This window comes from Cavia porcellus, unplaced genomic scaffold, assembly GCF_034190915.1.
Source record: "Cavia porcellus strain 051 isolate PalLab524CR breed Dunkin Hartley unplaced genomic scaffold, mCavPor4.1 scaffold_29, whole genome shotgun sequence".
Lineage (NCBI taxonomy): Eukaryota > Metazoa > Chordata > Mammalia > Rodentia > Caviidae > Cavia > Cavia porcellus.
In genome coordinates this window covers 22333627-22475636 of record NW_026947512.1, presented here as the reverse complement: position 1 = coordinate 22475636, position 142010 = coordinate 22333627, and the positions used below count along the sequence as shown (strand labels likewise).

The 142010-nt window shown below is 45.2% G+C and overlaps 4 protein-coding genes and 1 long non-coding RNA gene across 12 annotated transcripts in view; 3 read left to right on the top strand and 2 right to left on the bottom strand.

Annotated features, from left to right (window-relative positions):
• Positions 1-22659, top strand: part of Nav1 (neuron navigator 1) — a 252435-nt gene extending 229776 nt beyond the window's left edge. For all 5 annotated transcript variants that reach the window (XM_063239988.1, XM_063239987.1, XM_063239986.1 and 2 more), the window contains 13 exons: positions 606-802; positions 1002-1194; positions 1285-1453; positions 1928-2025; positions 2664-2759; positions 2990-3149; positions 6014-6249; positions 7060-7214; positions 7352-7423; positions 7927-8123; positions 8944-9062; positions 13393-13590; positions 16099-22659. In XM_063239988.1, coding sequence (XP_063096058.1) covers positions 606-802; positions 1002-1194; positions 1285-1453; positions 1928-2025; positions 2664-2759; positions 2990-3149; positions 6014-6249; positions 7060-7214; positions 7352-7423; positions 7927-8123; positions 8944-9062; positions 13393-13590; positions 16099-16194 — 1986 coding nt within the window. In that variant the 3' untranslated portion in view covers positions 16195-22659. The remainder of the gene's footprint in view (positions 1-605; positions 803-1001; positions 1195-1284; positions 1454-1927; positions 2026-2663; positions 2760-2989; positions 3150-6013; positions 6250-7059; positions 7215-7351; positions 7424-7926; positions 8124-8943; positions 9063-13392; positions 13591-16098) is intronic.
• Positions 22660-24570: 1911 nt separating this feature from the next.
• Positions 24571-70565, top strand: Ipo9 (importin 9). 3 transcript variants are annotated; one of them, XM_023567108.2, is made up of 24 exons: positions 24571-24775; positions 43270-43331; positions 43515-43601; positions 44611-44812; positions 46839-46927; positions 47991-48077; positions 49091-49210; positions 49296-49396; positions 49694-49752; positions 50596-50747; positions 51211-51309; positions 52880-52986; positions 53352-53491; positions 56359-56518; positions 62057-62283; positions 63968-64116; positions 64576-64704; positions 65454-65729; positions 66007-66173; positions 67237-67370; positions 68249-68371; positions 68753-68857; positions 69069-69145; positions 69574-70565. In XM_023567108.2, the coding sequence occupies exons 1-24, from the start codon at positions 24613-24615 to the stop codon at positions 69682-69684; spliced, it is 3126 nt and encodes a 1041-aa protein (XP_023422876.2). In that variant the 5' UTR covers positions 24571-24612; the 3' UTR covers positions 69685-70565. The 3 variants fall into 3 exon arrangements, with proteins under 3 accessions (XP_023422876.2, XP_063096060.1, XP_063096061.1); XM_063239991.1 differs by lacking the exon at positions 24571-24775 and adding an exon at positions 29515-29620; XM_063239990.1 differs by lacking the exon at positions 69069-69145.
• Positions 70566-77954: 7389 nt separating this feature from the next.
• Positions 77955-85824, bottom strand: LOC111758265 (uncharacterized). 2 transcript variants are annotated; one of them, XR_002792462.2, is made up of 3 exons: positions 85644-85824; positions 80722-80996; positions 77955-78161 (listed from the first exon to the last, which is right to left on the bottom strand). It is a non-coding gene; the product is annotated as an uncharacterized LOC111758265 (long non-coding RNA). The 2 variants fall into 2 exon arrangements; XR_010044494.1 differs by having other exon boundaries at positions 80806-80996; positions 85644-85820.
• Shisa4 (shisa family member 4) lies at positions 84588-87873 on the top strand. The gene is made up of 5 exons (XM_005005908.4): positions 84588-84792; positions 85098-85269; positions 86156-86289; positions 87006-87173; positions 87375-87873. The coding sequence occupies exons 1-5, from the start codon at positions 84720-84722 to the stop codon at positions 87419-87421; spliced, it is 594 nt and encodes a 197-aa protein (XP_005005965.2). The 5' UTR covers positions 84588-84719; the 3' UTR covers positions 87422-87873.
• Positions 87874-92645: 4772 nt separating this feature from the next.
• On the bottom strand, positions 92646-138044 carry Lmod1 (leiomodin 1). The gene is made up of 3 exons (XM_003474838.4): positions 137583-138044; positions 94156-95655; positions 92646-93348 (listed from the first exon to the last, which is right to left on the bottom strand). The coding sequence occupies exons 1-3, from the start codon at positions 137841-137843 to the stop codon at positions 93322-93324; spliced, it is 1788 nt and encodes a 595-aa protein (XP_003474886.1). The 5' UTR covers positions 137844-138044; the 3' UTR covers positions 92646-93321.
• Positions 138045-142010: the final 3966 nt, after the last annotated feature.

Below are 142010 nucleotides of genomic sequence, written 5' to 3'. Positions count from 1 at the left end.
CCCTAGGTAGTCTGGAAATGGTGCACAACAGAATGTCTGAAATAGTAAAAAGTGCCGATGTCTGATTTTCTTAAGCATTCTGCGATGTGATAGGCAGAAGAAATGAAATGTGGTACCACCACCTTCTCTTGATCTCCACAGAATCATATCGTTTGTGCCTAGTTGATTTGTGAAGCAGTAAATAGATTCTAGGCTGATGAATCCAAGTCACAGGTGCCATCCTGAGACCTAAAGTGAGCTATGTTCTAGATTGAGCTGTCACTGGTCTTCTGGAGAAGGTGGGATTGGATTATTGAGAAGGTATGCCAGGTGACCTCCGGGACTTCTCTGTCCTCACACCCCATGGCAAAGAGAAGGCCTAAGAAGTTCCGGTAGCCTATAGAGGCAGCAAGCCAAAAGATCGCATTCTTTCTCTCAGTCCTAGTTTCCAGGCAACGCTTCTCTCCATATACTATGAACCACATGAAGCCTCATATAGCAGGCTTAATTACAACAAAGACATTCCCTACCTCCATACCACCTTGTTGCAGAAGTCCCAAATCAGTCCTTCCTTGTCACCAGAGTGCAGCCCTGATGTCTGTCTATGTGGATATGTTCTTTTCTAGCTTCGAAGTTCCTTCAACAAAGCCTTCAGTATAAAAAAGGGGCCCAAGTCAGCTTCCTCATACTCTGATATTGAGGAAATTGCCACACCCGACTCCTCAGCCCCCTCCTCCCCTAAACTGCAGCATGGCTCCACAGAGACTGCCTCACCCTCCATCAAGTCCTCCAACTCATCCTCTGTGGGCACTGATGTCCCCGAGTAAGTGCTCCAACTACCTGCCACCAGCCTGGTACCAGTGTGCATTGCTGGCCTCTTCCTGGGCATGTGAGACCCACTAGGGACCTTGTCATACTGATTGGGTATTGTGGGCAGAAAGAATTGAGACTACCCATGATGCATGTCAGTATCCCCAAGTAATGTTTCTCCAGGAGGCTGGCTGACCCGTGTCTTCTTACAGGGTGCCTGCTCACTCAGCCCCCCACACAAGGCTCTTCCACACCAATGAGGAGGAGGAGCCGGAGAAGAAGGAGGTATCAGAGCTGCGCTCTGAGCTGTGGGAGAAAGAGATGAAGCTTACAGACATCCGCTTGGAGGCCCTTAACTCTGCCCACCAACTGGACCAGCTTCGGGAGACCATGCACAACATGCAGGTCAGCGTTAGGCAGAGCTGCAGGGAAGGGGAGCCCAAGGCCTGAGACATGTCCAACCTTGCCACCCTTCCCTGTCTGTTCTTGCCACAGCTGGAGGTGGACCTGCTGAAAGCAGAGAACGACCGGCTGAAGGTCGCCCCTGGCCCCTCCTCAGGTTCCACTCCAGGGCAGGTCCCTGGATCCTCTGCTCTGTCATCCCCTCGCCGGTCCCTCGGTCTTACACTTACCCATTCCTTCAGCCCAAGCCTCACAGACACAGGTACCTGTTTGGGAGAAGGGCATCTAGGTATAGAGAGAAGAAATGGCCCATTTCACTGTTGCACTATTCCACTTCTGCCGTGGCTTCTTAATTGGGAGATAACAGAGCCAAACAAAGCAATTGCCAGTGTTAGATGTGGAGAGTTATTGGCAGTGCTGGGAGTTGAATCATGAGCCTTTGCACTGAGCTATATCCCCAGCTTTCTTTCTTTTTTTTTTTTTTTTTTTTTGAGATAAGGTCTTACTGACTGGCTGGTTTTAAACTTGCCTCCTGCCTCAGCCTCCCAAAGTGCTTAGATTTCAGGCATGCAGCACTAACCCAGCTTCATGTGATCTGAAACCCTGATATCTTTTCAGTTTAGGGCTCCCATTTCCTATTTGTGGTGAATAGTTATTTGAAAAGGATAATGACTAGAAAATTTAAGAAAATCTGTGAGTACCTTTTAAACAAATTAGTCTTTTTCAATTCCCACAGACCTGTCACCTATGGATGGCATCAGCACCTGCGGTCCAAAGGAGGAAATATCCCTTCGGGTGGTGGTTCGGATGCCCCCTCAGCATATTATCAAAGGGGTAAGGAACTTTGGGAAGGGCCAGGATAGGAATCAACATAACACAAACACTCCCCAACTTGATAATGGTACCAGAGCTATGCATGTTCAGCAAGCAGAAACTGTGCTTCTGATTTTAAACTCTGATCTTTTCTTGGGCTGGCAACGTGCAGTATGAAACTTCCTCAAGATATTGTGTAAGGAGAGTGAGCCATAGCTCCCTGTCAACCAGTTCCAAGGACAGACAACCAATATTCTACAGGGAACTGTATTGTGATACTGTGATGTTCAGGTTATGGATATTAAATGTACTTTTGATAGAAACCTCTAGAAGGACTGAGTACAGGAATTTTTTTTTGTTTTTGTTTTTTGTGGATTTTTTTGTTCCAGGGATCAAGCTCATGACCTCACATTTGCCAGGCAGGTGCTTAGGCCACTGAGCTAAATCTTAAATGCATTTTTGACTCACTGATATTTTCAACTCATGATGGTTTTATCTGGATGTAATGTCACTGGAAAGCAAGGAGTATCTGGTCATATTTATGTTGGACTCTTAAATACTTTTCAAACTGGAGTTTTCAATTTGTGAGGCCTTCTAGAAATTTCTTTCTTTGTATTCATCTGCACTAGGGCTCACACACTTCCACTTTAACTTTATAGGACTTGAAGCAGCAAGAATTCTTCCTGGGATGTAGCAAGGTCAGTGGAAAAGTTGACTGGAAGATGCTGGATGAAGCTGTTTTCCAAGTGTTCAAGGTAAATATGTACTCATCTCTCGTGGGATATTTGAGTTCTCCATGTGGTGAGATCTTGGAGACCTTGATACTTTATTCAGAAAAGCAAAATAGGAAAAACATACACCCTTGTCTTTCCCTACTTACGTTTGTTTCCTCTGATATTTATTTATTCTTACGGTTTTTGTACATGCATTTGTATCTTTGCAATGTTTCTCACCTTCTTCTTGTTCACTCTATCTCTTCTATCAGGACTACATTTCCAAAATGGATCCAGCCTCCACCTTGGGTCTAAGCACTGAGTCCATCCATGGCTACAGCCTCAGCCATGTGAAACGCGTGTTGGATGCTGAGCCCCCAGAGATGCCTCCATGCCGTCGAGGTGTAAATAATATATCAGTCTCCCTCAAAGGTTAGTGTCTTAGTTACTTCCTGTGTTGCTGAGACAAAATGCCTGACTACCCCAATCTAAGGAAAGAGAGGTTTATTTTGACTCATGTTTTATGGAGTCTGCTGGCTCCCAGGAAAGGATGGCATGGCAGGATGGCGTAGCAGAGGAAAAACACCTTTGTGATTTGGCAACCAGGAAACAGAGAGTCAAGGGAGGACTCAGGAAAGAAGATATAAACTTCCCTGTCAGACCCAGGTCTGACCAGACTCTACCTCCTAATAGCAAGTCAGTTATAGCACCCCCTATAATCAAAGCACCTCCCTATGAACACTTGAGGCCTTAGGGTTATACTAGACATAAGCCATAACATTCCACCCTTAGCTGCCAAAAGATTTATGTGCATCTCTTTATGCAAAATGCATTTAGTCCATCTCTGCAAATTGTCAAAGTCCTCACAAATCCAACATTGCTGAAAAGTCTAAATCCAGAGTCTCTTCTGAGATACAAGGCAAACTCTTAGCTGTGAGCCCCTATAAAAATCAAAAGAAAGCCACATATCGTAGCACACACCTGTAATCCCAGTACTCAGAAGGCTGATGCAGGAAGATCGTTGCAAGTTCAAGACCAACCTAAACTGCATGGTGAGACCCTGTCTCAAAAAGACAAAAAAAAAGTTTTTTTAAAAAAAAGTTGAACACTGCCAACATACAGTGGCATGGGGTAAACATTCCTGTTGCAAAAGGGAGGAACAGAAGTATAGAAAGCAACCGGATAAAGTCAAGACAGAAACCCAATTTTAGTATAAGTGCTGCCAAAGCGAGCACTGAGACAGAAACCCAATAGAGCAAACATTAAATTCCATAATTCCATATTCAGCAGCCACGACAAGCTGTGGTGAGATGTGATCTCCAAAGGGCTTGGGCAACTACACCCGTATAGCATTGCCAGTGGTTGTAGCTCTCATGGCTTCTCTCTAAGACTGACTTTGGCTTTACTCATTCCTTGTAGCTTTCCTCAGATGTTTCACGTTCTTGGCTTCTCAAATTAAATCTTCATGCACTGTCCTCTTAAGGGCACATTGCCTGGCCTCCCAGGCTTTCTTCTGAAATCTGGGTGGAAACCTCCCTGATTATACTCTGCATGCCAGTAGAACCCACATAGATGACACCAAGATCTGCTACCAGCTCAAGTAGTAAGCCTGGCTTTCTTGTGTCACCAGTGTAGAAGTCTCTCAGAGCCTAGCTGGCTAAGAGTTATGAACTGAATCCTGGGGGAAAACATTCTCTAGGTAGTCCTTCTCAAGCAAGGTGCCCTGAAGTTGTTTTTTCAAAGCAAATTTTTTCATTGTTGCAATTTTGAGTCTGCAAAGGGTGAGGGTTGCAGATTCCGTACATGCTGATTCCAATGCCTCAATTGCGAAGTCTTTGACTTCTTTTACATGCTAATCTTTTTAACAACAAAGCTCTCTTCTGTTCCATTTTTGTAGCCCCCAACTGTACCAGAGTTTCCTTTTTGACCAAACTCCAAATTTTTTAAAAGGGCTTTTTGTTCACAGTGCATAAGCCTTGCTCAAAGCAGCAATCAGCATCCATGCCACAGCCTCAGCATTGGACTGCCCTGAAATTTCCTCCACCAGATTAGCCCATCACCCTAATCATAGTCTCTCAGAAAGTCTCAGGACATGAGCAAAATGTAGACAATTTTCCTGCCAAAGCATAACACATGGCCTGGAATCCATCTGCCAATGGAGTCCCTTCCAAATATATACCTTCTAAGCCTCGTCTTTACCAACTGCATTTCTGTCACCATTCTGGTCTTCTAAGCACTGACCAAAAGCACCTATCAAGCTTGGCTTGCAGCACACTAGGGCTTCTTCACAAGTCAGCATCTCCAACCTTTCTAGACTTTTTCTGTGAACCAGTTCTAAAGGCTTCTGAACCATATGGTAAAGTAGCATCACAACAATAACCCCAGACCTGTATCTGTCTTAGCTACTTCCTTTATTGCTGGGACAAAGTACCCAACACCTACATCCTTAGGAAGGAAAGGTTTATTTTGGCTCGTGTCTCCATTCATGGAATCCACTGACTCCTAGAAAGGATGGCATGACAGAGGGATGTGGCAATGGTAAAGCACTTTCATGGTTTGGCAGCCAGAAAGCAGAGAGAGTCAAGGGAGGACTCGGGAAGAGAGATGTAAACTTCCCGGTCAAGCCCACAGTGACATCTTCCAACCAGGTCCCAGCTCCTACTAGAAAGTCAGTTATAATACCCCCATAATCTAATCACCTCCCAAAGGTCCCACCTATGGTCAAGTGAGGCATTAAGGATACATCTAGATATAAATCATAAAGTCAGTCTTTGTCGCTTGGGGTAAGATGTTGTGGCATAAGCAAATAGAGAACACCATCAAAAAACTAAAGCAGCATACATTCATTCAATGAAAACTTATCAGGTAGCTGTGATATGAAGGTGTTTTAAGTAGCATGAGATAAATACATGAGCAAGACAAACCCAATCCTAACTCTTGTTCGCAGGGACATTCTTCTTAAGCGTAACGTTCTCTATCAGTTCACCTCTAGTTCTGAGTATGTCTCTAAAAATGAGACCCACATTTTCAAAACTAGAAGTAAGGAGATACCCTTGGAACTGTGGAGCAAGTGGATCTGGGTTTCTTCAGTGAGCTTCAGATAAACAAAAACACTTTGGGGCCCTTCGCCATCTTTTTTTTTTTTGTCTTTTTCATTTTTACCGGTACCGGGATCGAACTCACGACTGCCTGCTTGCAAGGCAGGCGCTTATGCCACTGAGCTAAATCCCCAGCCCCTTTCCTTTGCCATCTTGACAGCGGTGGCCAAGACTTACACTTTCTGGGGCTGGGTTCAGGTCTGAAGGAGAAATGTGTGGACAGCCTGGTGTTTGAGACGCTAATCCCCAAGCCAATGATGCAGCACTACATCAGTCTCCTGCTCAAGCATCGTCGTCTCGTGCTCTCGGGCCCCAGCGGTACAGGCAAGACCTACCTGACCAATCGACTGGCTGAATACTTGGTGGAGCGCTCGGGCCGTGAGGTCACCGAGGGCATTGTCAGCACCTTCAACATGCACCAGCAGTCTTGTAAGGTGGGTGCCTCCTGAGACGCCCCGCCTGCCAGTCTTTGTTCAGGCCTCAGTCTCACTGAGTCCAGCCCTGGACCCCGTACTGCCCTCTCATTCCCTTTTTCCTCCCCGCTGCCTTCACCTTTTCTCCCTTCTTCAGTTATCTTTTCCTACCTTTCCCCATCTCTATTTCTAGATTTGTCCTCCTCTGCCCCCAATTTCTTTCCGCACCTTGGCTCTTTATCCCTTTTCCCCCTCTAACTTCTTTCTCCTCACTTCCTCTTACCCGTTATGCTACTTTTCCTTTGATTGATCACTGAAGAAACTACATCCTCCTTGTCTCCACCTCACTCTGCTGACACTGTCCATCCCACCCCTTCCGTTTTCTTTTTTCCTTTCTTTTCAGTGTTACTCTTTGGCTTTGGGCTTTCTGGGAAGAAGCACTCAGAATTATATATTGCGTGGGCGCCCTACCCCTGATCCCCATGGCATCTATTGAGCATACTCTAATGCTTTGGAATTGGTTCAAGTCTTGGTTTTCCTCAGCTGGGGGAGGCTCATTCATTAATGGCAGCTTGTGCTACCAACCCAGTGAAGAACCGTTTATGAAGAACAGCATGTGCTCTCCACCTCTGGAGTACCCTGCTTCCCAAGGGTGCTTGAGTGCCTCTGGGACCAGTTTTATCAGTCTGGTAATCTGTTTCTGTGAGCAAATATGTGAGGAAGCAAAGGCCCCAAGGAAATTCCGAACTAACAAAATTCTCCAAAATTCCTCTTTCTAAAGCCAGTCTACATCTTGATTCCTGAATGCTAACACCCTGTCTTTTATTCCAGGATCTGCAACTGTACCTCTCCAACCTGGCCAACCAGATAGACCGGGAAACAGGGATTGGGGATGTGCCCTTGGTGATTTTATTGGATGATCTGAGTGAAGCAGGCTCCATCAGTGAGCTGGTCAATGGAGCCCTCACTTGCAAGTATCACAAATGGTAAGCTGGGCTTGGGCCCAAACATTGCAGTTTGGGTAGAAGGAAAACTCAGTCCATCCAACTGACAGAGAAAGCACATGGCAGAAAGCAAGAGTTAAGACAAACCTAAGTGAATTTTTCTTCCCTTCTTCCCACAGTCCCTATATTATAGGTACCACCAATCAACCTGTAAAAATGACACCCAACCATGGCTTGCACTTGAGTTTCAGGTAAGAACTATGACCCCCAATGAGCCTTCTGACCCCACCCAAGAATCTATTAACTAGTTAAGTCCTGGGCTTTGAGAGCAGAGGAACAACAGGTAGCAGAAAAAAGAGAAGTAGCCAGAGCCTTCAGGTTGAGCCTTCAGCCTTACATGTCAGTTACAGGATGGAAAAGGGTACTTGAGGGAAGGGAAAGGAAAAAGGGAAGGGGAAGGGGAAGGAAAGGAGAAAAGAAAGCCAAGGAAAGGAAGGGAGGGGAGGGGGTTGGAGAGGGAAGGAGAGAAGAAGGGAAGGGAACTGGGGGCCAGTAAGACTCTGGTAGGCTGCTGTAAATGGGATTCTCTGCCTGTCCGGAGCTACTGGCTTGACTTCAGTTGTCACCACTAGTAATTGAGAAGGAACAAGTGAGCACAAGTGGGAGGCAAGCAGAAAGAGTGGAGTGGCAGGGAATGACTCCTGACTGTGTCCCCATGGCCACTGTGACCCAACACTCCCATCCCTGGTGGCAGGATGCTGACCTTCTCCAACAATGTGGAGCCAGCCAATGGCTTCTTGGTGCGTTACCTGCGAAGGAAGTTGGTAGAGTCAGACAGTGACATCAATGCCAACAAGGAAGAGCTGCTTCGGGTGCTGGACTGGGTGCCCAAGCTGTGGTATCACCTGCACACCTTCCTTGAGAAGCACAGCACCTCAGACTTCCTCATCGGTACTGGGGTCCAGCTTCCGGGGCGGGGGTGGGCGGGAGGCAACTTCCTTTTTGTACCTTACCACCTGGAGGGGTGTTCCCTTTGCTTTCTGGAGTATTCAGCCTGTAAAGGAGTTGCAAGTCTTGTGGCTTCATACTTAAAACCACTGAAATACATACTTAAGCTAGAACCTTTCCAGTTCAGTTAGCATCGTGAATTGGCCGAATTGCCTCAACCATCCAAAAGCTACTCCAAGCACACACTTGTAGTCTAAGCCACCTGGAAGGCTGAGGAGGGAGGATTCCCTGAGACCAGCCTGGGCATATTTATACCCTATATGTAAAAAAATAAAAACTGTGGATACTTGCCTGGCATGTGAAGGCTACCCCTCCCTTTTTCCTACAATTAATGGAACAAAGGAGTGAAAGTCTATAGTAGGAAATCTAGAAGCTTCCCTTAGCCAGGCGTGATGACCCAAGCCTGTAATCCTCAGGAGGCTGAGACAGGAGGATCATTGCAAGTTCGAAAGCAGCCTGGGCTACAAAGTGAGCTCAAGGCCAATCTGAACTACATATCGAGACCCTGTCTCAAAAAGATAAGAAAAAAAGAAAGAAAAGAAAAAGAAGCTTCCCTTCCTTGTCTCACCTGCAGCTTGTCGTGCATAATTTCTGAGACTGTCAACCAGACCATCAGCATCCCCTGACCTCGAGGTCTCTAAATTTCCTCTAATGCTTTGGATGTCAGAGTCCTCTGCCTGGTACTCAGGAGTAAAACAGAGAGGCCTCAGCCTGGGGAGATCTGGGTTTCTCAGTCATCTTCAGAACCCCATCCTTTTCCTAGGCCCTTGCTTCTTTCTGTCGTGTCCAATTGGCATTGAGGACTTCCGGACCTGGTTCATCGACCTGTGGAACAACTCCATCATTCCCTACCTACAGGAAGGAGCCAAGGATGGGATCAAGGTGAGCCCTGCCCTCCGGCCACACTCAGACTCCAGGTCAGGCTGGCCTTCCTAACAAAGAGGCAGCACGTCTTTTGTGTCAGGCATGGCATTACTGAGGTTGGCTGGGTTCTCCTTCTGTGAGTTAGGGCCAGGACCTGGAAAGAAACGAGCTGCTTTCCTTCCAGCAAGGCATCCAGCAGCCACTGTCTCTGCCCCAGTCCTAGGCCTTCTGGCTCTGAGCCCAATACAGACCATTCTGTGGGGTAGAGCAATAGAAAATCAATTGAGCTACAAATTAAGCCAGACCTTTTTATACCTTAGTACTCGCCAACTACAAATAAATAGGTTACATTGATCAAAATCACTTAACCTTTTTCAGTGTCTTCATATGTTAAAAAAAAAGAGAGAGATGAATTCTGCTCTACCTAAATCACAGGATTATTTTGAAGACAAAATGAAATACGTGAAAAAAAATTGTTTGAAGTCAAATTACTTTGTGTAAGCCAGTGTTGGTGGTACATGCCTATAATCCCAGCTACTCTGGAGGCTGAAGCAGGAGGATCACAAATTCAAGCTCAACCTGGGCAACTTAGTGAGACCCTGTCTCAAAATAATTTTTAAAAAGGACTTAAGGAAAAAGAAAAAATGTAGTAATGGAATACTTGCATAGCACATAGTTCAGTCCCCAGTACCACTGAAAACAACAAAAACATCATGTAAGAAGATGCCATTATTTATTTTTATTATTAATTTTGTTTGTTTGGTTGGTTGGTTTTTCTCTTTTTAAGACAGTTTCACTATGCAATTCAAACTGGCTTTGAATTCACTTTGTAGGCCAGGTTGGCCTCAAACTCGCCGCAGTCCTTCTGCCTCAGCCTCCAGAGTGCTGGGATTACAGACATGTGGCACCCCAGCCGGCTATTGTATTTTAAACAGATACATAAAAGTATACATATTATCGGGGTACCACATGATGTCTCCATGAATGTGTATACCATGTAATGTTTATGTCAGTTAAACATACCTATCTCCTCAAATATTTATCATTTTTTATATGGTGAAAATATTTTTTTTTAAATATGGTGAAAATATTTTTTTTCTTTTTTCTTTTTATCGGTACCAGGGATCGAACTCATGACCGCCTGCTTATAAGGCAGGTGCTTATGCCGCTGAGCTAAATCCCCAGCCCCTAAATATGGTGAAAATATTACATATTCTTTTCTCTAGCTTTTTTTTTTAATTGGTACCAGGAATCGAACTCACGACCACGCACTTGCAACACAGGCACTTACACCACTGAGCTAAATCCCCAGTCGTCTGGTTTTGTGAAGTACACATTACATTACTGTTATTTGTTTTTGCCCTATTGTGCCAAAAGACACCAGAACTTCTTATTCATATCTAACTCTAATTCAGTTCCCATTCTCAACGTTTCCTCATTCCTGTCTCCCTGACTCTTTAGTAGACAGCCTCTGTAGGTAGAGAGCCTGACCCTTGTGTTTGAGAGAGTTTTACTGTGTATCCCATCTGGGCTTGAACTCACTGTGTAGCCTAGGGCAGCATCGAACCTGCATTCTTCCTGCCTCAGGCTTCCAAGTGCTGGAATTACAGGCATGCACCACCTCTCCTGGCCTCATTCTACTCTTAACTTCTTTGAGATCAACATTTCTGATTCCATGTATGAGTAAGGTCATGTGGTATTTGTCCTTCTGTGTCTGGTTGTTTAATGTAATATAATGATTGCTCCCATTCTGTTCATGTTGTTAAAAATAAGAGGATTTTATTCCTTTATGGCTGAGTAGTATGTTCTGTCTGAGTATGTACCATGTTTTTATTGATTCTTGTCTTGATGGAAGTTGATTCCCTATCTTGTCTGCTTTGAATAGTGCGCAATAAGCATGAGAGTAGATGGCTCTCAGCATATTGATTTTATTTCCATCAGCTATATACCCAGTAGAGGAATTTCTGGGTCACGTAATACCTATTTTTTATTTTTTGAGGACCATCTATACTGTTTTTCACCACTATATTAATTTACATTTACACCAACCACTTGCAAGTGTTTCCTTTTCTCTACATCCTCATTAGTTATTATCTTTAGTTTTGTTTTCTTTTTGAGACAGAATCTCACTATGTAGCCCAGTCTGGCCTTGAACTTGTGGTGATCTTCCTGCCTCAGCCTCCTGAGCACTAGGATTACAGGCATGTGCCACCACACTGGCTCTTCAGTCTTTTGGATAGTAGCCATTCTTATGGGGCAAGGTGATATCTTGCTTTGGTCACTAAATATTAGTGATACTGTTTTTTCATATACATATTTACCATTTTTAGTCTTCTTTTGAGAAATGTCTAGTGAAGTCATTGTCTATTTAGATATTTTTACAAGCCTCGCAGTTTTCTTACATGTAAATTAAGGTGCAATGATTGCTAACATCCATTCTAGCACAAATAAAGTAAGATGCAATAACTGACTCTTATTGGTTATATATTATCCAAAAATTGTTATAGGTGTTTCCTGATGATGTGGTAAGTTTCTAGGGATGTTATCAGGGTGATGCCTCGAATCAATATTTCATTTATAAATTTGTGATATTTTAAGGAAATACTTTATTATTAATTGGTTTCCAGATTTAAAGCATTTTCACATGTGTTTTCAAGAAAGTAAACAATTTGAAGTAGTACAATTAAGTGGAAGAATTTCTGACTTGAAAATTGAAAGGTCATAAAATTGCAACTGGGTTTGGTAGCACACAGTTGCACTCCAAGCTACTTGGGAGGCCTCAGTGGAGGGATTGTGAGTTCAAGGCCAGGGCTGGACAATTTAACAAGACGCTGTCTCAAAAACAACAAAAAATTGTGAAGTTTTAATTCAGCCTATGTGTTCAACAAATGAATATATAATGTATGTACCAAACATAGAACATTCAGCCTTTAAATGCAAAAAGAAAGGCAATCTTGGAGGCTGGGAATTTAGCTCAGCGGTGTAAGTACCTGCCTGGCAAGTGCCAGGTCGTGAGTTCGATCCCTGGTACCAAATTAAAAAAACCAAAAAACTGAAAAAGAAAGGCAGTCTTATCTTTTGCAACGTGAATGAACATATAGAAGCTGAGCCAGGGTATGGGAAGTGTTGGTGAGGTATTGGTCAAAGGACACTCCATTAGTCAGCTTTCTATTCCTGGGACGAAATGCCTTACAAACACAATTTAAAGGTGAAAAGGTTTATTTTGGATCCTGGCTTCAGAGGTTTCAGTCTACTGTTAGTTGTCTCCAAGACAGAAACATCCCAGCCAGAGGAAATGGTAGAATAAAGCTGCTTAACTCATAGAATCCGGGAAACAGACCAGGCAAAGAGCCAAAGAGGAAGGGACAGGGACCTCAGATATAGTCCCCAAATATACATTTCCACAGCCCATCCAGACACATTCACAAGTATGCTTTACTAATTAACCTCCTAGACATCTCTCGAGCCCAGGATGTTGACAGTGAAGACTGGCCACCTCAAGCTGGGTGTAGTTGTGCACACCTGTAATCCCACCACTCAGTAGGCTGAAGCAGGAGTATTAACCAGGCTATATAACAAGTTTAAAGCCAGCCTTGGTTACACAGTGAGACCCTGTTCCAAGAAACAAAAAAGAAAAACAAAAGGGGCAAAAAAGTTATTAGCCATCATTGCAAACACAAAATTTCAGTTATCAAGAATAAGTTCAAGAAATCTATTGTACAACCTGATATGTATGGTTCATAGCAATGTATTATATACTTTCTTGGGTGTTCTTATCCCCCAAAATGAAAACTAAGTATGTGCCCTCACATGCATGTACTCATTAGTTTGATTTAATATAGATATATATTTCAAAATGTCAGGTTGTATATCATAAACATACATAATTTTTGTTTGTAAACCTAAAAACAAATAATGAGGTGAAAATTTAGGCAGACCGTGTCACTTTTCCATCATCCCAGCACCCGGCTGGCTGAGGAAGGAGGAACGAGTGTGCAGGCCAGCGTGGCTGCAGAGCAATAGCTCATGTCAAAACACAAAGCGAAGCAACAGAGGGAAGGAAAGAAGGCAGGGAGCGAGCAGAGGAAGAGGGAGAGCAGGAGGCTCAGGGAGGCAGGAAGGAAGAAAGGAGAAAATTCTTCAGTTTTGATACAGTCTGTTACATTATCCTCCAAAACGACTTTACCAGCTCATTCAACTTCTTTTCTTTGTCAAGAAGCCCAGGAATATTCGACAGGATCAGAGTCTCAAGTCTTTACACCTGAGGAACGTGTGTTTCCGGAGAGCATGTTCAGTGTGGGAACTCGGGACTGGGTGAAGCCCTCTAACCCACTTTCCTTCTCTCCAGGTCCATGGGCAGAAAGCTGCTTGGGAGGACCCAGTGGAGTGGGTCCGGGACACTCTTCCCTGGCCGTCAGCTCAACAAGACCAATCAAAGCTGTACCACCTGCCCCCACCCACTGTGGGTCCTCACAGCATTGCCTCACCTCCAGAGGACAGGACAGTCAAAGACAGCACCCCGAGTTCTCTGGACTCAGACCCTCTGGTGAGTGGAACCATCCGAATGTGAAAAGAACATTACAGAACCGAATCCTTCACAGAATTTCATCAAGGCCAGTACCAGAAGGCCAGAGAAGAGCTTTGAATATGAGAATCTTTGACTATAAAGGCTGTACACCTGAGATTTTAGCTAAGTGATGACATATCCCAGCAAGATACGAACTAACAAAGACCCAAATTCCAGGCAGATGTGGGAACACCTAGCAAAGAAGTAAACAAAAAAAAAAACCCAACACATTAACACTCTCTCTATTTCTGTCTCTCCTCTGATATTAACCTGAGGATTCCCCCAGCTACATGGCTTTATTAAAAGGAGGTAACAATGAATGACAGACTGGTAGGGGCCAAGGGCAGAGCCAAAAGAAGACTGATTAGTAGAATGCAGAAAACTTCAAATAAAACTTTCAAACAGAACAAAAGATTTACACAGGTATTTGACTAGAGAAAATTGCAATGAAATACAATAAAAACCTTAGAGCCACTTCAACCTCTCTGGGAATAAAGAAAAGAAAATTAAAACCAGAATGTTTCATACTGGCAAAAATAGGGTATGTTAGCACAAATTTTCATGCCCTGCTTCTGGAAATGTTCGTTGGTAAAACGATTCTGGAGGATATATTTTTTTCTTCTTGAAATAGATTTTAGACATTCTTTTTTTAATTTTACAGAAAAAATGTAAAACAAAATTTCAAAACAAAATAAGGAGAATAACAATTGTTAGCACATTGCATAATGTTATCTTCAAAATAGTTACTCAGAGTACAAGATATGGGCATAAAAAATTATCCAAACAATATTAGCACAAACTTTTCCTTTCTTTTTTGTCTTATTAGACTTTATTGGTACATTTTAAATATATATAACAATCACATTCATCATAGAGAATTTGCACCTGTACATGATACAATTTGGCTTGTTTCTCCATTCTCCTGCCGTTGCTTCAACACCTCCCCGCTTCCCCACTTACAGAGCTTTGTTTCCATGTTTTCCTTTTCCCTTCTTTCCTGTTCCCTTCACCTCTCTCTTGTACTCCTCCCCATTTGAATAATATCCTATTCATAATTTTGGTCCTTATTTACACTTTCAGTTTCTCATATCAGAGAAATAATACAATATTCACACATATGTATCCAGTTTATTTCACTTAAGAGAATGGACTCAAGGTACATAAAGGATAATTTAAGAGATTTTATTAAAACTTAACATACAAAAAATCTTGTTGCATAGCCATTTTATTCAGCTGCCAGGTATGGTGATGCATGCTTATAATCCCAGCACTATAGGAGGCCGAGGCAGGAGGATTGCAAGTTCTAGTCTAGCCTGGGCAATTTAATGACTTAGCAAGACTGTATCTAAAAAAAAACAAAACAAAACTGGAGATGTAGCTTACTGTAAAAACTGTGAGGTCAGTGTCCAGGACCAACATAGACACACACACAGGGTCTTCCACCTGAGTTACATTTTTACTTAAATGTAAAAATGACTTTGTTGAAAACAGATGTAATTTATGTTAAAAAAAAAAAAACACTTTTAAATTGAAAGATATAATATTCAGGTAGGTAGAAGAAGGTGGAAGGCAGATCTTCTAGAATCAATTAGGCTTACTTAGCTAAATAAAAGGGGTTCCAAACTTGAAGTATCAAGAAGAATCAAAAAAAAAATAGTTAAAGAGGAGGAGCTGCCAGCAAAAGTGGCTTATGGCTCGTGACTATCATGTCCAGACTGAGTGGCCCACTCCTATAATCCCAGCTACTTGGGAGACAGAGGTAAAAGCATCACAAGTTCAAGGTTAACCTGGCAACCTCCAGACTGCTAGAGCCCATCTCAAAATAAAAAATTGGAAGAGTCTGAGGAGGTAGGCCAGTCATCAAGCACTAGCCTGACATTTGGGAGCCCTGGTTCAATCTCCAGGATGAGGGAAGGATAGTGAGGGGTGGGAGGTGAATCCACTGAAGTGTGCAGGCTTGACAGAAGCTTGCTTTGTGGGCTGGGAAGAAACGATTTTGTGGTAACAAGAAGCCTTGCTGTTGGCTTATAACCTATTGTGGGTGGGCTTGTTAGAGTCAGAGATGCTCCTACACTTCCCCAGTATGAGAGGTATACACACCTGCTGTCCTCTGCCCAAGTATAGGCACCATGCGGCAGAGGCAGTACTTTTGGTGTCTTCCTCCCACACACGTCACTTTGTACAGTGGACATACCCTCAGGGGACTTTATATGCACATGAAGCAGTCATCGCTGATTTTTTTCCTGAACTACCTCTGCATCCCAAGCTCCCAATCCCTTTCTTTTTTTTTTCTTTTTAATGATACCAGAGCTCAAACTCAGGACCTTAACGCTTCCCAGGCAGGCCCTAAACCCCTGAGCTAAAACCCCCTCCCTCCTAACCCATTTCAAACCAAGCATCAGACCCATGATCTCAGTTTTTTGTTTCCCTCTCTGGATAGGACTCCATGTTCCAACTCTCATCAGTGTACCTCCTTCTCCTGTCTAGATGGCCATGCTGCTGAAACTTCAGGAGGCTGCCAACTACATTGAGTCTCCGGATCGAGAGACCATCCTGGACCCCAACCTGCAGGCAACACTCTGAGGGTCTAAGAGTCACTGTCACCCCGGACAGCGGAAGGCTGGCTTATGCTTCATTAGCTCCTCCTCCCCCCTCTTCTCTCAAAGCACTGGCTCTCTGGCTCTGGGAGGAGAATAGGAGGGAGGAGGAAAGCAAGAAGAGGGGCAGGTTCTTGGTGCTGCACTTTTGAGAACTTCCTAGTAGGGATTCTGTGGGTGGCGTTTGGGAACCGTGTTACCGAAACACATTTACTGGCCTCCTCTTGTGACTTTGGGAAAAGATAATTCTGGGTCTTTTCCTTGTTTCCTTGTTTCAATTACAAACTCCTGGGCTCTCTGAGGAAGGGTTCAGAAGACATCAAAAGACTCTGCAGCAGTTCCTAGCTGATTCTCATGAGCAACTCTGAGACAGTCATAGGAGGGGATGTCCGAGGAGGCAGGAAGCTTCGCTTGCTGGCTTTCTCGCTGACCCTTCCCAATTTTGTCACCACTGCCAACAACTCTTCCCCCAGAGATCTGGCTGGAGCCCAGGAAAGAAGCATGTGGTTTTAAAATTGCATAAATCAACCTGTAAATGGTAACAGGCAATGGAAAAGATGAAGCTGGAGAAAGGGGACCCAGTTGCCAAGGTAGAAAGAGAGCTGCCAGCTCTTGCCTTCTGGATGACATAGGAGATGTTAACAAGATGGCATCTGCCCTAAGAAGTCACCACATCCCAAAAATAACATTGCAGCCTTCAGAGAGAGACCACTAGCTCTGTCTTTCTACCTTCTAATTTAACATGAGTGAGAGTCAATAAACCCTACTTTTTTATTTTTTATTTTTAATTTGTTTCTATTTTTTTCTACCATTTGCCTATTTATTTTCTCTCTCTTTCCCCTATTTCCTCACATGTCCATGAGGTACGTGAGTTGCTTTTCCAAGGGCTACTTTGGCTTTTCCAAGTATGCCATCTAATTGGTACCAGCTAGATACCTGCTATGCCATTGCCTTTGGCATCCTCGGGCTTATGTGAGACACGAAGTACCAGTTCACCAGTAATGGGAGAAGAGGCACTGTTTCCTTGACTCTCCTTTTGGGAAAACACATGTTCTGCCTAGGAGCTCAATTACTGCCCTCTGGCGTAGTAGAAGATTTGCTCTGAGCTTCATCGTGGACTGGAGGAAAACCCAGAGACTGGACATACTTCTCTGGTGGCCCATTTGCCAACTCACTGCACTGTTTTCATGGTAGTCACTTTGCCTGACTAAATCAAAATTCCCTATCCAACCCTTAACTACATACTTGTTTTTGAAAGGCTAATATTCACTTATAAGAAACTAAACACCCACATGCGATACTCCAAATGTGATATATGGTTCAAGGAGTTTTATTTGGTGGTGAATATCTGCCTTCCACAGAGATCCTACTTCTTGCAAAAGTTGCTCTTTTCCTGGTGACCCTGAAGGTCTGGCAGTCCCATGTTCTTCTTTTGACAAGTGCTTGCTGAATACTTGTGTACCAGTCACTAAATGAAAGACAGACATGACTTGGACCCTGAGGTTCATGGTCTGGCAGGAAATGTACCATCCGTTAGGTGCACATCCCCTTGTTATCTGGACCTTCAGGATCATGTAAGAAATGTAGCTGAAACTCAAAGAGTCAGCTAAAAAGTTGCCTTTGATTAGATGTCCAGTACACTGGGGGCAGAAGATCTAGGATCAATTAAAATCTGACAGACTATGGAATCTTGCTTGTCGGGAGTGGGCAAGTCAATTCCTGCCATTTCTGAAAGCTCTATGGGACCAGATTCCAGGCACAGCTGCCAGATAGGCTGCCTGAAGGCCCTTGCGGATCAGGGATATGAGATGAGCCTGGGATTCAGTGTTTGCTCTTCAGATTCCTAAGTAGTACAAGACTTTATCAGAATTCATAGGTTACTAACATGGATCATGCTGTTCCACCAACCTAGGAGTAGATGCATCCAAGCCTTTATATCAGAATATTTTCATTTAGGTCAACAAAATGGTCTGCACCCCAGAAAAGCTCTGTAATTTCACCCAGTAGCACCCAGGGATGACAGGGTCCTTTGTGCTGGAGACTATAATCGCTCTTGCTGCTAATTCTATGAGCTGTGAAGATCCTCAGTCAACTCAGCTGTAAAAATATGCAATCTGTGATAAGAAGAGGCTGTTTGTCCATGGATGGTGCTGAAATCACTGCCTTAAGGTCTCTGCTATGCAGATTGAGGCCACAGAGCTGGGTGTTCCAACTTAGAAGACAGGGAAGACCAAACAGGCCTACTTTGGGCATAGGCCTCTTCTAAATCCCATCCTAAGCTCCAGACCCATGGCCAGGCTCAGACTTTTAATGCCACCTTAACCTAATGCTTGAGCCCCTAACTCTTGTTTTCTGGTGCTGCCCAGCCAGTGCCTTCTGACATGGATGTTACTGGCTACTTGAGAAAAAGGAGGAAGGAGAACCCCTTCTTCCATTCCAACTGCCTCAGATCATAGAAGGATTCTTGAGTCTCTGATGACTGTGGATACCACCGTGAATCTTTTTGGATCCTCAGCATGTTGTTTCTGGAGGCCTCTCATGCTATGACTTTTCCTTTCTATTCCTGGGATTCACCACTGTCTACTCTTAGTTTACTGCTGCACTTAGCCCAGGTCTCTTAATTGCTTTCCTCCAGGAAGTGTGTTTCCATCTGGTAAAATGCTAGTGAAGCCGGAGCTTTCCCTCTGGAGCCTGAGACCCTGTTTACAGTTGCACATCTGGGCCTCTCACGATGGGGACGACGGTCTCACAAAGGAATCATGGTTACATGGCAACTGCAGAAGGTTGAGCCTCCTCATGGTGCTATAACCCGTTGGGGTGCTCATCTAGACTTCTCTGGAGCATAAACACCAAGCTGCCCCCTCACTCTCTAGAATTAATGGCAAGCAACAAATCCATAATGTTCTCTCCTACCTACGCACCTAGTTCGTGGTTGAGACTTCTGGGAACCTAAAGAAGAGAAAACTGGGTCCTCTGGCTAAATTCTCAACCCCTATGCACCTTCAGAAGAATCCAGCCTATCTAGTTCTGGAATCTGTGCTATTGCATTCCTCTTCAGCCCCCTGATTTCATCCCTCACCAAAGCTGGCTAGTACAAAACACGGTTCAAGGCTCAGCATCAACCTGAAGAGAGAGCCACAGGAGAGTTTCCTCAGCAGAGACCCTCTTGTTTATGACCAACAAGATGTGTCCAATGTATTTGTTTCTCAGTCCCTGCCTAGGCACTAAACATAATATACTAGGTAACTGGAGGCTAATACGGGACCTGATGTCTGTGTATGTGTTTGTGTGTGTGTGATGCAAGAGCACTTTTCTGTTGCTGTTTCCTATCTTCTGAGGCTTCATAGAGTATTTTTTTAAAATCCATGCTTTGTGGCAACTCTACGGTGCTTACTTTTGTCTTCGTGTAAATTCTGATACCGGTGTCCTTCATCGAGTCCTTCACCATTGGGAAGGTAGAGGCCAGCAGGGAAACATTAGCTAAAAGTCCAGGAGATGCCCTATAGGGATGTCCTTATTGGTCGGAATACTATATATTGGTCCTGAATGATCAACCTTCTATCCATACTCCTTAAAGACTTAAGATAAAATGACTTTTTTTCCATTCCTTTCTGCTTTGCCAGTGTCACAGTGGGCCAGTGTCACTAGGGAGCTACTTGTAGCTCCCTGAGGCAACAGTCCACAATATTCAGAGGCACATCCCCTCCCACTGGTCTGAGAAGTAACTCTGTCTCCTGTCCTATTCCAAAAGACTGAGAAGGGGGCAGCAGTAGCCTGCCTTTTCTCACCAACACTTCACGTTACCTGGTATGGCACCCAGGTACAGCAACCCGGCACACTGGTGAAATTTGCATGACTGAATGGACTCAGTCCTGCAAACTAGTATCAAAGAAATACTTATATGAGGCCTTAAGGATTCTTTATTGCAAGATGTATGAGAGGACAAGTCCTAATTACACATTTAACACAGGGTTCAAATACTGAAGCACCCCAGATCATCAAACAGCTCATCATTTACGTTTTCTTTCCTTAATCCTTGGCATGAGCTAACCTGAACCCAACACCCTCCAAAAAATGTGTTTCTGCAGATGGTTTACTAATGGAAATGGATATACAAGTGATGACTGTGAGAACTACTCATAAGTTCTGGTTTGTACCACTACTGAAAAGGCCCTACATAATAAAATTGTCTTAAGGGTACTGTGTTCCCAAAAGGCTACAGCCTGAACCTACTGCCCTTTATAATTGAATCCATCTTACATATTTAAGAGGCCTCAATCAGCCTGCTCAGGGATATATGGAGCCACCAAATTACTCTGCCCACTGCAAAGGATGTATGCGTGGGTTTGCATCACCTGGATCCTGAGGCAAGTACTGTGTCTGCATACCCTAAGGAAACAACTAAAGTAGAAAATGCTAGAGCCGTGAAGTAAGGAAACCAATTGGAATTTGGAATCTACGGTTAAAACTGGCCAAGCTAAAGATTAAGCTTATTCATACTGGCTTTATCCATCTTGATGTTTTAGCTATTTTTCTTAGCTTTTATGCTATGGGGGATTTCCTGTGATAAGGGTGATCATGAAAGTACACGCTCGTTTCTTGATTCGACCATTCCCTCCTTAAAAGCAGTGATGCTCAAGGGATGGTTCCAGACCAGTAGTGCCCACAAACTTGTTAGAAATTAAATTCTGAGGCCCTACCCAGATCTACTGAGCCAGAAACTCTAGGGGTAAATCAATGTTTTTAACACCACCACCTCCCTCACACAGTAAATCTGATACATGCTGACGTTTGAGATTCAACCATTTTAAAGACAAAGCTACTCTTGAGGGGCGAAGCCCTTACCCAGAGGGCCTTTGGAAAAAAATAAGGTCTCAGGTTATGAGTCATATGCTAGCATTAATTTCAAAGTCACTTTTCTCCTACTTATGTCTGTTTTTGCTTCTTTTAAATTTCAAAAGAAACAATATGTGCACTTTGGGGCAGAAGTTAGGGGAATGTATATATCTTTCCTACTTGAGTGAAACCTTCAGAGAAAAATCTCTTATCCCTCAAACTTATGTCAGGCAAACCAAGGAGCTTCACCAGAAGAAAGCAGTCTCTGAGTTGCTCTTCTGCGGGATTATTTGTGTCTACTCTAAGTCTTTTCCTGATTATGTAACATGATGGAAAGTGAAAAGAAAAAATCTAAATTGTATTTTCATGATAAAATGTTCTTCCAGCAACATACCTCTCCCTTACCTGAGGTGTAAGGTGCACTGCTAGACCTTAAAACCCAGCCAGAACCTCTCCAGGGCAGCTAACAACTTTAGGGCTGTAGTACCCCAGGAAGCCCCATGTCCACGCTCTCTGTTCGGTGCATGAGAGTTCCATACAGTGAGGACACAATAGTGGGCACCGATGTCCTTGGGCGCCCCTTTTTCTTTCTTCACACTAGGACCTGGATACAGACCTACTCGACAAAAGTGACAATAAAATCCTTTTAAAAAGAAATCTAAAAGGAGCTTCATATCCTTCCAAATTCTCAGACCAGCTGATGGGGCCAGAAGGAGGATGGGGCTATTTAAAACTGGCTTTGGTTGGTCTTCCCTGTGAGGGAGCTTTTGGGCAGAGCACAAAGAAACACACTGGTACTAATTCTCCTGGGCTGTGGCATTTGGAGGACTAACACCTGAGGAAGACGAGAGTAAAATTAACTGCACTAAAATTACCCGCTTGGTCTCTGAAACACCCATGATGGGTCCCTTGGCTATCTCCTGTGGGGTCATCCTGCTTCCTTGCCATTTTTCTGAGAAGGAAGGTAATAAAATAGGAACAAGTCCACAAATCACAGCCAGCCTCTGGGCTACTGCTGTGCAATGCCGGCGCTCCATTTCCTAGTGTTCTTTTGTGTTTCATTTTGTTCTGAACAAAGTAATCGTTTTTAATGACTTCTAGCCCCTGCTAGCTTCCTTTCCTTCCTCCTCCCCATCCTGCTTTAGACAGCATTGCATATGTGATGGAGTCTGTTTCTCAAATGCATGGCATTCCTCAGGTGGCAGGAAGGCAGGAATTTTCACATCACTTTAATTTATTGGGTGCAAACCCCAAATCAGGATACGTGTGTGTCTGTGTGTTTTACGTCGTTTTTTTCTAATTTGACCCTCACCTCTTCTAACCTACCCCCTTTTATATCAAACATAGAAAAAGCAAAGCTGAAACTGGAAAGCAAACTGTTGTATATAGTTGCGGTAACAATCATGAAGAGAGCTGGGTTGTCCCCTCAGAAATTTCTTTTAAACAACAAATCGGTTGAAAATTAAATTCATGCCTGGGCCAGCTGAAGAGGCCTTCCGTCGTCATCACAGAGGCCCCTCATCTGGGCCCTCTGTCCATCAGGCATGTCTCTTCCCAGCAAGATTCATCTGTTCGAGGCCATTTGCGTTTCAATAAAGTTATCTCCTGTATGTCACTGGTTCTCTCTAGTTCCCTCTCTGTTTGGTTTTGTTGCCTTGTATCTTATGTCCATTGCTGGAACTGGAAGATAAGACTGCTTGTGGTCATTTGGCTGACACAGAATCAAAACTCACTGACCTAAAAATGTCTGGCCCCCAAATCCTAAGCAAGAGTCTCTTCTTTGGTGAGGAGTAAGGGGGGCCTCATTTTGTACATGATGGACATAGTGTCCACCACAATTCAAAACATTTGGCCAGAAAGTCAGGGCTCCTGAATCCTCCATCCACTGTCACAAAATCTGAAAACATGCCACCCTCTGCAAACAACCCTAAGGTTTCTTTTTGAGGTAAAATTGAATTAACCTATAAGAAATGAAGCTGTTCTAATGGTATTTGGCTTCTCTTGGCCACTGAAAGAGGGGAAATATGTCTCACTGTTCTCCTTTGTGGAACTACAGGCCCAAGAAGCTCTTTTCTCTGTTAGAGTGTGGTAAGAGAGGGCTGGGGGTTTGGCTCAGCAGGCATAAGTGCCTTCTTGGCAAACTCAAGGTTGTGAATTCAATCCCCAGTACCAAAAAAAGTGAGATTAACATGGATGGTGACAAATGCATTGACAGCACTCCTCAGAATAAAAGTATTCTGGAAAAATCCTAAAATGAGATGGCTTAATATTTAATTATCAACCAGTTTAGCATCCATAGATTGGAACTGTTTTAGGAATTGCTAACTGGTTTTGTCACTTGGGAATGAAAGTACATAAATGTTTCTAGAAAACACTTCTTAAGCACTAAACCCAAACAGCTAAGAGATACCTCTTCCTTTTTGCTCATATATGTCATTCTGTCCTTTCTGCTACTACATGCTCACAACTGTATCCTGCTTTTAATTAACCTCTAGCTTTAATTCCATCTATCTGCTCCAGTAGAACAGTGTCTCTAGCTGGGGATTTAGTTCAGCCACATAAGCGCCTGCCTGGCACGTGTGAGGTCAAGTGTGAGGTCATTAGATCCCCAGTGCAAAAAAAAAAAAAAAAAGAACAGTGACTCTATATCTTGCCCCATGTCTTGTTACCAGTCCTGGACTTTTGTCTCCCACCCCTTGTATATCTAGTTATAATTTATACAGGGTAAAACTTTATACTTCTCAGCTAATAGGATTCATATTAAAATAGGCACATAAAGTGTCATTCTGGAAGAAACATCCTTTCACATGCAGGTGAGGTCCCCTGCCCAGCCACTTTGCCATTTTGAGATTGGACTCATCTGGGGTAGAGATCCAAGAGACTGCACCTTCCCTTAAGGTGATACTCCCCTCTCCCGTTTGTTTCTGTTTTTTTGTTTTGTTTTGTTTTGTTTTTGTTTTCCTCTCCATCTTTAGATTCCGGAGACTAAGAAACGAAGAGGACCAACTGACCCAATTTTTTCTCCCCACTGGGAGAAAGAAAAAAAAAAGGATTGGTTTTAAATAGATGCTATAAGGCCAAGGATAGAGCTCAGTGGCTCAGTGCCTGCCTGACAAGCACGAGGTCGTGAATTCGATTCCCAGTACCAAAAAACAAAACAAATAAAAAAATAGATTATTTCCGACCCAGACACTTCTCAAAGCCTTCCACATCCACTTCAACCCCTCCTCGTCTCTTCTAACACAGTATATCTGAAAGACTCCTGAGTCTAGTCATATATCATGGCACTTACTCCAACTGAGAGTGATGACGTACTGCACTAGTTTACTAACGTAGCATAGATTTCTGAGTCTCTTTTTCGCGTAAATCTCAAGTGCTCTTGGCCGACAAATGTGTAGCTGTCGTTCAGACAGCAGGAGGCGCTGTCTCTGGCGGTTTACGTCCTTTTCCCCGCCCCCTCACCCCTCCCTGTCGTGCGCAGGCGCGGCTTCGCGGATTGGCCGTGCGCGGGAACCGTCATTCGGTGGCGGGTCCAGGCAGCGGGGCTGGCGGGTTGAGGGGAGAAAAGATGGCGGCGGCGGCGGCAGCTGGTGCGGCCTCTGGGCTGCCCGGTCCAGTAGCACAGGGATTGAAGGAGGCTTTGGTGGATACGCTCACTGGGATCCTGTCCCCAGTGCAGGAGGTGCGGGCGGCTGCCGAGGAACAGATTAAGGTGCTGGAGGTGACGGAGGGTGAGTGAGGAGGGACCGACACGAGGATGGCTTGGATCTGGGCCGGGCGCATCATCTGCTGATTGCAACTTGGGACCGGCAAGGGACGTGGGGAGCCTGAGCCCGTGGAGATCTGGGCTCCAAGGAACGGAGTAGGGAGAGGTCGATGTCGCTGATGGCTGTGGAAGTCGGGGAGAGGGGAGGCGCGTCTGTAGGGAGAGGGTCTGGGAGGTGGGGCCTCGGGGGCAGGGAGGGTGGAGACTTGAAAGGATAGAGCCTGGGATCTGCAGAGGACCGAGGTGGAGCTCGACTCAGTGCTGCGGGTGTCGCGCGGTCTGGGAAGTGCTGCTCGAGTTTACAGCAGGGTCCTGTGCTGTTCTCTTCAACTCGGTTGTGTTGGGGTTAGAGTACCGGGAGCTATTAGAAGTGATGAGAGCGGGGCCCTTGAGAAGACAGTTCACCGAGGGTTAGTGGGTGACATCAAACAAGTTTCTGTCTCTGAATTTTAAACTGGCTGATTTAAACACTTCGTGTTTTCCCAGAGATGAAATGAAATGCATATATAGCTGCTTCAGATTCCTGACCATACTCCCTGTTTATTTTCAGAGTAAAATTATTAAATATCCTTGTGTGCATTTCTGTGAGAAGCAACCAATCTTCTTTGTTTTTGATTCTTTGTCTTCATCTTATTATGTGCTTTAAAGTGATAGCGAAGAAAATAAACTACGGGTTTGAGATTCTCTGTTAATTTCCTGCTAAATCCGCTTTCATCAAGTTCACTAGTAAGTAGCCACTTTACAAAGAAGAGTCTATATAGGAGAAGAGAAAATTTTATTGGTCTCTGTGTAAGAGACCATTCGGTCAGAGCTTCAGTAAACTCCAAGTCCTCAGAATCCCCAACTCAAACGAATGTTTCCATTGCTTCTGAAATTTAGGCCTCTTCAGAAATATGAGAAATTATCTGACTAATTTCACTCAAAACTTTGAGTTAACTTTCTACTAGACTCATTTTCACTGAAGGAAATGAAGACAAAATCTCTCTTAGTTTTATATTCATGAAAAAAGGCTATTGAAAACAACAATTTCCTTCTGCTTGAAATATGTTGAGATGCGAAATCTAACAAGGACCATTTTGAAAGCCCAGCTGTAGTTGTAGTTGTCATTGTTCTATAAAATTTCAGACCCTACAAGAGGAGGAACCAGTGTGTAGGAGAAAGCGTTTTGAAAGCCATGCATAAATTGTTCTGAAGGGGGTTATAGCCTCCTGTGTAAAATTCTTTTATTTACATTAATGTCTCTTCCTCTTGAGTCTGAAGAAGGGTAATGGAACAAAGAAACCTCATTAGATTTAATTTGTTATGTGAATATAGTTGATGGTCTGATGCAAATTGGTTGTAACTAAACTTTCCCTGAATGATACCCAGTGTTTTTGGTGCCCCAGATGCATGTCAGACACTTACGAAAGGCGAACCTTGGTTTGTGTTTAAAACATTCAATGATAGCTCTACTTTGGCTTTCATCTCTTCTTCAGCTCCAGTCAGATACCATGATCTTGTTTAAGTAAAGCCAATTGTAAACTTCTTAAAGTCTTTTTGAAGTGTGGTCTCTCGTTTCTTTTATCTTTTTGAGTCTTGAACTCTGAAATTAAATTTCAAAAAGTGCAGAAATTTGATCAAAGTCATTGGTGGAAAATAGATGGACTCCTCAACTCTTCTGCCCCTCCCATAACTTCTGGTAGTACAATGTGTGGTGTGGAAAGGCTTTGAACAGTAACCTTATTGGTGGTCTGGTACTAAGGCATGTGACTCAGGTTTAAGGTGTGGTTACAGGATTGGATCAAATCTCTGGAGTTGAGGGTAGTACATTGGGCTTTTTAGAGGCTATGTCTTTAAAACTGGCCGATTTCTTTATTTGTCAAGAATTACATTTACCCACTTTGTACTTGTTTTTAGTGGTGGTTGGTGATTCATTTGTTCACAGGTTTTTTTTGTTGTTGTTGATACCAGGGATCGAACTCACAATCTTGTGCTTGCCAGGCAAGCACTTACAGCAGTGAACTAAATTCCTGGCCCCTAGTTACAGTGTCCTCTCTTGTGGCTTTTTAACAAGTTATCTTTGCTGTTGGGTCCAGAGTAACTCCCATCTTATACAGTATTCTGCCTGACTCAGATGCTTGCTGCATGATCTAGTAGGTTATGCTCCACCAGCCATAGTTCTTTTTTTTTTTTTTTTATCATCGGTACCAGGGATCAAACTCACGACTGCCTGCTTGCAAGTGGCGCTTATGCCACTGAGCTAAATCCCCCCATAGTTCTTTTTTACATGAAAAGATCACCACCACCACCACTAGAATTTAGCAAACTCTTTGGCCTGATAAAACTGGCAGGATATTGTTCCTGCTGTTCGAAGGCCTTGTAGGCCAAAGCAGTGAGCCGTTCATGTAAATGAAAAAGTTATTTTCCATTCTTTTTTTTTTTTTTTTTTTCTTTTTCCTTTTTATCGGTACCGGGGATCGAACTCACGACTGCCTGCTTGCAAGGCAGGTGCTTATGCCGCTGAGCTAATCCCCAGCCCCATATTTTCCATTCTTGTAATGCTTTTACATTTTAGTTTTGTTTCCCTAGAACGAATCTTGCTTTCTAGTCTTGAAACTTTCTTTTCTTCCTTTTGTGTGTGTGTGTGTGTGTGTGTGTGTGTGTGTGTGTGTGTGTGTGTGTGTATGTGTGCCAGGAATCAAACTCACAATCCTGTGTGCTTGGCAGGCAGGTGCTGTATTCTCAGCGCCATTCTTTCTTAAAACTAGAAGTTAATGGAAATCTGTAAATTATTATCTGTTACCAGTGTTCTGGTAATTTTTTAAATCCTTTTTGTTTCCATAAGGCACAGATCAGTTAACAGCCAAATCTAGTCCCCTTATCCTCTTCAATAACCACATTTTATGAAACTATTATTGCATCTAGTTCTTAAAATTAACCAGTCTTACTTGGTGGTGGTATACACCTGTTATCCCAGCACTTTGGAGGCTAAGGCAGGAGAATCATCAAAAGTTCAAGGCTAGCCAGGGGCTACATAGTAAATTCAAGGCCAACTAAAATAGTACAGTGAGACACTGTCTCTGAAAAAAAAGATACAGTTTCTTTTGCCAAAAAATGGTGCTACTTTCCTTGGCTGTCACTGATGACCCACCCTAGTCTTGAAGATTAAGTGGAAAAATCTCTAATTTGTAGGAAAAAGAGCACAGTTTAATTGTCGTTCCTGCTTAAAGGGACAAGCAGACATGCCTTGGTCAAATTGTACCATAGATGGGATTTTAGGAAGAAATTATCTTAGAAAATGGAGTTGCTAGAGCTCAAAATATGTCCTAATCATTTAGTATGCCTTCTGGTATTTTCTGAGAACTAACTTGCTCACAGTCACTATAATAACCACATTATGAAGAATGAGTGCCTTATTCTTTTAAGCCAATAGAGTGTATATGTGAAAGGGCCCCCTGACTCATACAGTATGTCAGTCTGCAAAGGACTGAGATAGTTTGTTTTATCAGCCTGGACTCCTGGAATGGTTTTCTTACATGCCTGTGCTTGCCATTTTCCATAGTCAGTTAAATCCCAGGAAACCCAGCAAACCTCTGTGAATAGTTTAAGCTGCTATCCGGGTTAATCAGATGAGAAGATAGTATCAGTTACCACCTCGACCAGACAGCAGTACCATCCTGAATTGAAAAGAACAGCACTTGAAAATTTGGAAGTTCCTATGCTGAAATATTCAGCAGATAATTGTTATCTTTCTTTTTTTTTTATGGATATCAGGATCAAACTCATGACCTCATGTATGCCAGGCAGGTGCTTACACCACTGTGCCAAATCCCTGATTCTTATCTTTTCACTTTTTGTAGGAAGGTTGAGATTTTGAATTTGATAAGCAGAATTTGCAGATATTTAATTCTACTTAAATAGGATAAAAAAATCTTTCTGATTCGATAAATGTGTCCTGTTTTATTATTAGCAGCATTATATCAAGCATCTTATAACCATAGAAATAAAGACTTCACAGGTTGTCAAGTGCCAGTGGTCTTTTACCTCAGTCTTAATTTGTTCTACTCAGCTTCATCAGCTTTTTTTAACATTTATTTTTGTTTGTTTGACTTATGGTAAGATCATGATTTTTTATATTGTCTTCATTTTTGATGTATTTGTTAATTTTTATATCAGAATAATGTTCATTTCCTTTTATTCTACTTTCCTCTAAGAAGAGCCCTGCCTAAGTGTTGGGATGAGTTACTTCCTTTATAAGCTTTAATTCACTATGCCACCAATAGCACTAGCACAGATTCTCTAATACATACCCTAGGTCATTTTCTCTCTCTAGTTATTCCTTTTTGTCTATTAGAAATGGTATTTCCCCCATTGTTTGCCTTTGACTTAGTCTTTTTTTCTTTTCCTTTATTATTTTGTTGTTTTGGGGAATCAAATCCAGCTACTTACCCATACTAGAGAGACACACTATTATTGAGCAGTCTTTCCAGCTTAGTCTTTCTTGTCTTACCTTTTTTTTTTTTTTTTTTTTCCTTTTCTGCTCCCACCGTTAGGTTGAGCCAGAGATTTGGGGGGATTGTCTCTCCTTCACCTTGCCTGGCTTCAGATGCTCTCCAGATGCCTGTGTTGATTTCCCCATCTTTGATGCCTAGAGAGATGATCCTGCTGGCTGCAAGTTTGCTTTCTGGTTCTCATGGGCACTTTTCTGGCTCTCTTGCAGTATAGCGTAAGCACTGTCCACCTGCGAAGGGAGCCCTTCAAGGATCCAGACGCACTCCTGGGCATGTGGCGGGCACTGAGCCGAGCAGAAGGCGGCCACACTCGGAAAAAGGCCAGTGTGGAGTTTCTTTCTCCTTTCAGCTATGGTTTTGTGGTGCTTACAAACCCTGTGAGAACTAGGGACTTCTCCAGAGGTCTAATTGAAATTCTGTCTTTCTCCAAGTAACACCTGTTCACAGTTCTTCTGAATAGTTAACTATTGAAGCATTGCCAAGGCTATGTCTCTATAATAGACCTTTAAAACCAGTAGCTTAACTGAACTTTAATCATCCACGCTCTCCTTTGAAATTTCCTTTCTATGCCAATGTTTGATAGATAATACTTTTTTTTACCAACTGGGGTAAAAGGAAAGAGGGGGAGCAAGGATAACAAGAGAAAGACACAAAGGACTAAAAGACTGGAAAATGAGTCTAGTTTAAAGAATGAGACTAGAGAAAAAATTAAAATAACAAAATAATTTTAAAAATAAAAAAGAAAGACTAGAAAACAAAAAAACTCTGTTAGCAGTATTTCCTTTTAAATCAACTTCACAGATTGAATCTTAATTGATCTTTTCCAAGCAAAACAAAACAAAACAACTATGTATGTCAACATTTTATATTTTCCCTGCCTTAATTATCTCAAATTATCTCACTTATTTTCTATGTCTTTCCAAGAAGTTATAATAAAGAAACTAATCAGTGAAAACTGGAAATCTTCCAACACAGACACACAAAAGTTTATTTTAAAAAAGATATACTAAGTTGTATTTCTTTTAAAAATGTTGTATAATTTTTTGGTTTTTGGTTTACTTGTTTGGTTGGCTGGTTGGCTTTTTGAGAACAGGTCTTGCTCCGTAGTCTAGGCTGGCCTTTGAACTTGCTATGTAGCCCAGGCTGGGCTGAGGCCTCTTGCCTCAGCCTCCCAAGTGCTGGGATTACAGGCATATGCCACCACACCCAACATATTGTATAGATTAGGTTAAAATCTTTATATAGCTTTTACTACTTAACAAAGGTCAGCAATGAATAGGTACAATTATGTTCATTAAATTTAACATAGAGAGCTTTAGGAATTTTTCTTTTTGTTGGTTTTATAACATAATTCCCCATCAACATCATACCTTGTCACTCCTTGGAAATAATTCTTAGATAACTTTTATGTAAGTTAAAGTTTTATGAATAGGATACTTTTCATAGTGATTGATATTTATTTTTAATGGACTTGTGGTCTAGGCAGAATAAGTTAAGTAAAAGAATAATGTATGTTTCCCCTCTGGTATCCTCCTATGGCTTAATCCAAGTGAATTCTTTGTCTTTGAACTTTTGAGATTGCCATTTTTGAAATTCTGAGTGCCTATGGAGGAGAAAATCTATTCTGTTCTACTTTTTTTGAGGTTTCTGGGGATTGAACTCAAGACCTCACACCTACTTATGCTACTAAGCTAAATCCCGGGCCCTTTTCTTCTGTTCTTCTTTTTTTTTTTTAAATTGTCTTTAGTTAATGAAGAAGGAAAAAAATGATGCTATTTTTCAAAGATTTTTTTTCCTAATAAGACATTCGAGGAAACACTCACTCATTTTAGTTCAACTTTCAGACTTTACATGGGAAAGAAAGAAACTTTTAGAGAAAATCCATCTTAAAGTACTTGTTGGTGCAGACACCTGTTTGACTTAGACTTCTGGCCCCACATTGGTCTTAATCTTCTGGTGATCTCTTACTCTTACTATACTTCATCAATCTTGGTGATTTTGGAAGCAAGATAATGGTATTAGAGGAAGGTGATCTCTGATAGGAGGTTAAGAGAAAAGAGTTCCCACCTCTTGTGATCATCATCAGAGGATTACCTTCTCCTGGCACAGATAAGGAAAAGTATATTCACCCTAAGCTTTTCTCAGAAAAGAGGAGACTTGAAGTTTTCTAGTTGATGAAAAAGGCCCCAGACTGGCAGAATCTGTGTGTAAAGTTATCTTGGTCTTCATGCTCTTATGACTTGATAGATGTCATTGTGGACTGATGGAAAATGTGTGGTTCCTTTTCTCTTCTGTGAGCCTCTGTATTCCACTAGAACTCTTATCATGCTCTATCATTTGAAGGATAGCTGTTCACATTTGTTTAACCTTTCTAGCCCAAATTCAAGGTTTAAACCCTTCTCAGAAAAGTCTCACTTCTCAGTTTTTTTGGTTTTTTGTTTTTTGGGGTTTTTTTTTGTTTTTTTTTTTGGGGGGGGTTACAGGGAATCAAACTCACAGCCTTATGCTTACCAGGTAGGTGGTGCTGTGCCACGGAGCTATATCCCTGGCCATTCAGTATCTTTTTCACACTGTATGACTGGAAGTTTTGCTTATTTTACTTTGCCTCATTAGTGATGGTGCAACAATTGCTCTTGCCAGAAACATTAAAAATCCACATTGTAGTGCCTCATGCAAAAATTATTTAAATAGTGTCTTTTAAAAATACTGTATATCTGGAATAATCTTTGAATGTATTTGTAGACACATTCTGAAGACAGTTATATAAGTCACACCAGAATTGGTTCACTGCATTCAGAGAGGCCAGGTCTGGTAAACAGGAACATTATAAGAGGACTTAAGGCCATGCAACTACCATCTATTAACACCATAGGTCTTGGAGCATAAAAATAATTTTATAAAGGCACATAAACGTGGGTCTGTCAGATAGACCCACATTTATTCTTCTTTTTTAAGCCAGTCAAATTTAGCAGTGGGGGGGTGGTTATCAACTTTAGTGACACTAATGTTAATAAGTTCTGATAACCCACTGCCATCGGACCAGCCCCTACATTTATTCTTTAGAATACTTCTTTTGATGAATTATTTTAATTTTATGAGTTTTATTTTGAGTACTTAAGTAAAAATATCACAAAAATGAAGTGTTGAGATTTTCATTTTTATTGAATGTTTATAAAAAAGCATCAAAATTTTCAACATCAATTGGATTTTGGCATACAAAGTCTAAAAAAGAACATCAGAAATCAATTCCTATATGAACTACAATGCCAATAGCACTCTACAAAAAATCTCCCTTCGATTATCACATCTAAGGCAGTCTTCACACATGACAATAGCATGTTTCATACATACGTATCGCTTACACTAACAGCACATGTCTTTTGCTTTCGTGGCCTTTTTGTGGGACATGCTTGACATTGTAGTGGTCTTACCGTGTCGTCAGGAGGTTCTTAGTATGTAAACAGGCATGTAAAATATCAATAAAATGAGTTATTATTAATATGTTGTATATTTAGAACACTTTCATGTCAAATATGTCCTTCCTTACAAAACCTAAAAGATAACTTCAGAAATAAATTCCTATACGAACTACAATGAAAATGCCAATAAAAATAAACTTTGCTTTGCCAGGCATGGTGGTACATGCCTATAATCCTAGCACTCGGGAGGCCGAGGCAAGAGGATCTCTGAGTTTGAGGCCAGCCTGAGGTACATCAGCAAGTTCATAGCCAGCCTGCACTACATAGTGAGACCCTGGCTCAAAAAACAAAAGCTTTGCTTCAGCTGTCACACCTAAGGCAGTCTTCACATATATAACAGCTGCACATTCCATGTATGCATCTCACCCTGACAGTACATGTACTTAGCTTCCCTTTCCTGTGTGGCAGTCTTGTCGCCTGTCCTCTGTTTTGTCAGGAGCTTCCTACTATTTTAGTTTTTTTGTTCATTCGTTCATTTTGGTACTGGGAATTGAACTCGACCTCATGCTTGCCAGGCAGGTGTTATACTGCTAAGCTACAACCTCAACCCTCTTCCTACTATGCTTATGACATGCTCGTTCCAGGAAAATAAGATGTCAGTAAAAACTTATCAAAATGTAATGAGTGCTTAGAGTAGACATCAACATTTTCACATCAGCTGTTTTCTTACTTATGAAAAATAAAAGAAAATAAAAAATAAAAACTTATGTGAACTACAATGTAAACACAAACAAGATCTACCACAGAAATACATCTACTGCAACTGTCACACCTGCATGTTCCATACACAAGTATGGCTCACACTGATAGTACATGTTTTGTTTTTCTGTACTTTCTTTTAGGGCGTAATAACATCTTGTTTGTGTGTGTGTGTCCCTGTTGTCATAGTAAGTCTTTCTGATGCTGTGCCTGCCTGTTCACTATCAGCTCACAAGGGTGCTCCACAATTTTTTTTTTTTTTTTGCAGAGTTCACTGGACAGAAACATTTTTTTCACTACTGTGAACCAATCTTTTACCAGCTCCAGTCTCAATCCTTTAAGAAAATTTCTCCATGATATTCTGTACTTGTTATTTTCTTTGTAAACTGTCAAACTATGCCACAATGTTTAGAATTGAGTAAAATACAAGCCATGGCCAGTGCTTTGTGTTCAGGTGATGTAGTTACTGCATAACTCATCAGCACCTACTCTGCATTCAGTTTTGTTGTTGACAGTTCCGCCTCAGGCTTCCATTTTGCCAAGGTTTCTCTATCAGTGTTTCCATTGTGGTGAAATGTTGACATCAGCAACACCAGTGCTTTTCTTTGCCACATATGAGACAATGTTTTATCTTTCTGAAATTCAGAGATTGAACTATACAATTCTCTGTTTTGGAATTGCAACATTTCATTTGGAATTTGTTCTTTGTCCTTGTGTACAATTCCTGCACTGGTCAACTTGTACTGTATTAGCAAATATAACATCAGTTGGAAACTGGTAAACCAGTTGTTGAGTGTCACATTCTGATTAGTTTGGGAGATGGAAACAAGAAGTCTCTTTACAACTTCATTTGGTTTATTATACAAATAAGGACCTGAAGGCTGATTTCCAGGACAAATGTCCAAATTGAAAGCATAGTAAGTCTTTGCATCTTTAAGGGCATAAATGTTTATGTCATATTTTGACCTGTCAATTTTCTATTACATTCCTGAAATTACCATAAGAAATCTGTGCTAAAGTACAGCAGACTTATGAATGCTTTCGGTTTAGCTACTGAGGGGTCAGTAAAATATTATTTAAAAATACATTTTTTAATATGGCTGTTGGTACATACAGAATGTTTTATTTGTATTTCAGCCTTTATGTATTTCTCAGCATCTGGTAGCATTTCAAAAGTCTGTTACAATTGCCAATTTTGAGTGGCAGTGCCAGCTTTCTGTCCTATATTTCACCCCTGCCCGGACCTTCACTATACTTTCCAGCCTAGTTGTAACATTGGATGGTTCCACTTGGCTGTGTGGCCATTTCACAGCATTTCCACTAGTCACATATGTATCATTACTGTTTCTTCATTATGTGAATCAGGGAGATCTGCATTCCATGTCTATATCAGTTTGATTCTTGCTTCATTTCACTGTCACAGAAACTTTGGCTTACATGACCAATGTCAGAGTCATCATCATCCACCATCCCATTCTTTTATGAACGCATGTGTTTACCATAATGGATCATCTTTATCATCCATGCATGAGTAATCTTATGATTGACTTTTGATCTCCTCTATAACTTGCAAATCTGGTTTTTCACGTGCCATTGTATTGACTAGGGTGACTTCTACCAGGAAAATCAAAAGAAAACTTTTTTTAACAAATTGTGGAATGATGTGGGTTATTGGCCCCTCTGCGATAAGGATGGGTCCAAGTCCCTGTTTTCTACTTTTGCACATGTGCATACTCCTTGCTGTGTGTCATGCCAAGTGGATAAACACATAGATTGTTTCCTGTATCCCTCAGGGGTAGGTACTGAGATGACACAGCAGGCTATTATAACGTCAAAGTACAAATTTACAATAGAAAAGAAAAGAATGGGTCGCTGGGTCCAGCCTTACTCCTCAGAGGGTATCTTTATTTAAAGTAAATGTGGATGCCCTTACTAGTATTTCTAGCCTTTTAATTTTTTCTCTCCCTTTTAAAATGAATTTTACATATGCATTTTAAAATGAATTTTAATGTACCTTTTTTAAAATTAAACTTGAATATTGGTATTGTAAGAGGTCTTAAACAATGTGTGACTCATTTTTGGGTTTTTTTGCTGTTTTGCGGGGGGAGAGTGTTTGGTATGAGAAATCGAACTCACGGCATTGTGCTTCCCAGGCAGTGCTGTGCTGCTGATCTATATCCCCAGATCCTCATTAGTGTTTTAAAAGACTATTTGGAAAGTTGACCTTTACTGGCCGTGGTGGGGCACTCCTGTAATTCTAGCACTTGCAAGGTTGAGGCAGGAGCATCATTGCAAGTTTGAGACTAACCTGGGCTACAAAGTGAGCCCATGGCCAGCCTAAACGGCACAACGAGACCCTGTCTCAAAAAGACGAAAGAAAGTTGACATTCATATTTTTTGGGTTGTAGACACCTGTTTGTTTCTTTTGTTGTTTTTAAGTGAATACATAGGTTTGACTAGAAGCTATTTTCAGAATGAGTAATTAAACTTGCAATTTTATAAGTTTCGAGTATTGTGATTTAATCATTCAATAAATGTTTTAGAAGGAATAATACTTATTTTGTGATCCCAGCTATGAGATTATATATGCAAGGAGGATGTTAGCAGTGTGAGGCCAGTGTGACACAGTAAGACTCTACCCCAAAATAAATTTTTAGTGTGGACACATTAAAAATTCTGTATAAAATTACCTTCAGGCTATACAAGTAAGGCTTGTATGAAATATAAATAAATGTGATGTTTAAGCTTGGGTCCTGTGGCCAAGATATCTATTGTATGGATATCTATTGTATGCATGCAGATATTTCAAAATCCAAAACAAATCTGTATCAATACCTCTGGTCTCGAGCATTTTGGATAAAGGATACTCAGTCTGTATAGATACATGAGATATCTCAGATCATCAGAGATAAAGATGAATTTTTCCCATGTACTACTGGGATTGAATCCAGAGCCGTTGCAAGTCTTTGTTTTTTATTTTGAGACGGTCTCACTAAGTTGCCATACGAGGCTCAAACTCCTCAGCATTCTAGAATGCTGAGATGGCAGGTTGTACACTACCCTACCTGGCTTAAATATGGAGTTGTTAATAGAGTACTAGGGTAATTATATACCCATTTACAATTATATCTATATACCATATCCAAAAAACTCTATAAATGGATTGGGAATCTGAATGTGAAAATTGAAACCAAGTACTAAAAGACAACATGGGTGAATTTCTCTTTAATTTTAAACATAGAGAAAAATCTTTCTAACTTAAGCCTTAAAAGCCAGTCACAATAAAAAACTGATAAATCAGATTACTTTAGAAATTTTTTACAACTTGATTGGCAAAAACAAGCCAGAAGAAAGTATACGTGAGAATTTTTTTTCTCACAATATATATAGTCAAAAAGGTAACACAGGCTGGGTGTAGTGATGCTCACTTGTAATCCCAGCACTTGAGAGACTGAGCCAGGAAGATTGCCACAAATTTGATGCCAACCTAGGCTACACAGTCAGTTCAAGGCCAGCCTGGACTACAGAACAAGACCCTGTCTCAAAAAACAAATGAACAAACAGATAATTTAAAAAGGATGCCACAGACAAATGGGTAATATAAGGAATTCCCCCCAACTCCCGGTACTGGGATCAAACAGAACAGTTGACAAATATGTTATATTGAGCCATGTCTTCAGGCCTTTTAAATTTTATTTTAAGAAAGGGTCTTGCTAACTTGTCCAGCCTTTCCCCTCCCCAAAACATTTTCTCATTATAGTCAAACATGAAAAAAAAAAAGGTTAAACACACGTGTGATTAGAGAAATACAAATTAAAACACTATTGAAGTGTCATTTCTTATCTACCAGACTGACAAAAAATTTAAAATATGGTAACATATTCTGTTGATAAAACTGTAGAAGGCATTTTTGTGTATATGTTGCTAGGAATCAAACCTAGGGCTCGCTCATGTTAGACAAGCATTCAAGCAATGACTATACTCCAGGTCCTTAGAGGTACACTTAGATATTGCTGGGAAGAGTGCAAATGAGTGCAGGACTCTGGAGGAACATTTGACCACACTCAAACTTATGCATTTTACTTCTTAAACCACAACTCTGCTTACAGAGAATGTGATGTGAAGACTTCACCTTCAACTATAAGGAAATACGAACTGCCTTTTTAGAGTAGTTGAAAATCATAATGTACGACTTCGGGAGAACATGGCAGACAGGTAACAGCAGCTACAGATGCTCTCTGAGTTAGCCAGCTTAGAATCCAGGAATGGTGTGATGTGAGGAGTCCTAAGCAAGGGGAGATATACTCTGCTGACCCAAGAACAAACTAAGCTGAGAGAAACCAACTGGAAATGCAATCCCAGTGCTATAACAGGAACAGATAAAATCTCAGCGCAGAAGCTGGAACCCACGCCTCTGAAAGCTGCAATTTGAATTTCCTGCCACCGCTGCTGCATCTGAATTGGCACAGCAGGGAGAGAGATGCAAAAGTTCTGAGAACGGGAATCAGTGAATGGAGTTGAGAGCGGGACTGGTGGGGAGCCCTGCATCAACCTGCGGTGAGTGAGAGGAACGGAGACCCTTCCATAGACTAGGAGGCTCCAACAGTGGACATTCTGGGATCGGGCAGTCTAGCCGTAACAGGATGCTGCAGCGACTTTAGTTGCATATTCCCCTCTCAAGTGGGATTGGTGGGGAGCACTTGGCCTGGGTGACGCCGCAGACTAAGATCCAGTAGGGTAGCCCAAACCAGGTCCCAGCGCCTGGCAGTGCACCCTAGCAATGAAGCCTTCAGTAGGTTGACCTGGAGGGGCGGGCCCAGCAGAGGCTGCCCAGGTCTGTGTCTCCCTAGAACACTGCAGTGGGCGGGAACACCTAGCCAGCGGATTCAAACTAACCGACAAAGAAAGAAACTAGGCCTCCTGTATACGCTTGTATGGAAGGAATAAAAGTATGAAAAGAGGGAGCAACAAGAAAGGGTCCTCAGTCCCCAATCCTGAGAACACTGATCCAGGAAAGGTAGATGCAAAGGAGAATGAGGACAGAAAACATGCAGTATCAGACACGGCACCAATAGACATAAAGCAGTATCTCTGGAGCCTCATAGACGAGTTCAGAAGTGAAGTATTTAATGATATAAAGCAAGATATAAGTAGAATAGTTAGAGAAACGCTAAGCACTGCCCAAGAAAAAACAAATGGTGGAATGGAAGAACAAAGAAAAAGGGGAGAATTGTTTGATGGAGAAAATAAAGAAAACAGAATACGTGAAGCAGGTTCAAAGAGATTACCAGGAAACTAAAAACCCTATTGAAAGCTGGCATAACAGCTTGAAAGAAACTAAGGATAGATTATCTGAACTGGAGGACAGATTTCTAAGATGGGAGCATGAAATGAAAAACTTAAAAATAACAAGGAAACAAACAGCAATAATTCAAAGGCTAGAAGATGATAAGAGGATCTATAACCTAAGAATTAAGAACATAGGGGCTGGGGATTTGCTCAGCAGCATAAGCACCTGCCTTGCAAGCAGGTGGTCGTGAGTTCAAACCCTAGTACCAATAAAAAGGAAAAAGACAAAAAAAAGAAAGAAAGAATTAAGAACATAAAAGAACAAGTAGGGACACAAACAAATGAGCTACAAAAGCTATTCACAGAAATAATCCAGGAGAATTTCCCTAATTTAGCAAAAGGTAAAGATACTCAGATGTGTGAGGCATACAGGACCCCAGCCACCTACAATCCAAACAGCACTACACCCAGGCATATAATAATCAAAATTCCAGAAATCCAATATAAGAACAGAATATTAAAAGCCGTCAAAGACAAGAAACAAATCACTTACAAGGGAACACGCATCGGAATAACAGCAGACTTCTCAGCACAAACCATCAAATCATGAAGAACATGGGGGGAAATAATTCAAGCTTTGAAAGATAATAACCTCCAACCAAGATTGATATATCCTGCAGAACTGTCCCTAGAAATTGATGGAAAAACAAGGTGCTTCCAGGATAAAGAGGAACTAGGGGAATTTGCAACCACCAATTCAACTCTACAGAGAATACTGCAGGATATTATAAAAAAGAAAAATACAAAGAATCCAGAAATAGTGGCAAAGAGGCCACAATGAATGGAGCAGAAAGCGAAATGAATAAGACAAACTGACAACTAATGCCAGAAAAAGAGCTCAACAGAAATGAGGCAGAGAAGGTTGGATGGTAGAAACAGCTATTTTGGAGAAAACAAGACATCATAATAGCTAGTGCTGATTTAATATCATCTTGTTTTGAAGTCCCATCAAGCTTTTGTTGTTCTGTCTCCATCGGTCTTAACATGTTGTTTCTTATTGGATTTTATTATATGTGATAATATGAACAAAAACTTTTATAGACAAGGAGATTATACAGAAACCATTGTTCATTTTCTGTTAGTTGATTCTAAATACCCTGTAATACTGTCATTCTCTTGAACGGTTTTACATTGTCTTGATATGTTTGATACTACAGTACATGAAGTTATACTCAAAGATTTCAAGAGACACTATGGTAACTACTTTTATATCGGGATTGTCTTGTGGTGAAACACTGTTTTGCTTAAATGGTTGTGTTTTGACCTGCGCTGTTTTGTTGTTATGCCCTCTTATCTCAATCTCCTTTTTTTATTATACTTTTTTATATTGATATTACTTTTTTATTTTTATCCTTTTAATTAAGGGAAAAATAAATAAAAAATAGCAGGATATATTGTAGTAACCCACTTTGATTTCCTATTAACTTGATTTGAAACCCTGTATTGCTCTCACCATCTTGTTTTGACTGATTTTCCTCTATTCTGTTTTGCTTGATAGTACCAAGTCCGAAAGTATAGGCAACCACTGTGAAGACAGTAAGATTCATTATGACGCCCATTCTGTTTGACTATTATCTTCTTTTGAAGTCCTGTAATGTCTCCAATGTTTTGGTTTTATTGGTTTAGTTCTTTACTGTTTTGTTCAATTTTATTATAACTGATGATATAGGCAATTCTTTTTAAGATAGCAAGAGGCATTATGGTAACCATTGTTGATCACCTTGTATTTTGTTTTTACATTATGTATTATGTCCATCCTTTTGATTTGACTGACTCTGTTCTGTTATGTCACATTTGATTTTACTCTCTTCAAAAAAAAAAAAAAAAAGAAGAACTGTGGGAGTAATAAAACCCAAAATGTGCAATTGTCATTGTACAAAAGTGCTCCAAAGGACATAACTGCATGTATATTGAAGTGTATAAGATAGATAACCATATCACTGAGTTTTGTTGGATCATTGAACAGAACTGTTTGCAGTATCACTGTTTGAATGTCCACTTTATATGCTTTAATTTTGTAACTTGAACAACTATTTCCAAGATGACAATACGTAATCTATTAACTAGTGATTTCCTACTGTTTATTTTTTCTGAAATTCTGTATAACTTGAAGCCTTTTTCTGTTTCTTTTTCTCCTTAAAATTAAAAAAAAGAAAATCATAATGTACATTCTATAATAGCATATTATACAGCTGTAATAAAGAATGAGAAAGGTATAAATGGATTTGGAGTGATTTCCACATTAATTAGAAAAAAGCAGAGTGCTAAAGAGTGTATGTAATGTATAATTTTACATGTAAGAAAGAAAGGGAGCCAGGCCTTGGCAACACACGCTTGTTTCAGTTGTTTGGGAGACTGGTAGAAGAGCATCACTAGTGACCAACCTAGTGAAGCTCTGTCTCAAAACTGAACAACAGTACACATACACACACATATATTTGCTTGTGTGAAAGAAACACAAGAAGGATAATCAAACTGATTGCAAGTATGAGGTCATGAGTTCAATTCCTGGTACCCAAAAAAAAAAAAAAATTTTTTTTAAACTGATTGATCACCTCCCAACCTCCGTTAACACTGATGGGGAAGGAATGGAGTGGTGAGAAGAAAGTAGTGCGAACAAGTTAGTTGGGGTGAAGAAGGGCAACACTGGGAATACACCTTCCTGTATAGGTGGGGATTTTTTAGTTTTTGGTTTGGTTTGGTTTTGGTTTTTGAGTCAGGCTGATCTCCACCTCGCAGCAATCTTCCAGCCTCACCATCAGAATGTCAGGATTGCAAGTATGTACCACTACGCTCGGCTTGGAAGCTGATTCTTAAAAAGGAAAGTAACTTGCCTAAAGACACACATGGTGATTTCAGAATTTAAACCTAAACTTGCCCAAATCCAGAGCTTATTCTCTTAACCAAACTAATCACAGCTACCTCCAAGTGGAAGGTAAAAACAGGCTGATCACTCGTACGTGAAGGCAACTATAGATTACGTCTGGTCCTTCATTCTCTATTAGACAGTTCTGCCTAATGAAATAGGTTATGAGTAACATAAGATTTTAAATTTTCGGGACTGGGGATTTAGCTCAGCGGCATAAGCCCCTGCCTTGCAAGCAGGCGGTCTTGAGTTTGATCCCCAGTACCGGTAAAAAGGAAAAAAAAAGTGTAAAAAAAGATTTTAAATTTTCTAGTAGCTGTAAAGCTAGGAACAAGTAAAACATTTTAATACTATATCAGTAAACTCGCTTTGTGCAAAGTTTTTGCACAAAGTTTGTGCAAAGTATTTCAACATATAAGCAATATAAAATTATTAAGATACTTCTATTTTCATACTATTTACAGTCTGATGTATTTGGTGGATTTTGTTGTTTTTCACCTTTGCATCCATCTCAGTTCTCAGGAGCCACATTTCAACTACTTAGCGTTTCTTCTTTTTCACAAAGAAATATTTGATAATTTGCTTGTTTGCAAGCGTAAATCTAATCCATATTTTCACTTGGGATGAAAGTTCTTTATAGCCTGTTAATATTCAGCTCAAAATTATTATACATTGCTTATTGAAAACTACTCAACATTTACATTTTTAGAAATAGACTTTTTGTTTTTTGGTACCAGGAATTAAACTCCAGACCTTGTATTTACTAGTTGTACTGTGCCACTGAGCTATACCCCCAGGACTAGAAATAAGAATGTTAAAATCAGGTTTTTTTAGACTTCATTATCTTATAACTGGTAGTGTATATCTTGGCAGTTCCTTTTTAAAAATTTTTTATTGGTACATGTTTGAGGTGCATAATGATTTCCTTCCTCATAAGGAGTTGGTACATGTATGTAACATTTTAATTGTTTTTATTCCCTTGCCCAAGTCACTTGGTCACCTTCCCTTTTACAGTAGGTCATCTCCCTATTTCCTATTGTCTATTTTTATTTTGCCTTTTAATTATTTAAACTTTGGGTTTCTCATATAAATGAAATGATGTGATACTTAAGCCTGTATGTCTGTTTTATTTCACTTAGCATTTTGGAATCAAGGTGCATCCATTTTTCTACAAATGACTCAAGTTTATCTTTCCTTCTGGCAAAGTAGTTATCTGGGCAACTCCTGAATCTTAACTTTTAGGTTTTCCTTTTACATAGCCCCAGTTTTCAATCAGTTACTACATTCATTGGTCTGGGAAGGGTTACTGTCTTGGAAGGGAAGGTAGCTAGAAGATGCTTTTCACTGATGGAGAAAATAAGAGCATCTTAGAACCGTTGACTGTGGGGAACTGTTCCCTGTAAGTCAGCTTGTTTCTCTCATCTGGAGAAAATCAATCTTAACAGTTATGAGGACTTTTAGAAACAATGGATTAACTGTTAATGAAATCTTTTCATGGTAGCAGGGTTTGGAACTTGGTAAATTGTTAGAACTTTCTAGATGCTTTTAAACTTATGATAAAGTTTTTGTTTTTCAGAATTTGGTGTTCACTTGGCAGAACTGACTGTCGATCCTCAGGGGGCACTGGCAATCCGTCAGGTAAGCTCAATTATAATTTCCTTTTACTTTATAATAAAACTTGCTTATGGAAAGGAGAAGGCCAACTTATAAATATCCTATGATTTTATGCTAAGTTTAAGTATGATTCAGATACTCCAAGTCATGTATGTGGTTGTGTGTGAAAAATGTTTCTGCCTGACTTTTTGGCTTATTCTCTCCCAGCTGGCGTCAGTTATCTTGAAGCAGTATGTGGAGACTCACTGGTGCGCCCAGTCAGAGAAGTTTAGGCCTCCTGAGACTACAGAAAGGGTAAGGACAGTTGTTTGATTGATCCATCTCCCAAGACTTGAGGGACCATCTTAAGGGATTAAGGTGTCAACATTCTTTAACAATAGAGCAGTCAAAAGACTGGGTCAAAACCAGACACAGTGGCACGGGCCTGTATTCCCATCTATGCAAGAGGTTGAGGCGCAGGATTCCAAGTTTGAGGCCAGCCTGGCATGTTGTAAGACCCTGTCTCAAGAGAAAAGGACTGAGGACCAGAGATTTATCTCAGTGACATAAGTGCCTGCCTGGCAAGCACAAGGTCATGGGTTCGATCCCTGGTACTAAAAACAACAAAAAAGGGAGACAAAGACTGAGGATATAGATCAGTAGTACGGGGCTTGCCTAACAAGATCCTGAGTTCAGTCTGGTACTAGGAGTGTAGAGAGTGGATCTAGGCAGAAAAGGAGATTGGTGGCTGACCTTAAGGGCACTGCATAGTAAAATAAGAGAGCTAAAGCCGTAGGCTGTCCTGTGTTCAAACTCTAGTTCCACCCTTTATCGGCTATGAGATCACTAGAAGCATGACTCAGCCCCAGTTTCCTAAATATCTAAAATTAAGCATTAAATGAAACCATCTTAGAATGCTGTGCAACCGTCTTAGACCCAAAGAATTATTGAGATACAGAGTGTAGAGTAACACCATTCTTCAGAACCTGCTGCAAATATGGAAATGTTTTGGATCTGGGATAGCTGATATGAGACCTGCCATGGCTATTGAGCACTTAAAATCTGGCTCTTGCAACTAAGGAACTGAATTTTAATTTTATTTAATTTTCATTGAAATGACCACATGAAACTAGGGGCTACTATAAGTTTAAAGATCACAGAGAAACTCTGTGAATGAATTGTTAAGTTTTCATGTAGGAATTTTCTATAAATATGTAGTTTCTTCCAAGTTTGTTGTTTAATGTAACATAGTTCCAAACTCGACTGGGCTCTTCTAGTCACTAATAACCTGCTCTAATAGCAAGTGTACTGTCTTCCTCCACAGGCAAAAATTGTTATTAGGGAGCTGCTACCCAATGGGTTGAGAGAATCCATAAGCAAAGTGCGCTCCAGTGTTGCCTATGCAGTGTCAGCAATTGCCCACTGGGACTGGCCTGAAGCCTGGCCCCAGCTCTTCAATCTACTCATGGAGATGTTGGTGAGCGGAGACTTAAATGCAGTCCATGGAGCCATGCGTGTGCTGACAGGTACTGGAAACCTTACCTAACATGTATTAGCTATTTGTGAAAGCCAAGTCTACTCTTCAAATCTCAGTTTACTGAGCTTGGCATTTAAGCCAAATCTTACTATCCCACATTATACTATGGTAGATGCTATCAGTTCTATGTCAAAAGCAAATCCTTGAGTCAGGCATGGTGGCACATGCCTGTAATCCGACACTCAGAAGGCTGAGGTGGGAGGATTACCATGAGTTCAAGGCCAGCCTGAACAATGTAGTGAGACCCTGTCTCAAAACAAAAAGCAAATCCTTCTCTGTTTGTTTCAGACTTCCTCTTCCCATGCCCCAGCTGCCTTTTTAAAACTTCTACTTATATTCTTGTCGCTTGCCTGTGACAAAGCTTCAGTTTTTAGCTCAGATACAATGCAGACTTTGCCCGGCCCCCACCCCCAGTACAAATGTTTCTTGTTCAGATTTTTCGCCTTCTTATCCTTTCCTTTGCTTCTCCTTTATGATTCCTTATTCAGTGACTTCACATACTCCTCTGTGGAGCTGGACTTTTCAGGGTTCTTTATTTATGGCATCATAGTGCCAGGATACAACAGATAAATTTTCTGTCAACGAAACAAAGCCTGTTCCCTCCTAATCTACCAATATAATAGCTTCTTTTTGATAGACCTGGAGAAAAAGGATGATTGTCCATTTATCTTAATTGGAATGCGGAAAAGCCCTCATTGTAGTTAACTAAGGAAATTACTATTAACAAGATCATTTTTTTGTCAGCCAAGTGAAAGAATTGGTAGAGAAATTTGTATTCTTTTGTAATAGAGTCATCAGAGTAGACTACAGCCAATATCCATTCCCAAATAAATGCTTCAAATTTTTTTTTTCTTTTTCTCTTTTTATTGGTACTGGGGATTGAACTCATGACCACCTGCTTGCAAGGCAGGTGCTTATGCTGCTGAGCTAAATCCCCAGCCCGCTTTAAATATTTTCAAAGGAGGAAAAACTATATGAACTCTGAAAATAGGAACTCAGGTGTATATAAAGGTAGCAGAACATTACTGTGTACAAAGGAACCATTTGGAGAATGGGACTGATTCTCTTTGGGATTGTTTGTTTGTTTGTTTGTTTTTGAGGCAGGATCTTGCTGTATTGCACAGGTGAGTCTTGAACTCCTGTGCTTACGTGATCACCCTATGTCAGCCCTATTGCACCCATCTTTGTGAGGTTTTTTGGGTTTTTTTAAAACCTCCTGTCCCATCTTCTGAATTATTTGTATATTTATAAAAGAAAACTAAGTTATAGTGTGAAGGAAATGCAAACATAATAGCTTCAGAATTAAAATACTTGAGTTACATGATACATCTTTTCTTATAGTCCCAAAGAATTTTGGAGATTAAAAAAAATAATAATAATAATTTTGGAGATTGAGGTGTCGATATCCCAACCTTTCTCTGGCTTACTGAATGACCTCAGAGAAGTAATACTGAACTTTTAACCTATAAAGTATATCCAGGGACCATGGCACATGTCTGTATTCCCAGCTACTGAAACAGGAGGGCCTCATGATTAAGGCTAGGCTAAGCATCATAGTGAGACTTGGTCTCCAAAACAAACAAAGCCCCTGTAAAGTGTGAATAAATTGAGGCTGTTGGAAATGATCATAGGAGAAAAAAAAAATGCAGTCATTTTACCAGCAGGATTAAATTATACTGCCTAAAACTTATCATTAATGTGCTCTCCATCATGCTTGTTTAGTGTAAGTCCTGGGATATCTAAATAAAATAGAGCACTCATTCTACAAATGTCAGAATTTATTCTTCACAAGGAAGTCACAGCTAGTAAAGAAGATACAATCTTGAATATTTGTATTCATTTGACTCATAGGGACTGGTATTACCCAAGATGGTGGAGTCAGTTTTTCCTATTCCGGGATGAAGGCCACCAAGCCAGTGTCCTTACTTGTATGATGACATGGAGCATTACCTAGAAATGGTTTGAAACTTTTTATACCTAATGTCTTACACTTCAATGATACCTTTTCTTTGTAGAGTTCACTCGAGAAGTGACAGACACACAGATGCCACTTGTTGCTCCTGTCATTCTCCCAGAGATGTATAAGATCTTCACCATGGCAGAGGTATGGAATCTCAGCTCCCTGATTTCAACAAAAAGGGCTGTTCAGACTTTGGTTAGCCTCCACCTCTCAGAGACTGTTGTGCTTGCCACTGATCCCCATACCTGAAGACTCCGACCAATGAAGATCTAGATCAGAGTCTCTGAATTAAACATACTTTTTCACTCACAGCTACAGGCAGCCTTTGATGAAAGTGATGCAGCCAAAGTGTATCTTCATATACTTCATACCTCCTGGCATCCTCTAATCCCAAAGTGCCTAGAGCCTCTGTTGCTGCCTCTAGCCTCATATTAAGGATTTAGAAGTAGTCTGCACAAATAGACCTTTTTGGGTCTGTGTGGTATTGGAGATTGAACACAAGGCCTTTATACTGAGCTAATTTCCCAGCCACTTTTTTATTTTATATTTTGACAAAAGGTCCTGCTGAGTTGCCTGGGATGGACTATAATTTACTGTCATCCTTCCTCAGCCTCTAGAGAGCTGGGAGTATAGATGTCCACCGTCATGCATGACCAAATAGATCCTTAAAGTACCACATAAATGCCAAATATATATATTTGAGTATCAATCTGTATATGAATGGTAACTCATTCATAGTAAGGTATATGTATGATGGGTAATGTTTTAACCTCCTGTTCTTCCCCCAATCAAATATATATATATATATATATATATAGACCCAGTGCTCCTGGATATAGGGTGTATTTTAAAAGAAGTACATTTAGAGCTGGGAATATAGCTCAGTGATAAAGTACATGCTTAGCATTTGTGAAGTCCTTGGTTTATTTTCCAACACCATGAAAGAAAATAAGAAAACGAAATACATTGGCCATTTTAACTATGTCAACCTACAGAAACCTTTATAGAAGGCTAATTCTAAAAAGTTCTGACATTTTTGTTACCTTATATTCTGTGAACTACATGAGTCTGTATCAAAAATGAATGAATATTTCCCATCTCTGTAGGAAATTTAATCTCATGAGGATTGATCAGTCTTAGCTTAGTCACAGAAACACACATTCATACACACTCCACTCTCATGGCTATGCTATAACCTTTTTCCTAGGTGTATGGTATTCGAACCCGATCCCGAGCTGTGGAGATTTTTACTACTTGTGCCCATATGATCTGTAACATGGAGGAGCTGGAAAAGGTAAGTAAGCCTTTGAGTAATTAACAGACTTCATGCTTAAAAATCTTTGTTAATACCTTCCAGCTGGGCATGATAGTACATACCTATAATCCCAGCACTCAGGAAGCAGAAGGATCACTGTGAGTGTGAAGCCAACCCAGGCTACATGATGAGTTCAGACCAAGCCTGGACTACATAGTGAGACCCTGTCTCCCAAAAAAGAAATTTTTTTTACTAATGCCTTCCATCACAACAAAGCAGTGCCTTGTTGTTGTAACCAACATTGTAGGTAGACTTAACATTTTGATTAAATTTTTAAATTTGCGTATAGCTTATTTCTTCAAATGCTTTCTCTCATGTCATATTGGCTTCCCTAGAACTTTTCTGTTCTGTTATGGGCCTCTCATATGAAACAAAGCTAGCTGACGAATACTGATTCCTGGGATTCAGAAATGGCTATAGAAAAGTATTACGATCCAATAACTTACAAGTAGACTGTGGTGAATAATTAATGATAAATGGTAGCTAAAGAAACATGTGATCTTAGGGTGGGGATTTAGCTCAGCGGCATAAGTACCTGCCTTGCAAGCAGGCGGTCGTGAGTTCGATCCCTGGTACCGATAAAAATGAAAAAGACGGAAAAAAAAAAAAAGAAACGTGATCTTGGGAAATACCTCTACTGACTTTATGCCTGTACCCTTCTGGTTAGTACCTGGGCTTACAGAGAGCTTTAGATGCTCAAAAAACATCAGTGCCTAGCTAGAAGTAATGGGGCATGCCCTTGATCCCAGCTACTCAAGAAGCTGAAGTAGGATTGCACATTTGAGGCCAGCCTAGGCAACTTAGCAAGACTGTGCTTAAGAATAAAATAAAAAGTGCTGGGGGGGGGGGTAGATCAGTGGTAGACCATTTACCTAGCTCACAGGGGGCTCTTGGTACCAACACCAAGTACTCAAAACAAACAGTGTGTGCTCTGTGTATTAAAGCCGCGGACTAGAAGTCTATCCAATATTCACTTTGATTTCTGTTATCAGGGTGCAGCCAAAGTCCTCATTTTCCCTGTGGTGCAGCAGTTCACAGAAGCCTTTGTTCAGGCTCTCCAGATACCAGATGGCCCCACATCTGACAGTGGGTTTAAGATGGAGGTCCTAAAGGTAAACATTTACTGAGGTGAGATTGGGAATTTGGAAGTGTAGTCTCAAACCACTGATTGTCATTCTTGTCTGTTTTTCTCCTTAGGCAGTGACAGCCCTGGTAAAAAACTTCCCAAAGCACATGGTGTCCTCTATGCAACAGATTTTACCTATTGTTTGGAACACCCTAACAGAGAGTGCAGCTTTATATCCTTTCTTTAAAACTCCAGGGACCTCTTAACACCTGTGGTAGGGAATCTAGCCTTGGGTCTCATATCATGCGGTTCACTGTTAAGTATCTCCTTCTAGTGTTGAAGTACATAATATTCTTTTTTTTTTTGTCTTTTTCTTTTTTATCGGTACCGGGGATCGAACTCATGACCACATACCTGCAAGGCAGGTGCTTATGCCGCTGAGCTAAATCCCCAGCCCCGAGTACATAATATTCTTTTATAACTTATATGTAAAACAAACTCCAAATTGTTTCTTTACTCTTCTTCATACTTATGTGAGGACAGAAGTGAATTACACAGAGGAAGTAGAAGATCCTGTGGATTCTGATGGTATGTAGTTTATGTGCTTTTGACATAAATACTGGTTATTGGGAAAAGGGATCTGGAAAAAGACAAAGAAGTCAGACAGAAAAAAAAAATAGTAATAGAGCCTTCATTCTGTCCAGTGAGTTTTCTAATTGGGTATCCTTTCAGTTTATTAGATGCAAAGAATTGAGAATTTAACCATCTTTGATCTCTTCTTTATAGACATTTGCAAAAACCATGTACTCAAAATAAATAAAAACAAAAAAAACATGTACTCATAGAATTTTTGAGTTGAACCAGTTTCCTTCAAAGGCCATTTAATCCAGATATTTTGTTGTTTTGTCGAGCTTAATTTTGAAGTCCCATGTGACGGTATTTTCATTTCTATTTTAAGTATTTCAAATCAAAAGTAGACAAGCTGGAAAATATATTTAGTGTTTCTGATTTTCTTAATGAAAAAAAGAGGGCTAGGTTTGTAGCTCATTGGTTGAGCATTTGCCTGGCATGCTCAGAGCAGGCCCTGAATTTAATCCCTAGCATTACAAAATAACTCGGTATAATGAACACACCTGTAATGCCAGCACTAGAGAAGCTGAGACAAGAGGGTCACTGCACATTTGAGGCCAACCTAGGCTACATAGTGAGTTCAAGAGCAGCCTGAATTGTATAGTGAGACCCTATATCAAAAAAACAAAAAATGATTAAGTTCCTTATTTGATTTTTCAACCCCTTCTGTCCTTTGGAATGCTAATTAGCAAGTACTTTGACTATTCATTAATTCACAAATATAATATAGTTTATTTCCAGCATATATACTTTCCTTTTGCTTTCTTATCATTAATTTCTTCTCTTGTATATTTCATATAGGTGAAGTCCTGGGTTTTGAAAATCTCGTCTTTAGCATTTTTGAATTTGTCCATGCTCTACTAGAAAATAGCAAATTCAAAAGCACTGTTAAGAAAGCCTTGCCTGAACTGATTTACTATATTATCCTGTACATGCAAATCACTGAGGAACAGGTAAATAACAGGTTTAATAGACAGTTACCAGCTTGTATTTGGAAAGGCAACTTGATGAATGTGAGGCTTTGGTGAAGTAAAGCTTTTATTTCTGAAAAATGGGCACTAAGAGAATAACTTGATATAAAGTTCGAGGAACGCACTGACATTTTAAAAAAAAAACTTTTTTTTTTTTTTTTCAAATTCCTAGTCCTGTATTAGGTATTTGGATTTTGAGAACACTTTTTCCATAAAGAAAATCTCTGTAAGACCACTAGCCCAAGATCTTGATATTTAGCAGAGCCTACTACTTCCGTATAAGTAATGAAATGTAGTGACTAGATTATTAGCCTGATTATCATCCATAAGTCCGATGTTGCCTCTTACATAAAATGGTACAAAAATTGCTACAAGAGACTTTTAAGACCAGAAGTTTTAGGATGAAAGATTGCCTCACAAAGACCTTACTTCATCATCTTTTCAGATTAAAGTATGGACAGCCAACCCCCAACAGTTTGTAGAAGATGAAGATGATGATACTTTTTCATATACTGTTAGAATTGCAGCTCAAGACCTGTTGCTGGTGAGTTACTTTCACTCTTCAACCAAGTAACACTTGAGTCCTCTTCTTCCTAATGTGTAATCCACAATGAGCAACCCTGCTGAGTGGCTTTATCCCAGACTTTTGGGGGATACAAGAGAATTTCCCAAATGAAGTTTGAGGCTCAGATTCCAAAGTTGTTACTACAAGTTTTGATACTTAAAAGTAAATATTTATGTAAAAATTGCCCAGAAAGCCAGACATGGTGGTGTACACCTGTAATTCCAATACTCAGGAGGCTAAAGCAAGAGAATCACCATAAATTTAAGACCAGCCTGACCTACATAGTGAGTTCAAGGTCAGCCTAAAGTACCTAGTGAGACCCTGCCTTTAAAAAAAAAAATTGCTGGGGCTGGGGGTTTAGCTCAGCGGCATAAGCGCCTGCCTTGCAAGCAGGCAGTCGTCAGTTCGATCCCTGGTACTGATAAAAAGGAAAAAAGGCAAAAAAAACAAATTGCTGAGAAGATAAAATCTTAATGTAATTAAATCAAGAACATTTCAGTTTTGTCTTCAACAAGACCAGCACAAGCCAGAATTTGACAAATTAAAAACAAAAAAAGATTACTGATAGATAGGTGAACATCATGTTTTCTTTGTCTCCTAAAGTAGCAAAGAGTTGTCTCTAGGCTGGAATGCCGTGAAGCTACCCACTTACTTCCTTTCAGGTAGGAAGTTTGTTAGTGAATCACTTATCATTTAGTACTTCTGAAGCAGCTGTGAAAGATTACAGTAGTATGGGGGAGTATTTTTGTTTTGTTATTTGTTATTTTTGAGAAAGCGTCGGGGCTGGGGATTTAGCTCAGTGGCATAAGCACCTGCCTTGCAAGCAGGCAGTCGTGAGTTCGATCCCTGGTACCGATAAAACTGATAAAGACAAAAAAAAAAAAAAAAAAAAAGAGAAAGGGTCTTGAGCTGGGGAATTAGCTCAGCAACATAAGCACCTGTCTGGCAAAGCACATGGTCATGAGTTTGATCCCTAGTACCAAAAAAAAAAAAAGCAAATTTGGGGGCCAGGGATTTAGCTCAGCTGAGTAAGTGTCTGTCTGACAGGCACGAGGTTATGAGTTCAATTCCCAGTGCCCCCCACAACAAAAAATCAGAGAAAGGGTCTCACTATGTGGTTCAGGCTAGCATTGAACTCATTCTGTAGTCCAAACTGTCCTCAAACTCAACAGTGTTCCTCTTGCCCAGCTTACAGTAGTTTTAAAGGCTAATAACCTTATTTTTCCTTGACCAGATTCTAAAAGGATAAATATCTGGTCCATTTTCTAAAGCTGGATCTATCACTTTTACTTATACTCATTGAATATAGCCAAAGGAAGCAACTAGTTATCTTACAGTGTGCCTAGGCACTGTAGAAACATAAATATTACTTGATTTCATGAAAGATCCTGAACTACTAGGGTCACATTTTTAATAATCTAATCAGGGTTTAGCATGTATATGTAAAACAGATCGAACCATTCACTTGTAATAGTCCAGACTAAAGACGTTTGCAGTTCAAAAGCATTTACTATCCTCATAAGACTTTTTAGCCCTTTTTTCTCCCTAGGCAGTAGCCACAGATTTCCAGAATGAGAGTGCAGCAGCCCTGGCTGCTGCAGCCACACGGCATTTACAAGAAGCTGAGCAAACCAAAAACAGTGGCACAGAGCACTGGTAAGAGCAAGTAGTTAACATGTTTCACATGTGACTTGTTTTCGGAATTGGGCCTGAGACAAAGCCTTATTTCAAATCACCTGATCTAAAGAATATTTACCTACCCTTAAAATAATTGCTCAAAATGTTTTTTAATCTGTTTTAATGAAGAACTTTTACTTTGTGTTAATTAGAAAAATTTGTTACTAAATTTACTCTTTATTTTTGGTGCAGTTTACTAACAGTGTTTAGGTAGGATTGACAAATAAATGACCCTTTTGCATCAAACTATACTGAATGTCCTTTCTTGAATCTTCTTCCTTCAAATACTTCTGTATTTTTAGTAGTAGAGTTTCATTTACCAACCTGTGGTATCTTTTTCACAGGTGGAAGATCCATGAGGCCTGCATGCTTGCCCTCGGCTCAGTGAAGTCCATTATCACTGACAGTGTGAAAAATGGCAGGATCCATTTCGACATGCATGGGTTCCTGACCAGTGTCATCCTCGCAGACCTCAACCTCTCAGGTACATTTCTGCACAGCCAGGATTCTGGAAGAACTTTCAAGCTGCCTTTGATTCAGTTAAATTTTTCTTCTAGACAGAACAAGTGTTCTTGTTTTCTTTGGGAGATATTCTTCGCATCCTAGGACATGAGCTCATCTGAATGCCTAAAGCAATCCAGAGACCTAGGATCAAATTTTAGTATCGAGAGGCTGATTTTGTACAGCTTATAACTCTTCCATGCTATTCATATTTCCTCCCAAATTACCACTCCCATTTGTGTCATTGGCATTCGAATGGAGTGTTATACCTGAGGACCCTGGCTTGAGTCAGTAGGTTCAGAACACCCATCAGACTCATTCTTCTGGTTTGCTTCCTGTCATTTTTCTCACACTATATTCTTGGCAATATTTGTGTCCGGTTTAACTGCTTGCCTTGAAGAAACAAGTTTTTATTATCAACTGATTTCTCCAGAGAAGGAGCTAAAAGTCATTGGCTCTCACTGTGACTTTTCTGCTGCGTTGACTCTGCTCATGCCATGCCTATCCTCACCCTTAGAGACACATACTGTCTTTACTTCCCTACTCAGTACTTAAATCTTGGAACACTGAGGCCATTTTCAATCCATTTACTTACCTTTCTTTCATAGGATAACTCTGGGAGTAGCTTACATCATTTAATAGCATTTTTCTTTGTGACTCTAAATAGATAAATCTGTTACAAGATTTGTTACCCCACCATTTCCATTCTGTGAATCACAAAATTAAAATTGTTGTACATCCAGGACTCAGGTTCATTGAGAATATCTTATTTCACTCTGCGCTTGTTATATATTGCTTTAAATTGTAGTTGCTGAATGTGTTTTCTCTTTCCTAGCAATGTAAGATCTTAGAGAGTAGAAATCATATCTATATGTCATTGTATTCTAGAATTCTCAAACGCATCACCATAATTCCTTTTTTTCTTTTTTCTTTTTTTTTTTCCATCAACATGTGTCTTCTTACAGTTTGCCTGGCACAGAATGTTCAAAAATTAGTACTTGAGAAAAGGCTTTATATATAACATTTTTTTGTTTTGTTTTATCGGTACTGGGGCTTGAACTCAAGACCACGCGCTTGTAAGGCAGGCAGGCACTTATGCTACTGAGCTAAATCCCCAGCCCTTTTATATAAAATTTGTTAATCCTATCTATAGCTAAAGGCTTTTCTGGGTCAGCCATTCTCATACTTCTTGGTTTTAAAACAATCCCAGAAATATTTTTATGTGGCTTTTATTTATCAATATTTAGCATACTAAAAATTAAAACAAATTCTTATACATATATTCCATGAGTTTTCAGAGCCATGATAATACAATTTCTGGAAAATTCCACTGTTCCTTTATAAAAGAGTGGAAAGAATTGATGTCTTAGCGTTATTATAAAAATTGTTTTAACTTTAGAAACTTCTAGGAGCTCCTAAATCATAGTTTGAGAACTGTTGGTTTTTGTTATGTAAAGTGTTATGTAATGTGTGGCTCGTTTGTTAGGGCCTCTTCAATAATTTCTGCTAACTAGATGTTTTCATCTGTGTAACTAAGTTAAGCGCTATGACAAACTGATTAAATTTAGTCTCCTCAAGCAGCTTATTGTAGGCAGGAAATACTAATCCTTATACCATAGCTGGAATATCAAACAAAATACACAGCATGTAAGATGCTAAACACAAAGTTACAGTGACTCCGAGATAGGATTATTTTGCTGTGAGAGATTAGGTGATAACAAAGGGAGGAATATGTTGGCTTGTCACATTCACAAAGCACAGACTGGCAAAGTCAATATGGGGCTGGGGATTTAGCTCAGCGGCATAAGCGCCTGCCTTGCATGCAGGCAGTCATGAGTTCGATCCCTGGTACCAATAAAAATGAAAAAGACCGAAAAAAAAAAAAAGTCAATATGAGTTGTTGGAGAGGGATATGTACTTAGGTTAAGAATGCATTGAAAGGGGCCTGGGGATTTAGCTCAGCAGCATAAGCACCTACCTTGCAAGCAGGCGGTTGCGGTTGTAAATTCAATCCCGGTACCCATTAAAAAAAAAAAAAAGAATGCATGAAAGCCAGGCATAGTGTCACATGCCTGTAATCCCAGTACTTGGGAAGCTGAAGCAGAAGAATTGCTAAAAATTCGAGGCCAGCATAGACTACAAAGTTAGTTCAAGGCCAATTTGAACTGCATAGTGAAAACCTGTGTGAAAAAGACCCCCCCCCCAAAAAAAAAAAAAAAAAAACGAACGCATAAAAGGCCAGTTCACAACTGTAATCTCAACACTTGGGAGGCTGAGGCAGGAAAGTAGTGCATTTGAGGCCAGCCTGAACTGTATAGCGAGACACTGTCTCAAAAAAAATAACGCATAAAGGGAAATCGTAAGTAACAGCAGAGTCACTGATTTTAGAGAGCCTCGAGTGCCATACTAACTGTGGTAATTTTATTTGGTGGACTGTAAAATTCATTGAAGGCTATAAATAGGACAATGACATAATGAAAACTAGTTTATAATGTTGTAATAATGATCCAAGAATAGGAAGAAAATAGCAATGGGGAAGACCAACCTAGTAGTTCAGGTAAGGAGTAATGAGAGTTGGGGCTGGGAGCTGGCATGGTAAAGTCTCCTTAGTTTCTAAACAGAAGATCTGCTTTGCCAGTAGTCAAAAGTGAAACTTGGAAAATGATTCCATACCAAAGGTCACACATTTGCTTTTACCTTATGAGATCATACTTTTCTCTCAAATGACTTGTATATATTATTTAGCATGCTGTTACTTGTGAACCTTTGAGGAGTGGAAATAGGAGGCAGAAAGGGTATGGGAACAGAGCTTTCATCATCCAACCTGTAATTCCTCTGTCTTTCTCCCAGTGTCTCCTTTCCTCTTGGGTCGGGCACTTTGGGCTGCCAGTCGGTTCACTGTTGCTATGTCCCCTGAACTGATCCAGCAGTTCCTACAGGCAACAGTTAGTGGCCTTCATGAGACACAACCCCCATCAGTTCGAATTTCTGCGGTGAGAGCCATCTGGGGGTGAGTATACTACTCTAGGGTAATAAGAATTATTTTGAGAGCTTTGAAAGAAAACAGATCTTTGTCCTTCAGGTCCTCATAAGATTAAGGAGGGTAAAATCTCTCAGTGGGGGGCTGAGGATTTAGCTCAGCGGCATAAGCGCCTGCCTTACAAGCAGGCGGTCGTGAGTTCGATCCCTGGTACCGATAAAAACGAAAAAGACAAAAAAAAAAAAAAAAAAGAAAAAAAAAAGAAATCTCTCAGTGGGGGCGTGAGACAAGCAGTGTCTGACTTTCTCATTTTTACTGTGCTGACTGGAAGGGGACATGCCTTGGCTGGTAGCTGTTGCACCGTTTCCTTTGCTTCCTCTCAGCATCTCCTGGTGAACAGGGACAGCTTGCTTCAGGGTCCTTTATGGCAATCCAATTGCCACCTTCCACTCCACCATGAATGCATTGTCACCATAGTGCCCCACTACTACTACCTTTTTGAGGAATGAAGGAGGACATCATGGATTGGCTAACATTAGAAAGGGAAGGACCTGGGTACCTTATTTGCATACCTAATACATCATCCTTCCAAAAGATTCCCTCATTTCTGACCTGCCCCTCAGTGACACAGGCTTACTGCTGCTAGATAAGAGCACCCCAGCTCTTCTCAGGTTTTAGTCTAGGAGGCTTCCTCCTATGTGTTGATCCCCCTGTGCCGCAACACAGGCCCTGTTAGAATACAGACTTGCTTTGGTGACTCTGGGAAAAAAAGAATTACTGTGAAAGAAAATTACCCAGGATAGACATCCCAAATTATGGCTGTCCACTATATTGTGTTGGTTAGAAGTTTCTCTGAAAAGCTCCTTTAAGATGAATGTTGAAAAGAGAAGGGAAAAGGTAGATTGGCAAAATGGTTTTTATGAATCCAGAAGATAAAACTCTGTTCCCTTTTGCTTCTCATTCCCTTTAAATCCATTTCATCTCTAGAACTATTTCATATTTCAAAGGTGAAAACTTTGGGGCTTTGAGAAAAATAACTCACCTGTTTATAAACCAATTGATAAAAGTAGGGTCCAAGCCATGGTGTTTTGTTGATAGATTGCCTCTGTATGAGAAACTAAATTCGGGAGAATGTGGCCTGCTCTCCCCTTCCCTTTCCCCTCCCCCACCCAGTTTTATTTCTTTTCACAAACTTAAGCTCTAGGGGCTCAGGAGCCATTTATTTATATTCCAGAGGGACACATTGTGTTTTCAAGAATATTTTCGTGTCCAAACTTAAGCATCTCAATTGAACCCTAAACAGTGCCAGCACAAAATTCTTCCATTTGCCTGTGGTCTCTTACCTTTGGAGGCAAAGACTGAGATGCCATACATTGTTATACATACCTCATCAGAAAGCTCTGAGTACCTACTATTCTGTCTGTATTGTTAATTAAATGCTTAATTTGAACAGAAGCTCATCTTTTTATGTACAATTTAGGTAAACTAGATCTTTGGCTTTAAAATAATTTAAAATATTATTGTGTTAAGAGACAAAGTACTCTGATGCCATTCCACATATCTGAAAGGCCTACTGTAGTTAAGACATGAATATTAAGGGTTTTTGTAAACCCATGGTCATTTCCTGTGTCACTTTGGGCCTTTATAAAACTTGATTTCATTTATATGCATTAATTATTTCTTGGGGGGTGGTACCAGGTATCAAACTCAGGATCTCACACTTGCGAGGTGTGCTATGCCACCAAGGTAAATCCCCAGCCCCCTATTCTTTCTTTGTATCTCTTTCTCTTCTTTCCTTTTATTGTACCAGGAATCAAACTCAGGACTTTGAGCTTGCCATGTAGGTGCTTGTGCCACTAAACTATATTCCTGGCCCCCATTAATTATTTCTTAAAGTACCTCAGTTCATTTAGTTCACAAACAGAAATGTTTGACACAATTTTGTCTTTGTTTGCAAACAATACATCAGTTGGTAAACACAACCAAGGCCATTTTTTCCCACACAAACACAAATGTTGCCATCTTTTTCAGAATTGTAGAATGAATTTAAGTTCATGAACCAAGGTACTATTGTATTAAAAAAAAGGAAAAGTATAAATGTGCCTTTGTAATAAGTGTCAGTATATGATTAAAAGTGTTTTCCAACTAAATAAGAACTAAACCATTCAAATCCATGTGTGTCTCACTTGAAACTGCCCATTAATGGGCTAAGGGTAGAACCTGGATAATAAATTTAAAAGCTGATATGAATGAATAATAAAGGTATTAGAAATCTAAAAATTTGGTAAGGTTGCAAACTGAAAGAGGAGCTTGATATGAATGTGAATTAGGGTAAAATGAACCCACTACTTGCAGAGTGTTTTAGAAGAGCAGTAATACCTATTGTGCATCCTTGTTTACATTGATTTTCTCCAGAGGTTAGAATACAAGGATATTTCATGCTTTATATACATACATATTTAAGGTGTTTTTCTATTGATAAGTTTACATTACTTTTATAATCAGAAAAAAATACATGAGGAAAGCTTATTTATTTTTAATCATAACGTATATGTCAGGTTGGGTGTGATAGTGAATGCCTGTGATCCCAGCACTCAGGAGGCTGAGGCAGAAAGATTGCCTCAGTTTGAAGCCAGCTGGGGCTACATAGTGAATTCAAGGCTAGCTTAGACTCCATAAGGAGGCTTGTCTCAAAAAGACCAAATATCTATCCCTCATTGACTATTTTGACAGTGGTTTAGTGGTTTTCCTGGAAACTAACCTTTGTGAAAAGTGACAAAAGCTGTGGATATGCATGCCAAATAAATGGACATTCAGACATGTTTACAGAATTTTACAGACAAGTTACAGACACTGAATCCCTTGAAACCTATCTATGAATCCCAGATCAAGAGCTATCTTATGAAGAAATGCTGTCTTTTCTTCACAGCCAAGATTCTGTATTTTGGTCATTTCCAATTTAGTTTTCCAGCCAGTTATAATCTGGCTTAATGTCTTTATCATTTTACTGAAAATGTCTTTCTGTTGTCACTAGCAGTCTTCTAATAGTCATTACACCACTCTTGCTTTTTTCTTTTGCTCCAGTTTTATTCTTCGTGTCATAGTTTATATCATTTTAAACTACCTTAAATAAGTTTTGAAACAGATACGTATTGACAGATAATTATATTGTATCATATATTTCAAATTATATTTATGCTAGACATTTTCCTGAGGTCCAAATTGATGTATCCACTGTTTATTATGCATATTAGAATTCACTACTTATAAGAACCTAAAACTAAATATATTGACTACAGAGCTTACTGTTTACATTCTCCTCATTTCTCTTGCCTACCCCCTTGCTTCAATAAGGGTAGGAATCAAAAGATAGAAGTCCTATATTTGCTGTTTGTGAATAGCGATCCCAGTTCTTTGCCTTTTAGATCTTGGTTCCTTACCTCTGATCTCTTCCACTGCTACTGAACTAGCCTGCATCCTCAGCTTTTCCTGTCTGGGTTATTTCAGCAGCTTCCTAATCTCTACCTTCAGCCTGACACTGACAACCTATATTCTTGAGCTGTCAAGATGCTATTTCTAAAATGGAAACCTGATATTGTTGTACTTATAGGAAAGATCCTTCATAGCTCCCAGTTGTGTTCTTCAAGGTAAGATGCAGATCCCTCAGAAGAAGGTTATAAGAAAAAACATACAGTCTTCCTGGAGTATCTATTTTCTTTGAAGACTTTGGGATAAGGAGCACCCAAAAGTATTAGGAGCAATTTGTTTAAAAACTTTGAGAAATGTGCACTTCCAAAATAATGCCCAAATTCATGTTAACATGGAATATAAGATCTAGTGTTTTCTGTACAGATGACTTCAACTCTTTGACGTATCAGACTTTAAAGTTTAAATTCATAGAGGAGCAAATAACCATAAACATTTAAATTTGGAAATAGGGATGATTATGGCACAGCTGAGTGCTACATTAGTAGAGAGATGGACTGAAAACTGCATCCAAGGAGTTGCGAGCTGGCCAAAGCCAGATGCCACATCAGTCTACAGAAGTTAGTCCTGAGCAAGGTGCTGTTGAAAATCAAAACAAAAGCCAGGCATAATAGTGTACACCTAAAATCCTAGTACTCTGGCGGTTGAGTTAAAAGAGTAGCAAGTTTGAGGCCAGCCATGGCAGTCTCAACAGAAAAAGAAGATACAAGGTATAATGTGCCAGCAAACAAAAAATAGGTAGCCAAATCTGAGATCAAAGCCCCCAGTTTCTTTGATCATTGGGAAGCTGAAAACCATGACAAAAAATAGAACTATAAGACACATAAAATCAAATCATTAACTTAAGCAGAGTCATGTTTCTGTGCTAGGATCTTTTAATATATAGGGACAATATTGCCATTCTATAAATAAAAGTGAAGATTTATATAATGAATTTATACTGGCATAGTAGCACATGCCTGTAATCCCAGCACCTGGGAGGCTGAAGCAGGAGGATCACCATGAGATCAAAGCCAGCCTGGGCTACATAGTGAGTTCAGGGCCACCCTGAACTATATATAAAAACACTGTCACAAAAAACAAAATGACACAAAGATAATATATTTGTAAAAATTGTATCCCTTGCACACGGTAGACTGTACTCAGTAAATATTTGTTGGTCAGTACAGTATAAGAGGTCAGTACAGTATAAAGAACTTTAAACCATGTAAGTAGTGTACTAACTGCATATAATTTGATATAAATTAATCTCATTTTTGCATGTGAAAACTGAAAAAAGCATACAAAGGTTTTGCAGTACTGAAATAACAAAATATTCTCAAAACTGGGTGTGTTGATACATACTTGTAATCTCAGCACTCAGGAGACAAGTCTCATTAAATAACAGTTGTGAGGGGCTGGGGATTTAGCTCAGCGGCATAAGCACCTGCCTTGCAAGCAGGCAGTTGTGAGTTCAATTCCCGGTACCGATAAAAAGGAAAAAGACAAAAAAAAAAAAAAAAAAAAAACAGTTGTGTTGGAAGAAATGTTAAGTACTAACTTTTTAGTAAATTATGTGTCTGTATATCCAAAATTCAGGAATGTGACTCAAGCAATAGTCTGAGGAATCAGAAAGCATTTCGCTTAATATCTTAATAAGTTGGACGTAATGACATGACTAGAAATGCTTAAAAACAGGGAGAAAGCAGGGCCAGGGATTTAGCTCCTTTTAACATAAGCGCCTGCCTGGAAAACACAAGGTCATGAGTTCGATCCCCGGTACCAAAAAAAAAAAAAATGGAGGGAAATTTTAAAGGAAATAGCAAATGAACTTGGGATATAGCTCAGTGGGAGAGTATATGTTTAGCCTTTGTAGGGACCTGGATCCAGTGCCTTGTATGAAAAAAAAAGCCAAGACAAAAACTTAAAAATAAATGCCGTTGAGATTTATGTAATACGCTATATAAAGATGAAAAACATATCTGACTCTAGAATGTAGCGTTAGAAAGCTATGTCTATAAATACTATAATAGGTAAGATTGGAAGAGTCAGGAATGGAGAGTTCTACTTATGAGTAATTCTTGCTTATCTGTCTCTCTCTAGTTATTGTGATCAACTGAAAGTCTCAGAGAGTACCCACGTGCTTCAGCCCTTCCTCCCCAGCATCCTTGATGGCTTAATTCACCTAGCAGCCCAGTTCAGCTCAGAGGTCCTCAACCTGGTGATGGAGACCCTATGCATCGTTTGTACAGTAGACCCAGAGTTCACAGCAAGCATGGAAAGCAAAATCTGTCCCTTCACCATTGCCATTTTCCTAAAATACAGTAATGGTATGCCATTAGACAGGATGTACTAATGAGAAATACTAGAAAAACGTGGTCACTGGTAAATTAGGTGAAAGTTTCCCTAAGATCTAATGGGCTTAAGTATCACAAACAAAAAATGTTTGTGATCTTTCGGTTAGCAAAGAATAAAGTTGTGCTACTGGTGGTACATGCCTGTAATCCCAGCATACAGGAGGAACACTGAGGCCAGTGTGGGCTATACAGTGGGTTCAGGACCAGCCTAAGCTGCGTAGCGAGACCTTGTCTCAAAAACCAAAACAAACAAACAAAAAAAAGTCTATTTTGGAGATGTTCCCATATTCCCTACTTGGATATATTATTCTTTCCGTCAGATTTTCTGTATCATCATCTACCCATTCTGTTAATGAACAGCTAGAGTATTCTCTCTTTCTTTTTTTTTTCTATTAGCAATAATGCTGTAGTGATTTTTATGTGCACTTTCAGCATACATTTTCATAATAAATGTAGGATATTTTTATTATCTGGCTCAGTGATAGTGAACCTTTTAGAGCTTTCAATGATACAAACAACCTGCTGTAACACATAAGCCATAGGTTCACCACCACTGCTCTAGGTAAACAAGATCAAAGTAAAGGATCTTTTTTTTTTTTTTAGATAGGGACTTGCCATATAGTTTAGGTTCGCCCTGAACTCACTACACAACCCAGGCTGGCTTCCAACTCATGATGATCCTCTTGCCTCAGCCTTCTGAATACTGGGATTACCAGACGTGTGCCACCATGCCTGCAAACATAAGGGTCTGCTTTGTAAAGAAAGTTTTATTTTTGCCCCAGAAGTGGCTTTGGGAGTTCTGTCTGGTGAACCACCTCCTAAGATACATGTATGATTTCTCTTCATTACACAAGTCTTTTGGGGAAAAAATACGTTTCGACAATTTTTGAAACTCATTCTTCTTAATACAAATACCAGGGGCTGGGGATATAGCTTAGTAGTAGAGCCCTTGCCTAGCGTGAGCAAGGTCTGTGTTTAATCCCTAGTACCACATGCGCACATACCTGGTAGTAGACTCTTCTCCCTCCTCTCCAGGCATTTGGTTTCACAACAACAATATCCATAAAGATTTGCCTCAAGGAGGGAAAAAATATTTTAACCAGGCATGGTGGTGCTCATCTGTAGTCCCAGCAACCTAGGGTACTTAGGTAGGTCGAAGTTTCAACCCATCCTGGAAAACTTAGTAAGTTAGTAAAATACTATTTCAGATTTTTAGAAGGCTGCAGATGTAGCTCAGTGCAAAAGCCCCATCCTCAGTATGTCCCCAAAAAGGCAGATTTTGTTTTTAAGAATAGCTATTAATGGCTCTTCCTTGCCTTAATGAAAACATGCTGACTGTGCATTGGCTGTGGTGGTACCCTGTAATCCCAGCACTCAAGGGCCTGAGACGGGAGGATCTGGGCCAGTCTGCAATGCAGAACAAAGATCCTGTCTCAAAATTAAAAACAACTAAACACATATATAGCATACTGTACCTCTTGGAGATTTAGCATCTCTCCTGTCCTCTCAAGTTATTCATGTACCCCCATTATGTCCCAAATATGTGACACATAATCAGAGCAAAAGTTAACTTAGATTAGGGCCAAACAACAAGTATTATGCCACAATTAGATGCAGACCATCCAACGGGGATTCTGTGTTGCCTTGTCCACTTCAGATCCTGTTGTTGCTTCGCTGGCTCAGGACATCTTTAAGGAGCTGTCTCAGATCGAAGCCTGTCAGGGCCCAATGCAGATGAGGCTGATTCCCACTCTGGTCAGCATAATGCAGGCCCCAGCAGATAAGATTCCTGCAGGACTGTGTGCGGTGAGTGGTCACGAGGCCTGTGTATGTCAGAGATCTGTGAGTGCCATCTGTGGAAAGAACCACCTGCCTGATGGGAAACTAGTAATAGCATTGGAGATTCATGAAGTAGAGCAGTTTTACTGGGATACTTGGCCCGTAAGAACAGTGGATGCTTGTCTGAAGCTTTAAGAAAAATGGCTTTTCTAATTCCAGAGGTACAGTCATGAATTGACTATTGTTCCACCATTACACAGCAGCACTAAGTATGTCACCTAGCTGCAGTCCACTGCTATGTACTGTATGCTCCTCATTGGCTAATAAAGTGATAAACTACTATTTGTTCCTTTTCTATGGAAATTTGCCTTTCATTGGTGAGCCTCCTCTGGGTTGCTACCATGTGCCTGTCCTAGTCAGCATCATGGTTGTTGGTCATCTCCTAACCCAGAGGCAGTTCTGACTCTTCTTTCTTCTCTCCTGCAGACAGCTATTGATATCCTGACCACAGTAGTGCGGAATACAAAGCCTCCCCTTTCCCAGCTCCTCATCTGCCAAGCTTTCCCTGCTGTGGCACAGTGCACCCTTCACACAGATGATAATGCTACTATGCAGGTATTTAATACATGGAGACCACAGGCTTAGAGTAACCTGAGAAAGCTGGCATGCTTTCATGCTTTTTGGTCAGTTCCATATTTACTCCGAGGACCCAGGACGAGTGGAGGCTACTTTGGGTCCCTTATAACCTTAATGAGTACAGATACTAGGCATCTTGGCCTTCTGTATCAGAGTATTGGTACTACCAAAGCCATTGCAGACATCTAGACTTGGGCCCATAAGAGTTTCTGAGTATTCCTCCTATTGATAAAGTCAGCCAAGTGATAGGCCTCTGGAAGGGAAAGGATGCCTAAACATTTTCCTCTTCTTTGGGTGAGTTGGTTACTTTTTCAGAACTTTATCTTTAATTAATTGCAAAGGTTTTAGATACTTACCAGTGGGTATTGATCAACTTGGAAATCCCTAAGCAAACTGTGGTTTGTGTAGAGTCTATTTTTCCTATAAAGACCTATAGTACCCCCAATTACTGCTCTGTGTGAGAAGTGTTTGAGTACCCAACGTTTGTCTCTATAGTTTGTCCCATATGATCAGAAATACACATTTTTTTTTTTTTAAATAACTGGATAGAGGGAGAATTGTACGATGCATGTCTGTACCTATAACAGTAAATACCTGACTGGAAAGAGCCTGCTGCCAGAGGCACTTAGGAGGCAGTAGGCCTCTGAATAACATTTGTCCATACCAGCTGAGGGCCTTGTGGCAACTATCTCCTGGTCGCTAATCTTTCATGCCCCCTCTGTCCCCAGAATGGTGGCGAGTGTTTGCGAGCCTATGTATCAGTGACACTGGAACAGGTAGCCCAGTGGCATGATGAGCAAGGCCACAATGGACTGTGGTATGTGATGCAAGTGGTGAGCCAGCTGCTAGACCCCCGCACCTCAGAGTTCACTGCAGCCTTCGTGGGCCGTCTTGTCTCCACCCTCATCTCCAAGGCAGGGCGGGAGCTTGGGGAGAATCTGGATCAGATTCTTCGTGCCATCCTCAGTAAGATGCAGCAGGCAGAGACACTCAGTGTCATGCAGGTAAGGAAGGTGGGGAATTGGGCTTTCCCACCCCCTGGATGATAGAGATGCAAATTAGTATGTGGGCCTTAACTTGGTTTATCCTCTATGTTTATTGAATAGTTAGTAAAACTGCACCTGTTCTGACCCAAGAAACATGGTTAGGGGAATCTCCATGTTCTCTTGTCCCATCCCTGCAGTGCATAGGCTGTTTCTTGACTGATGAGCCCTTTCCCCTTTGTCTCCTATGTCTGTGAAATTAATTTCTCTGAAGCAGATATCCTGCTTGTTCTTCTAGTCGCTGATCATGGTGTTTGCTCATCTGGTACACACTCAGCTGGAACCTCTCTTGGAGTTCCTTTGTAGCCTCCCAGGACCCACTGGCAAACCTGCCCTGGAATTTGTGATGGCAGAGTGGACAAGCCGACAGCATCTGTTCTATGGACAATATGAAGGCAAAGTCAGGTAGGACCCTATTTTTCTTCTCTAACATTCTGCCCCTGCTCACATTTTTTCCATCCTTGACTTGAACTGTTGATTTTTGTTTGATACATCAAACTACCCCTTGTAGTTTCTTTTCTCTTTCTTGTAACCTGCATATTTGAATGCCTCCCAAGTAGTGGCATCATAGTCATGTATCACCACACTCAGTTTGAATGGCTACCATCTTGAAATCCTCAAAAGGTAATCAACACAGTAGTCCATATATTTCTGATGTCTACTGGATGAGAGTCCTTCTGCCACAGACCCCATCCAATTACATACTGCTAGGAGCTCATTCTTCTTTACAAAGCCAAGCCTTCTAATGTTGGTATTCTGACTTTCTGGCCTAGACTTATCACCCTTTGCACTCTACAGTGTGACCACCCGTTGTAATGCTTAGGCACCCTAGCTTTGCTTTAACAAGAGCAGATCTGTCTTAGTCACTTTTCCATTGTTGAGATATGATACCTGACACCTGCAGCTTTGTGGAGAGAAAAAGTTTATTTTGGATTCATGAAAACTCAGGGAAAAAAAAATTTAAAAAAAAAAAAAAAAGTTTATTTTGGCTCACAGTTTTTAGAGATTCCAGTCAGTCACCTTCTCCCAGGCAGAAATGGCATGGTAGAAGCACCTGACAGATGGAAGCTGTTCTTGTCATGATGATCAGGAAGCAGGGAGAGAAGGGAAGAGCTGGGGAGGGAGATAAACCATTCCAGTCACTCCCAGTGACCTGCCTCTTCCAGACTCCACTACCCAGCAGCACACTCAGCATTGAACTAATCAAGGATGGATCCACCCATGAGTATAGCATCTAATCGCCCTTCTAGGGACATAAAAATGTGCAGGGGCACTCTAGATCTAGACTATAACAAGACCTTATTTAGATTATCTTGTGACTTCTGAATTTCAACTAACTCATGTCTCTCTCCTAAATAGTTGTAAATAGAACTTTCACACTCAAAGCATCTTAGAGGATAATAGCTGATTTCCTTGGAGTAAACTCTAGATGGATAGCTGATTACCTTTTCTGGCTCTTCCTTGCCAGCTCTGTGGCACTGTGTAAACTACTCCAGCATGGCATCAATGCAGATGACAAACGGCTGCAGGATATCCGCGTGAAAGGAGAAGAGATCTACAACATGGATGAGGGCATCCGTACCCGCTCTAAATCAGCCAAAAGTGGGTGGTGCTGCCATCCCTCCATTCCTTGTAGGAATAAGATACCTAGGGTAAAAGGCAGGAATGTACTATGATCTCTGTTTTTAAAACATCTTAGTGCTGGGCATAGTGGTACATGCTTATAATCCCAGCCCTCGGAGAGGCTGGTGTTTGCTGATCACAACTTTCATCCCAGGCTGGGCTACTTAACTTAGTAAACACCATGTCAAAATAAAAGAATTTTAAGAACTTGAGATGTAGCTCAATCCCTGGTACCATCAACAAAAAGCAGTGGGAGGGAATGGATTTGATAACGAAGCAACAGAAAACTGTAGGTAAACAATGAATCAGAATATATATCCATTCTGTTATTGAAAATTATCAAAAATAGGGCTGGGGATTTAGCTCAGTGGCATAAGCACCTTTCTGGCGAGCACAGGGTCATAAGTTTGATCCCCAGAACCAAAAAATATATATATTATAAAAAATAGTTTCTAGCACCAAGAATTTCCAGCCTCCAACTTGATTTTGGAGTTTTAACACCCATATTGACAGTGTTGTTGCTATCAGATAGTCTTTGGCATGTGACTGGTGATTTGTGGCAGAGCTGCTGTGTTTGTATTCAGCAGTGACATTTCTCAAACTACAGGTCCCAGGTTAGTTAGCTAGTTAGTTAGCGTTGTATAGTTAGTTGGCTTCAGAGTTTGGTTATTACTTTTGAACTGTCATAACGCTAGTCAGAACAAAGTTACTTAACTTTAATAAATCATTCTTTGGTAGCCAAATATAGTCAAGGATGGCAGAAAGCACCTGAGGGATGGTGAGCTCTGGCAAGTAGCACTGCAGGAGGGATGGGAACCCAATGACAGTCTAACCTGAAGCCCCTCCTTCCTTCCCAGATCCAGAGCGCTGGACCAACATTCCTCTGCTGGTCAAGATCCTAAAGCTGATTATCAATGAACTCTCCAACGTCATGGAGGCCAATGCTGCTCGCCAGGCCACTCCTGCAGAGTGGAGTCAAGGTGCACCAGATCCTTACTCCCAGGAGATTTTTAACTTGGCAGATGAGGTTACGGATTGTCAAACTGATTTGTTGTCATTGATTTAAAAAGAAAAAAAGTCTAGTGAAAGACGACTCTGACCATACTGTCAGGTCTACCTTAAAAAATCAGAGCCTGGACATAGTGGGCAGAGAAAAGGCAAAAGGCCTTGGCCTTTGCTTTTTGGAAGATCTGGTTCTTCAGTTCAGACTTACTTGGAAGGTTTGGCCATCCCTGGTTCTCTCCCACTGGGGACTGCAGCCTGCATGGCAGAAGCCCATGGGCCTATCTTTTCTGGCCTGTTTGGTTGCGGGAAGGAAAAAATACATGGATTTACTTTAGCTGCTTTTCATTTCCAAGTAGATGACTCCAATGATATGTGGGAGGACCAAGAGGAGGAAGAGGAGGATGAGGAGGATGGTTTAGCTGGCCAGCTTTTATCTGACATTCTGGCTACAAGTAAATATGGTAAGCAGTTTGAGAGGACAGCCATGGTAAATACATTTTCTCTGCACAGGGATGCCAAGAATGGGGTACCCAAGAAAGGGGAGAGGTGGGCCTACAAGGATGTTCCTTGGACTTTGGCCCCTTCTGCCTCAGCCGTGCGGTGGTACATCACCACCCAGGGCTGATCACGGGCCTCTGTCCTGACCTGCCCTGTGTTGGCTATGTCTAACAGAGGAGGATTACTACGAGGATGATGAGGAAGATGACCCTGATGCCCTGAAGGATCCTCTCTATCAGATTGATCTGCAGGTGAGGGTGTCCAGAGAAGTCTTGGAATTGACAGCATCCTAAGCCACAGAAAGAGGAATATGGGCTTACATGCATTCATGGTTCTTCATGGGAACCTCAGGGGTCCCATCTGAGTGACTGAGGGTTTTGGGGGGACTGGGACTTTTCACCTCGTGTTTTATACTAGTGTTATAACAGTTTCATGAAGCTATATTGTGAAGGTCCTTGGGGTGAGAGATGAGATAGAAGCTTGGAAGTTCTCCAGTTCCCTGTAGAATTTGTCCCTATAGAATTGTGTGTAAAATTAATCCAAGAATTCAGAAGCCATCCCTCAGGAAGTGGTATTTGTCTAAAAGCCAGCATTCCTTGTACCACTGGTGGTTCTTACCCTGCTGCAGAAGGGCGGCTCTGGGGACCCTCAGTAATGCCACTCTTGTTTTTCCCTCTAGGCATATCTCACAGACTTCCTCTGCCAATTTGCCCAGCAGCCCTGTTACATCATGTTCTCAGGCCACCTCAATGACAACGAGAGGCGGGTTCTACAGACCATTGGCATCTAAACAGGGGAGCCTTTCCACATGTGCTCCTTCTCTTGGCCCAACCACAAACCATTTTGCAGCCCTCACTGGCCTTGAGATGTACTTTCTTCTCAACCTAGGGTGACTTCCTGACCCTTAGCCCTTGGCCTCTGCAGGGTGACGTGACAACAGCTCAGACCAAGCCCACCAGTGGCATCACCTAGGAATTCTGGAACAAAGGACATTTCTCAGAGTCTCATGAAGACACCCCACCTCTGGAAACTTTTCTCTCCCCAGTTCTGCCCCATCTGTTCCCAGAGTCCTCTGCTGGCCAGTCCAGAAACGCTCGTGCCCAGAAGAACTATGATATGAATTTATTTTGCCCCACCTCAGGACCACAAGAAGTCACAACCACTTATGTTCTGAAACAGACCTGTCTACTTGCATAGAACATCTGATATGTTCAGATAGGAATCCCCATATGAGATCATCATGCTTTCTGCCCTCACCACTGATGCTTTAGGTTCTCACTAGGAACTGGCAGGAACAGCTCCTGCCAACCCTTCCCAGTGACCTCCCCTCCCTGCTTCCTCCTGCAACACTAAGACTCTGTCCAAGGGAGTCATCTGGGTTTTGCTTCGTTGCATGACACAACCCTCCCCCAAACTATTCCTGTATATACATGCACACACAAAAAAAGCCAGACAGATAACAATTTGTTTTTCCTTTTTTTAGAAAAAAAGAGGATTTTAAACAATTCTACCTGACCCAACTATATTTAATTGCCTCTCCTACACGTTACCACAGAGTGTAATACTCAAAGGTTATCTCCTTTCCCCAGGAACCCTCTAAGTTGTTTAAGTTATAGCCCTCACATTTGCAATGCATATTTTTCTAGGACAGTAAAATAATTTATAAATGAATTTAGTGTGCATGGTATAAGGTGTCTCAACACCTCCAGCTTCCAGTCCCTTCTGAGGGAAAGTAAATATAGAGGAGAAAAGAAGATTAGGTGGAGCCCACTTGACACATGTGTTTTGGCAAACAGCTTAAAATACTTTAGAGAACTGGCACAACTCAGTCAAATTCATTTAAGGGAGTTAGAGGCATGACTTAATGATGGAGCGCTTGCCTAAAATACTCAAGGTTCTGGGTTCAATGCCCATCCTGAAGAAAGTAGCTGGGTGTGGTAGCACACACCTGTAATTCTAGCACTTGGGAGACTGAGGCAGGAGGGTCATTGTAAGTTTGAGACCAGCTTGGGCTGTGCAAAGTGAGCTCAAGGCCAGCCTGAACTGGCCATAGAGAGACCCTGTCTCATAAAAGACAAAAAGTTTAAGGGCAGTCCTTTAATTGGGCTTCAGTCTGTTTTGTATTCTTAGAGTAAGGATTTAAAAAGGAGAGAGGTAAAGCCCACTGACCCCCTTTGACAATACCCATATCTGGTGCTCCATCTTTAATAATGACAAAACATTTCTTTAGGGTGATATTCTTACCCTAAAGGTTTTGCTGTGTTGCATGACAATGAAGGAATTGGTAATCAAATGAATTTTTATCTCCTTAAGGAGAAGGCCTCACAGTGGGGCATTTTTCTTAGGACTTTCATGGAAGCCTAAGGATATTGTGGTCAGTAATGACTTCATGCCACTAGGTGTCCCTAGTGTTCAAGCCCCAGGATGAGTTGGAGAGTGTTCCAGTTAAATTATCTTTGAAAAACCCGAGAGTCTGCACATCTGTTTACTACCAGCTGGGAAATTCAGAGGCTAATGCTGCCTCTGCTCCTGCTGCCTCTGCCTCTGGTTGGGAGAGAAAAAAAGATGGTAGTTCTGGCCAAGTAATGCCCAGAAAATCAGTGTCTAGGAGACTCAAGATTTCAGTGGGACAGTGGCAGTTGGATTTGGTGCTCAAGGGAGTTGGTCATTCCACAAAGCTAAATTGGCCACTGGTTTTGACACAAAAGTGGTTTCACACCAGAAGCATTGGACTGCAAGATTCGGGACCCAACACAGAATATACAGGGCGCTTCTGAGCCTGGCAATTAGAAAACCTGGTAGTCTGTCCTGTACCAAAAGCAGTTCTGCGGTCCTCCATAAGAGGCTTCTTGATCTGCTGTCCACATGCTGATCCTGATTTCTGAGGAAGAACTAAACCTCTTGTTTAAGTAAACCTAGTATCTGAGAAAGGGACCTGTGCCACTTGAAGGGCCACCCCTGGCCAGTACACAGCTGTGGTTGACAGTGGAGAGGCTTGAGGCCCTCAGTATGCACTTACGTTTCCAGAGCACTTAACTTTATTACAATAGGCATGCAGTGCTGGCAGCCCCATTCTATTGAACAGGAAGAGTTCAGAAAGATATATGGAAGAAGATTATGGAGGCTTATGGTATGGCAAAAACTCTTGCTCCTCTTTTGTCTCCTGTGTTGGCCAAAGAGAACTAGCTTCAGTCTGAAAAGGCCAGGACTATCGGGGTAGAGCTGAAGATGAAGAAAAGATCCCTCAGGTAGTAAGATCCTTCGAGATCCCTAGCTGGTTAACATCAGCTAGACACCAATGGGTTCCCAGGAGTTGGTTGAGCTCTTCTTGGCAGAAAGACTGAAGAGGGAGATGGAAGAAACACTGGAAGACTGAAAAACAGATGAAGACCAAGAAAAGGAGTTGTTAATTACAAGGCACCAGAAAATACGCCTGCAACAAGTGACTCAAAAAAGAAAATAGTAAGAATGATGTTAAGGGCCAGCGTTTAGCTCAAAGGCATAAGCACCTACCTGGCAAAGTTTGATCCCTGGTACCCAAAAAAAAAAAAAAAACGTTAAAAGTAATTCCTGGAGTCTCACATGTTCATTATGAGCTAAAAAGAAAGTAATAATAAACTGGCCTTACAGCCTTTAGTTTTGTTAACTAACTTGGAGATAGTTATGTTGAAGCATTAGGAAGGTAGAAAAGTTGGCAACCACCAACTAATCAAACTACAAATTGATCCATTACAGAGTAAGGCAGGAGGATCACATGCCTGAACCCAGTGGGCAGCTTAGCAATTTAGTGAGACCCTATCTCAGTTAAAAAAGGCTGGGAATAAAGCTTAATGCAGAGGCCCTGGGTTTCATTTCCAATATCTACAAAAAAAATTTTTTTAAATAATAAAGTGAAACAACTTTAGATGATGTGCCCCAGGGCTGTGACCCTTCTGTTCTTTTGTTAGGGACAGATGTGTACTGTATTCATTCCAAAATATAATTTAAAGGGCATTTACAAAAGATAGTTAAGAGAAGAATGCTGGTCAACTTTCTAGATAACAGGCGCCCTCTGGAAAAGGGAAGGACTATGTTTAGAATTCAAATTTAGGGCCCGAACAACTGGAGAGATGAACCTAGAATAGAGCAGTTGTCTAGCATGTGCAAGGTTCTGGGTTTCATCTTCAGCACTATGGAAGAAAAATAAGTGGTGTTTTCAGTAAATGAGGATTACAGATTACTGTGCTCTCACGAGAGTGCTATGCCAACAGAAGTGTTTGTTGTGCCAGGAACTGGTCATGTGTCCTAAGACTCCAGTGTGGCCTCTGACCGGGACAGTAGAAGTAGCTTGCCTGGCATGGTGCCAAATGACCCTTTCAGACTTCATGCCTCGACTTTGCTTTGGAAGTTTAAAGGATTACCAGTGAAAGACATAGCACCATACTTTCTCCCCTCAGCTAGGCAGATCTGTTACTGATAAGCAGATAATAAAGGACAGGTGGGTTTCTAGCTACTCTGTTTCCCATCAGTTTCAGTGATAGTTAAGCCTCTGCTGGATGTAGGAGGCTGGAGAAATGTGGGTCCTCCTTAAGGAGCTACTCTAGTCATGGATCAGAAATCATCTGTACAGTGAATGGGGGAGTGCTACGAGAAACAAGTGCCATATTCAGTTCCATGTCTCTAAAAGGGACCTGGCTAGTGGTAACCAGTCGATAGAAGTCAAAGTTGGGTGGAGAATGCAACCCTTGAACATGTTTGAGAATTATCAGTACCACTGAGACTTCAGGAAAGCTTCAGTGTCCGTGACTGCTAAATACCACTGCATTTATCTCACTTGCAAAGTAGGACGTTTTGCTTCCTCCATTTTACAGATCGATGAAAACAGACTGCCATCCAATGTTAACTGCCAGAGTGGTGCTGCAGTCCAAGCTCCCTGTGCTTACAGCCTGTTCTCTGCATTTTTGGCCTATTCTCTGCATTTGCCAGGCAGATGAGAATAGAGCTGGCCATTTCAAAGAAATATTTTAAGAAAAAACATGAATCAAAACTGCATTTTCGGAGCTTCTGAGTACGTTGCAAGTGTTGAGTTGGCCTGGGACTGTAGCTCAGTGTGAACACTTGACTAGCAAATCCCAATAATGGGGGAAAAGATACTAGTGTAGGTTTTAAAGCATCTTCAGATGTATGTAATGCTGGAAGAGGGGCTGGGGGTTTAGCTCAGCGGCATAAGCACTTGCCTTGAAAGCAGGCAGTCGTGAGTTCGATCCCCGGTACCGATAAAAAGGAAAAAGACAAAAAAAAAAAAAAAAAAAAAAAGCTGGAAGAACAAATGATCAAGGCAAAGGGTGCTACAAGGCCTGCTTCCCTTAAAGACTGGGGGGGGGGGGATTGCTGCTTAAGAATTTTAAGCAGCAGGGCTGGGGATTTAGCTCAGCGGCATAAGCACCTGCCTTGCAAGCACACAGTTTTGAGTTTGATCCCTAGTACGAAAAAAAAAAAAAAAATTTAAGCAGCAGTGACAGTGTTTTGATGTCAACCCCAACATGGTTGTGAGGACAACTTGGAACCTGTGTTGAAGGGGAGGAATGTAATATGGAGTGACCCAGGTGAGAGAACCCAGAGCCTTGACGGAGGCCATACTGAAGGATGGAGTGGAAAACATGAGTTAGTGAAATACCAGCGAGGCAGAGGCAGCAGATGTGACTAACAACGGGCCTCTTCAGAAGCTGCAGCTGTGGGATGAGGTGCTTTGCAGCATTGTAGGTTCCTCACCGTCGATGCAAGTCCTCAACCTGAGGCTGGACTTGGACTTCACATCTTTTGTGGCAAAAGCGTCAGTTTTCACAGGTGTTCAAAGTAGGCCTTGACCTCACCAGGATTCTAGTCATATACAGACAAAAATAATTGCCAATAAAATTCCAAAAGTTCTGAATTGTTTACCTTTCCCTGGCAGATGGTACAAGTCAACATCAACCATCTAACAAGGACTTTCACATTCCAGTGTCTACTCTTGAGTGGGTGAGGAAAGGGTAGCATTACTGCTGGTGGCTTCAAGTCCAGGATCACTAGGATCTCACTGCTGTGTGGAATACGTGATTTTGTGGCAACTGTGTTATGGGAAGAAAAGTGCTTGAGGAAGCACTGGATTGATCAGAAGGCCTTTTAGGTCGTGAATTGTTTTGATGTGCCATGGTTCTGTTGGTAGGAAGGGAGGACCTGAGGCAAGTGACATCCTTCATCCTTAAAATGGACTCAGGCCTACCTTGCTGGACCGTAGTTAGAATGAAAACTAATTTGAAAGCGTTCAAATGGAGAGAAGTGCCTACCTGCCACCCCCAGAGATGGGAGCTACATTTGGCTCAGTCTCCCCAACTGGATTTGACTATGACTCAGTTCAGTTTCACAGATGCTGCTGCTGCTAAATCAGGGCCTTGGTGAGCTCTTAGAAGGACAGCTTTCTGAGGAAGGCACTGGCCCTGCAGCCCTGCTTGGAGCAGAGGATAGAAACAGGTGGTGGCCTAGCTGCTGTTTAACTTGTTGAGCAGTTTTCCTGTGGTTGTCTGGGTGACATGATAAATCATCAGCATATTAATTTTCTTTCACTACATTTTCCCCTCCTCTTGTTCCAAGGACATAAATGGAGTCCTCAAAGTTCTCTCAGCTATGTTTCCAGGGTGGCAAGCAGCACATGTGTTATAGTCATGATTCCAGACCTGCTGGTGAGAGCTCACATGGACTGAGACTGAGCCCAGGGTCCAGAAAAAGGGAGGGAGAGAAGGTGGCAGAAGATGTGGGGTAGGGGGGCTTTAGGGCCTGCACTTGGTGAGGACCTTGTGATCATGACAGAGCACCTGGTGATGAGTTTCTTTCATGGGAGGCTGCATAGGACACACAGGTCCAAACTACTGGTGTTGCCAAGAACCAGTATGGGCCAAGGCCGGGCATGGTGGCACACACCTGTAATCCCAGCACTAGATGGCTGAGGCGAGAGGATGGAAAGTTGGAGCCATGCCTAGGCAATTTAGACCTTGTCTCAAAAAAGAACTGTGCCTCAGCCCTGAGGTTAATCTTTGGTGGGAAAAAAATAAGTGAGACTCATCCCGATGTCACTGCACTGTGTGAGACCCCTGGACATTCCCCCTTCATGATCCTGGAAGGGGGAATAAACCATAATAGACCAGATTCCCTACCAGGGAGTCGAATTAAAACTTCCAAACCTGACTGTGATTGCAAAGCCACACCTGACCTCATGTCCCTCCCTGGCTCCCTCATCACTGGCGGGTTTGCTGGCAGGGTCCCTGGAGCCAGGCCAGTGCCGGTGCCAGGTGTGACCTTGAATAAGCTTGCTGCCCATTGAGCAGAGGGACAGGATGGACCAGAGCCTCTGCTCACTCTGGCTTAGGGATTGTAGTGGGTCTGACTGAACAACAGTCCATTTCCACATGAGGAAGCCAAGGCCAGTAGGGCAAGTGGTTTCGCCAAGCTTGCAGAGCCAGTAAGTGGCGAAGCTGGCCTCATACCTAGGTAGTGGTTCAGACCAAGGACTCACTAAGGCTACTGCTTAGGTTTGAATCCTGCTCTGCCATTTACTGGCTGGGTGATTTTGGTTGAGCTATTTAAATTCTGCCTTCATGGGGGCTGGGGATTTAGCTCAGTGGCATAAGCGCCTGCCTTGCAAGCAGGCAATTGTGAGTTCGATCCCTGGTACCGATGAAAAGGAAAAAGACAAAAAAAAAAAAAAAAAAAAAAAACAGATGTCAGGCATGGTAGCACACGCTTGTAATGCCAGCACTCGGGGAGCTGAGGCAGGAGGATCGCTGAGTTTGAGGCCAGCCTGGGTTACAAAGTGAGTGCAAGATCAGCCTGAACTGCATAGTGAGAGCCTGTGTCCAAAAAAAAAAAAAAATTACATTAATTAAAGTGAATGCAAGCAAAGTACTTTGTAATGTGGCTCCACAGTATTAATTTTAGCTGTTTTCTAATCTCATGTTGAATTATGAGCACCTAAAGGTGCCTTTACAGAGCTGCTCTTGCCCAGAAAGACTGTGCCATCTAAGTGCAGGAATGCATTGCTGTAATCCTAGCTGTAGGAGGTAGGAGGATCAAAAATTTAAGGCCAGACATGTGTGGCAGTGGACACCTGTAATCCCAGCATTTGGAGCCTGAGACAGCAGGATCTCCACAAGTTCAAGGCCATCCTGAATTGCATAGTGAGACCCTGTTTCAGAAAGGAAGTTTGAGGCCAGCGTGGGGAATTTAGGCCCTGTCTCAAAAAGGTCTGGGCACGTGCCTCAGTGCTGGAGCTAGCATGCTTGAGGCCCTGGGTTGAATGCCAGGTATGGACAGGTGGGGGCCCGTTACGGCTTTTCCTCACACTAGCCTGCCCTGCGTCCTCCTGAGTGTACTTTTATCTTGCTTTTTCCTTTTACTCAAGCCCAAGCTCACTCTGCAGTGTCTCCCTTTTCACTTTTACTTTCTCAAATAAACTTTGCCACTCCTTAAAAATATAGAAGGTGGAGAGGGGAAGAGGGCTGGAAACAGAGACCCCAGGGGGAAAGGGCCCGCTGCACTGCTGCCTAAAGGTCCCTAACTTCCCAGGAGAAGGGATGGGCACAGGCAGGGAAGAGCTGTAAACAGAGCCTTCCTCCTCTCTTACTCTCAGGTCCCAAAATAACACTTGCCTGCCCCCCACCTGCCCAGCTGGCAGAGCCCAGGCTGAGTAAGGGAGCATTTAAAGATAACCTGGCCCTCCAGTCTGCCCTGGCTGCTGTCTCTGTAGCCACGGGGGTGTGCCCAGAAGGGGGCTTCTCACACACGCCACTCACACCAGCCTGTTCTGAGTCCCTGGCTGCCTAAGCTTTGCCCGACTGTGCTGGGCACAGTGCAGATGAGTAAGAGCCTGGCATTGCAAGGAGCCTGCTGCAAAGGTGTTGGCAAACATCCTCGGCAAGAGCACACCTCCTCAGGGTGGCAAGACGCCGCTCCCCACTGCTCTTCACCTACCCTTCACCCCCCAAGAGGACAGGCACAAAATACACAGTCTTTCCTTGAGATATTAAAGGTAGACATCAGGAAAAAATATTCTGGTGGAGGAAAGACCCTTGTTTATTCAGCAGCAGTGGGAGCCAGAAGACCTGGGCTCCTTCAGGCTCCGACTCAGCCGTGAGACTGTGACCAACTTCCAGGTGCTCGCTGGCCGTTGCTTTCCCAGATGTGGTCTGAAGGGGAGTCTGTGTCCAAACCTCCAGGGAGGGACAGCTTAAACCAAACGAGAGAGAACATGGTGTCCTGTGGAGGGAAGGGATGGGCAATTACCTGTTTGCAGAGTTGACTGCCAGAGACCAGAGAGAAGGGCAAGCAGCCTAGAGTGCCCTTCTGGAGAGACTACTGACTGACTACGGGCAGGAACTAGAGAGGAAAACAGTTGCCTGATCTCAGAGTGGCACAGCTCAAACCACCACAGCCAGAGAGAAGTGGGCCAGGAGCTTGCCGGCCAGTCAGCATGAGCCTTGGGGATGGAGGCTTCAGGGCCAGGGAGGTGAGGAGGGCCAATCCAGCATGGTTATCCATCCCAGGAGTGACCTGATTCAATAACACACTCCAACTATAGCCCCAGGCAACCCCAAGTGAGTCACAGACATGGTCCCCTCCTCCTCTTTCCCCCACTGCAGATACCCTAGCTATAGTTCCACCCAATGAAGATCTTGCTAGTTTTGGCACCAAAGTTTCTCCAAGTACATGCTGGGGGAAGCCAAGCATAGCCCTGAGCACTGCAGACATGTTTGAGGAGAAACAGGGGTGGATCCCAAAGGCCTGGATGTTTTTAGGTTTTTTGTTTTTTAAATCAGGGTCTCATTATATAGGCCAGGCCAGCCTTCAATTTGTGATCCTCCTACTGCAGCCTCCTCAGTGTTGGGATTATAGGTATGTACCGCCGCTCCCAGTTTAGGGTCTGGGTCGAGAAATCACAAAAGCCCAACTTCAAATCTTAGCAGTGTGATCTGGGAGAATTAACTTCTTCCAACTCAGTTTCCTCATCTGTAAAATGGGAGGAACTCAGTGCGATGTGAGCAGCTAGTGTTTTCACGGGGATCGTATTCTAGGCACTGTAGGAAGAGCCTCCTACTGGCCACCCCCGGACTTTGTCCATCTGCTGTCAGAGCCTCTTTGCCTTCCTCTTTCCCAATTGCAGGAGGCAACATACTGCATGGGAAGGGAAGGGCGTTCGGCCCTGGCTTGGAGAGTTAGCAGATCCTTCCCAGGCCTGAGGCCTTGGGCAGCTGCTTCTGGGACCCCCAGACCTCCCCAGTCTCCTCACCAAACCCTTTCCTTTCTGGACTCTCATCCATTGGTGACATCTGACACCGGTTGCCCCCACTTTTCATCCCTGGGCTGCACCTGCTCAGAAGTGCCAGTTCTCTCCCTGTCCCAGTCTTACCCATCACTTCTCATCCCATAGACGTAAAAGCTGGCCTACAACTTATCAACTATAAGAAAATAAGAACATTGCAGATGAAAAACCAGGTGTGGCGGCACACTCCTCTAAGCCCAGCACTTGGGAGGCCGAGACAGGAGAATCATCTGCAAGTTTGAGACCAGCCTGGACTACAAAGTGAGCCTACAGCCTGAACTGCATAGCGAGACCCTGTCTCAAAAAGACAAAAAAAAAAAAAAAAAAAAAAAATTGCAGAGATGTTGGTGAGAGTTAGGGGGCATTGTGAGCTGCAAGTGTCAGGCATAAACTATGAGGAAGACTAGAGAAAAAGAAGAAAAGCAGAAAGAGGCAAACGCAAGTGGTGTTTCACTTTGGCTTTCAAATAGCAAAGGCTCAAGGGCTCTTTGTTTATGGTACTGGGGATTAAATCCAGGACCTCACAACTGCTAGGCAAGTGCTCTATCACTGAGCTGCAGCCCCAGCTCCTATTTTTGAAAGTCTTGACAACTTGACCAGGCTGGCCTCCAAATCGCACTACGCCTGCCTCAGCCCCACATCACCCCGACGTGACCCCAGTAGCTGGGATCACAGGTGTGTACCACCAAGTCCAGCTAGAGAGTTCATTTTTCTGGGGAATAAAAACTGGTAGCGAGTTTTGGTACACCAAAGAGATGCCATAATATAGGGAAAGATCAGATGTAGCCAAGTACACACCGGGAAGAGTCAGCCTTCAACAGGAGACGTGGTACTTCATCTGGGGGTCCCTCAGCTGATAACTGATCACTGCCGCTAGGATTAGGTGATGTGAATGGGGTTCTGTGGCTCCTGCCCTTGTGGAGCTCATGATGTATGAAAGAGGAAACAGATGGTGATGGACACACAGAGCAGGTAGCAGTAACTGAGATGCATCTCTGTCCCTGGCTGTCATGTATGACTATGTGCTGTATGAGGTGCCCTTGCCAGCCCATCAGCATGCCAGCTACTGCCTGGGAAGGAGCCTGTCCTCTCACGATGATGCACTAGAATACATGGGCTCGGGATGGGGCTGCCCTGCTTCCGGCTGCCTTTCCCCAGTCTCTGTAGAGTCCACTGAGTTTTCCATGGCCTGCCCTGATGCCCTCACCCCAGAGGCTGCCCTCTTCCCACAGTACCCATGGTCTGTTCCACCTCCTGTTGGGAGTAAGGATTCACTATTACTAGAGCCGGGGTCTTTTGGAACAGGAACCACAGAGAGAAACTGAGCCAAACATGATGAACACATGGGCAAGGCTCTCTGGAGACTCCAGCCTGAGCTGCCCAACTTCAGCTGGAGCTGAAGGGAACCAAACTGTTCAACAGAAAGACCCACCTGTTCCCTCAAGAAAGGGAGAAGAAAACTTTTGTTGATTTGTTGGAGTGAACTAAATTTGATACCTTTTCATTGGCCAGGAGTATGGATTCAAATGATGTTTTCCTTCTTGTACAAGACTTGGGCAAGCGGAGCATAGTAGCACACACCTGTAATCCAAGCACTTGGGAGGCTGAGGCAGGAGGATCACTGTGAATCATTGGGCAGTTACAGTGAACGTGTCCTGAAGGCTGAGTTCATCTCTTGGCTGATGACATCATCCTGTGCAAATACACTGACTGTGTGCTGGAAGGGGCATTATGACAATGCTAAAGGACTTTAGGTGTTTGGGTTGTTGCAGCTGCAAAACAGGAGAATAAGGTTATGGTGTCTTAATTACTTCTTTTGTTACTGAGACAAAATGCCCAATGCCCAAAATTAAAGGAGGGCAGGTTTATTCTAGCCCACAGTTCGTGGAGGTTTCAGTCCATCATCAGCTTACTTCAAGGCGAGAGAAAGAGTTCATGGTAGACACAAGGTAGCAAAGCAACAAGGGAGAACCACAGCTCTTTCTAGCCCTTATATTTTATCCAGGCTACGCAGGGCGGGTGGTGCTCACACCCTTAATCCTACTGTCCTTGATCCTAACTTTGCACCACTAATTCATTCTAGCATCACACACTCTAGATCCAGCCACCTTTGAAAAGGCCCCGCCTATGACTGCATGAGGCTTTGGAGGGACAGCTAGACATAAGCCATAATAGTATGGGAAGAAAAAGAGAGAAAAGGGAAAGAAAATAGGATGTCTCCACAGAGACCCAAAGCCAGAGACATGGTGGCAAAGGTGGTAGTCTCATCTAGTTGGGAGACTGAGGCAGGAAGATCTCAAATTCAATGCCAACCCTGGCAACTTGGTAAAACTTTATCTCAAAATTTAAAATATTGACAACTACCAAGTAAATAAAAAGATCTGGAGGTGTATTTTATCACTTAGTAACACCACCACCAAAAATACCTGTTTTTGAGGCAAGGTCTCACTATGTAGCCCAGGCTGGCCTAAAACACAGCAATCCTCCTGCCTCAGCCTCCCAAGTACTGGGATTACAGATATGTGTCACAATCTGCATTTTAAAAATCTAAAAAATAGGGGCCAGGGATATAGTTTAGCAGCACTGCACTTGCCTGGCGAGCACAATGTGCTGAGTTTGATTCCTGATACAAAAAAAAAAAAAAAAAAAAAAAAATCCCCAAAACAAAACAAAAAAGAACTGACTCAAAAGTTAGGGCAGGGCTGGGGACTTAGCTCAGTGGGCCTAAGTGCCTGCCTGGTAAGCACAAAGTCTTAAGTTTGATCCTGGGTACCAAACATAAATAAATAAAAGGGCAACGGAGGGGGCAGACACAGCATGGAGACAGATGCCAAGCCCTTTCATCTGTTACTCGTTAGACAACTGCAGGCCAGAGAGAAGAGTCAGTGCTTTTAACAAAAGTGGCCTTCAGGCCCCGGAGAAGTCACCTAAGTAACAAAAGTTGCCTTTTGGGGGTACTTGGGATTGAACCCAGGACCTCACACTGAGCTGCAACCCCTGCTCTTTTTCCTTTCCTATTCTGAGACAGGATCTCACTCGGTTACCCAGGCCGGCCCCAAACTTCTGATCGTCTTGCCTCAGCATTCCGAGATCCTGGATCATCACCCACACATCAGAGGTGATTCTATGACAAAGCTAGTGGGGAACTAACAATGGCTTATCCAGCTGTAACCTCCAAAATTAGTGCTCTTTTAAATCAACTGAGAGCTGCGGAAGTCAGCTGGAGAGCTTCTTTAGGTTTCATCTCAGGAACAGTTTGTGTACACATGCTCCTTTTGTGCTTTTGTTTCTGTTTTTGTTTTTTTTTTAAAGCTCATGAAGTTCAATCCTTTTGTGGTTTTATCAGGGTTTCCCTATGCGTCCGTGACAGAAACCAAGCACAGCAGCAGAGAAGCGACATGCCATGCTACAAAGGTAACCGTTTCCTGTGTCCTGTGGTGTATCTTGTTGTTCCACCATGATGGTCCTTAGCTGTCTCACACCCAGATCTAGACTTGGTTCTTTAGTGCTCCCTCTTCCATTAACTGGCATCATTACTTGGACCAAGTCCTTTATTTTACTTGAATTTTAGCTTTTTCACTTGCAAAATGAGATTGAAGCTGTGAGTAGTGGCGCACATCTGTAATCCAGTGCGCCACTGGGGAGGCTGAGGCAGGAGGATCATCATGAATCTGAGGTCAGCCTGTTATACTTAGTGAGTTCATTAGTCTTTTTTTAAAATCGGTATCGAGGATTGAACTCATGACTGCATGCTTGCAAGGCAGGCACTTATGCGGCTGAGCTAAATCCCCAGCCCCAACTTAGTGAGTTCAAAGCCAGCCTAAACTACATAGCGAAACCCTGCCTCAAAAAATAAATGATGCTGTTTGTAACATCTAGCTACCTGAGTTAGCTCATGGAGTTGTGGAAAGATTCTAATTGAAAGGTTTTTGCCCTAGTAAAAATTACTGTATATTATGGCAGTGATCTAACATGGTGGAAGGCCAAGGCAGAAAGGTTTACCTTGACGACCACCTCCTCCTCCTTCCCCTTCAGCCCTAATTGCAACTTTCTTTCGTGTGTGCACAAAAAAATTCTAATCAGCTCCTCACACATCATTAATGTCCTCCCCATGCACCGCTTCCGATCGGGGTCATAGACTCCCTGCCCCTTTTGTATCCCGTTGGAGAAAAAGCCAAACCCCATGAGCTGGGAGCTCCTCTCCGCGGCCTCAATAGAGGCCACGTTCTCCTTTCTGCTTCTCTATTGCGCCAGAAAACCCTAATACGAACGAGTTAGATTTTTTGTTTGTTTCATTTTTATAAGGTAAGTTTGTTGTTAATACGGGGTTAGGACCCACAGCCTTCACACTGAGCTACATTCCCAGCCCTTTATTCATTTTTATCAGGGCCTCAATGATAAGTTGTCCAGGTTGAGATGACAGCAAATGCCACCTTGTCGCCCTCCGAGAAGGTAGACGAGATGTCTTGTGAAGGGTAGGTGGTGGGGCGAAGGCAGGCTTTGTTGTTCCCCTCAGTTTGGCCTGCAGTTCCTGCTCAGGTACCCCGATTAGCAGGCAGAGTCACAGGTCCTTCATCTGCTTTTGTAAGGGGAAGAACCTCCAGCCCTGAGACTGTCCCCACCTGTACTGAGCTGTGGCCTCCTTGTGCTCTTGTAGCTAAGGCAGCAATTTTGCGGCCTTGCTCCCTGAAGGAAAAAAAAATTCGGTGTGAAGGGTATTTCCCTGGATGATCCCCAAGTGGCCTGAGCACTCTGCCATCCCCGCAGGCCGGCCACGGTACCAGCGCTGTCGCTCGACGGGAAGGGGCCACCCCAGGGAGCCGGTGCAGCTGCCAGAGCCCAGGCCTGTGGACACCACTGGGGACAAAGCCGCTCTGAGCTGCTCTCAAAGGGTGCCTGTGTTTCGGGATGGGGGCAGGGCGACTCGCAGCCTTTTTCCACTCCTCTCCCCTCTTCTCCCCTCCCCTCCCCCTTCAGGATGTTTGGGGCTGGGCACCAGGGCGGAGGAGGTCCTGCCCAAGGGAAGGTACGGCCCTGCCTCCCCGAGGTTGGCCCCTACGCAGGACTGTCGGAGGTGGCACCAGGATCAGGGCTCCTGGAGCACCGGATAATGATTGGGCCCAGGCGGGGGGCGGGCCCAGGACACCGCCTGGCCTCCCAGGCTGCAGTGTCCAGCTGCCCGCTGTGTCCGTGATGGGTCAGACGGGAGGAGCCACTGTGGTGCCAGGGACAGGGAGAGCAGAGCAGTGCCCTGCTGGGTGAGGGGCAAAGGGTTCCCGAGCGTGGCGGGGTGGGCGTCGCGGGTGGGCGGGCCCTGGGCGGGGCTCGTGCCTGGGGGCGGGGCCACCGCGGGCGGGGCGCTCAGTCCCGCCTTCTCAGCCCGAGCCGGAGCCCGAGCCCCGCCGCCTGCTGGGCCCGCTGCAGCTCTCGCCGGCCCGCTGCGTCCCGCGGTCCCCTCTCCCGGCGGCCGGCCCTGGCCTCACCCAGCCCCCATCATGTCGCCCGCGGGGCTCCGCGGGGCCGCGCCGCTCGCCGCAATCGCCCTCTTGGTGCTAGGGGCTCCCCTGGGTAAGGGATGGGAAGTGAGGCGGGGGTGGGTGGGATGGGGCTCGGGGAGAGGAGGGCTCGGCCCGAGGGTCTCTGCGGGGTTCCCTGGGGCCCCTCGGGCTGTGCACGCCCAGTGTGCTGCGACGTGGGTAGGGAACGGGAAGGGAGAGCGCTGGGTGGCTGAGTCGCGGGAAGAGGTGGAGGGCACTATCCTGATGTCTGAGAGCCAGCGGCCTGGGGACCACGACGGGGGAGAGGGGATTTCAGGCTAAGGGCAGCCGGAGAACTGGCCTAGTGGCCACTGGGCACCCCAACCCTGCCCGCAGCACTGGCTGGCGAGAACTGCCTGTGGTACCTGGACCGGAATGGCTCCTGGAATCCGGGGTTTAACTGCGAGTTCTTCACCTTCTGCTGCGGGACCTGCTACCAGCGCTACTGCTGCAGGGACCTGACCTTGCTCATCACGGAGAGGCAGCAGAAGCACTGCCTGGCCTTCAGGTGGGCTCCTGCCTCTTCCCTCAAACCCCTCAATCCTCCTCTCAAGAAGCCTGTCTCCCGGCTTTCGTCCACCTCCACATCCTCAGCGACTGCAGTCTCCAGGGTTCCAGCTTGGTGACAGAGCTAGTTGGGTAGTGTGCAGCGTGGGAGCTCGGAGGAAGGCTTGTCAGTTACCATCTCAGGTTTGGACTAGGCTGAGTGTTTGCAGATTCTTTCCGGGGCCCTCCTCCTGACCCCGCTAGGGGAAAGTGGAAGGGTTAACACCTAGATTACAGTGTGGCTTCGTGGAAGCAGCTTTGGCGAGAAGGCAGGAACTGGGATTTGACCCTCGGGTCCACTTCCTATCCTTTGTGTAAGTCTGGGGAAGCACTTACCTTCTGTGGGTTATTGTTCTTCCTGAAATGAAAGAGTTGCCATAATCGATTTTTTCTCCCTGGTGCTAGGGATGGAACCCAGGGCCTCAAGCATCGCAGACAAGCGCCCTACCACCATTATGTCCCCAACTCCCAAATTAGTGATTTTCAAACTTCCTTTCGTCACTGCAAAAAAAAAAAAAAAAAAAAAAAAATACAAGGAGATGGACAGTCTGAAGTGAGGTTCAGAAAAAGTGGCCCTGGATTATTTCTAACGTTCCTTTTGGACTAAATTTTGTAAGTCTGATCACTTCAGTTGGAGGTGTGAAAGCAGAGATGAAGGAAGGGACACTACAAATCCCAGCATGCCTCCCTCTAGCCAGCCAGGCAGCATAGCTTTCTGGGAAGTGAGGTCCTAGGACCATCTCCATAGGGACCAGGCAGAGCCCCACAAGGAATCCCAAATCTTAGCACGCTGTAGACAGCAGTTGCACCTAGCATAACGAAGACTCCCTCCTGTTCTTTGTCTAAAGTCCCAAGACCATAGCAAGCATCGCCTCTGCTGTGATCCTCTTTGTTGCTGTGGTTGCCACCACCATCTGCTGCTTCCTCTGCTTCTGCTGCTACCTATACCGGCGGCGCCAGCAGCTCCAGAGCCCATTTGAAGGTATGCCCTCCGTGGCGGGCGCCAGAGAGGTCAGGGGTGGGTGAATTCTCCAGCCATGTGTGTTTCTGTATGCATGCATGCATGAAAATAAGAGTGTGCCCAGGAGTCCCAGAAACATGGGACCACGTGAGCAGACGCGCCCGAATGCTCAGCTGTGCACAGGCGTGAAGTCTGTCAACAGTGGTGGGCAGACAGTGGGCACATATATGTGTGTGACTCAGTAGGCCCACGGTGTGAGGGCTTAGTGGTGCACGCTAAGTGTTCTCCAGTGTGCAGTGGAGTGTGTGTGTCTGAGTGTTGAAATCCCTGCACATGTGCCCAAACCTGAAAGGCGTGGGGAATGGCGCTACCATATGGGAGAGCAACGTGGGAGGAAACGCGGGGGAAGATCCCTCTAGGTAGCAGCTGTGCTGGACAGCAAGCTAACAGCCCCTGGAGTTGCCGGGTCCTTGCCCAAGTGGGGCATCCCCAGGCCCTGCCCTCTGGTTCGTGAGGTCTTTGAAACCTGCTGAGGGAAGCCAACTGGCTAAGCACAGCTTGGCCACCCAGAACTGCATGCACAGCTCCCTGCCCAACTCGGCCACACAGGGTTTGGGAGGCAAAGGCCACGGGGAGCCACCGGAGAGCCTGCCTGGGTCCCTTGGCTTCCTAGGCAGGAGGAGGAAGCTTCCTATGGAGGATGTGGCCCTGAATGCTAACTTCTGTCCCCCACCTAGGTCAGGAGATTCCGATGACAGGTATCCCAGTACAGCCAGTGTATCCATATCCTGCGGACCCCAAAGCTGGCCCTGCACCCCCCCAACCTGGGTTCATGTACCCAGCGAGTGGTCCTGCTCCCCAGTATCCACTCTACCCAGCCAGGCCCCCAATCTACAACCCTGCAGGTAAGTAAGCAGCCGCTGTTCCTGCTTGTCCCTCCCTCTCGCTCCAGCTCCTTCCTTTCCTCTCCCAGTTACCCTCCACCCATAGCTGGAAACCTCCAGGCCAGCTCTTTCCCCATGGATCCCGCACACTCTGTGCACAGGGGTTTACTTGCAGTCCTCCTGTGTTTTCACTGACCCTCATCCCATGTTTTTATCTCTCAGCTCCTCCACCCTATATGCCGCCACAGCCCTCATATCCAGGGGCCTGAAGATCCAGCCACCCTGCTGTCCTTCAGTGATGCTGACTTGGGAAGATTCCCCATTCTTTACCTGCATTCTGCCCTGGGGGTGGGCAGGGGTCTTCTAGTCACCAATCTGTAGACCAAGCCAAGTCCTGGGCCCTCTTGGGGACAGCACCCCAGAGAAGTGGAACAAGAACTGAGCTGGAATTGAGCTGTGAATGAGGGGTGGTGGGCAGGGCTTGGGATTGATGGGCCATTTTCACTGGGGGCAAAAGAGGGAGATGACATCTTGAGTCACACCCCCAGCTTTCAAGTAGTCCTTCTGCTCCCAGGATTCTAACTGGAAAGGCCAGGGCCCCTCCTATTTGCCCATTTTGTGTTGGGGTAGGAAGCTCCATCAACAACTGGCAATCGCCATCCTGTCTGGCTGCCCACTGGCCAGGGCCCTGACTTGCTGGATTAAAGCTGTACAGACGTGACATGTCAACTGCATCATTGGACCCATTCATACCCGCCAGCAGCACTGCCTCCCACTGAGCCCGCTGCACACTCTGGGTCCCCACGGCAGGGAGGGCCCCCTGTGCTCCCCAAGGAGGGGACCTTGGGTTGGTTCTCAAGGCTAATGAGGAGGATTTGTGTGGCAGTTGGTAAAGGCACCTTACATTATGGAGCCCCCTGCTTAGGGTCAGGCCTCTTGGACATCTGAGTTACCTCCCCCATTCAGGCTCACTTAAATTCAAACCTGGCCCCATTGTTCTCAGACTTCGATTGTGTCTCTGAAGGTCTCCAACCTGTAGCATCCTCACCTTTAGGACAGGGATAATACCTCACAGCTGTCACGAGGGTGAGATGGGATATGATGGAACAGTACTGTCCATCTGCCCGATCACAGGTCCTAGAACTAGGAGTCAGAGGGACAGGACCATCTAAGAAACAGAGACAAGGTACTTCTGTCAGCTGCTTGGTTGTCAGGTGACCTTGACAGCAGATCCCCCAGGACTCCCCGTCCGCCAGGCTGAGGGGAAGAGGCCATCTGGGAGTGGGCTAGACATTTGGAGCTGTCTGGCCATCTTTCCTCCCCAGGCCTGTTGAGTCAGGTCCCTGTGCTTTCCAGACTGCCTCAGGACAGATCAGCGAAGGGAGATTTGTAGCTCTGATTTTTGTTTTCTGCAGTACTGGAACGGAACCCAGGGCCTTGTATGCTCTACTACTGAGCTACGCCTCCAGCCCAATTTTATAGTTTTCAGTTGAAGCAGAGAACATGCCAGCTTAGCTTGGCAAAGCTGTCTCTGTGCAGGATACCCCCTTTCTCCACCTGGCCCTTGGCCCCTCCCTTTGCTCCACCTTTGGGTCCTCCAGCCGAGTCCAGTGTAGCCTCAGCCCCTGTGCTCCTACCCTGTCCCTCAGGCTTTTTTCCTTGAGCCTCTGGGTTCCTGCAGCCCAACTTGGCTCTGGATAGGACCACCACACTGACCAGGTCCCCTGCTCGTGGGGACCCACCACCTACATTCTTTGGTTTTTGTTTGTTTTGGTACCAGCAATCAAACTCACGACCCCGCACTTGCCAGGCAGGTGCTGTGCCGCTGAGCTATAACCCCAGCCCTGAGGTTTTACCTCTTGTTACACTACCTGACAAGCAAGAGCTCCAGGGCCAGTGTTTTGAGGCCAAGGTCAGAGCCGCGCTTAGGTGGAGGTCTGCTCCCTGTTCATTTGCCCCTGAACCTGACCCGGATAGGAAGGGGCAGCTGATGCTGGAGGTAGAGGCTGGGACCACTGTTGGCAAATGTTTTCTCTTTGAGTGCAAGGGAAGGCCTGGAACCTGGGGCCACTGAGTGGTTCCACCTTCACACCTCAGGAGGGAAGGTCACCAAGTCATTGAGCTCTGGAGCCCAGCTACCTCTCTCCTGAAGCTAAAGCTGACAGTGGATAAGGTTTCTGAGCTTCGTCAAGTAAGGATGAATATATGCAAGGCCCTGGCACTCAGAATTAATTGTCCTCAAATCACCAAGCTGTAGCCAATGACGAATTGCTCTGTAGTCTAGGGTAGAAGGCAAATTTACCATAGCCAGAGCTGCCCTGGTTTCTAGTTAATTGCAAACCACTGAAAAGAATTCTAAGGAAGGTGTGTGTGAGGGGGCAACGTTGTCTGGCAGTGGGGCTGTTGCATATTCTGAGCTGCAAGTATCCTGGCGCCAGGGCTCTTTAAATGAGGGGAATACTCCTTCTCCTCCAAAGCATCATGCCCCTGTCCCAGACCCTGGAGCGCATCATCAAGGAATTGGAGAGCCCAGTCTGGCTAGGTAAAGCCTGTAGTTGTAGCTGCCCCTTTCCATCATCTTATTCTTCACCCCTGAAAACTAGTCAGGCAACCCCAAAAGATCGGAGGGCTCAGGTGGAGAGGCATGGCCTCAGGAATTGCAGTGGTGTGAACAGGCTGGGTTTGCTAGGTTGGAAGGGAAGTTGGGGTGAGAACCTGGTTGGGGAAGAGCAATGTTATACAAAAGCACAGGTCTGTAGAGGACCTGCTTAGTACCTTAATGCCTTTGGTTCTATCCTCTGCATCGCCAAAAATTACAACAAAACCAAAACCCAGGGGCCTACTCAGGATGGCAAAAGAGGCAGAGCTAGCTCCAAGGAGGACAGTCAGCGCACAGATCAGGGTCAGAGCTAGGACAAGGACATGTGGAAACATAATGGGGGCATCTGGAAAGGTTAGTAAAAAAGGCCAAACCTGGTCGGGGTGGGTAAAAGAGGACCAGAAACTTTTGGCAAGAAGGAAAGGAAGGTGTAGCCGGGTGCAGGGGAGGCGGTGGAAAGCCTGGGTGGAAAGAGTGCCTAAGCAAGGTGGGCCCAAGGTGGCCTTTCCTGCTCTGACTTCCGGGCTGCTTAGGTGGTCAAGGATAGGGTGGGGGGTGCGTGGGGTGGGTGCGTGCAATCTTGATCTTCTGGAAGTATGCTCATGGCTGCTGACCTTTGTCCAAATCCTATTTTTTGTTTATTTTTTTGAGACAGGGTCTCAGGCTGGCTTTGAACTCACCACGTAGCCCAGGCTGGCCTACAACTCGCAGCAATCCTGCAATCCTCCTGCTCCAGCCTCCTAAGTGCTGGGATTACAGGCATGTGCCACCATGCAGGCTAGCAAGCCTGTTTCTTAAAAAGGGCCACGTGGGTGGGGAGGTCCAGCAAGGCCCCTATGCCTACAGCCCCTCCACATCATCCCGCTCTTTGAGCTCTGATAACATCCAGTCGGCGAGCACCTCAAGAGTTCCAGGTGTCTGCCTCGGTCCTAGCCAGGTCACCCGGGCGGGCGGCGTGGAGAGAAGGTCTAGGAGCGAGAGATGCCGGCAGGGACGCTAGCAACGCAACTGCCGTAAGCGATGGTAACGGGTCCGACGACGTTTCTCCCGGGTAGGTGGGCGATGGGCTGGGACGGACCGATTGTCCGCGGACCTGGGTTTGAGTCTGGATTCATCAGTTTGGACAGTCATTTGCTTTCATTGAACCACGTATTTTCCCCTGAAAATAGGACGCTTCCGGGCTTTAGGAAGGGAAGGCGGGACAGACAGGTGACTGTCCATGTGTATGGGGGGACAGGTGGGTGATAGTGCCCGCGCGCGGGGCAGAAACGCGCCCCTGCCAGGGCGATCGCCTGCAGCGTGGCTCAGCGGGTCCGCCGGTCTCCTCCCCGCACCCCGCCGCTTCCAGCGTCCGGGTCCCGCCGAGGGAGCCTGAGGGACGCGGTCTGCCACCAGGTGGCGCTGTGCTCCCGCGCCTGGCTCCGAGCACCAGGGAAAGGCTCAGGTTACCAGGCGCGAGCGGACTCCCCAGGAGCGCTGAGCGGGGCCCAGCGGCCTGGGGTTTTCCCAAAACGTGTTTTAAATGGGGTAGAAAGAACTCTAAGGTGACAGGTTCTGTTGGCTCCTTAAAATTTGGAGAGAAATTATTTGGCTCTGTTAGGCTGTTTTTCGTCACCTTTTCATTTCGTCGGTGGAGCCCTAGGAGCTGAAGTCTTGAGCTCTGCTTTTTATTAGCTGTAGGAGCACAGACCATTAGTTAACCTTTCTGGTTCCAACTTTACCGGCCACATGGAGAGATTATTGGTATTCCTCCCTCAGAATTGGAAGCACCCAGCAGGCACAGGGTAAGGAGAGGCCCTAGGTGGGCTTAGCTCCAGCTCACACTTTCAAGGGCTGGGGGCTGGCAAGTCTGTCGCCCCTCTCCTGTGGGTCGCTCAGCCACTGCTCAAGGCGACTGCTCAAGCGAGGGGGAAGGGGGGCCAGATGCGCCCTAGGGTATGTGCCTTTCCTCAGCACCTGCCTGCCCCAGACTCCGGGCATGCCCAGCACAGCTGACTGGCTTGCTTATAGGGCCCTGCCACCCGCCCCAAACTCCTGTGTTCTTTGCTATTGAGGCAGAAAAACTAAAAGCGACCCAGACCCGAGGTGGTAGATTCAAGGTGCCAGTAAGTGCCAGCACATTCAAGCCAGTAAAAATGACAGACATTTTTGTTGTGTTATGGTACTAGGGATTAAAGTCAGGATCTCTCATGACCTAAGCGTGTGTTTTATCACTGAGCTGTGTCCCTAGCCTGGAAGTTCTGGAGTTTTTTTTTTTTTCTCTCTCTTTCCATTTTGGTCCCTTTGGTACTGGGGATTGATCCCACGGACACCCTACTGTGGGGATACATCCCCAGTCCTTTTTTTATTTGTTATTTTGAGATGTGAAGGGTCTCTTTAAAGCACTAAGTTGCCCACCCTGGGATCAAACTTGTGATCCTCCTGCTTCAGCCTTCCAGAGTGCTAGAATGACAGGTCAGGAGGGCAGCGCCTCCAGATCTAAGGGCACACGAGTGGGTTCTGCTCTCCACATGTTCACCCCCACTTCACCAGCTGCCTTCCCTGGCCTGTGGGGAGCTGGCCCTGAGCCCACAGGGAGAGTCATGGAATCAGCCTCCCCTGAACAGGCCTAATATAGCCATCCCAGGCCCTGTGCTGTACTCTGCCCAGTTTTCTCTGCACGCAGTGTGGAACACTGGCTCTAGGCAGCAAGACTGGTTCAAAAGCAGACACAGACAGCCAGGTCAGGGGCCCCTTTGCTCAGGGCCCAGGCTTTCCCCACACTGCCTTTCTGCAGAGGTAGACTGATTGTCTGGTCAACTGAAATGGTGCGGGAGGGAATGTGAACTTCTGGAGCCTTCCAAGGAGCCCAAGGTGAGCATCGGCATCCTTAGTTCATGACAGGAGAGGCACAGTTCAAGGCAGCTAAAGTTGTATATATTATCAAAATCTTATGGAAAAACAGATACACAGCTATTTATACAACAGCAGGTGGGTGTGAGGAAAATGTCTGCTTTGGCATCAAACCTTCGGGTCCAGCTGCTGTCTGTCCATCTCCTCCCATCTGGAGCCCACTCTCCAGCACACACTGTGTGCCCAGGCCATCCGCCCCCTGATGGGCCCCCATGGCTTCGATCTCTCTACCATTGCCCACAGAGTGCCACTGGCCCAGCAGCTCTGCCCCAAGGGCTCCTCAGAGACCTGAATCCTGGCCCCAGAGGGCAGTGGGGCTGGGCTGGATACATGGTCCCTGGAAGACATCTTTCCTGGATCACAGGCCTTTTACAGTGTGCCAGCTCCATGGGCCCCACGCAGTGCCATCTTCTCTACGATGTGCTAGGAGGACTCTTCTTGTCTGAAACCTCAGCTCCAGGCATCAAAGCAATTCTTAGAGAGCCTCAGAGACAAGAAAAGGAAAGTGAGAAGAGATGAGGCGCCCTGCCTCGAGCGTGGCCCAGGCCTCACGCGCTCCCATGGCCGAATAGGACAGCCACTGCGGGTCAGCCAGGGCAGGGTGGGCGGGGTCTGTGCAGCCCTGGGACGTGAGTCTGGGCGGTCATGGTGTTGGCACCAGAGCCTGGCAGCCTGGTCCTACTGAAGCAGCTTGGGCACCTCCACCTGCAGGGCAAAGCAGAGACAGTGAGAGCAGGAGGGGTTGCCTGGAGGCCTCTAGAATTCCTCTTATCTCCCTCCCTCTTGGAAAAACAGTACTCCAGACACCTCAGTGTGTGTGGAAGGGATGCATGCTTGGAGGTTGACACCTGTCCTGTAAAAGCGGCTGTTACTTGAGGGCCAACAGAATTACAATGGAAGCTTTCTTTATCTTGTGATGTCTAGTCACAACTGATATGGAGGGGATAGGGCATCCAGTGAGAGAGGCAAATAAATATGTACTCTGTCAGCAGGGGGGACTTCCAGGGAGGCAGGCTGTGACAAGTAGGGTATCTGGGGACAGCCCACGGGTCCATGGCACTGGTTAGCCAAAGGCAGATGCTCCAGGGCAATAGAGGTTAGACTGACCTACAGGACCAAGCTGGTCTCGAGAGGTGGTTAAGTAAAACCACAATCATTTTTGTTTGGAGGACTGGCAAAGAGGTCTTATAGGAAGAGCCCACTGTTGTGCTCCACAGACAGTCTATCTCTCCATCTCTCCATCGGGAGAAGCTGCTAACTGTGGCAGAGGAGGGCAAAGTGCAGAGTGAGACACCGGAGGAAATTCCTTGGAGGAAGCATGGAGTCTGGCCTCTAAGGCAGGAGACATGCCTGCTCAGATGACCTGGTGGGTCCTGGGAGAGCACCTGCATGAGCATCTCTCTGTGTGTGTGTGTCTGTGTGTGTGTGCACGCGCATGCATGCGTGCCCTTGCAGCTGCCTCTCCCAAAAGCCCTGGCCCCTTGGCCTGGTGGCTGTGCCCACACCACTTGCCTTCTTCAGCTGCTTGAGGTTGCTGGAGCGGATGGCTGCCAGGAGCTGGTCACGTGAGTTCTTCTCCTGGGCAGGGTGGACTTTGTCCCCCATCTTCCTCTGGGTGGCTGGTGAGAGAGAGTTCTTCAGGTTTTCCATGATAAGGGGAGGAGCCAGTGGAGGAGGGGGAGGGGGCGGCGCAGCAGGAGCACCCCCTTTCTTGGGCGAGTTCTTTGAAGCGGACTTTGGAGATGGCTGGGGTGAAGATTTGGGGGAGCCCTTGGCCAAGGCCCCAGCCTTGGGCACCTCCAGCAGCTCCTTCTTCTTCTCCCCGCTGGCTTCCTGGGCCTGCCTTTGTTCCTGCAGCCGCTTCTGTCGCTGCCTGTCCATGTTGCGGCTGAGCAAGTTGGTAACTGTCATCCGGGGCCCGGCCAGCTCAAAATGGTAGCCCAGCTTGAGCAGCGTGGTGTTCTCCTTGAGCAGCTTGGCGATCTCCATCTCGGTCTTGCCCCCGCAGATGTGCCGCTGGTTGTGGAAGCGCAGCTCAGTCAGCGTGTTGTTCTGGAGGAGGGCCCGGAAGATGGCCAGGATGCCCTTGCCCGTGATGTGGTTGGAGTCCAGGTTGAGGCTGGTGATGGTCTTGTTGGCCTTGAGCATGATGGCGATGGCGAAGGCCACGTGATCATCAGCCCGTGTGTTGGCCAAGGCGAACACCTTGACCACCGTGTTGAACTCCAGGGCCTCGGTAAACCGGACCAGGATCTCATTCGTGATACAGTCTGAGTTGTTGACATTCACCTCGGTCATCTCCGGGTCATTGTTCTTTACCTTCTCCAGGGGTTCGTCAAAAATGCTGGGCGCTGCCTCCTCCTCTGGCTTGGCCGGCCCCTCTGCGGCCTGGCCGGTGGCCCCGGGGGACTGCTTTTCTGCTGCCTTGGTCTTGCTGTCTTCCTCGACTTCCTTTTCCTCCTTCTTTGCTTTTTCTTCCTGCTTTTTCGTGTCCTTGTCCCCGGTTCCTCTTTTCGTCCCCTCAGCCTCCTTTTTCCTGTCTGTGTCTCCGCCTGCCTTTTTCAGGCGCTCCTCCTCTCTCCTGGTGACATCTGTGCTTCCGCCGTCCCTTTTTACCTTCTCCACGTCCTCTTTCTTGACCACTTCCTCTCTTTGCTTGTCCTTGTCCCTACTCAAGCCTGTGTTCCTGTCACTGCCTTTCTTCTCCTCTTCTCTCCTGGTGGCCGCTGTCCTCTCCTCTCCTCTCACATCCTTCCCCGTCTCCTTCTTGTCCACTGCGGCCCTGACCCGGCCCTTGTCGATGCCCCTGATGACCTTCTCCTCCTTGGGCTTCTCCCCGCGTTTGCCGTCGGCTTCCTCTCGGTCTTTGGGGAAGGTTTTCTTTAAGTTGCCCCTCTTGGGCTCTTTGGCCAGGTCTGAATCCTGTCTGGGGCCCAGAGCTTTTTTACTGGCATCTCTGCCCCTGTCTTCTCCATTCTTGGCATCTGCCTGGGTCTCCACTTGCTTGCTCTCCTAAGAATTTAGAAAAGAAAAATAAACATGAAGAGCTGGCTTCAGGAGGAGAGGCCGGCTATGAGACAAGCCAGAGAGCACTTATGTAACCGCCCTGGAGCCTTGGAGGACAGCTGGTGCCAGAGAGAGAGGACAGCAGCAGGGGAACAGGATTCCCAGTGCAGAGAACTCGCCGACACCGGGCTCACATGGGGCCTCAGGGCCGCGGGTTGGCCAGACCACGCGGACAGAGGACACAGAGGTGTGCACAAAGCCCAGCTCCCTTCCCAGAGCACTCTCAGACCCACGCTTTTTGTCCTTTCCTGTCATGGGTGATTTTAGCGGGGCTGCTTTCAACAGGGCCAGCGTGAATGTTGGAGACTCACTGAAGCTGAGAAGTGGAGTATTGAGCGCAGGGCCTCTTCATTGGGCTCTATTCCCATATTTTTGTGTTTTATTTTTTTGAGACAGGGTCCTGCTAGGTAAGTAGCTAAATTGCTCAGCATAACCTTGAATTTGCTGTCCTGCTTCAGCCTCCCAGAATGCTGGGACTACAGGTGTGCACTGCCACCTAGTGTTAAGTTTTAATAATTATGAATTTTTTCAAAATGAATTTTTTTTCAATTTTTATTTTAAAAATGTACACTTAATGGTGGCTCATGCCTGTAATTCCAGCACTCATGGAGGGCTAGGCAGGAGGATCACAAGTTCAAGGCCAGCCTGGACAATTTAGCAGCTTAGTAAAATCCTGTCTCAGAATAAAAAGACTGCAGATGTAGCTCACTGTGAAGGCCCTAGGTCCACTCCTTAGTACAAGGAAAAAAATATATATACATATATATATGTTAAAATATCAGTTGTCTTACTCATTGAGAGACCCCCAGGGAGCATTCTGAGCTCAAGGCTAGTGCCTCACCCTTCAACCTAGCCCTAGCCCTGCTGCCAGGGGGTGCTGGGGGATCCCACATACTGGGATTTGGCAAGCCAATACAATTGCAGAGAAAAAAACATTGAGGGGATCAAGATGGTGATGCTGACATTTTATTAGTTAAGGCTATTTATAAATTAGATCTACCATCATCTCATTTCAATAAGGAGCTAATTATTAAGAAGGTAGAATGAATGCATGAAACATGTGTCTCTCTTAAAAAGTTTAGTGTGTTGTCTTTTCTTTTTTCCTTTGCTTTCTGGTGATGGAACTCAAACCCAGGGCTTCATGCATGCTAGGCAAGGGTTTCGTCACTGAGCTACACTGCTAGCTCACATTTTCACTTTTTAGTAAGAAGCTTTGCTAAGGACAAACCCTCTGCCTGTGTGGTGACCCTGGAATCCGCTGGTGTGTGATCTTGGGGGTGCTCGTCACATCTGGGGAGAAGATCTGTGGCTGCACACCGTAATATGGCCCTGGGAGGGGGGGGGCTAAGACTGCCAAGTGCCACAGACCCTTGAGTCTCATTCACAGCACAGGCCGCCCGCACCTCTGTGTGGCTCTATTTCTTCTTCCACAGAGTCATGTCAAGTCTGAGCTATTTCATTTGTTTTTTGAGACAAGGTCTCCAGGCTGGCCTTGAACTTACTATGTAGCCCACTTGGCCTCCAACTCACAGCGATCCTCCTACCTCAGCCTCCCAAGTGCTTGGATTACAGGTGTGTGCCACCATGCCCAGCTAAATCTGAGCTATTTTAAAAGAACTTGCTTCTGTCCCCACCTCAGGGGCACAGCAAGCAGCAGCTGGCCCACAGTGAGGTACTAGGTTTAACCATCCAACTGGGAAGGAGGACCCGGAGCACCCAGGATCCCAAGGGATGCTGTTTAGTCCTCGTCCCCTAGAGGTGTTTAACAGAAGACACCATGGCCTGAATATTGGAAGGATTTCTGTCTCTCAAGAGGGCCTAGTGGAGTTGTAATCCCAGTTCTTAGGAGGCTGCAGCACAAGGTGAGACCTTGTCTCCAAAATAAATAATAAAACAAGAAAGAGTGCCATTGCAGCCGGACCCACTAACACACGCGTAAGGCTAGTTACTCACGGGACTGAGAGAGGAGGGTGCAAGTTCAAGGACAGCCTGGGTAACTTAGGGAGACCCGGTCTCAAACATCAAGTAATAAAAGGGCTAGGAGTGTAGTACAGTGCTCCCTGGGTTGGTGGGGATCACTCAGTGGTGTGGAAGGAAGAACAGAAGAAGGAAAAGCAGAGCCCCACGGCATGCTGGCCCACGGGGCTCCTCCTCACTCCCACCCTTCTGAGGGCTGGAGGGCAGGCTCGGCCCTCTGGGGACAGTTTGTTCTGGAGGCTGAACACACCCACTGCAGAGCAGTCAAGGCCTAGAGTCCTGCTAGAATCACAGTGGGCAGCCAGTGGCCGGCCCTGCCCACCTCTAGCCCCAAGTGCAGCCCCACTCGGGGGTCTCACTGGGGACGTGGAGGTGGGGCGCCCTCCACTCACTCTGCCACTCAGGGAACTGGATTCAGCCCCACGATTCACTGCAGAGCAGAGACAATGATGACTTTACTGCATGTAGATAGATTGTAAATGAGAAAAGTGTCTCTTTTAGGACATTTTTATGATGATCTGCACAGCTTTGCCAGGCAATCCCCTCTCCTCGCCACCCTGTCCCACCGTAGGCAGAGAGGCTTTACAACGGATCCTGTCCACTGTGGAGATTGGAGGTGAGCTCTGAGTGAACTTGCCTAGCCCAGGCTGTGGAGCTCAGATCCCCAGGGCAAACCCCTACTCTCTTCTGTCCTTCCCTTCCCCAAACATGCCCAATGAGGATTTCTCAGAGCCCACAGCACTTAGCGGGAAGGTGGAGATCCAGAGGGATGACAGCCAGCTGTGCCCAGCAGGTTCACGAGCAGCCACCAAGTCGGTGGAGCTATCCCTGACCTTCCCCTGGGAACGAGTCTGCCCTCCCTGCCTGCCCGCATCTGTAGGTGCCCGGGTACCCATGCTGTTGTGCCAGCTTTCCCTCAGGCCAGCCAGCCTCCCTTAGAACCCTCCTCTCCTAACAAACAGAAATTGTTCCCTACATTTTAACTCTCTCTGTGCCCACTGACACCCCACATCCTGACCACTGGCCTTTGTCCTCATCCTGGACTGCTCCCTACTCTGTTTGGGACCTTCCCTGGGGTCCTGGTCATTGGGTGTCTGCCAAATAACTGTTCTCCAGGAGGTGTGCCAACCCTTTAAAAAGAATGTAATGAAAAGCAGGCCTGGTGGGGGTGGGGGTGGGGAGAGGGCCGATTAATCATCAGTTTCCTCCAAATAGCCAGGAATGAGTGGGGCTGGGGCTTGCTGCAGCTCACACAGCCTGAGAGCTCAGACGTTGCCTTAAAAGGAGAAGGAGCCTGGAGTCCTCTGGCTTGGGATCTCGGCAGAGCAGGACAGAGAGGGCTCCTTGGCACACAGTGGAACTGCCGCCTTCATGCTGATCTAAGAGGGTGTCCAGGCCAACTGCTTTTTGTTTCTAGAACCAGTGGTGCATCCCCGTGACCTCTGGAGGTTATTTTTGCCCATGTTTCTGTGCTAAGTATTGACCTTCTGTCACAGCAAAAGGGGTTTAGTCTAAGTAGAGGATTTCCATAGAATGCAGGTCCCTAGGCCCCCAGATGAGGGACCTAAGTAGAAATACTTTTCCCCCCATGGTCAGGGGAAGCCTCCAGAGTGGTCCAGGAGTTCTGCAGAGAAGCAAGACTGACCTCAAGAAGCCCCAAGTGGCCTGTGATACACAGAAGGACCTAGCGTTGGACTCAGAGGCAAGGACAGCTCCCTGCCCTGTCTTCTGGGGCTGTGGCCATGTGTGGTGTTCTGGGTCAGTCAGCAGAATGACAGTCCAAGTTATAAGCACCTGCAGCCCAGCGGGCAGAACACAGCGTCTTCTCCCCAGCAGGGGCTTTTGGCTGCCACTTCCTCCATCTCATTCTATGACAGAGGACATCCCTTAATAAAGGCAGCTTGCTGAGGACGGGGCCTACGCCTCTGCCCACGGACTCAGCAGCCACTCCCTGTCAGTTATCCCTTTCCTTCCTGTGACCCTAGCTAGAGGTGAGGGAGGTGGACATGGACCCAGGGGAGCACAGCTCACAGGGCGTAGGGAGGAGTGGGACTGCTTGGCTTACAGAGGGCCCCTCCCAGCTGTGTCCTGGGAGGTGCAAAGCCAAGGAAGGCAGGGGTGGCTGGGAGAATCACACCCTGCACCAGTGACAGCACTGCCATGAACTCAGGCGCGTCTGTTCCTTCTTTGGCCAAAGTAAGTCAGCAGTGACATGAGTTCACATGGTTCCGCACCACGCTTGCTGTGCCCTCTCCTCCCCACACCAGGGCCTGGTGAGCTTGGAGATCCACGAGCCACTGATCGCCTCAGCGTGTGGATCCAGAGTTCATTAGAAGATGCAGCCCTGGCCCGCTTCTTGTTTCTCCTGTAGGGTCATAATTACCAGGAAAAGCAGGGAAAGGCGTGGCACTTGCTGGGTCTCCCAGTGTACGGTCCCCTACCGCCTCACTTTCTGATCCCACGCCATATCGCTGGGGCCAGGGTCTCATTCCCCTGCCTTTCTCATGGCCCTAACCCCACACCCGCCTGCCACTGGTGACCTCTGATCTCAGGCACAACAGCTGCCAGTGTTGTCTCTCTACACGAGGAAGGGCAGGGCAGACAGCCAGGCCCACGGCTGGTGTGAGAAAAAGGGTTTATCCCCTCTGGTCTCCTGTGGAACACTTTTAGCATTTCCCAAGGAGAAAGAGTCTAGACTGTCCTGAGAAGCAGTCTCAAGAAGCTCCACCAGCATTTGGGGACATCAGCTTTCCTAGTGCTGGCAGCCCTAGGGGAGCCACAGTGTCCTGTGTCCCTTGGTGGCTTATGGGGCAGTGCCATCTCCTGAGGCTTGGCCAGCTCATGAGACAGCGCTGCAGATCTCTTAACAATTGGCATCTCCCCTAAAACTGCAGGTCCCCTTCAGAAGAGTTGGGGGGATGGGTGGCAAGGGAGCCCATTGGCTCTGCTGACACTGGCCCGTGTGCAGATTCTGGCTCTACTTCACACCGAGGGAAACAGAGGCAGGGGCACAGGGCACATGTCATCCCCACCAAAGCACAGGTCAGGAGCCCTTGTGTGGGGCTGGGGGTACAAAGAGGTGCCTGTGCTCCAGAACCAGTCCACCCTGGGTCCTGCTCAAAGCTTGCACGGTCATCTTCTCAGAGTTTCATCCGTGAGGGCAGACACAGGGCTGCACAAGATAGTCTTGTCCTCACCACTTAGGGGCATAGCAGACGAGGGACCAGTGACAAAAGTGTATGCAGCAGCATGTGCTTGTTCCTGCTTGGCTCACAGCCTGGCCACAGAGACACTATGGCCTCCCGGGAAGGCCATCAGCCAGTTTCTCAGTCACTCCCAGACAGCAGTTCCTTACCTGGTTGGCAGTGGTTTGGGGACGAAGCCTTGGTGCCCCCAGCAATCCTCTCTTTTGGATTCCCCAGGCTTTACCCTTCAGATCATCCCCTACCAGCTCCCTATTTCAAAGCCCCTCACTTCAGGGAAATATTAACATCCTTGCAGAAGGGATTGAAACCCTGGGAAACTGCCATTCAACCCTCTGAGGCCCTAAGAAGGGGCTGGAGAAGAGGGAAGGAAAGAGGAAATGACGGTGGAGTGAGACTATAACCTCATCTCCCTGTGGTTAACCTCTCCATCATTGACTTTTGGAACATTCAAGGGCTTGTACTCCAAGACCCTCCTACACTCAGCTCCTGTCCATAACTAGAATACAACAAATCCCACAAAAACAGTGGGGGAGGGGCTCAGAGTAGAATTCCTCACTGGGGGTTGGCGGCTTTATTCTGTGATGTGAGCACCACAGAGCTCCCTGCTCTCGGCGCTTTCTGAGGGTACTGCCTCACGGCACCCCTGGAGCTCCCAGCCCTGGCCAAGCAGGAGTGTATGCTGCAGCAGGGGACGTGCACCCTTCAGTGCTCATGGAAGCCTGCTGGTGATGATGGCCAGGTGTGCCAGCTGCAGGACACCCACACAGAGACTGTCAGAGTGGAGAGGCGTCACATCCATGGGGAGCCTTTGTGGCCTCAAGTATGGCCCTGTGATCCCAGAGAACGGCAGAAGCCTCAGCCAGCCCTGCTTGTAACCTGGAGTTTCACGAGTAAACACCTGGAGAGCTCATCCACACTGGATAAACAGGACTAAGCCACAGATCTTGAACTATAGGAGTGACAAACTGCCTCTGGCACCACTCTTAGAGCTCCACAGACACTAATACATTTATAACTTGAAAGTGTGTTTTGTAAGCCAGTTAGGTGGCACATACCCCAGCACTCTTGGAGTCTGAGGCAGGAGGATTGCAACTTTGGGTTCAGCCTGGGCAACTTAATGATTCACAAGACCTTGTCTCAAAATAAAAAGGGCTGGAGATGTTTGAGTACCCCAGTGTAAAGGCCCTGGGCTTCACCACAAACACAAACAAACCAAACCAAACTGAAACAAATAAACACTAAATCAAGGTTGGTATTCTGTTCGAAGCTGGTCCCTCTCATCCTCTAAAACAATGATGGTGAAACTTTTAAAGATCAAGTACCCAAACTCACTTATTTATGGCAAAGTGTCAACACTGCAATTAAACCTGAGTACTGAGGTTTGAGTTTAGAATAAACAACTGTTATCCGATGCTCAGCAGCTAGTGTGACTTGGCTGGGGTGCCTTAGGTTTGCTACCACTGTCCTAACAATGCAGTGTCCCATGTGCTCAGAGCTTACACAGAGGGGTCACGGAGGCAGCCCCAGGGGAATGTGTATGCCTGCTGAGCCTGGAACTAGGAAGCTTGCGCCCATGTAGTCACAAGCTAAGAAAAGCTGTGCCCCGCCCCTCTCAGATGCCCCCTGAGGTTCTAGCCCCACCCACAAGCCTCCCTCTGGCCTCCCAGCCCCCTGCAGGCAGCCCACTGGAGCAAAGGAGTCTGCTCTGGGCAGAATGTCTGTGCCTGGTCAGGCCTGAGGTCTGGGGATAACTCAAGCCTCCCCTCCACGGGGAAGCCCTCAGCAGGAAGAGGTCTCGTTGCAGCTTTTAGCCCTGTTTCTAAGCGCACGGTCCCTCTCTTCTGGCTGCCAGCATCCCTGGGGAGTCAAGCTCCAGGACTCAGTTTTGACCCTTTCCTCAAATCCTCAGCCCCAGGACTTCCAGCAGCATCCTGGCCCCTTACCATTGTGCCTGCTCGCTGACCTGTGGCCGTGTATGTGTCCCACATGGGCACCGAGGCCTGTGGTTCTCACGTGGCTCCACCAAGACCAAGGAGCGGGAATCTCTGTCACAACTTTAGAAAGGAAGGAAGTTAAGCCCAAGATCACACGGCTGTCACATGACTGAAATGAGAACTCAAGCTGCAGCTCTCTCCCTCTAGAGTCTGGACTTTCTACCTCCACATGTGTCCCTCAGTCTCCACAGGGCCTGGCTCTGGGCTCCCCCTGCGGTGGACTCCTGAATCCCTACGGCACAGTATTTGCACAGAAACGACGCACATCATCTTGCACCCTTTAGATCAGCTGTAGGACACTCACCTAATACAACGCAAATGCCATGGAACTAGTTGTCACACTGTATTTTCAAATTTGGGTTTTTTTTTTTTATTGCTGTATTGCTATTTGCTATTTTTCCCCAAATATGTTCTGCTCATGACAGCTTTGAATCTGCAGACATGGGACCAGTGGATATGAGGGTATCTTACTGTCCTGTACTGTCTCATGTGACTGGGCCACGTGTGAAGCCACTTTCACCTGAGTACCTCATCCAGAGACAGCTGTTTGTCCCCAGCCACCGCACACTAAAATAAGGATTTTTTTTGAGACAGGATCTTGCTATGCAGTTCAGGCTGGTCTTGAACTCACTACATAGCCTAGGCTGTAGTGAACTCACAGCCATTCTCCTGCCTCTGCCTCCTGAATGTTGGGATTACAGGCAGGTGCCACTAGGCTCAGCCAAGAATGTTAATACAATATGCACAGCCATTTAGTGTTTACAAGGTGTAGCACCCCATGCCAAGTGCTTTTCATGTCACCCATGTGGTTTACTACTTAACACTGCCCCTCTCAAGTGGGCAGTGTATACTAAGGTTCTGGTTTCAACCAAAAGTAGCTAGGGGCCAGTGCGTGGCACAGCCTGTAATCTCAGCACTCTGAGAGGCTGAAGCAGGGGGATCAAAAGTTCAAGCCCAGCCTGAACAACTTTGTGAATTAACAAGGCCCTATCTCAAAATAAAAATGTTAAAAAGGGCTGGGGATGTTGCTCAGAGTGAAGGCCTTGGGCTCATCCCCAGTACTGGGCTGGGTGGAGGGCGACAGAAAAGAAAAAGATAAAAGAAGAAAGAAGAATATAGCAGCTGCCATGAGGAGCTTTCCCCAGGTGGCTGATGGCTCCCATTCAATGACTCTCCAGTTAAGTCTCAAGGGTCTTCCCTTCTCACTGTGTCCTACCCGATCTCTGGACCTCTCTATCGTGGTCCTAACAACCACAACACTGCCATAGTGCCTAAGAACCAAGCTACTCACCGGTCAGTGCACTCAGAGGCAATTACAATGTGTAGAATCTGGCGGTGATGATTCCCATCTTGAAGATGAAGTCATCCTCTCTCTCTCTCTCTCTCTCTCTCTCTCTCTCTCTCTCTCTCTGAGCCACAGCTCATCCCTTCTCAAAGGGATTACATCATAGTCATCGGGGAAGGGAGTTGGAGTGCACATCTGTTGGGTCCTAGCACATTAGTCCTGCGTTTTGTGTTGTGCTCTCCACTGTCACTGCCATGCACTAGGTCACACAGGCCGTGCATCTGCCAAGAAACCCCTTCAGGGCAGCTCTGTCTGCAGCTTGGCCTGACTGTTCAGGCTCGTATACCTGCTTACTGAGTGGCAACTTGGTGGCAGGCAGTGGGCTCATCTGAGGACACAGGGACACTTATCCAGGTCACAAATCTCTGCAGAGAAGCTGTGGTGAGCTGAATGTCACTCCCCAGAGACTTTGGGAGGGACATGCAGTGTTCCTGCAGATTGCGTGGCCGGGCTTGGAGGAGAGCGTGAAGGACAAGGCAGCTCAAGAGAATGAACTAAGACCTAACTAACTGAATGCAGCTAAGATGGGGCCTCTGCTTTTCACCCCATCAAGTCGGGCTGTGGCCAGATCTCTACTGCATGTTGCCTTAGTTTGTCACTCCCTCTGTTAGTTGTACTCCTGTGTGGCCGTGACACTTTTCTGTTTGCTTTTGCATTTGAGATAGGGTCTTCTGTGTGGTGCAGGCTGGCTTTGAACTCTCTATGTAGTCCGGGCTGGTGTTGAACACCCAACCCTCCCGGCTCAGCCTCCTGAGTGCTGGGATTACAGGAGACTAATATTTTAAATAAAGAGGACCTGTGTCCCTAACCTTGGGGCCAAAGATGGGATAAACGGATGTGGGGAAATAAGATGGGAGAAGAAACCCCCAGCTTCCATGGATGGTGCCAACTACAGAGACGTGGGGCTCAGCCTGGGCCTGAGGAGGAAGCACGGCAGGGAAGCGGGAGACCCAGCCATGCGGGTCACTAGCCTCAGAAAGACCTTCCAGGTGGCAAGGCCCATGGAACCCAGAGGCTGGAAGCCCCTCAAGAAGGGATGCAGGCAGGGCAGGCAGGTTCCGCACAGGCAGGCGGAATCCTGAAGGAGGAGATGGAGTTTGATGAAGGGGTTCTGAGAAAGCAAGGTAGACAAGGAGGCCTCCCCAGGCCTTACTCCTACCCTGCTGCTCCGAAGCCTCATCTTCCAACTTCACACCTGTGCCCTCCGTGCTCCTCCCCATCCCACCGCCGTGTTCAGCCTGCCGTCTGGGATTAGCACAAATGCACAGCATGGTCTGCTTTGGACAGCTGCTCCTGACCCCCAGCCTTGCCCCCAGAACCCCCCAGAACTCCCTTTCCTCCTTCCCTCATCTTGGTCCCTTCACGCTTCTGTTCCCTGGGCCTCTGGCACGCAGCAGAAGGCCTAGCTTGTAGCCAATGCGGAGAGTTGTTGGGTGAATGAAAGAGTTGTTAAGTGGGTGGTGGCCACCAAATGAAGCCACATACTAGTTAGGAGTGATGAGGATCAAGAGTTTATTGAATGAGAAACTGAGGACAAATAAATGAAAAATAAATAAAAACTATGAAATGCCAGTAGACACAGTGTCCCATGTGGCCAAAGATTTGAAAGCTCAGCTCTTAGCCTGGTTCAGAGTTCCTTTTTTTTTTTTTTTTTTGTCTTTTTTGTTTTTATCGGTACCAGGGATCGAACTCACAACTGCCTGGTTACAAGGCAGGTGCTTATGCCGCTGAGCTAAATCCCCAGCCCCTGGTTCAGAGTTCTTAACTGACCTCCAGAGCCACCACACTCACCCCAACCCCACGGGCATGGCGACCTGATGGGAAGGACTGGTGGGGAGAGCTGCTTACCAGACAGATGTACCAAGGCCAGGACAGGCAAAGCCATGCCAAGGCACGTGGACATTTGGTGTAGGGGCCATGGCCACTAGAGGAATAGGTCCATGTGACTCCATCCCATCTCTGACGAGCCACTCGGGGCTCTGTCATCAGCAGGGCCACCTGCAGGACATTGCTGAGCTACTCACACTCACTCCAGAGGAGGCCAAGCTGGAAAGTGGTTCACACAGGGCCCAGGGCAAAGATGCCTCTGTCCAGTTTGTAGCCTCTGCTTGTGGCTGTCCAGACTCCTGCCCTTTTCCCTCCCAGAGCTGGGTCCAGACCAGGCTGGCCCCATGCCAGCCGGAACCTTAGGCCACATCCATGCCCATGTCAAGCTTCCTGGAGTCCACGCTGAGAAGCACTTTGGGGTCTACAGCTGCTGCTAAGCCTGTAACCTTGAGGGTGTCTGGCTGTGGGGCAGGGAGGGCCGGTGAGAGGCAGCAAGGCAGGCCAGGCCAGCTCCCCAGAGCTTGCCTACCCCTGGCGTTCCTTAAAGGAATGCAGTAAACAAGGAGCAGGCAGCCATCTGATTCTCCAACTCTACCACTTTATCCCAAAAGACTGAGCAGCTGGGAAGAGGTCAAGTTAGCTTTAAGGCTAGGAAGTTAACCCCCAGCCCTGTCCTCTATTAGTGACTTTCTTTAGTGGCTTTTCTCTGGGCCACTATTCTAATGCGATCTTTCCGGACAAGGTTTAAATCTCTCTAATCCTCAGTTCTCATCCATCACTCTTGTTGCTGGAAGACACGTAGGCAAGAGTGACACTTAACTGGTGCTGAGTGGAGGACGCTGCCTGGGAAGTGAAGACATTTCAAAAATTTAAATTCAAAGTTCCCTCCCCTTTTTAAGGTGGAGTAATATTCCATTGTATGGTACAGTATATCTGTTGATCCATTCATGCACTGATGGACCCTTGGGTTGATTTTGGCTACTGTGAATAATACTGCTGTGAAGTGTCCTGACATCCAAGCCATTGTTTGCACCTCCTTCGGATGCATGTCTTAAGTGATACTGCTGGAAGGAGATGCAAGGTCTAGCTTCTCTCTACCACCTGCCTCGACTGTGTCATGCCTATCCAGTCCAGCCTGTCCATCACCACCTGGTCAATGACTTGATCCTGGTCATCAGAGCCCACCAAAGTCCTAACCTTGCAGCTCACACCTGAGCTGCCCCCGCTCCCAGGCTGCTGGGCCATCAGGAGGAAAGCAACCCACCCACTTCGAAGTGCCGTGTCATACAGCCTTTGCAGACCTCAACGCTCTGCACCTTTCTGAATGGCACTAATACAAGTACCAGCTCAAGCTGGAATGTCAGAGTTCTAGGCTTCCATCCTGGAAAGCTGAGTTTCCCTGTCCTATCTGCTCCCTCACAGGGCTGTGTGAGGTTTCCATAATGCAGTGTTAAAAAATACAGTAAGCTTGCAGCAAAGCTTTACTGGCTTCCCTTCTCTCCCCTGGTCTGTACAGCATTGGTTTGAATCTCCCTCCTCCTTGCAATTCTGTGCACTCCACCTCCATTCTCAGGAGCCTCCTTGACTTTCTCCCCAGGAAAAAAGAGGAAGCAGCCAGTGGGTGCTCTCCGACTTCCTGCTGTGGCTCCTGTACCCTCCCTCCTCTCTGCTCTCCTCTCCTCCTCCTGCCCCAGGCTCAGCCCTACGGGAGGCTCCGGCCTCTCCCTGCTTTCCCCACAGAGCTCCAGGCTCAGCTCACAGGCCCAGCTCCAGCCTCTCTCCCTCCTCCCACCCTTTCAGCAGCTCACATCTCAGCAGCTCTCTGCCTAAATCCCCAGCCCTTCCAGGAGCGGTCTCCCTCTCACATCTTCTTTTACATGCAGGGTTCCCCAGAGTTCTGTTATCTGTTCCGCATCCAACGCAATCTCACCTCACCCCAGCACCCCACAGGAATTCATTCCATCCAGCTTGCTGCTGACTCTTGCAGATTTTCAATTTTGTATCTCACTCAACTGTTTGGGGTCCTCCATTCCTAGATGCATCCCTTCCTCGTTCCATCCTTCCCTCTGGGGCTCTCCCGCTCTCTGACATTTTCCTTCAAGGAAACTTTCCCTCTGCTGGACACCAATGTTGGGGTGTTTTTGAGGTCTCTTTTAAGTCCCCTTGATACACTCCCCAGGGAACCTCTCTGTGTCCCCAAGTCAGCTGCACTCTACCTTCTGACGCCTCTCAGAGCTGTGTCCTGGGCCGCCTACCATCGCAGACTCAGGTCTGGGCCTTGTATCCAACTGTCCAGAGAACATCTTGGTTTGTGTGCCCCACAGCACCTCATCTCTTCCCTCCCTTGCCTATTCATGCAGTTCCCATCTGGGCGAGTGCCCCTCTTCAGCACACCAAGCTCCAGCCTGACGCCCCGCTATGAACAGGAGAGCAGGGAGCCATGGGAGACCAGGCAGACCTACTTTATGGCCCCAACTGCTTGTCCAATGGAGTGGGAGGAGCCTGGGAAATCAGCCCATTTCTACAAGCTGTCATGCTGTCTCCCCTCCAACATACAGATGCTGTGACAGCCTTAATGTCCCTTCTCATTCTGCTGATGTGACCTTGGTCCAGGCCTCTGTAACCACTCATGACATTAAGACCACAACCCCGTCCCCAACCCTGGCCGCCCTGTCAGCGCCATCCCCACCCTGCAGCCTCAGGGGCCTTTCTGGAGCACTCAGCGTCTTGGCCCACAGCCTTCCAGTGGCTCTGAGAACCTTTCAGACACAGTGCAGACTCATGGGCCCTCCTGCACTGGCTACTGATGGCCTCTGTCCACCCCCTGGCCTGCATCCTGCACACCTCGGCCCTGCCTGACTCCTGTGCCTCCAGGCAGCTTGCCTCTGCCTCTGCAGGGCTGTTCCTCCTGCCTCAAAAGCCGTTCCCTCCTCTTTTCCAGGTTCCAAGCAAGTTCTAGCTGTCTCTAGGGAGGACTCAGTTTAGACCTGCTATTCACCTGGCTTCTACTTTGGGGTACAATTCGAGGTAACAATTTAACCCTTTCTTTTCAGATATATACTGTCTGAATTGCTTTTATGATTAGAAAACACAAAAGTTGTTTTATTTTAAAATAGAAAGAAAATTTGACTTTGGGTTTCATAGCCAGAAAAACCAAACAAAATAAAAAAAAGCAAAATTGGGGCTGGGGGTATAGCTTGGTGGTTAAATGCTATTCAATACCTAGCAATGAAAAACTTAAAAAAAGAAAAAGAATTTTAAAAACCAAGATAACAAGGCATGGTGTCAGCTGCCTAACATCCCAGCACTAAAGAGGCTGAGGCAGGAGAACCATGAGTTGGAGCCAGGCCAGCCTGGGCTACACAATGAGTTCAAAACCAGCATGAGCTACATAATGAGATTGTCTTAAACAAAAATAAAAACAAAGCAAGCTCCTTCAGGCCAACATCAGGGAAGGGGTGGAGGGATGGCATGGACAGAGGTCAGAGCTAGTGCCTGGCGCCTGCAGGGTCTATCTCTGCTCTGCCACTGTGGCATCATGTCCGAGGTCAGCCAGGGGGGTAAATATTAGTGCTGAGTGGAGAGGACAGGAGGGTCCCAGGCACTGCCTCCCAGGCCTGTGTAAACAGACTGCACAAGATCTCCAGCACGCCTGGCAGCCAAGAGAAGGTGGGTGGTTTGGGAACCTTTGCAGAAAGAGGGACCAGCTTCCTGGGGTGACGCTCCAGCTCTGTATCTGCCCTGCCCTTGTATGTATCGACAGCAGAGCAGCTTCCAACAAGGACAGGACAGTGAGTGATGAGTAAACTTGGGTGGCTGGGCTCTCGAGCTGCATCTGCCCCTGCGCTGCCAAAGGAGATGGGATCCTTGGCTGCTCTGAGTACCAAGGGCAGAGGTTTTAATGCCAGGGATGTCGAGTTTGGGCAAGAGGCCTGGACTCCCGGTGAAGCTCTGTGGGGGACACTGGCAGGCCCGGAAGGGAGGTAAGCAGTGATGGAGACTGCTTGGCATCCTGGCCCTTACTCCTCCTGCCAGGGGTGGTGCTCCCTGCTCCCTGCTCGCTGGTACAGGGGGAGGAAGAGCAGTTCTGAGAGGAGCTCACTGCAGCGCAATGCTGTTCTGGTTTCTGCCTGAGGTCACAAAGAGCCCCGAGGGCCTGTAGCAGACCTCCTTGCGGGTATAGGGTATAGGGTCGGCTCCACTGCTTTCCGAAGCACTAAATGTTTTGCCAATTTGTCTGGTGACTCATGCTGGGAAGCTTGTAGCAAACCCCATTTTTGGAAAAACCAGGAAATCTTTTGGAGAGACAAACAAGTCACTCCAGTCCCCTGCACGCCACAAAGCCTGCCTCATACTTCCTGCTTCTGCATTGCATCCCCATATAGATGAAAGCCCAAACAAGTCTGGAAAACATTGCAAAAACCTACTTAAAAGTAGACTATGTGTCTCAGAGTGCTGGGTCCTACTCGGGGATGGGAGTGGCAGGAGTGGCTCTCACCCAGCCATCCTCTTGCTTTTTCTAAACATACAAGGCAATAATAGCCTAATCAGGACCAGCTTCATGACATGTGACCTCTGCAGTCCCATGCAGCCCCATGGTCAGAAGGGCTCTGTGCTTGCTTTAATGCTTTTCTGTGGGCATGTTGAAAGTCTTAACTTTTCTTTTTTAAACGACCACCTCCTCCACATCCTCCTGCTCCTGCTCCTTTTTCTTTTCTCCCTCTCTCTTAGTTCTGAGACAAAATCTTGCTATGTAGTTCAGGCTGGTCTCAAACTTGTGATCCTCCTGCCTCAGCCTTCCAGGTGATGGGATTAGTTATGTGCCACCTTGCCTGGCAAAAGTCTTAATTCTTAAACAAAGGGTTCCAGGAGTCCACATTTTCCTTTTGCAGTGGGCTCTGAACATTCTGTAGCCAGTCTAAGCCTAACAGGAGCAGAGGATGTGGTAGGAGGCTTGGCACAGGGGAAGCGGGGCAGCAGATCTCCCCCTCCCTGGCTTCTTCAGTTCTGGGAATGGAGCCCCTCAGCTGCAGACACTAGGATATCAGCCTTGATGCTGCTGCTTTGACACGCGCCCTCTGTCCTTCCTTCCCAACAAATATCCAAAGGCCTCCTCATCATCCCGCTGCAGTGCTGTGGTTGGAGCCACTATCTCTCATTTCCAACTGGTCTCCCTGTCTCCTTCTCCCTGTGTCTCTGTGTCTCTGTCTGTCTGTCTGCCTCTCCCTTTCTCTCTCTGTGCCTGGCTTCTCTTTGAGCCAGCTGCTCACAGTAGCAGAAAGACAGCTCTAAAATGCAAATCTGACCAATGGTACCCATGCTTTTAGCACGAAGCCCAGCCGTGGGAAACAGTCCTTCATGATCTGGCCTGCACCTGCTCTGCGTCCCGTCTCCTCCACCCTTGATGCTGCTCGCCCTGAGGCCTGGCAGCTTGTGCATGTGCTGCTCCTGCCCTCTAGCATGTCCTCTCCCCTTCTCTGCCCAGCTAACTGTTCTTGCTCATTTTTTCCCTCTGCTGCCCCCGATTTATCTTTCCGTTACAGGAAATCCCAACTGTGCACACAACTGGAGTGGACACTGTAGTGAACTTCAAGGCCTCCACTGTCAGCTTCAATAATTGTTGCCATCCGGCCAGGCCAGTTGCACTCTCATCCTTGGATGATGGTGAAGCAAATTCCAGGTACAGAACTCCATACACACATGTGTCAGCGTGTACTGATAAAAGACAGAAACTTGTTTTTTCGGATGGTGCTGGAGGTCAAACCAGGGATGACTACATGTGAGGGCACCACTTTACAGTCCCAACCCTTTTTATTTTATTATGAAATAAGTTCTCACCGAGTTGCCTAGGCTAGCCTCAAAATTGTGACTTCCTCCTGAATAGCTGGGACTATAGGCATGCATCACCATGCCTATCTTGCTTTTTGGGAGTTGGAAGTTTTATTTCTTGTTTTGTTTTTTTTCAGTAACAGGGAGGGAACTAGGCCCTAATGTGTGATAGGCAAGTGCTCTACCACTGAGTTGCACCCCTAACCTCAATACAATTAAAAAGAAAAAATATGAGCCTGGTGTGGTGATGCCAGCCCAGACTACATAGCAAGACACTGTCTCAAAACAAAAAACAAAACAAACAGTGTCTGTGATACCATTATTTTACCTGAACAATAAGGAAAAGCAGCTGCCCTTGATGTGTTAACTCTCAGGGCCAGGGTGTGCTCCTCCTGGTCCCGTGGGTCAGGTGGACTAACTCTGTCCTCTGTAGCAGGTCAGGCTCAGGGCTCTTTGCTGACCACTGTCTTCTCACTCGTCCCTGGATTAGACAGTGAGCCACTTGAGGACATGGGCCAGTTATAGATTTGTTTTTTGAAACAAGGTCTCACTACGTAGCCCAAACTGGCCTTGAATTTACAATCCCCAGGCCTCCTCAGCCTCCAAGTGCTGGGATTACAGGTGTGTGCCACCACACCTGGTTTATGATCTTCTATTTCTGTCTTTATCTCTTTACCTGGCAGAGTGTTTTGCACTGAATAAATATTTGCTGAAGTGAAATACAAATATTTCAATCCTAAGTAGTGTTCCTCAAATAGTGTGCTGGAACTCGTCCAGTGACAGGGAGCTCAGGTCTTCCTGAAGAAGTCAAACCTAAACTGCCTCCCTCTCCCCTTTTTTTTTTTTTTTTTTTTTTTTTTTTATTATTGTACCAGGAATCAAACTCAAGACCTTGCACTTACTAGGTAGGCGCTTACACTGCTGAGCTATATTCCCAGCCCTACTCACAACCTTGGGTTTACCAGGCAAGTGCTTGAGCCACTGAGCTAAATCCTTGGCCCTGTTTTTGTTTTTTGGACAGGGTCTTGCTATGCAGTTCAGACTCTCCTTGAGCTCACTATTATCCAAGGATGGCCTCAGACTCTCAGCAGTTCTCCTGCCTCAGCCTCCTGAGTGCTGGGATTACAGGCACGGACCACCATACCTGGTGTATTCTGGATGAGTGTTCTGTACATACTCATCCTTGGGCTGTTCTTCTCCAGGCTAGAGAAGCTCGTCTGCTACACTGAGCCTATTAGTCCAGCTGACCAGAACTCTCTGGATCTTGATTCTCCTGTACAAAAGCTCACTGTCCCTTAGCTGGAGATAATGTTCAAATCTGGTGCCTTCCAGACCTCTGTGCCACCACACAGGGCTACATTCCATGGTGCCTACTCCCTAGAGCTCCAGGGAGCCTCCCGTCAGCTTCCAGCCATACCACCTCCAGGCCTGGTCTCCCCATCATGGCTGACCTCAAATCTCCCTTCATGAAAGCCTTCTCCAGTGTCTTCTTGAAGCCCTCAGAAGACCCAAGATTATGGACAGAAAAGGGAATATGGTGGCTTCAATGCCACTTCTACTCAGCACTGACTCTCTCTGAGGTTTTTAACCCCAGAAAGATGATAAACCTTGAGCTACCATGTCCAAGACTCTAGTTCTAGAATGTTCCTACTTTCACGGCACAGGAACATTACAACACTCAAGTACACTCCCTTCAGTCAGCTGAAGCCCTAGAGATACAGATTCTTCATGCATGGTGGCCTGAGATGCAAATTCTCTAGCTAAGAAGAGAGGCTAGGGTCTTTCCTTCTGAGAATCCCCTCCCCTGGGATCCAGAGGCAGGGGCAAGGCAGAGCATTAAGCTGAGTCTTCAGGTTCCAGGACAACTGGGAGGAGGGTCTGGTCATTCCACTGGGGTGGGAGAAAGAAAGTCAAGATCTAGCAGGGCGAGAGGCAGCAGAAAAGGCAGCCAGAACACTAAATCAAGGCTGCCAAGCAACTGGTACATCTTGCAGAACTCAGGGAATGCACAGGGGCTGCAGGAACTTGGGGCTAAAGCTTTAGAGGAGGCCTTACTCACAGGAGGTCCTCTGGGCCCAGGAGACAAGAGAAGGACTTTCTCCGCAGAGGGAACAAAACAGGTAAAGCAGGTGATTTATTGGCACATGGCACAGATCCGAGATTGTGAAGTTCTCTGTAAGTGGAGTGGCCAGAAGAGGTGGTAGCGGAGATGAGACTAGAACTGTACACCAGGTCACAGCAGACACCATACATCGCCTGTGCACTGTGGGCTCCAACCATCAGGCAGCGAAGAAGCAAATGGATTTTTAACAGAGAAGCACTGATCAGATTTGAATTCTAGAAAGACAGCTCGGGCAGCTGTTTGGAGAACAGAATTGAGCCTGGAAGAAACGGGAAGGGAAGACAGCAGTAGGAGGCCACTGCAAAGGTCCAGGAGGGAATTATGAGACCCCGGTCTAAGGTCAAGCATTAAACGGAGAGGAAGATGCATTCCGTGGACAACGGATGAGATTCAGGGAAGTGGGGACTGACAGGAGGAGTGGAAGATGCCTCCAAGCTTCCCGGTTTGCTCCTCACCCAAAGAGGCTTATAAGCACAACAGGGAGCAGGGAGCATGGAGATGGAACTGACGCACCGTTTTGGCCACGACAAAGCTTAAATGCCTGACAGTTTGGCAGTAATAGGGATGTGGGGCTCAGGAGAGAAATCTGGGCTTGAGTGCAGGTTTGGGAGTCACTGGAGTATAATGAGCAATGAAAACCCCAAGAGTTAGTAAGGTGACTCCAAAACTCGGTCCAAAGAACTCACCCAAGAGGAGGAAAGAGAATTACACAAGAGAGGCAAGGAGATTGCCAAATCGCTTAGTAAAATGAATATCCCACGTCCTTTGAGACTGGCAAAATCACAGGGAAATGAACTTCATGCCCTTTGGGTGTCTAGAATGTAAACATTCAGAGAACAGTAATGTCAATGAGGGTCTGGAGAAGCTGGAGCCTTCATGTTTTGCTTTTAACAAAGTAGATGGTGCAGCCTCTTTGGGAAACAGTTTGGCAGATCTCAAAAAGTTAAACCAATTTCTGCAAATGGAGGAGGACTAGGATCTAGAGATGGAGGGAAAGGAAAGGAAGAAGAATACAAAACTTAAGGTATGTTATAGATATATATGTACCTACTCACCATGATGAATGCAGTCATTATGTACTGCAAATAAGTACTAATACACAACAGGCTAAAACAGTTCCATACCTGAGGGAGCTGAACGTACATGTCCACACAAATCCCCACAGAAATAGACACTAGCAGTGTTTGTAATAGCCCCAAAGTGGAGAGCACTTGACTGACGAATGGATAAGCAAACCCATTAACTGGTGAACGAATAAACAAAGTGTGGTAGAGCCAGGCCACAGAAAAAGATCCAGCCATAAAGAAGATGTGCTACATCATGGGTGCACCTTGAAAATATGGTAATTTAAGGAAATCAGACCCAAAAGACTGTCTATTATATGATTACAATTATACCAAATGTCCAGAATGGGGGACTAGAGGGAGAGGAAATAAGAATGACAAGTGGGAGTTATGCAAATATTCTCCGTCTGGGGATGTAGCTCACTGGTAGGGTACTTGTCTAGCATGTCAAGGCCCTGAGTCCAATCCCCAGTTCTGAAAATATTCTGGAGTTAGTGAGTGGTGTGAATTTCACAGTTTTGTAGATACACTAAGAAACCACTGTAGCTGGGTGTGATGGCACACGTCTGTAACCTCAGCACTTGGAAGGCTGAGGCAGGAGGAGTGCCTCAGTTTGAGGCCAGCCTGGGCTGCTATCTAGTGGGTTTAAGGCCAGTCTGAATTATACAGTGAGATCCTGTCTCAAAAAACTAAAAACAACCAGAACAAACAACAAAGAGATCCTGGCCTTTATTACTTAGAAGAGTTATCCTACACAAAATCTTATTTCTTATTTTAGATAAGATAGGATAAGATAAAGATTTAATAAAAAACTGAAAATCTAAACCATCTAAGCAAACTACATGCCAGGCTCTATGGTTATAAACAGTGCATTGCAAACCAGTGCTGTCCAAAGGGTAATAAATTTGAGCTACATACGTAACTTGAAATGTCCCAGAAGCCACATTGCAAAAGTAAAATGAAACAGATGAAATTCATTTTAATACCAGTGTATTGAACCCACTTGAAGTATTATGATTTCAACATATAATCAATATAAAGTTATTAATAAGATGTTGAGTCTTTGGCATCCAGTGTGAAGTTACAGCTGTAGCACATCTCGACCTGGACCACCCATGGGTCAAGGGCTCAGTGACACATGGCCAGAGGTTGCTGTGTGGGACAGTGTGGATCTAGGATGGCCATCACTTTCTGTGGGGGTCGGTTTTCTTTCCCTCTATTTATTGCTGTTTGGGATGATCAATAAAAACCCTTGTGTGATTGGTTTGTGTGAGTGGCTCTGTGGTCTGGGCCAGCTGCAGAGGTCACAGCCACAGACACAGAGAAGTGTCAAGGAAGAGACTGGGTGGCTTTAAGGAGGAGAGAGAAGCCGGATGATGTGTCTCTGGGGTCTGTGCGGGGTGAAGGTATGGCTAGGAATGTCTTGGGGAGCCGAGTAGAGACCAGGTCAGTGCCCGGCATGGAGCACAGCAAGTTTCAGGGTACAGCACAGCAACAGGAAAGCTGCTGACCCACACAGCCACCAGGACTGAGCAGCACCTGTCCTGGACTTGACCACACAGGGCAGGCTGCACAAATGCTAAACGCACACAGTTCTCATGCTGGTGGAGGTCCACCAGGAAGGCACTTGGTGCCATTTTTTGTAATTTGAGGTCAAAGGAAATAATTCAGAATCGGGTTTTGTGGCACTCACCTGTAATCCCAGCACTTGGGAGGCTGAGGCAGGAGGAGCATTGTAAGATCATTGCAAGTTTGGGCTACAAAGTGAGCTCAAGGCCAGCCTGAATGGCATAGTGAGGCCCTGTCTCAGAGACAGAAAAGGAAAGAAAGAAAGAAAAACAAGAAAGAAAGAAAGAAAGAAAGGAAGAAAGAAAGAAAGAAGCTCAAACCCTCCAGCTGGGTGATCTATTTTCTTGGGTGGGGAAAGACAGTACTAGATTGTGAACCCAGGGCCTCACACATGCTGGCAAATGCTCCTCCACCGAGCTACCTCTCAGGTCCATGGGTGATCCCTTAAAGCCTCAGTTTCTTCATCTCCTAAGCAGACTGAATCTGACTGAGAAAAGCAAATGAGATGCTGTACGCGGAAGCCCACAGTCTCAGTGTAGATACTAATCTCTGGCTCTGTGTCTACTGTGCCGGGATAAGCTGGGCCATACTGTAAAATGTCCCGAGACAGCGACTAAGTGATCACATACCAGCTCTGGATATAAAATGCCCTTTATTATCTTTTCTTTTTTCCTTTTGTTTTTGGAGTTGGGATCTTGCTGCATTGCTCAGGCTAGCCTTTAAATTGTGATCTTCCCACCTCAGCCTCTTGAGTAGCTGGTATTATAATTGTGTGTCACCACCCCCAGCCAAGATACTTTTTTTTTTTTTCGGGGAAGGAGGAAATTACTTTGCCTCATGACCTCCACTGTGCACATTCGGTATGGTTCTCTGATTGGTGCAGGTCCCCTGGGAGCAGGGGTGCACTAGCTGACACTCCTTCCCGATGGCCTCTGCACGCACAGGGCTGCAGCCCCCATATTCTTTGTAAATAGTAACAATTCTTTCCCCCAAGACAGAGGGAAACTGGGAACATTTGCTCCTCCATGCTACACACAAATGGACACATTTCCCCGGAGTAAAGGAGAAAGAAAAAGTGCTCTCTGCTTGGCAGAGATTCCAACTTCAGGAACCTGATCCGCTAAAAAATAACATGCGCGGTTTCATTTTCCTGGGCTGTGGAGTGTCCGCCCTGCAAGCTGCCCATCAGCCCCTTCGTTCCCAGTGCCCAGCCAGGCTTTTCTCTCCTTTCAGAGTTTTGTTTCATAGTTGGCTGAAGGCTGGGCTCAGGGAACGTGCTAAGCATTGTACTCATCATCTGGTTCGGCTGGCTGCGGCTCCCTGGGGAAGGCGCTGTGCCGAGGCCCTGGAGATCTGTTTGGGACCATGGAAAGTGTATTTATTTGGAATCCTGTAGATATCCAAATACGGGCAAATGGTTCAGCACAGCCATATGACAGTTCGTGGTGATAGCCACTGCAAAAGTTTAGGAAGAGTTTTTCATGACATAGCAAGATGATAGGTGAAAAAAAAAAAACAAGAAACAAAAATGACACAGAGTCTACTACAAAACGAAAAGTAACCATAGAAGTATATGCTCAAAAAACTAGACAAGTAGTACATGTTTGAAATCCCAGCACTCATTTGGGAAGTTGAGGTAGGGGGATTGCTGTGAGTTTGAAGCCAGCCTGGGCTATGAAGTGAGTTCAAGGCCAACCTGAAACACACAGTGAAATCCTGCCTCAAAACAGACTTAAAAAAAAAAAAGGTTGGACAATGGTTAGTGTCTTAGCTGTTTGCCATTGTCTAACACAAACAATAATTGGTTCTTTCCCCTCTTTTTTCCTGTTTTATGTATCAGCTATACTGAGTCTTATTACATCATGAGTTATTTTTTGAAGAAAGTCAACCTAGAAGCAGCTCAGCTTGCCTGTGCTCTGAGGACCACCCCAATTCTGCTTTAAGGCAAGGATGATAAGAAATGGACATAAAATGGACCTGAAAGAACTTTGGCCACTGGAGAATTTGAGTTTTCAGAACTTTGTGGTCATTACTGACATTTCCCTGACACTCTGAGAGTGACTTCAGCTCTGCAGTACAGCGGGGGACACAGACCTCAGAACAGTAGGTCTGAGTCTGAGTGCAAGAGATGCTGCCATGAGCACCAGGTGAGATGATGACCCATCTTGGCGACACTGGGTATCAGTAGAATGGCTCACCGTCAGCCCGGGCAACTGGAATTCTGGTGGGAAATTTAAACCCTTCATACCGTAAGGCACCCATTATATGTAGTGAATTAACTTCTTTCCTATGAGTTGAGAATAGGACCAATTACTTAGCATCTTTGGGAGTGCCATGATTGGAATGTAATCCCCAAAACTTATGTGTTAGAAACTTGATCTTGCCAGGCATGGTGGCACAGATGTAATCCTAGCACTCTGGGAGGCTGAGGCAAGAGGATCATAAGGTTGAGCTCAACCTGGCAATTTAGCAACCTAGTGATATTCTGTCTCTAGGGAACAGAATAAAAAAGAGCTAGGGATGTAGCTCAGTGTGAAGGCTCTCAGTTCAAGCCCCAGTACTGGAGAAGGAGAAGGAGGAGGAGGGGGAGAAGAAAGAGGAAGAGGAGGAAGAAAAAGATGATGAGGAAGAGAAGGTGATGAAAAAAGAGAGCAAGAAAGAGAAGGAGAAGGAAGAGGAAAAGAAAGAGGTGAAGGAGGAGGAGGAGAAAGAAGAAAGGAAAGAGGAGGAGGGAGAGGAAGGACAACCAGACCCTTAATTTGGTGGGTTGGAAGGCGGGGGCTGCTGGGCTGAGTTGGGTCTGGGGACACCACCCTCCCACATGAACTATCGGTGTTATTCTGGGAGGGAGCTGAGTTTAGGTCTCCCTTGTAGGCATTGCACCCCTTTTTCCTTCTCCCTTGGAGACACAGCAAGAAGGCCCCCACTAAAAGTAGCTCCTTGATCTTCTCAGCCCCCAATAAATTTCAGAATATTATCATAAAACATCCCACCTGATATTCTGTTGTAGTGCACAATGCAGACTTAAGATGGGGAGAATGAGGAAAGAGTCATTTAGTGCATTTCCAGTTCTCACAGCCACACATCTAGGCACTGGGCCTCCTGAAGGGGTGGCTCTGAGGACCACAAGGCAGGCAGCTCCCTCTCCTGCTGTGTGCATGGGATCCAGAGGAGACTGGCTCATAGCAAGCTTCAAGGAATGTGTTGCTTTTTCTAGGTCTAGAGGCAAAGCTACTGAATTCCTCTAGACAAGCTGAGAAGAATGTAGAACACAGGGGCTGGGGATTTAGCTCAGCTGCATAAGCAGCTGCCTTGCAAGCAGGCAGTTGTGAGTTCGATCCCTGGTACCGATTTAAAGAAAAAAAAAACTGCAAAAAGAATGTAAAAGACAGGAGCTTCTGCCCTAAGTGGCTGCGTACGGAGCGGATCACTAAGGTGCTCTTGAGTGTCCCCGTGTCCTGGGGCTCATAGGTGAATTTTAAATGTTAGCCTGTAATCTCAGATCCCTACGGAGCTAGAAAGAGGAGACCAAGAGAAGAAAGAAAACAGAATGACTTCAAACCAAAGGGAAAACATGACAGAGACCTGTCCCAACAATTCAGGTCCCAGAATGCAAATTTTAGGACCGATTTTACCAGTTGTTTATGCAAACTAGAAAAAAAGAAAAACAGGATCACTGGCAAATTTCACTTCATGTACACAAAATCATACTTTATTTTTACTTCTCATGTTTTAAAGAAAAATAATATCTCAAAAAGAGATATTTTCAATTTTCAAAGAGTATAAGAGAATACACAACTTCTGCAGGTTTACTCATTTGATAAGAACTTTACACTCTTTTCACTCTTCCTCCATTCACCCAGCCTTCCTCCAGTCCTGCAGCATACTCACTGGGGAGGGCGAGGCTTCCCCCTTGTCCTGGGGGAATCTGGGACAGTGTGAAGCAGATGATGCTGAGGTGGTACGTGCGTGCACATGTGCCAGAAGGTGCGGGCATGCTCTGTGAACACGGTTGATACCCAAAACCAGACTGGAGGTCAGGAGGCCTTCTGGAGAAGGTGGTCCCTGAGCCTCGCCTTGCTGGGGGAGTAAGGCTCACTGAGACCTGGTATCTCAGTTAGGGGTGACAGAATGTTTAGAGGCACCAAGGAAGCACCGCAAAGTTTGGCACTCCCAAGAACCAAGGGTCTTGTATAACTGCAGCAAAGGTCAAAAGTCAAGAAGAGTACTCGTAGCTTGAGGGACAAGAGATGCTGGATTGCCAAGGGTCTTCTAAGCCAAGCGAAAGAGTGTAAATGTGATTGTAAAAGTATGTTGAGCAATTGAAAACTTTTATGCAGGGAGTGTCAAAATCATGATGTCATTTTATAATAAGACATTGGCAACTTCGACAGGGATGGATTGCAATTGCACAAGAAGAGAAGCAGAGAGATCAGTTAGGAGGCCATGACATTCTTCTAATTGATACGTGATATGGGCAGAAATGATAGAAGTGGAGTAGAGGAGATCACAGAGGGAGAATCCACAGGACTCCATCCCTAGGAGGCCAAAAAACCCTGAGGGAGGAGGAGTTGGTGAGGCCTCAGGGTTACAACTTGTGTCTGTTTAGGTAGTGTTTCTAGTTAGCACAGTGTGAAATGAAGGAGGAAAAGCAGGTTTGGGGTGAACTGGGGTGACAATGATTAATTTATTTTTAGACTGGCTGAATTTGAGACACTCAAGGTACCCAAGAGGCAACTGAATGATCTAGAACGCAAAATAGAGATCTAGGCCGAAGATAGAGAAGCGCCTATGGGGGTGGCTGACTCTGTGGGGCTAGGTGAGGACACCCAGGGAGACTGCCTGGGAAGGTCAGGGCCCTGGGGAACACTCATACTGAGACATTAGAGGAAGAATTGCTCTTCCGTGGAGACGGGAGGGACAGCTGGGATAAGAGGAAAACCAGGAGAATGTGGCATCCTGACACCACGGAACCAGAGTGTTTTAAGAATGACAAAGTGGGCTGGGGATTTAGCTCAGCAGCATAAGCGCCTGCCTTGTGCAAGTGGGTGGTCGTGAGTTTGATCCCTGGTACCGGTAAAAATACAAAAATCAAAAAAAAAAAGAATGACAAAGTGATGAAATCCCACAAAGTGAATAAATAAGAGAAATACGACAAAATGTGCAGTACATACAGCATCAAGGAGGTCCCTGGATGCCTCAGAGAGTCTGACATGAGCACACGGGGGTCGTGGAGAGTCGCAGGGGGATGGCGAGTGTAGATGCTGTTTTCACAGCTGGTCCCAAAGCAGAGGAAGGAGAAAAACAATGTGTCTGGTGGAAAGGATGGTGGGACATGAGAAGAGGGATCTTAAAGGCACAAAGGTCCCTGTGCAGGCAGGAGAAAGTGCATCCAAAAAGGGGGTGGGGCCCTCATCTCTGGGAGGAAGGGGCTCTTGTCTGGGAGATCAGAGATAGGAAATTTGCAGATGGAGACGCTCATACGCTTTCAGGTGCCAAAGAAGAATTTGGAATATCCTCACTTGACAGCTTAAAGTTCCTCAGTGAAATATGAGATTAGACCATCTAGTAGGGATGAAAAGAGAGATGGCAGGCAAAGGAGTTTCTAGAGGAAGGTTAATTTTGGGAGTAACCTCTCGGAGAGTGAGAGGCATGTGTAGAAGGGCTTAGCTTAGCTGAGCTCAGAGGCACCCATACATTTGCCCGTGTTCTTTTCTCTGGGTCTGACCGGTAATTGTGGTGTAGGATAGAAATGCCAAATGATTCGTTTCATCCAGTAGAGGATGGGTGAAACACAAAAATTGAGGAGAAAGTTGAGAATGACTAAAGTGAGACACAAACTAAAGAGGACAGTAAGTAAAGCCAGGAAGGCCTGAAGTTTCCCGGAGGAAAGGCTGGCCTGCACCAGGGATGGGCGGAGAAGAGAAGCGGGGCTGAGGGTGCAGTGAGCTGCTTGGTGAGCGCGAGTTTAGCAAAGCGTCCAAATCCTGGTGGAGTGGGCCAGGGCACAGCGGCAGGACGGGTTCAGAAGACAGACAGGGTGGCACGCTGGTGCTCCCCAAGATGGACTCCGTTAAAAATGATAACAGCTATCAGTCAAGTGTCTATCATCAACAAAGCACCACATTACATCTTAGCACTTTGGTATCAGAGCCTCATAAAGACTAAAAATCAGCATCATCATTCCTGTTTACAGGTGAAGAAATTAAAGTTTGTTATGTATTTCCCATGAGCCATTCCATTTCTAGGTACACACTGAACAGAAATGAAGTCGTAAATGTGCCCCCACCATGCACAAAAATGTTCTCAGTAGCACTGTTTGTAATAGCCCCAGATTGGAAACCCAAATTTCCATTAAAAAACTGTGCTATATTCATACAATGGAATACTGCATAGAATTATTTAAAATGCTATACACAGTTTGTGAGTGAACCTTACAAAAATAAAGTTGAGGAAAGAAACTAGGTTCAGTGGTGCATGAATGTCGTTCTATCTACTTCAGAGGCTGAGGCAGGAGGATTACAACTTTGAAACCATCTTTGGCAGCTCATTAAGACTCTGTCTCGGGGGCTGGGGATTTAGCTCAGCGGCATAAGTACCAGCTTTGCAAGCAGGCGGTCGTGAGTTCGATCCCCGGTACCGGTAAAAATGAAAAAAAAAGACAAAAAAATTAAAAAAAAAAAAAAAAAAAGACTCTGTCTCAAAATGAAAAATAAAAATATCTGGGGATGTAACTCAGGGCTCCCTGGGTTTTAGCCGCTATATGGAGGATGGGAGAGGTTGAGCCGGACACCGAATATATGCTGTATGCATTTCTAAAGTGTAAAACAGGCAACACTAAGCTAAGGAGCTGGAAGTCTGGAAGTCTGTACAGGCTTAGGTTCACTGAGGGGCTGGGGATTTAGCTCAGCGGCATAAGCACCTGCCTTGCAAGCAGGCAGTCGTGAGTTCAATCCCCGGTACCGATAAAAAGGAAAAAGAAAAAAAAAAAAAAATAGGTTTACCTTTGAAGAGGACCCTACCACACTGAAAGCGTTCTACTTCCTGTTCACTTTGTGATAATTCAGGAAACTTTATGCTTATGTTTTGTGCACATTTCAGAATATATTGTACACTTCCTTAAAACATGTATTAGAGGGGCTGGGGATTTAGCTCAGCGGCATAAGTGCCTGCCTTGCAAGTGTGTGGTCGTGAGTTCCATCCCCGATACCGATAAAAAAGAAAAAGACAAAAAAAAAAAAAATGTATTAGAAAAAAATACATTTCCAGGAAGTATAAATGTAATACAGACAAGATATTAAAGAATAAAGAGAAAGGGAAGTAAAGCTTAAAAGATTAATAATCCTTGTCTGAGGCTGCATGGCTGGTAAGTGGTTAAGCTAGGAATTCACCCCATGGCGTGACTTGCAGGTACAGCACTAGGCCCCCTCCCAGCTGTCAGCTGGCTGCTGGGAAGGGACCTGTGTGCTCCTTCTCTCTCTCTGGGCCTGAGTGGCCTTGGAGACAGAGATCGATGCACAGGAGGTGACAATCTACTGGATTTTCAAGCAGCTCTGGCAGCTGGTTGTTGTCTGTTGACTGTGTGCAGGCCAGATTTCATACCCAGAGGGCTTTCGTGTTTCTCTACCCTCACTCAGGGAGCATGGAGCATTTTTATTGTGACCTAAACTGCAACCTCTAATGACTGTCATAGCCTCCTCCATTTCTCCTTGCTTTGATCCAGCCTAAGGCTGCCAGTGCTGTGTCTCCAGAGCATACTTTTTTTTTTAATTTTAAAAAGCAACAGGGCCAGGGATTTAGCTCACCACCAGCATAAGCACCTGCCTGGCAACTGCAAGGTCTTCAAGATCTCCTGAGTTTGATCCTTGTGTTGTGGTTTGGCATAACTGATGCCATCTTGAGCCCTGCATTTAACTAGTGCCCTGTATTTGACTCAGAAAAATGGAAAATTGTCCAGGGTATAAGTCCCATGAGAAAAGCAGAATGAGCTATACCTACAGGAGAAAAATTAACCTGCTCAACAAAAGAAGCAGGATACAGGTGTCAACTGAAAATTAATGAAAGATTGGAGCTAAATTGTTTCCAACAGGATGTCTTTTGCAATTCTCTCTTTTAAAAACTCTGTAACTTTCCAGTTTGGGGCCACTTGTTTGGACCCTGAACCGGGGGGGGGGGGTCTATATATGAGTGGTCCTGAGCTCAGTTAATTAAATTCCAAATTTATCTATTTGGCTGTTTGGATTCCTATATTGTTTTTCATGAACCCATCTCAGATCCCTGGTGCAAAAAACAAAAACAAAAACAAAAACAAAAACCCATCAAACAAACAAACAAAAAGAGTAGAAATGATATAAAATTTCAAAAAAAATTGGGAAATTAACACTAATTACATACATTGCATATTGTTATCCCAGAAGCAGTTGTTCAGATTACAAGATTCAAGCATGAAAAAAATGATCAAACAATCAAACAATGAAAGCACAAACTGCTCTTTTTGATGAACTGATAGAGGCTAGTAATATAGTTATCTATCTCATATATATATATATATATATCGGGCTGGGGATTTAGCTCAGCGGCATAAGCGCCTGCCTTGCAAAAGCAGGCAGTCGTGAGTTCGATCCCTGGTACCGATAAAAAAAAAAAAAAAACGAAAAAGATATATATATATATATATATACACACACACATATATATTATCACAATATCTATTGTACATTTTGGATCTTATTACTGTTTCAGTTTTGTTTTGCTTTACACTAGGGAGAAAATACTATACAAATGTAAGTTTGATTTACTTCACTTATGAGTATGGTCTCAAGTTGCCTCTATTTACCTATAAAAGTCTCAAGATCATCCTTTTTATAGCTGAGCAATACTCCATAGTATAAAAATAACATGTCTTTTTTATCCATTTTGCGATTGATGGGCATTTGGGTTGTTTCCAAGATGTAGCGATTACAAACTGTCCAGAGTCCACTTTGACACGCACCACAGAGGAGAGCAGCCTCACCTTCCCCTCCCACACTTACCAACCTCACTGCATCTGCGCCATCTCCACTGTCTTCCAGCTAATGCAGAGGTGACAGCCTGCTGAGGCAGCTCAGTCCCGGCACCTCCCACCCTGCCGCCTCCTTTCCTGGCGCCATCAAGGTTTTCTCCCTACTGAATTATCCTCATCAGCATGTGAAGGCACAACAGTCCCTGCCTTTAGAAATAACTTCTTGACTCATTTACGCCCAGCTGTTTTGTTTCCTACTAAAACAAAACAGAGAGAAGGAGGGAGACTTGTATATACTCTCTAATCTGCCCGCTCTGTGCTTTCCACTGAGTCCACTGTTTTTTGGTCCAGGGATCGAACTCATGACCTCATGCTTGCCAGGCAGGCACTTGTGATGCTAAACTAAATCCCCAGCCTCCGAGTTCACTTTGTCCTGGAGTGAAAGGATTCTTACTCAGGCTCTACCTTACCAGTCCTTATGGTTATCTGGGTTGATTCTCTGTCCTCATGTAATTAAACCTTTCATTAAGAACGAACTTTTGAAAGGAAACTGCAAGCCAATCTCTTTAATGAACACAGACATTAAAAAAACCCTCAGTGACACACTGGCAACCTGGTAACAAATCATTAAAAAGATAATATTCCATGGCCCAGGAGGCTTCACCCAGGGTTGCAAGGATGGTTTGACATATACAAATCAACAAATGTAATTCATCACATAAACAAAAGCAAGGAAAAAAAATCACATAATCCTTTCCATAGATGCAGAATAAGTCTTTGACAAAAATACATTTGCTCCTGATAAAAACCCTGAAGAACTTAGGAGGCTGATGCAGGAGTTGTAGACTAGTCTGGGGTACAAACAGAGTTCAAGGCCAGCCTGAACTGCACAGTGAAACTCTGTCTCAAAAACAAAAACAAAGGGGCTGGGGATTTAGCTCAGCGGCATAAGCGCTTGCCTTGCAAGCAGGCAGTCATGAGTTCGATCCCTGGTACCGATAAAAATGAAAAAGACAAAAAAAAAAAAAACAGACAAACAACAACAACAACAACAAAAAACCCTGAAGAAAATAGGTAGAGAAGGATCTTATTTCAATCCAATAAAAGCCATATATGACAAACCTATTGCCAACATCATATTAGATGAGGGAAATGGAAAGCTTTTCTGCTCAAGTCAAGAACAAGACAAGGATATCCACTATCACCACTCTTGTTCAATATAGTATTCAAAACTTTTCCAGAGCAATTAGGCAAGAGAAAAAATTAAAGGCTATATATAGGAAAACAAGAAGTCAAACTATTTTTATTTGCAGACAAGATCCTTGATATAGAAGACCTCAGAACTCCACCAAAAAGCTCCTAAAACCAATAAACAAATTTATCAAGATTGCAGATATAAAATCAACATACAAACCAAGCATGGTGGTGCACACCTAAAATCCCAGCTCTTGGGAGACCGAGGCAGGAGGATCATTGTGAGTTTGAGACCAGGCTGGGCTACAAAGTGAGCTCAAGTTCAGCCTGAACTGCCTAGTGAGGCCCTGCCTCAAAAAGACCAAAAAAAAAAAAAAAAAAAAAAAAAATCAATACACAAAAATTAACAGTGTTTCTGTGCATCAATAATGAACCCACTGAAAAAGAAATTAGGAAAACAATAACATTCACAATATCTTCAAGAAAAACCAAATACTGGGCCATGTGTGGTGGTGTGCAACTGTAATCCTAGCACTAGCTCGGCTGAAGCAGGATAATTACTTTGAGTTTGAAGACAATTTGGGCTTCATATAAGTTCAAGGCCAGCCCGCCCTGCATAGTAAGACCCAAAAAACAATTCAAATGTTTAACAATTAACCCAATCAAGGAAGCAAAAGGCCCCTATAATGAAACCTTTAGTAGTCTGAAAAAGAAGATCCAAGAAAATATTAGAAAATGGAGAAATATCCCCTGTTTCTGTAGAGGCAGAACCAGTATAGTGAAAGTGGCTGTATTTCTGAAACTGATATGTAGAATTTAATGCAATCTCAATAAAACCAATAGCATTCTTCACAAGATTAGAGAAAACAATCTTAAAATTCATACAGAACCAGAAGAGATCTTGTAATGGTTGATACTTTGTGTCAACTTGAGAAGTTTAGAAGCTTAATGAAGCCACTTATCAGGGGCACCTGGGCCCTCACTTTGCAAACATCCTCATTCTGTGCAAGAGGAAAGAATGGGAGATGATGGAAGAATGGGAGAGCCCGATGGGGTGGTGGCCTGCTCACAATATAAAGGAGGAAAAGAGCTTTTCTCTTCCCTCTTTTTCTTTTGCTGCTTTTGCTGTCTTCTGCCACCTTGAACTGTTATCCCTCACTATACTACTCTGCCCTGGGGCCAGCTTATTATGAACTGAAACTTCCACAAACTGCGAGCTAAATAAACCTTTCCTTCGTTAATTTTGGGGGTTGGGTATTTTGTCTCAGCACAAAAGCATTCCTAGGAAACAAGAGCAAAGCAGAAAGCATTACAATTCAAGATTTCAAGTTATATTACAAAACCATATGATTAAAACAAACAAATAAACAATCCCAGCATGGTCCTGGCACAAAAATAGACATGTGGAGGATGCAGGAACAACCCTAGCCATCTGATCATTGGCAAAAGAGGTCAAAAGCATATGTTAGGGCCAAGGATATAGCTCAGTGGCATAGTGCCTACCTGGCATGAGGTCATGATTTCAATTCCCAGTACCAAAATTTTTTTTTAATTAAAAAAATATATATGTCGGAGGAAAGATAGCTTCATTAACAAATGATGCTGGGTAAACTGGTTGTCCGTGTGTATCCAGACCTGTATCTTTCACTGTGTACTAAAATAAAACAAAAATCAGTCAAAGATCTAAATATTAAAACAGAAACAATCAGCTAGAAGATAAAAACAGGTAAAACTCTTGATGACATAGGCATAGGGAAGGAATTTCTGAACAGGACTCCCCCCACCCAGTTACACAGGAAATAACATTAAGAGTCAACACAAAGAATTAAGTCAATCTAAAAAGCTTCTGTACAGTAAAGGAACCAACCCACAGAGTGAAGAGAGAACATATGGAATGGAAGAAAAAGTTGGCAGCTATTCCTTGAACAGAGGACTAATATCTAGAATATGTAGAGAACTCAAAAAATTTTTGACTCCCCTAAATAAAAGACTCAATAAAAATTGGGTACTTGAAGTGAATAGACATTTCTTCGAAGAAAAAGTACAAATGGCTAATCAATACACAACAAAGTGTTCAACATTTTTGGCCATTAGAGAAAAATTAAAACAACACTGAGATTCCATCTCACTCTAGAAAAAATGACTACCATCAAAAACTCAAAAAACAACACATGTTGGTGAGACCGCAGGAAAACGGAAGCATTGTACACATTGGCAGGAATGTAAACTAGTACAACCACTACAGAAATCAATGTGGATTCCTCAAAAACTAGAATTGCAAACTCCACTCACCTCAGCTAGTCCCCTTCCAGATAGAGTTAAGGGATCATATTATACTGACACACACACACCCATGTTTATACAACTCATCATAGCTAACTCTTGGAAGCAGACCGTTTGCCCGTAACAGATGAATGGCTAAAGAAATGGGTTATTCACACACCATGGAGCACTCCTCTGTCACAAAGGACAAACTTGAGCTGTTTGTAGGAAAACGATGCACCTTGAGACCACAATGTTAAGAGGAATAAATCAGACACGCAAGCTTGAATATTGCATGGTTTCTCTTCTATGAGAAACCCAGAGTATGAGTAAGTTAAAAGCAAAGTAAGGCTGTAATACAAAGCAGGAGAGCTTTTGCAAATGGGAGGTGGAGGGCAGGGAAGGGGATGTGAAAAGAATTGAACTGTGTTATGCACGGGCACCAGCACTCCGAGATGGATGTGGTCATTGTGTATTGTAAACATATGTGAATAAAAATGAAAATTAATAAAAGAATGGGTTTCCTCTTCCCTGAAACTTTTCTTCATTTGACTTTGTGAAACCACTGAATTTTCTCTTATATCTCAATCCATTGACTGGCTCCTTCTCTTCTAATGCCCAAATGTTAGAAACATGAAGGGCTTAGTCCTTGGCCTTTTGCACTTAGTTTTTGTTTTGTTTTGAGACAGTGTCTCAATATGTGGCTCTGACTGGCCTTGATGGGGATGTGAAAAGAATTGAACTGTGTTATGCATGGGCACTAGCACTCCAAGATGGATGTAATCACTGTGTATTGTAAACATATATGAATAAAAATGAAAATTAAAAAAAGTGATCCCCATAGTGATCCTCCTGCCTCAGCCTCCTGTTGTAGGTGTGTACCACCATGCCCTGCCCCCTTCTGCTCTTTTTAATTCACATCCAACCCCTAACCAATCTCTTCTAGATTCATGGCTTTAAATATCTCTACACTAATGGCTTGAAAATTTAATTTCTTTTAATTTAATTTCCCTGCCTTTTGCTGAATCCCAGACTTACATACCACCATCAATCTAACATTCCACTTGGTTGGGGCATCCAAAAAACACAATGAACTCAACAGGTTTAAATCTGAATTCTTGAGCTTCCCCAAACCACTTTTCTCTGCCATGTGCGATCTCAGCAAATTATGCAAAATTCACCCAGTAGCTCAGGCAGCACTGGTCCTCCTGACTCCTCTCTTTCTCCAGTACATCAGCCAGTCCTCCTGTGCTATCTTTAAGATATTTCCTGGGGGCTGGGGATTTAGCTCAGCGGCATAAGCGCCTGCCTTGCAAGCAGACAGTCGTGAGTTCGATCCCTGGTATCAATAAAAACGAAAAAAGACCAAAAAAAAAAAAGGATATTTCCTGAAGTGTACCCATCCTATCAGACCATCCTTGAGTCCTTTCCTGAGTGTCTCGGATACCCTTCTAACTGGGTCCCCTTTTTCCTTTTATTTACAATCCTGAAGCCTGGTCATCTGAAAGCTAACAGAAGGGGCCTTTCAAAAACACACTTTTGTCCAGCTCCAGTCCCACCCCAGCTCCCCTATGACTTCTCCCCACACATGGAACAAATATCTAAACTGCAGGCTGGGGATGTAGCTCAGTGGTAATGGACTCGCCCAGCTCTGAGTTTCACCCTCAGTAGAAGAAAAAACAAAAGCCCTCCAAACTCTTCTGCTGTTCTGAGAGGCCCTGCTTTACCTGAGCACCGCTTCCTTCTGGGCCCTCAGCTCCTCCAGTCCCCCCCCACCACCCCGCACACTTCCTGTGCCTGGCCTTTCCTGTGACACCAACCTGCACACCCAGGGTCTCCGTGCAGCTGTCCCTCGGCCTGGAAAGCTCTTTTCCCAGGACTTCCCTTGGCTGGCTCCATTCCCAGCTCGCTCAAATGTCACCTCTCTAAGCAGTGAAGACCTTGACCACCTGCTGGAAATGGTTCCCACCAATAAGATCAGTCACACACTCTTTTCCCTGGATGACATGACTTTTCCCATAACACATCCATGTTACGTGTCTCCATACTGTGTCACCTGTCCATGTATGCTATGTGCTGTCCACTTCACCTGTAATACACAGGATCTCTGTGAGGGTGAGGACCTTCCCGCTGCTTCCTCCTGGCATTGGGAAGCATGTCAGATGACTCCAGGGATCCCTGGAGCCCAATTTTCCCACAGCAGCCTTGGCCTTTCTGAGATGACGCTGGGATGGGAGGTTGCAGATGAGGAGAATTCTCCAGCGCCACAACCTCCTCCTATTCTCCCTTTCCTCTGCCACTTTTTGGGGGCCTTCACTACTGGAATATAAAATAAATGAGACAGAAATTACCAGAAACAAGGCCGCTGGAGCCAGGTAGTGGGTAATTAAGCAAGCCTTGCCCTTTTCCTTAAAATTAGCTCTTTGTTTTGCTTCCTCCCCATCTTCCTCCTTTTTTCTGTCATTCTTTCACTCCCACTGACAGTGCTTTTTTAACCTCGTGAGACATAAAAGATGTTGATGTGGCATATACAGGTATAAAGGCCGAGGAATCAGCATGAGCAAATTCTCATGCCGCTGACATGCTGAAGACTTTTCGTTCCCTATGTACACCTCACAAAAACCCTCCAAGGCTGATTTTTACCCCCCCCCATACTAAGAACTGAAACTTGGGTTACATTCTGAGTCTTTTTTTTACCTATTTTGAGCCATGGTCTTGCTAACCTGCCCAGGCTGGCCTCAAACTTGCGATCCTCCCGCCTCGGTCTTCTGCCGCTCTCCTTGGCCTTGCTCAAGGCTGATTTTTTTCATTCTCTTTGGACAGGTAGGGACCTCACGAAGCCCTGCTAAGGAGACTGGACTGATGATGACCTTAGCACCAGAAGGTGCTCACTACAGTTAATATTCTTCCTTTCTCTCAAAAGTAACTCAAGGTCACTGGATCAGTAAGGGGCAAAAGCACAATTCAAACCTAAGCCTGATTCCGAACACCTATGGGCTTTCTATTTCGCCAAACGGAACTGATGCTCTGGGGTTCAGACCTCTTCTTTTTGCTGATTACACCCAGAGTGGCCTAATAAACACAGAACAGGCCAATCTGGACAGGCCTGTGTACTATGGGTCAGGATATTCCTGTTTCCCCAACTTAACAGACATGCAAATAATACCTTACCCCCCTCCACACACACATTCTTTACTGTACACTGTGGATATACCTGCCGTCACACACACACACACACACACACACACACACACACACACACAGTGTAGGTCCCATCTCTCTCCTGGGGCACTTCCTACAAGGCTCTGTCCACTCTGGGCCTGCCTGTGGCCATGCTGACATGGTCTGACATGGATACTTCCATCTCTTGAAAAAACTGGGGCCAGGTAGCCAAGTCAGGTGGGTAAGACAGGACTGTACCCTCACCCTCCTGCCCCCGGTGAATCTCTTCCCTCAGCTGAGGCCTCCCTCCGTCAGGGGCTCTCAGGCCCACCTGGGAATCATTCCCTTCCCCCTCTCACTGATGACCATTTCACCATTTTATTCTTACAAGTTCTCCATGGTCCTGTCCATCTGAGGCCCCCCTCGGCATGTCCCTAGCCATGTCCTTACACACCTGCTGTGTGTAAGAGAAGGCCGGCGGCACTCAAGGGCCATGCTGCACAGGGCAGCTGCTGCCACGGCCCTGCTTGCCCAAAATTCTTTAAATTAAATGTGTATTATACACACACCCGAGAGAAAGAGACAGAGAAAACTTACATGAATAGGAACAATACTGGAGACAAACACCTGTGGATCCCATCGCCCAGCTTAAGAGCAGTCAGCTGTTTTTCCGAATCCTGGAGGGAGGCAGCTGTCAAACTCCAGGGGGAGATTTTACACCTGTCCAGCCCTCTCTGGGTGCCTGCTCTCGCCTCCTGGGTCAACAGGCCCCCATAACCTCTCCTGCCCCCTCTGCCCTGGCCTCCAGGGCTATTCTGGGTGCGCACCAGTCGGGTAATCTCCTTAAGCAGTGAGCCGTGCTGCCTGGCATGCTACTGACCAGCCCAGCCCTCTGTCTGCAAAGGGCATGCTGAGGGTTAGGGCCCAGCTTGGGCTTGGGCTTTCTCGGCCTCGGGGCTCCCACCCCTGCTGGGACACTAGGGTTGCCTGGCTGTGAACCGGAATCCTGGAACGGTAAAGGAGGCTCAGGCTCATGGTGGGGTGCTTCAGGCTTGCTTCTCAGATTCACCCCTATGGAGAAGCTAAAAGACCATCCTCCCCAAGCTCGGCTGCCCCTGCCTCTGGCTACAGGTGCTAAGCCTTAGCCCATCGTGTCTCAGGGAGAAGGAAGCGGCAGCAGCGGGAGGGGCATATATCCCCCCCCCCCCCCCCCCCCCCCCCCCCCCGCCATTTGGGAAAGGAAGAGAACGCAGGGGTTGACTGGTTGGGATCTGGTTCCTGAAACTTGAGCCTAGGCAGGCTGTGTTTCACTGAACTCAGGCTATACTTTCCCTTCGGGCTCAGGCTGCCCCTTGGGCTGAAGGAGAAATCCCACGGGACCAGGGTAAAAGCCTTTGGTTGCAGTGTCTGTCCCTTTAAAGGGAGGGCAGAGGCCAGTTCAGTTTGGCTGAGCCCTAACTCCAACCAAACCCTAATCTCTGAGCATTCATGCAACAAATGGGTGTGTGTGTGTGTGTGTGTGTGTGTGTGTTCTGTGTGCCTGGATTTTTTTTTAAAAAGCATTAGTCTTTCAGTATCACACAGGCTAATAAGAGAGATAGGCAGGAAAGCAGATGATTACAAAAGGGCAAAGCCAGGAGGTGTACAGCTCAGTGCTAGAGCCCTTGCTCAAGGCCCTGGGTTCCAAAAAGAAAAAAACATGATGTCTCCAGGGTTAACTGATGGGTCACAGTGCTCAGACAGGTGGCTAGCCTTGCCTGTGTCAGGAAGCCTCCCAGAGGTGGCAGTGTCTGGGAGCAGAAGGCCATCCAGGAAGTGACCTGGAAGAGGGCATGGGGAATATTCACAAGAGGTGGTAATCAAGCCGGAAGATCCCTGCTGCGTCCCCTCCACAGAGCGCAAAGCAGCCCCGGCCCTTCTGTGCTCTGGACTCACTCCAGGATAGCCCAGTATAAATCTGCACGGCCAGGAAAAGCCAGGGTTGATGACCCCTATGGGCCCACTTCCCACTCTTGGTTTCTATTTTTAATTTTTTGTTTGTTTTTTTAGATAGGATTTCAATGTGCAGTTCAGTCTGGTCTTGTACTCACTGTGTAGCCCAGGAAACAATCCTCCTGCCTCAGCCTCCTGAGTGCTACAATTACAGGTGTACACTTCCATGCCCAGCTTAAACTGTTTTATGACAGAGAAACTTCAAACAGGTATACAAAAATGGAGAAAACAGCACAATGAACACCACATGGAGCCATCACCCAGCTTCAACCATCATCAGCCCATGGCTCGTCACCTCTGTTCCTACCTCGATCATGTTAAATAAACTTCCTAATCAATTTTCCCATAACTATTTCAAGAGCTACGTCTAAAAGATAAGCATCCACATAAAAATATACCTGCAATACTGTTTGCTCATTTAAAGCCTTGATATCATCTGATATCTTGCCCTAAGCCACTTCGGACCAGCTTGGTCCAGGTCAGGTGGGAGATCAGCCTTCTGAGGACTGTGCCACAACCACTGGCCTGGGACTGGCCTGGCATCGCCGATCTGGGTTATAAGTTCTGAAGAGCAAGGACACTGCATTAGAGTACTTTTGGTCCTCTACAGGGCGGAGGGGAGAAAGCATAGATCTTAAAGTCAGCAGGCCCCTTGTTAGCTGTGTTATCTCACCATGGTTATTCACTCTCTCTGAGATTTACACTTCCAGTCTGCATAAGAGGGATGAAAATGCCTACATCCCAAGACTTGTGAGGCTTAAAATAAAAGAGAAGGTGGAGGTGCCAGACAGGTAGCAGGGTCTTGGGAAATGCTTACCTTGCTGCTCCCGCTCACGTCCAGCCTTGGGGTCTCAGACTCAGGTCTGACTACTCACGGTCCTTGAGTGGAGGGGAGGCCGAGGCAGGGAGGGGGCAGCAGGAGCCGCTGCCACTGTTCCATAGTGTGCTGAGCACCCAGGCTTTGCACACTTCCTGTGGCCACTAACTCATGGGCGGGGGTGGCTTCACAGCCCTTGGGGACCAAGGGAAGGAATAAACTGGGAAGGACAGAGCTTTGCTCAGGCTCATGTCACCAATTTCTGGGTTCCTTGGCCCAAATGAATTCACGATTGCACGGCTCCTGTCTATGGAGGGCTTATTATGTGCCAATGTCCACGCTAAGGGCTAAGTGCTTTCCGTGTGGAGCCTGTTTAGTTTTTACAACGACCCCGTAAGTGATACACAGACAGCAAAGGACACTGGCACTCGTGCCCTGTTCCCCTGATAATGAAATCCAAGTCCTTGACCCACCACATGCTATTTTGCTAACGCTGCTTTTGTGGCCACTTTTTAGGATTCATTCCCATTCACCACGATTTACAGAGATGACTTCCGTACACTACTCAGGATAGATCCTGACCTCTGCGCAGGCACTACAACCACACAGGCCTGTGGACTGCTGGAGGAGAAGGTGCGGATCAGAACAGATGTCTCCATGAGGGGAAAATGGTCCTAAATGTGGTTCCTTCCTCAGAGGGTGCAAGCTCCCCTACATGTGCCCCCACCTCACCCTCATTTCCATGACCTGTGCTCTGTCCGCAGAACCAGTGTGGAGATGGAGGGAGGTGGGCAGGACAGGAGAGGCTGGCATGGTCTTATAGGCTGAGCAGAAAACCTGGAGAATGAAGAATGGAGTCGCCTGCCCTCTCTGCTCTGTGGCCGAGTGCTTGGCGGAGGGCTGGGGGTACAGCTCAGGTAAAGCCCTGCTGGGCACCCACAAAAGACCCAGGACTTGATTCCAGCACCTCAAGAAAAAAAAAGTGCTGTTTGACCTCAGCTGCCAGAAGCACCGACACAAAGCAGCCAGGGGCCCAGAATATGTAGGATCAGGGTGGAAAGGTCACAGAGGTACCTAAGATTTTTTGGTTGCATTTCATTTTTATGCTCCTGATAACTACCCTGAGGTGTCCCCCATTTTTTCCTCATAAAAGTTTCGGTGTTTATTCATCATTATCATGGCTGCATCAGGGGCAACTGCCTTGCCCATAGGACAGTAATTCCTGAGCCCGTGACTCCCCACATTCTCCTCACTTCCTGGCAAAGCCTTAAACAGGGGTGGAGACAGGTTGCCTGGACCTGCCCCTCCTTCTGTCCCATCTCCTCCCTACTTTCAAGGACTTAGGAACTCAGGGCCCTGTCCACCAGTATGCTCTGACCAGTGGTCACTTCCCTAGCTGGTAGCCCTTCCACAGAAGTTTCAGTTGATTATATTCCTGTCTTCAGCCCTTGTGGGAATTAACATGTCATCTGAAGCTCAGTGTTTCGGTTTCCATAGAAGTGAAACAAAGGCCTGGGGCCTTTCTTATAAGAATTCACAAATAATGGCTACTGTACAACAGACATGGCTAAGAATGAGAACAAAGACTTAAAATAGTTTGCCCACTGGACACTTTCCCACAGACAATGGAAGCCCAGGTGATCACAGGTAATCAGAGACTAGTCTAGTCTGTATGGAGGGAGCTCAAACGTGAGGGCAACTGTGAAGAAACTGTGCCCACCCAGGAAAAGAGAAGGCCATTGGGCTTCAGCTCATCCTCAGTGTGGGTAGATGCATCTGAACATCCCTGCTTTCCCTTCCCTGTCATCCTCTGCTGGAATCTCTCCATGCCTAGCAAAGCAGCCTGGAGAGCTTGTAAAGGACCTAACGCAGAAAGGGGTTACTCATCCAAGAATATCTGCTAGAGGGCTGGGGATTTGGCTCAGCAGGATAAGCACCTGCCTGACCAGTGCAAGGTAGTGAGTTCAATCCCTGGTACAAACAAAACAAAAAAACCCAAAAAGTATCTTATAGAGTGGAAAAGGAAGAAAGGAGAGGAAGAAGGAAAGACAGACAGACTTCACTTTTCCTGAGAATAAAATGGCAGCTTTCAGGTGGAGACACTGAACTCTTCTGCCATGGGAGGGTTCCCCTCCTCTCTGTGGGTGGCTGTCAGAGACTGCCAGCATGGTCTTTCCCTTCTGCCCTCCCCACTACAGCAGGGGAGGAATTTAATGGAAAAAACAGAAGGTGAGGGATTGGGATGGAGTTCACCTGATGAATGCTTCCTGGACACTTCCCAGCTCCCCTTCTCTGCCAACCCTATTTGAGTTTGTGGGGTGCTGTGCTCCCACAGATCGCCCAGCTTTTGCTCACAGAGCAAAAAAGCAAAGCCAAAACTACACAACACTAGTTTAGTGGGTAATAACCAGCCCTGAAGCACTCGACCTTTGGCCAATGAGAACTGCTCCCCTAAGGCAACAAGCACTCTAGTCATGGAGCCAGGATCCCCCACCCCAAGTGTGTCACTCACGTCCACGGACATCTCTCTCTGGATCAGCTTCTTGGTCTCCTTTTCGCAGAAGTTGAGCATGGCTTCCCGGTTGTATTGACCCGTGGACTGTTTGTCCGTCTGGTTCCTCTGCCGCAGCCCCACGGGAATGCTCCCGTCTGGATCCACCACATCCAGTTCCTTCTCCAACTCTTCCATCTCTTCGGGAGACAGGGTGGACAGCAGACTGTCGATGTCAGGATCCTCGCTCACCTGCCGGCGGTACTTGGCTACCTTGGACATCTTGGCAAAATGAGCTGTGACTCTTTCAGGATAGTGGGACAGAACAGGAGCTGAACAGATGTGCAGAGTGGTCTTGCGAGGAAACCCCCACTGGGTCAAGGACTGTGGCTCCCCAACCTGGTCCTGTGCTGCCACAGGTGCTCTGTCGCAGCAGCGGCGCTGCAGCCCAAGGCTGGTGAGCCTTGCCTAGTAGAAGCCCTGACCAATAAGCCAGGACAGCTGCCCAGCCCCGAAAGGAGAAGCCAATCCCCACACTGGGGGCGGGCCAGCCTCACTGTCAGAGCTGTTTGAAACTTGAGGACATTCCAGGGAATCTTGGAGCGCTGTGTGACCAAATTTAGTACAGAACAGTTTAGCCTTTTAAAGACAAGGGGGCCATGCAATGAGAAAAAGATACAAAAATGCAGGGGCTGGCACAAGGCTACTACGGCTTTGGAGAGCCAGGAAAGCAGGAGGACCAGGACTCTGGGGCCTGTGAAGTTGCTGGCCCGAGGCATGCCCATTCAAGCACAGTTTACTTTTCTGTCACCGGGTGGATGGCACTGTGGCCAGCATTGTTCATTGACTTCTTTCTACTGTATTTGGTAATGTGCTGGGGGATGCCTAGCTAGGTTTCCAGCCGGAGAAGACAGTTCGAGATGAGGGGCTGTCCCTCCTGACCTCCTGCCTTCCTATGCTCTTCTGCCAAGGACAATCTGAGGGAGGGAGGGAAGGAGGAGAGAGGGAGAGAGAGGTTGCGTATCTGAAACTGCAAGGCTGTCTGAGAAACACTGTAGGATCTACAGAAGACAGGAAAGTCTTAAAGGCTGTAAATTTTGGAAGCCCCAAGGCTCTTGGGAAGGGGGTCCAAACCTACCCGGTTGTCCTCTGGTTCCTCTTCCACTGGGACATCTATAAACCTGGCCTCCCCTGGGAGCACTGGGGAGGAGCCACAGGGTCGACACCCATGCAACAGTCCAGAGCACCATTTAGCCAGTCTTCAGGGAAACACAATTCTGGGCCTTTGGGACATCTACTATTGCAACAGGTCTGGCATCTTTCATAGAAGGGCTTTTCGCTGCTCATCCATCATGCTGCCCTGCACAAGTCACAGTGACATTCAATCTCCTGCCCCCTCCCTCTTTGCCACAAAATCCTTTCCAGAAGCCCTGGTGTAACCCATCAGGGTAGATGCTTCGATCTTTCCTGGCATCTTTCCATCCTAAGCTAGAGAGAGACGGTCACTTGATCAGCATCTGCTGAGTCCAGGGATCATCTGGGACTAAAACTTGGCCCTGGCATTTAATGCACACAAGTCCAGTTTGAGGTTGAGGCCGAAGTGGGGCATGGTGCTGACTGTGGGATTGGAGGACAGAAGTGAGGTGGGCGGACCAGAGACAGAGGGTGGGAGCAGGGATGTGAGAACTCTAGGAGTTCTTTTATTTCTGAGACAGGGTGTCACTGTGTAGTCCAGGTTGGCCTTGAACTCACAGCAACCCTCAGCCTCCCAAGAGCTGGACTTTCAACAGTCCCTGACACATCATAGGTACTCAATAAATATATACTTACTATTTGTCCAACACAAAATGACTGATTCATTTTTTTTCTTGACGACTGATTCTTAAAATTGAACTAGGCGTGGAGGTGCATGCCTATAATCCCAGGACTTGGGAGGCTGAGGCAGGAGGACCACCATCCTAGTTTATTCTTAAGAGTCAGTTATCATATATTGGTCAATCAACAATCATATATTTATTGAGTATTTACAATATGTCAATCTGTCAAGAGCTAGAGAGGTAACTAAAGACAAGAATACACATGGCCCCTACCATTTTGGAGGTTATTAAACTAATAACTTCAAACAAGCCATTAAATAATTAAGAGTCTGAAAAATTCCTCAAACGAGAAGTACAAAGGCTTTACAGAGAATACAGAGGAGCCGGACAGCAGAGCGGTTATGCAGGCGAGGGCTGTGCTCCAGAGGCCAGCAGACCTGTGTCAGGTTCAAGTACGGCTGCTTACTGTCCACATGGCTTTGGGAAAGTCGTCTTCTCCCCTACACCTAGTTCCCCATCTGTAAAATGAGAATGACACTTGTACCTACCTTGTACGATTGTTGTGACCACTACATGGTCATACGAGTGAAAACATTGATGTGATATAAGGTAAACATATATACATTGACTGATGTACTTATTAGCAGTTACTATAATTATCTATGCTTTAGGCCTGGGTAGTTCTATTTCCAGCCTACTTTTCCTGTCCTCTGTTTCTTTTCTCCAATGTACATATGTGCATGCACACACACACACACACACACACACACACACACACACACACCTGGCTCTTACTCACTCATCCACTCCTTGAAGCATTTACTCAGATACTACTATGTACATGTAGCACACTGCTACATACCATGGGGAGACAGATACAAAAATAATTGCAACATAGTTCTTCTCTTTAAACTGTATTATTTAATGAGATAAAAATGGTTCCACTGCAAAGGAAAACAGGTATAAGAAATAGTAGAAGCCATGTTAATTTATTTGTTTGTTTTTGAGACAGTGTCTCACTATGTAGCCCAGACTGGTCTCAAACTTACAGCAATCCTCCTGCCTCAGCTGCCTGAGTGCTGGGTTGCAGGCATGTACCACCACACCCAGCAGAATCAGGGATTCTGGCTTTGCCTATTTCTCGGAGAATGGGATTCTGGCTTTGCCTATTTCTCGGAGAATAGCAAACATCACTGGGGCCAGGGAAATATGAAGAGAATAAAAGGGAAAGAGATTTCAAGCTCCACTCAAGATGTTTAGTGGGATGGGAAAACGACAACCAGGACCCAGAGCCACTTTGACTAATGTAGGATGTCTGTCCGTGGGCCACACGACTCCAGGCAAGTCACATTTTCAAGAATATAGGGTGGCAGTGTAGGGTAGCAGATAAGACTGCAGGCTTTGGAGTCAAATGACGTGGGCTCAAATCTGAGACCTGTAACCTTGGGTAAGTTATTTAACCTCTCTGAGCCATGGGAAATGGAGTATAGGACATTTAAAAAGTACTTACCTAAGGGCTGGAGGGGTAGCTCAGTGGTATAGCACTTGCCTAGCATACACAGGGCCCTGAGTTTAAGCCCCAGTTCTGGGGGGGGGGGGGAGAAAGGTGTTAAGCTAAAGAAAAAAAAGAATATCTACTTGGGGTCACAGACTTATGAAGTGTGCAAAGTGTAACAGCATCAGACTCATAATAAACATTATTATGTAGAACATGACTTCTGCATGTATGTGTACAGTGCTCTAGTACAGTACAGTGAAAGCGAGGGCCAGAGAGTGTGAGACCACAAAAGACAGGGATCGTCCATTGATTCTCTTCTTTGAGGAGCTATACGGTTTCTCTACAGGAAAGCGGTGGGCTCTGTCTCTGGCCTGGCCCACACTCCTGAGCTGAGCAGAAATGTGCAGAGGAGAGTCCTGCAAAGACACAGGCCAGACTGATGTCTTCCAGAAAGGAGAGCCATGGCAGAAAAAGGGCAAGAGATTACCTTTCCCAGCCTCCTCTAGGCCAGGCTAAGGCTCCTCTGCCTACCAAACCTTTCCCAGTCTCAGACAAGCCCAAGCCCAAAAGCTGGCTGCATCCTAGCCTCACTTATATGGGGCGATCTGAGTTTCTCAGTGACTTGGATCAGGCAGGACTGGGGATGTGGAGCCACATTCAGGGACTGTGTCCTCCTGTTAAAGGGGGCTCTTTGGATCTCTAAACTCACAGGGACTAAAAAGCTGAGGGAGCAGATTCTGAAAATGTCCCTTCCCATCAGAACCTGGACACAGGTAGCTCCAGCAGTGGTCCCAGGTCAGGCTTAGAACACTAGCTTTCAACAAATTATGCCCTAGAGTATTGAATCACCCATTTTAACACCCTTCATTCCATGGTCTCAAGGACTTTCACTATTTTCTTTTATCATTGCTCTGTGTCACTTAGCATTGCTTCACTGAAGGGGTAAGACTCGCTACAGGGCCAGGCGTGGTGGTATATCCTATAATTCCAGCACTGGGGAGGCTAAGGCAGGAAAACTGAGAGTTTGAGGCAAGCCCGGGCTACATAGCAAAATGTGGTCTCAAAAAACAAAAAAAGAAAGAGAGAGAGAGAAAGCAAGCAGGCCTCACTAGATTATAGAGTATATCTCTTCTT

Excerpts from the sequence above, each read along its gene's own strand:
- Shisa4 (XM_005005908.4), top strand. The coding sequence starts at position 84,720 with ATGTCGCCCGCGGGGCTCCGCGGGGCCGCGCCGCTCGCCGCAATCGCC. Across the intron at positions 85,270-86,155 it reads AAGCACTGCCTGGCCTTCAG|TCCCAAGACCATAGCAAGCA; the intron begins GTGGGCTCCTGC and ends CTTTGTCTAAAG. Across the intron at positions 86,290-87,005 it reads GCTCCAGAGCCCATTTGAAG|GTCAGGAGATTCCGATGACA; the intron begins GTATGCCCTCCG and ends TCCCCCACCTAG.
- Lmod1 (XM_003474838.4), bottom strand. The coding sequence starts at position 137,843 with ATGTCCAAGGTAGCCAAGTACCGCCGGCAGGTGAGCGAGGATCCTGAC. Across the intron at positions 95,656-137,582 it reads AGAGAGAGATGTCCGTGGAC|GAGAGCAAGCAAGTGGAGAC; the intron begins GTGAGTGACACA and ends CTAAATTCTTAG. Across the intron at positions 93,349-94,155 it reads ACCTCAAGCAGCTGAAGAAG|GTGGAGGTGCCCAAGCTGCT; the intron begins GCAAGTGGTGTG and ends TTTGCCCTGCAG.
- Ipo9 (XM_023567108.2), top strand. The coding sequence starts at position 24,613 with ATGGCGGCGGCGGCGGCAGCTGGTGCGGCCTCTGGGCTGCCCGGTCCA. Across the intron at positions 24,776-43,269 it reads GGTGCTGGAGGTGACGGAGG|AATTTGGTGTTCACTTGGCA; the intron begins GTGAGTGAGGAG and ends TTTGTTTTTCAG. Across the intron at positions 49,397-49,693 it reads CTAACAGAGAGTGCAGCTTT|TTATGTGAGGACAGAAGTGA; the intron begins ATATCCTTTCTT and ends TCTTCTTCATAC.